Here is a 112,212-nt window from a genome sequence, read left to right as displayed (position 1 = left end):
GACATCACCCAGGCCTCTCACCAGGGTCCTGCCCGGGGCTGACGGGCAGCTCAGCACACCCGGCTCCGACCTGGAGCACCGTGCCCTCCTCCCTATGGGTCAGGTGGAGGACCAGGAGCCCACAGAGGCCTAGCCTGAAAGTGAGAAGGGCAGGGCTGGGTGCATGTGTGTAGGTGAGGGAGGACCGAGGGCTAGGCCACACAGGGAGGCATCCCCAGAGGCTGCTGTTGGGAACAGACCAAACACTGGCCTCAGACCACCTGTCTGGAAGAATTCAGTCACAGAACACATCCTGTGGGCACTTCCTGGGTGAGACGTGTCTGAAAAGCTCTAGGAAGATTTCTGTTCTTGAAAAGGCACATGGAAAGGGAGGCACGTGGGTAAATTGTTTTTCTGTCACAGCTTCAGCATTTCCACAAGACTCAAAGCTCTCTCCAATTCTAACAGTTACAGATCCAGAGCAGGTGGGGTAGGGGAAGATGCCAGAGACCAAACAAAGGATGATCATGGCCCACCAGGAGACCCCAAGCTCCGGCTTGCAGCTCCTATTGCTCCTCCAGAACCTAAACCTGGAATGCTGGGCAACAGAGAACCAGTTCAGACATCACCACCCCCTAGGGCTGAGCCCCCTCTGCCCCCAGCCACACCTTCTCCAAATTCCCACGGTCAATCCCCTCCCCCACCCAAAGTTGACTTCCCTTCCCCTGGAGTTATTTTCGTTTGGTTTTTCTTTAGTTTCCTTTGTTTCTTTCACATCTTCTATGATATCCTTTATTTTTATGTTTTTAGTTACTTGCAATAAAATATAGACTTTTCCCTTTTGAATTGTGCAATTCAGGAGGATTAGGTGCATTCACAATGCTGTGTGACCATCACTACTATCTAGTTTCTCACTATTTCTTTCCTCAAAGTAAAACCCTGGATCCAAAGCACACACTCCACTTCCTTCCTCCCCAGTCCCTGACAACCCCAAGTCCTCTTCTTCTCTGCCTGTTTTTACCTCTCCTGGATAGTCCCTATGAATGAAATCATATGAAAGGTGGCTTTTTCTGCCAGCCTACATGGTTTAAGTGGAGGATAGTGAATTTTTTTTGTTTTCAATTGAAATAGCACTTTTCACTTTGCCTCCCCCCAGGAGCTTCCTAAGAACATACACGAAACAGGCTTGCACACATATTTTTGTCTGAGGATCTGCTTCCTGGGGAGCTCAGCCTGAGACAATCCCTACAGATATTATCACAGCACTCACGTATTAACGCTGGCTTTTTGCTTTCTTCTATATATGTGATCTCATCGATGAATTCACAAGTGATTTCAGGGAAGGAACTACATTTATTGCATCATCAGTTTTCCTCATCGTCTCCTGAGCAGCACAGAATTTTATGTAGGACGGGGAGTGTGAGTCAACTTTTCAGTGCCAAAGTTTTTCATTATGTTGCAAGTTTTCATTTCTACCACCTGGAGTTTAGGAAACTCACCAGTTTACTGAAATGCAAGTAAAATATGTAAATACTATTCATATAAGGTATGTTATTGGAGCCCAAGCTCCTGGTTTTGGATGTACATCATTTTTGTACATATCCACCAAAGGGGAGGTCAGCTGGGAGAAGACAGCCTATACTTTCAGGAGTCAATGACTGAACATAACGTGCAGGCTTATCCTTTTGAAGTGAAAGATTGAAGGGCATCTGGCCGTTATTTATAGCAGTTCAAAATGTCACTGAGTCAGAGGGACCTCGGGACCATCTGGTGTCTGACCTTCTTCTATCCAGTTGGTAATTTGCAAAGAGGTCAATATAGTCTCAACATTTCGAGTAAGAACGTGAAAACACCTTGGTAAACCAGATGAAGAAATAACCAAGTGGAAAAGGGTCTCCCATCAGATTCTATGCCCATTTTCCTAGATCCTCTGTGTGTTAAGATCTTTGTGCTTTGGAGATGGATGACCTGGGCCCCACCTCCATCATCGGTAATTAGTATTAGAAAAGTCACTCCTCTTCCAACCTCAGCTTCCTTGTCTGTCAAATAGGGAAACAGTAAATGCACCAACTTCATAAAGGGCTTGTGAGGGTTAAAGTAAATGAAGTAATTACTGAGTACTGTGCCCAGTATGGTCTTGGGCACCTCCAACCCCCACTGTCATCATTATCACAGCAGGGACTCTCAGTATGTGCATAAGAAGTGGGGTGTGAGCTCCTGGATTGGTTTCCATCTCCCCTGAGGCCTGCCTTGGGGGCAGCATCTGCTTCCCCAGGTTCAAGGGATGCAATTCTCCTGGTTAGATTGCTCCCAGGAGGCTTGTGTGGTGAGGTCAGGGGCCTGGGGGTATGGCAGTGACAGAGGCAGGTGTATGGGACCTGCCCAGTATACTCTGCTCTGGTCATCTTGCTCCCATCTCCCACTCAGACAAGCCTAGAGTCTGCGAACACAATTCTTCAACTTCTTGCTTATGAAAATGCTAAGGAGGACGGCAAAAAGGCTATCGGTCCCTTTAAAGGGAAGGCTCCATTGACTGAATATATGAAATTGTGCCAGAGAGTGGGAACAGAAAGTTTTAAGGCCAATATGATGTTGCAAGCCATGGCAGGATTGAAATTAGGAAAAACTTTTCAAGGCAAATGTTTTAATTGTGGAAAAATTGGTCATACAAAAAAGGAATGAAGAAATACAAAACAAAAGGCTGCACCAGAAAATCTTATGAGAAATAAAAAGGAAAAATATCCTGGAGTCTGTCCAAGATGTGAAAAAGGAAATCACTGGGCAAATCAATGTAGGTCTCTGTTGCATAAGGATGGGACAATGCTTCAAGAAAGCTTCAAAAGGGGCTTGCTCCCAGCCCCATGACAAAAGGGAGCGTTCCCTGTACATGCCAGCTCAAACAAAGATTACAGCACAATGTCATGGAATTATCCCCAGCAACCACAGGGAGTGCCTCCATCGATATCCCCTGTTTAAATTCACTTATTCTTATGCCAGGAGAGGAGCCATCATTAATAGAAACAGAAATGTATGGACCTCTTCCTCCTGGGACAGTGGGCCTGTTATTAGGAAGATCAAGTTTAACTTCTCAAGGTGTCCGGGTTCATACTGGGGTGACAGATAGTGACTATACAGGAGAAATTAAGGTTATGATGTCATCTACAAAGCCATGAGAAGCAGAAAAAGGAAATAAAACCGCTCAGCTGCCGCTGCTGCCACACTACCCTGCAGGTGTCAGCAACAGTGTGCGAGGAAACGAAGGGTTTGGAAGGACAGGAAAGGTGGGGGTGTTTTTAACCAAAAAGATTCTGGATTCACATCCTGCCTGTAATGAGAAAATACAAGAAAAATCTTTCAGAGGCTTTTTGATTCTGGAGCAGACATTTCTATCATTAATTCTACTCACTGCCGAGCCGATGGCCAACACAGCCAGCAAATATTGATGTTGTGGGTCTAGGGAGAACCCAGGGATTAAAATGTAGCAGTCTGATCCTTGATTGTCGAGGCTCTGATGGTCAGACAGCTAAGATACGACTTTATATTGCTGACTTGCTGATAAATCTATGGGGGAAAAGCTTATTAAAACAATGGAAAGCTAAAATTTACATTCCTCTCCCAATCTAGTCAAATAAGCCAAGCAATGATGGCACATCAAGGCTACCTGCCTGCTATAGGTTTGGGGAAAAGCAATCAAGGAATGTTAAGCCCAATAGAGCCTAAAATAAATAAAAACAAAAGATATCCCATGTTCCTGGATTGGAAGAATCAATATTGTTAAAATGGTCACACTACCCAAGGCAATCTACAGATTTAATGTAACCGCTATCAAATTACCCGGGACATATTTCACAGAACTACAGCAAATCATAATAAAATTTATATGGAACCACAAAAGACAGAATTGACAAAGCATCACTGAAGAAAAAGAAAGAAGCTGGAGGAAAAACCCTCCCAGGCTTCAGACAATACTATAGAGCTACAGTAATCAAAACAGAATAGTATTGGTACAAAAACAGACATATGGACCAATGGAACAGAATAGAGATCCCAGAAATGAACCCACACACTTTTTATTAACTAATCTTCGACAACGGAGGCAAGAACTTACAATGGAACAAAGACAGCCTCTTCAGCAAATGGTGTTGGGAATACTGGACAACAGCATGTAAAGCAATGAAGCTAGAACACTTCCTTACACCATACACAAAAATAATCTCAAAATGGATCAAAGACTTAAACATAAGACAAGATACAATAAACCTCTTAGAAGAAAACCTAGGCAATGCATTGTCTGACATACATCTCAAAAATGTTCTCCTAGGGCAGTCTACCCAAGCAATAGAAATAAAAGCAAGAATAAACAAATGGGACCTAATTAAACGTACAAGCTTCTGCACGGCAAAGGAAAGCATAAGCAAAACAAAATGAAAACCTATGGAATGGGAGAAATTTTTGCAATGATGAAACCGACAAAGGCTTGATCTCCAGAATATATAAGCAGGTCATATGGCTTAATATAAAAAAAAAAACAAAACCAAAAATCGGCAGAAGACATAAACAACCAATTCTCCAAGGAAGAAATACAAATGATCAATAGACACATAAAAAAAGCTCAATTTCACTAATTATCAGAGAAATGCAAATCAAAACTACAATGAGGTATCACCTCACACCAGCCAGAATGCCATCATTCAAAAGTCCACAAATGACAAATGTTGGAGAGGTTGTGGAGAAAAGGGAATCCTCCTACACTGCTGGTGGGAATACAGATTTGTGCGGCCAGTGTGGAAAACAGTATTGAGATTCCTCAAAAGACTAGGAATTGACTTACCATATGACCCAGGAATCCCACTCCTGGGCATATATCTGGAAGGAACCCTACTTCAAAAAGACACTTGCCCCCCAATGTTCATAGCAGCACTATTTACAATAGCCCAGACAGGGAAACAGCCTAAATGCCCATCAACATATGAGTGGATAAAGAAGATGTGGTATATTTATACAATGGAATACTATTCAGCCATAAATATGACAGCATAATGTCATTTGCAGCAATATGGTTGTTCCTAGAGAATGTCATTCTAAGCAAAGTAATCCAGAAAAAGACAGAAAAATACCATATGAGATCACTCATATGTGGAATCTAAAAAGAAAAGAAAAGGACAAATGAATGTAAATACAAAACAGAAACAGACTCATAAACAATGATTGCAAACTTCTGGTTGCCAGGGAGGAGGGACATGGGAAGGGATAGACGGGGAGTTTGAAATTTGTAGATACTGACAGGTATATATAGGATAGATAAACAAGAACAAACTGTATCGCACAGGGAAATATATACAAGATATTGTAGTAGCTCACAGTGAAAGACAATGTGACAATGAATATATGCATGTTCATGTATAACTGAAAAATTGTGCTCTACACTGGAAATTGACACAACATTGTAAATGACTATAACTCAGTAAAATAAAATTTTAAAAAAAGAAAGAAGAATCAGATAACTAAATGCTTATCTAGCACACATTGAATTCTGCTTCGGGGAAGAGAGTGGTATTCAGCATTTAATCTGAAATTGGTAATACTCCTGAATATAAAGAAAAGACATAGGCTCATGGAAACTCAGCTTAGTAGTGGAAAGAATCCAGTTAAGCCTCTTAATTTTACAGGAAGTGAGACTAAGGCCCGGCATCTGTCCTTCTGGCAATCAGCAGCAAAGTTCTCCTAGTCCTCATGTCTTGCACTATATCAAAAACCAACAGATCTGTACTAGTCCTATATTCATAAAAGTCATTTCTGTATTTTTCCAACATAGGTAATCTAAGTGTCTTGCAAAATACTTCACAAAGAGTCAGGAAATCACACCAGTTTGCTGAAATACAAAAATATTTAATTACATATTAAAACAGCTTGAACTTTATTCTCTCTATTTAAAAAGTGACATGTCAAATCAATGTTTTGCTATTTAAAAACCTATTAAGAGTACAGAAAAAAAATCAAGATTTTGTTCAATCACAAAAGAGATAAGGTTATTCCCTGAAAATATTTACTGTTGATTTTTCTAAATTAATGGTTCTGGTCAGATTCCTTCAAATTTAAAAGTTCTAGTGGATGGTTACATGGCAATACGAATTCTGAGTTTTAAAAATGCACATTCATGTAAATAATCTTCAAGGTTGTCTGCTTAAGACACTTTAACTAGTCCCTATCTTACTAGAATGACATTAATTTCATGAAAACTTCATACTGCACTAATCAAGTCTGTCTGGTCTTCCTCATAAATTCCTGATGTAGGATGAGGCTGCCGCCACAAACTGCCTCAGCTTGAAATTAACACCCAAGATGAAGTAGCGGATACACATATGTATTCATGATCTCAACTCCGTTCACTGGTCTGGGCACTTTACTGCCTGAAGGGGGGTGAAGTCACCACCCGTGGCAGTGAGGGAAGTGCGGCTCTTCCAGGTCTCACCTGGGCTTCACTGACTGTTTCCCCCACAGACTGTCTTCAATGATTAAAAAGCTCTCAAGTTTTTTACACCATGCAAAGCTAAATAAGGACATTTCTGCAGACAGAGCCCTTTCTCTAGCTTAAACCTTTTTCACGTACACTCAGCAAGGGGGAAAAAGAAACATGACTGCAAAATCTCTGAGCCTCACTGCTCACATGAGTAGAAAAGCCTCAGCACATGAGGACTCTTCACATTGCAGGGTGACAACAAAACAAAGCCACCCACAGCAACAGGCACTCCCAGAGAGAGGGAGCAGAGGACCGGGGGCTTAGAAAGCTGGAACATCCTCCCACAGACAGCAGAGACGATGGCATGGGATAAACACAGTGGGGGGAACACTGACGGGAGGGACCTCAGGTCAGAATCAAGCCCAGGAAAGGGGGAACAGAGACATCTAGACCTGATCTCCTCTATCACATCTCAGGCTGCCTCTTCCCTCTCCAGTAGCTGAGACCCCACTGAAACCACTAGAATGGCCTGAGGAAAAATGATGAACCTGTCTTCAAGAACCATCAGATTCATTGGGTATAAAGAGTGCACCCAGGTTCAGACGGCGCGGCTTCTGTTCTCTGCACCACTTGGTGGTGGTGGGGGATGGAATAAATCAGGGAGAAGGAAATTTAAGGCATTTCCTCATCTAATACACATCTACTACCAGAGGCTTTCTCCTTGGAGGGAATAATCCATAAAAAAAATAAAAATAAAAACTCATGGATCAAAAATCACCTGGCAGCTCTGTGTCCCACCTGGATCTCCGCATTCTGTTATTACCTTTGCAACCTGTGCGATATGACAGCTATGTCCTGTAACTTTTAAGGCAATTTCATTCATTAGGGGCCCAAAGGGTCAAAGTCATTCAGCGATCATTTGCAGGTCATCTCCTGAAAAAAAATTCTTTGCTGCCTGCAGCTGCTAATGAACATAACCAAGTCTAACTTCATTCAGTAAGAGAAATTCGTCAACCAGGAAAAAAAGCAGCAGCTCCCAGGCCCTGAATCAGCTGTTAAAACTGACATCTGGGATTAACATCAGCAAATACACAGAATGAAAAGAACCCAGAAGTTCAAGGTCGATCTACCATGAAATGTTATGTATCTGTTCCCGAAATCAACCAATGACTGTAATCCATTATTATCATTCAATTATACTCAAGAAGATCAATGCATATTCAGTAAAATCAGAAGAAAATGTCTCATGTGTAGGATTCCTGACGCAACGGATTTTATACTTTATTTAAACATTAGTCAAGCTTAACTCAGAGGGGAAAATAACAAATTAGTCCTGCTTGCTGAAGGACTAACAACAAGCCCAGGACAGAGGCATGGGCAGAGTTTACCTGGGCGGTGTCTGTTAGCTGCCTCGGCAGGAAGTGAGCTGCCCTGGAACCTCTGAGCCCCAGCTTGGCAACCAGTCTCAGCATGATAGTGACAGATGACAGAGGCCAAACACAGCCCCTCAGGCTCAGCTGGGCGTTAAAATGAAAGTACAATGAACAAAATTACGGCCCATCCTCATCTCAGACTGCAGTGACTAAGAATGATTTGGACAGTCTGATTACGTGGAAATGCCAATTTTTCCCCCAAAGATCAAACCCACAGATCTCTGGTTCTGTTACAAACAGGAACATGCCACCTTTTCTGCTCTGCACGCCCGTGTCAAGACTGGCAACACGGAAGAATCTCACGATGCTCAGGGTTCCACTGAGGGACTGAGCCCACACGTGAAACAGGCCATCCAGTCCTTCATTTAACCAAGAATCTAATGTGCGCTCTGTGGCAGGCTCTGGGCCAGATGCTACCACTGCAGAGAGATGGATTGAGCAGGAAAGACCCCCGAAATGAAAGTGTTTTAAAATAATACCGCCTGAAGCAGGACCAGAATACCGTTCCACCTCCTTCACCCTAAATTCATCTGCCCCAACTGGAATAAATATCTAACTGGCCTGCCTCCTTCTCAAAGGCGGCCACAGTTAGTAGCTACAACCGTTTGCTCTTCTCTCACTGGCAGTTCTACCCTGAGAACCTTACGCAGCCACACGCCTGACAAGCTGGGCTACAGTCTCAATCTGTATTCTTTAGCTCTGCGGGCCTCCAACTTTTTGGTCTTAGATCTCCCTGACACTCTGGAAAATCACTGAGGATCTCAAAGACTGCTTCTGTGTGTGTGTGCAGGTTACACTTACAGACACTTACCATATTCAAAAGTAAAACTAGGGGAGAGGGATATGGCTCAGGGATAGAGCACATGCTTAGCATGCAAGAGGTCCTGGGTTCAATCCCCAGTACCTCCATTAAAAAAAATGAAGAAAAATAGAGAAGGATTTAAAACTTTATGTATTCATTCCTATCAAAATAATAAGCACATTAAATGTTAAATTTTTATGAAGGATAATTATTTTCCAAAACAAATTCCAGAAGAGTGGCCTCGTTTTACGGTTCTACAAATTTCCTTACCGTCTGGCTCAACACAAGTGAGCCGGGTCCCCACAAGCTCTTCTGCCCTCCGTCTGCTGTGGTGTCTCACGTCGTGGAGCCCCCGGGAAGCTCCACTGTACCTTTCCAATGGACTGAAGGTGAGAGGTCAAGAACCCAGGACCCCGTTCTCTGCAGGAAGCTGACAGCCTGTCACCACCATGTGGGTCAGGGTCCCGGGTGGGTTCTCATCCTGGAGAAGTGCCCAATCTCACAGCTACCCTCCAGCCATCAGTCACGAGGATTTACAGACTTCTCCTTCAATACAACGTACTCAAGCTCCCATCATTTCCTTTTCTCATTCAGCTTAATTATTTTTACATGTTTTCTCTTTTCTTTTGCATTGATTTCTTCTCACTTTTATTTCTCTCTACTCTTTAAGAAGCCATATTAGGAAATGTAAGTCCATTCAAGAATCTCTTCTACTTAGTGTGTACTACCGCTGGTTTTTAAAATTCTATCAGAGAAATTTGTTACTTCACTCTGACCGGTACTTATCCTAAGTGTCTGGCAGGCCCTCTGAGCTGACAGCTTCTTCCAGGAAAGAGCCCCATTTTAGTCCTTACTCCCAGGGCATTTATTAACAAGCATTTAGGGAACATCTACAACATGCTAGATGATGGAGACACATGGAACTTACCTCCCGCTCCCACCTCCAGGAGACAGTCCCTGCAGGAGAAAACCATGTCACAAGCATCTCAAGCACAGAGGGAGACTGACAGACCTCACTGCGGGGCAGGCCCAGGAGAGGCTGTCCTTTGAGTGAATTTTTTTTCCAGTGTTTTATAATTGAGATATAATTCACATATAATAAAACTCACCCACTTAAAGGGGTATGATTCAGCAGCTTTCTGTATATTCACGGTTGTGCAGCCCTTACCATCATCTATTTCCAGAACACTCCACCCCAAAAGAAATCCCCTGTCCATTAGCAGTCACTCCCCATCCCCCTGTCCAGCCAGCCCCTCGCTAGCATCATCTGCCCTCTGCCTCTGCATGTGCCTATTCTGGACATTTCAGATCACTGAAATCAACAATATGTGGCCTTTTGTGTCTGGCTCCTTTTACTTAACATGCTGTTATTAACGGTTGTCCATTTCAAAGTGGTATTAGCATCTTTTTTTTTAAGGCTATAGTTTATTAGAAGGTGGTAAATACTATCAAATAGAGAGGAGTATAAGGGGTGGGGTTTCAAAGGGAAAAGGGCGGGTTGAGCCATCAGGGTGGACTTCCCAGAGCAGGTGGCCTTTTTCATCTCCCCTCCTTTTTTTCTTTTTTATTCATTCTTATGTCTGAATAATATTCCACTACATGGAGATATTGTATTCTGTTCATCCACTCAGCCACTACATATGGACAAGGTTTGGAAGAATGAGTGTAAGAGGTTCCTAACAAGAATTCCATTCAAAGCAAAGGGCAAGATATGCTTTAAAAAAGCCAACACACAGAGGCACAAGGAAATTCAGCGCGTTTCTGAGCAAAGGGCATGCTTGCTTCGGCAAGACTACCGTGCAGGGCTGGGGTGGATATTGGCAGGAATCACGGTGAGGGAGTCACCTGAGAAGACTCCCCATTGCAAGCAGCTCAGACAATTCTCCTCCCTCATCCTGTATTTTTAGAGCTGCGTTTCAAGGTTTTCTCTTATTTCAAGTAACAGCACTTTAACTACACATCTGATCACCTCCATCAGACCACCTTACCTCCAAGCCACAGAAAGTCATTCACTGACCGGAGCAGCTCCAGAACAAATGGTGATGGACCAGGGAGCCCTGAAGCATCCCGGCCTGCAGGCACAAACCCCCTCGTGTTTCTGCATGCGCCCTGGTGATGTCCAGAAAGTAAAATGCACAGAAATGTCTCACTGCTGGCGCACGACGTCTGCCTCAAAATTGCCCCGAAAACATGCTGGCAAAGCACTACTCAACCCTCTCACTACAAAAAAAAAAAAAAAAAAAAACCCAAAAAGCAAAGAAGGCAAATTTAGACTCTACAATTGAAAACCAGCAACCATCACTGCCAGTATCTGAGCTGGAATGGCCCTGACTTTGAAAAACACTGTGTAGTTATTTTTCAAATGTCATAGACATATAAGTATCTCATGTAGATGACATTACAGAAGGATTTTTTCTTTTCAAAATTTCCAATCACAACATTAGCACAAGAATGTTTATGTTTCAGCTTTAATATCTATCTTCTACTTTCTTAACTTTTAACCTATTATTTTATAAAAAGAGCTATGCTGCATATTATAAACCAACTGTTTGGATTCTGCAAACAAGATCTTTACAAATTCACAATTTCAGAGCAAGCTTTAATGATGCTTTGAGAGCTGGGGCCTGGGGAGCTCACTAACAGCTCTTTAAATACTGACAAGGATGTGCTATTAAGTAATGCAAAGGCTCTAATTCCGTGTCAACTCTGAAACCAAAGAAACTACACCGAAGCCTTACTTTATCATTTCAGAATATTCCTATTCTTTTTAATATTAAATTTCTTTAAAGATAAGATATTTTTGAGAAAAACAGCAGCTGTATTCAATTTCCTTTCACCAAGAAAGCAATCTTTATCAAGAATAAATACCTTTATGGAAATGCAAAAGACGGTGAATTTCTAGCTAAATGAACATGCAGATCTCAACACAAACTTAAATCCTATCAGATCTCACTTGAACGAGCTCAACAAAGTCCTGGGCTACCCTGGAATTTAGCTCTTCTCTTCCAAATATTGGCTGAGCAAAGACCATCACACAAGTCAAGGAAGGACAGAAGAGGAAAGTCAGGCTGGCTGCCACCATCTGCTTTCTTCCAGCCACAAGACGCCGCAAGGGCGGCCCCGCTAACAAGCCCTCCCCATAAGGATATACTACATCCACCCTGTCCCTGTTGTCCCCACGCAGCCCTGACGCCCCTCTCCCACTGGTCGCCTCCCAGCCTGCGAGTGGTCTTCTAATGACCCTCCCACTCAGTGGTACCCACCGCCTTCTCCCCACTACACATACACACACACACACACACACACACACAAGAAAGAGAGCAAGAGCCAGAGTGAGAGAGCGAGAGAGCGAGAGAGAGCAGGGGCAGCTCTCCCAAAGCACAAATTTGATTACATCACTACTCCACTGAAACACTTCGGAGGTTCGCTGGTACAGTTCTAGCCACACCCCCGCCCCTGCCTCTCATCGGCCAGCCTCACCACAGTACCCAGGTCCCCAGTGACCTCAGGGGGCCCCTGACCTGATGCCTAGCTACTTCCCACCTGCCTCCGGGCTCATTCTGATTCTGTTTCTCAAGGAAACCTTCCCTGCCTCCAATCCCCGCACTTTGGTTTAGGTTTCCCTGCTGTGTTCCTAGAACATTCCAAGCTAAATCAACTTCTGACACTGCTAAGCTCGCAAGAAGCAAGTACATTTTGCTTACTACTGTCGGTTCACCCCTCTCCCCTAGACACTTATAAGTGAGCAGGTTATAAATAAATGAATGAAGGGGTGGGTCTCAAACGGACAGACAGACTTGCTCTCACCCGTCCCGACACCTTTCTATAGAACATCAGAAGCAAAACCAGAAGTACCTCTCCTTAGGGTCACTTCCTTCTGACAAACTTCACCGCCTTCTCTGTCAATTCTAGTAAAAAGCAAGCTCCCCAAAAGCCCTCCACCCCAGGCCTTCTCCAGTGTCCTTCTCAGCAGGGGCACCCTCCACCCTGGACCGCACAGGGCACTCTTCCTGAGTCCCCACCGACACGCCTCCAGGCGTCTGCCCGGGCTGCTCCTGCCACCTGAGCCACCCTCTTGACCCCTTCTCCTGGCTGATTCTTACTCTGTCCTCACAACTGAATGTAGAGTCCATTTCCTCTAGGAAGTCCTCTCTGATAATGTCCTTTAGCTCTTGGCTGGGCTCCCTCTACAGCAGCACTTCATAATGACCAACTGGGTGTTTGTCCACCTGCTCCTTGGAGAACACGAACTCTTGAAGGCCACGTGGGAAGAAGGAGTGAGGGATGGTGAGGGGTGGGAGAATCAAAAAGCAAAAATCACAGCCCAAGTCCCAAATTCAAGGAGACTTTCTCAGAAAAAAGAATAAAATATTTCATACGTGTGCAATTTGGCTACTATTTTTGTGGCTTGTGGAAAGCCAGAGCTTGGTGTTCTAGTCCAAAAACCAAGTTACAAGCAAAGAAATGTATGCACTCATATCCAAAGGAAACCGAGCTGCTCAACAGAAGTTTACAGTTAGAATCCAAAGGAACTTTGATAAAGGTAATTTCTCTCTGTCTCCTTTTTTTTTTTTTTTTTTGGCATCATATAGTTTTAGAAGTATTTACATGACTAAGTGATGACTATAGCCCTTGATTCTGCACTGGAGTATCTGAGACCAAGGAAGCCCAGATTACATGCACTGTATAAATGCAATCACACCAACACACTAACAGGCACCCTGGTGGTGGAGCTGATGTTCCAAAGCAGGCAGACTTATGCTGTAAGAGAACTCTAAATAGAAAGGAAGAAATGCAATGTTCTCTACTCAATTTCATATGCTATTTGGGCCATTAACTGATACTGCATCTTGTCTAATGAAACCCGAAAATAAATTGTCAACGTTGATTTTCTCCATCTGATCATTTTATGCTAACATTGGATACCAAATCCTCACTCCGTAGAGAAATCTCAGGGCTACGCTGCAGCACAGATACATCCCACGGAAGAAAGCTGATCAAGGGAGAACTGGAGAGTTTCTCTTCAGAAGCTGCTAAGTCTGGTTTTGCACCTGTACGTCATTTGCAACCACGTCATCATCAAAGGAGTAAGACCTTACCTCTGTGGGGTGAAAAGCACTGCGGTGCTTCCGAACCATCGAAGATCACTGAGCTTTGTGAAACAGTCCTGAGGCACTTAAATCACACTTTTTCTGAAAGGCTCCAAAACTGACCCACTTCACCATTCCACGTACAACAGGGAGGTACCAGAATTAGTAGAGAAAACATGCCCTTGAAGTCTGACAATGTCCTGCTTGAATCCTGCTACAGCATTTACTAGCCGCTAAATGGACCAATTCCTTAACCCCTCTGAGAAGGCTTCCCAATCTGCAAAAGGGGGCTGCCACCACCCACCTGGGAGGCATGGGGGTGAATGCAACACGCAAGTAGGGCAGCCGACTTGTACCTGACACGGGGCCTGGCTAGTTTCCCTCTGCTGCCCTTCTCCCCATTTAAACTTGCACTGTTACCCCGGTAAGGGTCAAGTCCCCGGGACAGAATGCCCGATTCTTTTGTGTATCCCCGGATACATGCCTTACCCTTAGGAGGCCAGAAAAAGGACTGCCTCCTCCCTAGTCACTATCCGTGTTCTTAAGAGTTTCTTTTTTTTTTTAAGTCTACTTGGCAGGGAGAATATTCGAGAACTGTCCAGCCACCATTCTCCAGGTTAGGTCCCCTCCCAACCCCCATCCTCTCTCACCTCAGATCCTCTGTATGATTGCGTTTTGTACGTGGAAAGCAGAAAGCGAGTCCACTGGGGTGGGGGCTCCCCACGCCTCCCTCCCTCCCTCACAGATGAGTGTGACTACCTTCTCCCTACTCCCCGCTGCAATTACAGCTTCTGAGGAGGTGTCCCGCCCAGATCTTGCGGCTTCCGCATCTTCCTGAGATGCACATGTGGTCATGACCCTCCCTTCTGATTTCTTCCTGGGCGGCACCGCCCCCCTCCCTGGCCCTTTGAGGATAAGTGGCATTGCTCTGAAAATCCCAAACGCTGTTGACTGACACACCAAAGCAGCATGGTCTGGGCTTTCCTCCAGCCCAGGCACAGCCCTGCCCTCCCTCAGCCTCAGACTGTACATCTCGAGATGAGCTCATCCACATGCAAGGCTATGAACACCAGCTAAGAATGACGACTCCCAACGAGTAACTCTAGTATGGCTCCTTCACCTGAGCCCCAGTCTCATAGACCGGAGTGCCTGTTTGAATTCATAACTCGGATGACAAATGGCATCTTAAATTGCCTCATGTCCACCATTTACTATGGAATTCAACCCCTTGCAGGTAACTCCCGTGTTCCCATTTTAGTAACAGCCCCAGCACCCACATAGGTGTTTGAGGTCACATTCAATTTCCACTGTTCCCTCACCCCAGCCGTGCCCTGGAATCGGTCCTGTCATTTCCGTCGCTAAGCCCATCTCAAGTCTGGTTCTGCAAAGACCATGTCCGGAACCCCACAAGCTCACAGCAAGGTGCATTGAGTCACAGTCCTCTGAAGGGAGCTCCCTGGAGGGGGAGGCATCTCCTGGCACAGGTCACCTCAGAAGGCACTGGATTCGCACAAAGGAGGCCCAGGAGAAGGGACTCAAGGTTCTCTCGTGGTCTGAACTTCGAAGGGCATGAGGTCTGGGGGAGCTCCTTGTTAGCATACACACATGCCAGTGAGCAGGTGAGGATGGAGGAACCCAGGCAAGTCTGTTCTCACTCCGACCCCTGGGATCTAAGGAGCCACAGGAAAGGCCTGTGTCCAGGACACAGCCCAGCCATCACAGATCCCAGCCTGCATTTCCCAACCCGGACAGCCTAGACTCCTTCTACTTGTGACACTTAACTTCTGTTCTGTTCCCTCCCAGACTCTGATGGACTCTTTCAGAATGCCTGGCCTGTCTGAAGTGAAACCAAGTCAGTGAAGGATGAAGTGTCCACATTTGGACCAGAGCATGAAAGGAGAAACAAGGTCTCATGGCCAGTATGATGTTGGTGGTCAAACGCTTCCCCCGGGTGAGATGAACCAGCTTGGGGGATGAAAATGCAAGGTCCTAGGTCAGTCAAAGCATCTACCTTCACGGTTGACTTGGGTGTTGGAGTCTCACTACCGCAAACTAATGACACGGCCGTCAGTGGTGGATGTCAGCTGCAACAGACAGTCAGCTATTTACTGCCAACATGGGTTAAAAGTAAAGGCCGGTGCAGGGAGGTGTTCACGGTTGCTGAGGCAAACCACAGACCTGGCTCTGAATGCCCACTGGCTGAAGCAGAGAGGAAGCTACGGTCCCTGTTAGCGGTCCTTGTGTCCACCAGATCCAGGTGAGCCAGCTACTTAGGAGAAGGCCATATTGTCCTGATACTCAGAAAAGCCAGCCTTGTAAAGGGAGTAAAAGAGTGACATGGATTTTAGACCCGCTTCTGCCCTTTTATGAGGACAAAGTAAAGTAAATGGCATGGGGAAGGCAAAAGCAAAAGCAAACCCGGAGACTGCTTCCTCCAACAGCGTCCCCTGCAGCTGCTCACCCCCGAGCCGGCCGCTTCCTCACCAGTGACCGCCAGCATGGAAGCGCCGTCATGCACGTCACACAGCGACAGCCAGGAACCACGTGCCAAGCACATTTGTGTAAAAGCAAGAATCAAGCAAGGTGCTGCAGACTTTGACTTCCCAAGTGAAAATACCCATGAAAAACATCCCTCAGAAGCCGCCTAATTCAATTCGCATCTCACCTCCTCAAAACAAACAAAATTAATAAGGGCTCATTTGTCACCAAATGTAAGGAGGACCAAACATGTTTCTCAAAGCAAGGATTCTACCAGGTATCAAACACCAGCAGGTGACATGTTAACAAACAAAAATTCCAAAAAATTAGAAAATAAAAACATAACTGAGATAATACATGAATCAAAGCAACCATTAAGTTTTTGCTTTTTAGGGGGATGGAGGGTGGGAAGGGATAGACTGGGATTTCAAAATTGTAGAATAGATAAACAAGATTACACTGTATAGCACAGGGAAATGTACACAAAATGTTATGATAACTCACAGAGAAAAAAAATGTGACAATGAGTGTGTATATGTCCATGAATGACTGAAAAATTGTGCTGAACACTGGAATTTGACACAACATTGTAAAATGATTATAAATCAATAAAAAATGTTATTAAACAAAAGTTTTTGGTTCTTAAAGCGAAGGAGGCAGCACGGAGGGCAATCTCGCTATTTCCAACACAGGGTGTGCACAGACCACATTTTCAGACCCAACAACATGCTCACAGGGAGCTCCGAGAGAAAACGGAAAAAAGAGAAAGAAAAAGAGGAACAAGCAAAAATTAGAAACCCGCAGTGCTCCTAGCATCAGTGGCTGTGGCTACTCTATTGGACAGCGACTCCAGGGGTCCCACCAGGGGTCCTGGCTGAAAAGGGAGAGTAAGTGTCCACACTAACCCTAAAAGGATCTCTCTGAAACAAAGGCGGATTCACTTTTAAACGTCTGAAAACTGGCGGGCTGCACCTCCCTCCCCCCTTGGCTACAAGACAGCCCTCCTCCTTGCCAATCCCTTTCTGGTTGTAGGGAAGCAACGCGGCACACAGCCAGGGCAGCTGGGCCCCCGGGTAGGCTTACCTGCTGTCTGTGTCCAGTCCCACCAAGTCCTTCTTCTCAAACGGGATGCAGGGGAGGGGGATCTTGTCCCTAGAATTATCGGGGGCCCCGTGCAGGCTCTTGGACACAAGCACGATGAAGAGTGACTTGATGATGTCCTCGACCCTCTTCTCCACTACTCTGCAGTCCTTGTAGGTTGAAGGCCACATCAGTAGGTGGCTCCTTGACCACCTCTCCATGCAGACCCAAAGGCAAAGAGCTGAGGGTCGTAGAGCGTGGTGCCATACAGCTCCTCTGCACGTGGAGCTTCTAGAAGGTCTTGACCAAGAGGCAGTCAGTAATGGTGACAAGGCCCACGACCTTGTGGTGGGTCTGGAAGTTGCTCCACCCATTCTTGGGTCCGTAGTGGTGCCTGTAGTGGATACAGAGTGTGCACTGGGAGCCGCACGGGCTGATCTGGCACACCGAGGAGATTCATTTATAGATGCAAAAGAAATTCTCCTCTGAGACGATCCCCAACAGGTTGGACCACCACAGGGAGATTCTGGTTGTCCTCAGCACACTGCACATAGTAGGGATGCTCATGTTGCAGGCCCTGCTGAGAGGGGAGAGGAGACTGACGTACACACTCTTCTGTGGGCTGCAGACCCTTCTGGGATGCAGTGACCTGGTGTGTAGCAGCCGTAAGGCAGGGAAGCCCAAGCAAAGCCAGGGGTACAGTTTGTCCTCAGCGTCAGCACATAGTTACCATAGCTCAGATCACATTACCCATCTTTTGGTCTCGGCTTCCAGCCCCTGCAGTAAAGGGTCATTTCTTGTTTTCAGTTTCCAACACCTAGCCAGGCCCTGATGCAAAGTCAGTGCTCAAAAATGCTGAATACAAGAATGAACAAAGGAACTGCTTTCCTCACCCCCTTGAGCAGAACATAAAGAAAAGAACCAGAGTGGGATCAAAAGATCTGGATTTCAACTCCAATTTACTTGAACTCCTAAGCTGTAGAAAAATGGATAAGAAAACTTTCCTTGGGGAGGAGGGTACAGTTCAGTGGCAGAGCCCATGCTTAGCATATATGAGGTCCTGGGTTCAATCTCCAGGACCTCCATTAAAAAAAGTGAAACAAATAGATAAACCTAATTACCCCACATCAAATATTAATTTTTAATTCAAAATTCAAAAAAAGACCTTGCAATTGACACAACATTGTAAACGACTATACTTCAATTAAAAAATAAATCCTTGCCTTACAAGAATATATCTGGATTATGGAAGTTTGCAAATGTAAAATGCCTAGGGTACAATCTGCATAAAAATTGGAGGACTGTACACATGTACTATCCCTCCTTTATGAGCTATATTTCCTTTGCCGGGGGTTATAACCTCTCAGAGCTAAATTTCTCAGATTAAAAAAAAAGAAAACATTACCTGATTCTCAGTACTGCTGAAGAATTAGATAACCCTATGATAGCATCTGACCCACAGAGGTTACTCAATAAATGTTTGTTGAATGAATGAATAAACACGCAAGTGAATGCTGCCCCTGCCACAGACCATCACAATGGTACTGCCTGGAAATCCCAAGCCCACGTTCCACCCGACTCTACACTAACCATGTGGGTGATCTGGGCAGGCCACTGTGCTACTCTAAACCCCAGTTTATTCACGAATAGAAATGGGAGTAATAACACAAGCCTCAAAGGGTTAGTGAGTCAATAATGAATTGTACCCCAACCTTGCAAGATGGAAACATTAAGGAAAATTGGGCAAAGAGTACATAGGCTGTCTCCGTATCAGCTCTTACAACTGCATGGGAATCTTCATTACATCTCAAGATAAAAAGTCTAATTTTTTAAAGAGGTTATTGAGATTAAATGAGCTCACTGTCTTAAATAAGGAACACACAGTATAAATAGGACAATGCGCAGCCTATGATATACACTCAGTAAACATTCCCACAGAACCTACTGGTCCCTCCAACTCCAGAGCACAAGGATGGGTCCTCATGGCCAGAGGCCACTGCACCTGAAGCTAACAAAGCTAATGGTCCCCACTTCCAAGAGCCACTGCCTCCACCCTAGGTCTAATTTTGTATTTGTAACTTTGTTTTCTTATACTTAAATAGGAATACCCAATTGCATAGCCTTCAGGTCACCAAAACCTGACCACGGAAATCATGACAGCAGCCGTCCCAGTGAAACAATAAAATTAAAACCATATCCACAAGAAGTCTGTGTAATTCTAATGGCAGGAACAGCATCCTGGACTGAGGAAGAGGACTGGGGAGGAGGAGGAAACTGGGGTCCCCAGACCCAGGGGCCACCTGTCCCATGATGAAATTTAGTCTCAACCCACACACTCCAGGAAATTCAAATTACACATAGACAGATTGCTATGGACAAGATTTTTTTTTTTTGAAGAAACCCCTGATTCTCTAGCAGGTCAGATTTCTACTGAGACACAAATGGCTTATGTGTATATTGTTTCACGAAAACCTAAAATAATATCACTCCAACTTGACACATGAAGAAACAGAGGAAAAGAGAGATTTATCACATTGTGCAAGATTAGAGAGAAGCCACGTCAGAGGCTGTATTTAAATCCAAGCCCCTGCTGCATTTCTCACACTAGAAAGTGTGAAATACTGCCCCCCACCTGCCCCCTCCCTGCAATAAATCTCTTAAGTCTTTTCTGTGCTGCCTGGAAAGAACCAAAGTCACATTAACTTTCCACAAAGTGCTGGGTCACCCCTTGGAGGACATATGAAAACCTGAAGAATTAGGGTTGGAGCAGAGATTTGAGTTCTCTGTTTCTCAAAAGGAGACATGGATTTAAAAGAAACCAAAAAACAATTATCTAGTCTAAGCCCTCATTGTGCAGAGAAGGAAACGGAGGCTCAGAAGAGATGAGGAAAGGGCCTTATTTACAAATCTTGCCTCAGCGCAGCACCAAGCCAGCCCTGGGCACTGATGGGGAAGGATGTGGGAGGCCCAGGAGAATGAGTGTTAGAAAAAGGAAAGAGAAGAAATATACAAGCCCTCTCTACACCGTCGTACCATGCAGTTCCACCAAATTATCCAATATGGGAGCCACCAACATTAAGGTGGGCTAAATAGGTTATAGAAACCTGGAAGTCTCAACCACAGTGGAAATTCCAAATTTTATATGGTTTTTCCCAGTTCAAGCATGAGCTCAGTGGGAGCTCCATGCCAGGCACTACACGAGGCCTGGAGTTCTCCCAAATACAGATCTCTATGAACACGTGTGCAAACCATATGCAGGCCCACCAGAAGAAAAACGCCCACAGATAAGATGGAATTACTGAAAATGAAGGCATCTAACCAGCATATATTACTAGCAAAAAGGATGCTGCTAGAAATACTCATGGACATAGCCAACTGTGGTCAGCAGGTGGGAAAGGGGGAGGGACAGTTTAGGAGTTTAGTATGATCAGATACACATTACTATATATAAAATAAATAAATGACAAGGACCTACTGTATAGCACAGGGAACTATATTCAATTTCTTGTAATGAGTTGTACAGAAAACAATCTGAAAAATATACATGTACATATGCATATATATAACTGAATCTCTGCTGTAAACCTGAAACTAATATTGTAAACTACACTTTACTAAAAAATAAGAATTTTAAAAATAAATAAATAAATAAATAAATAAATAAATAAAAGAACTCTGTAGTCCCCTTAGCTGTAGGTGGTGGAGAACACTGGTTGCAAGCACCAAGTCCACTCGATCACTCCAGCAATGGCTGTCACTCTTTCTGACCATTAGGGAGTCAATTGGCTTCACTGAGGTTATTTTCTCTTTCGTGAAAAGCTACAGTTGCAACCAACGGTATATATAATCTCATTATTCACAGACCCAACAAATTAGTGAAGACTTTCCAAAGGCCAGCCTCTGGACAAACGAAAAGATAGGGTCCCAGATACATTTATGGGTAGAAAAAGTTTATGCCATAAAGACATTAATTCTTCCTGTTCTGATATGTAGATTCAATGTAATTCTTATTAGAATTCCTACCAGATTTTTTATGGAATGTAACAAGTTAATTTAGGGTCAGGAACAGCCAGGAAACTTCTTTAGAACCACCACTGGGGAGGCGTGGATGGATCATTCATTTCCACTGTTCTTTCTGAAGTGATGAAAACTTTCTGGAATAATAATGGTTGCACCACTGTGAATATACTAAAAACTGCTGAATTGTACCATTTAAATGGGTGGACTTCACAGTGTGTGAACAATATCGCAATAAAGCTGTTCTATGAAAAAATATTTCTGGACCACTATTTTTCCCTCTATATTACTAGTCTGCCCCACAATTTAAGAAAAACAAAAAAAACAAAACAAAACAAAAATTTGCCAGGAGATCTTTAGGACTGCAATGTTCCTGGGTCTCCAAAATGCCTCTGATGGTGCTGCTTTTGTTAACACACACTAGTAGGGCTGGACTAGTTAAGGACTATATCTTTTTAAAATCGACGGTCACATGTTTCACTCTGGGAGAGGGGAGGATGGAGAATGTCCCATCCTCATGCCCTCATCCCTTTATTTTGAGAAGAGAAAGTTTTTTACTGCAGGGCCAAACAAGAACAGTGGCTCATGATCAAAAACCCTGAACTCTCTGATGGTTTTTGAGGTGAAATTTTTTCTTTTTTTTTAGGGTAAAGCTTTTAATAGGCAAAATGAGGCTTGAGGGCTTCCAGGTGTGTGACTTTCTTCTGACTAGTTGGTGGTAGGTAATAGGGCCGTGTTCCAGGAATCTCGTGATCAGCCTGAAGTTACCATCCTCCACCTGGGTGGGGGCCTTAGCTCCTGAAGAACAACTCAAACATATTAAGTATAGCCCTGCCCCTACTCCTCAGCTCACTTTTAAATGAACCAAGCCCTGCTTTCAACACTGTGATCACGCTCACTATAAAAACACGTGACATCAACAAGCACCCCCCATCCTAACACCAGAAAAAGTATTAAGGCTATTTCCCTATGGCAGAAACACTGAGGGAGGAGAAAGAATCATGCTCAGCGTTGGCACTCTCTTTTCCCAAGTCTCTGCCAGGAGAAGCTGGGTTTTACAGCCAGAGGATCTCAGCCCTAGGAAACAGCGTCCATGCCACTGAGCTGGACCTCAGGGACAGGGAAAGGGAGAGGAGTGCAGTCTAGGGGAGGCGGGGCAGGGAAAGCGGCGGGTGGCGCGGGCTGCAGCCCCGCTTGGAGGCCAGTCCCAGCCACTGCCCCGCCCATGCCCGGTTCCGCAGACCCCCCCCCCGGCCCGGGACAAAGCCCGCCCAGGGGCGGGGCGGGGTCTGCGGCTGAGGAGAGGAAGCCCGGGAGGAGGGGACTCGAGGGCGGGAGAGCGGAAGGGGGCGCCGGCCGCGGACTCAGAGGAGCCCGGCTGGGGCGAGAGGTGGCAGCCCGGTCCGCGGTATGGACGGGGGTGGCCATGTCCCCGGCAGGTGCGTTCCAGGCCCTGGACAGGTGTGGCCTGGGCGCCGGGGCAGGTGGCGCAGGCAGAGGGGGCTGGCGCGAGCCCCTCAGCTGGACACGCGCTGACTCGAGCCCTCGCAGGCTGTGACATGTGGACCCCCTTTCCCAGAGTCCCCAACCTTCCACTTACACAGCCGGAGGCCCCGACCCGGGACAGGAGCCAAAGGCCTACCAGGCGACAGAGCCGAGCAGCCACAGGGGCTGATCCCTGGCTTGGATCTGGAGCTTCAGTCCCGCGGTCCAGCTGGCATCCAACCGTGGGCATGCGCGGGAGGGCCAGCGATCGGCTCTGGGCTCTGGGTTCTGCGAGATACACTGGGGAATCGAGGGAGGGAGAAGATGGGAGGGGGAGAAGATGGGAGGAGTAGGAGAGGAAGCGAAAATTGGAGGGAGAGAGATGGACTGAGGAGGAGCAAGGAGAAGCGAGAGATCTAAAGGGAGAAGGGGGAGGGGAGTAGCCGAGATGAAGAGAAAAACTTTACCTTCAAGGGCACCCCGAATGAGGCGCCAGTCCTGCCTCCATGCTCTTCTCTAGCCCCTCAAGGCCAGAAGCTCAAATTTCACCTCCCTGGTCAAGCCCTACAGCCAAGGCCCTGCAGAACCCCTACAGGGATCACACCTGTTGCCCCCAAGAGGAGCTGGTCTTCCTGTTGCTCCCGGAACCAAACACCCACAGGCGTTGTCGCTTAGAACTACCTTGGGGAGAGTATAAATTCCCCTTTTACAGGCTGGGAAACTGAGGCAGGCATGATCTTTGCCTTAGCTGCACTGTCCCAGGTTTTGGGCTGGCAGGGAGTGGGAGGTACAAGTTCAGAGACCCAGACAGAGCAGACTGCCCGAGTGTCGGTGCATAGTCCCCATCTCTCCTGGGTAAACCACTTTCCACCCTAGTGGAACAATGAAGGGCTCACAGTAGGTCCCTGGATGTGGGAGAGCTGTCTTCATTTCCAGTGCCCAGCTTGCTATGTAGATAGGAGAGTTCTCGAGTCCAACCTCATTCTCCTCAATGCAGGACAGGCCAATAAATCAGGAGACAAGGTGTTGAGGCATGGAATAGCAAGTTTCTGTAGACCTAGATGGCAAACTAATGTCCTGGAATACCATCTCCCCAAGTCAGAATTCAGGCTCCTTTCCTACTTGCTTGGTTGTTGCAAACATCTTGGTGTAGGAATTTTTTGTTGTTAGAATTATTTGTTCTTGCAGCTATCCACCTGGGTCAGATCCCTGTAAACCTCCAACAAAACAAATGTTACTTTCTATTCTGTAACTTGTTATCTTTATATGAATGGAAAAATGTTAATGTCCTTAAAGGTCAGAGCCTTCAGAATAGGCTCTCCTGTCTATTTCAGGCTCTAGGCAACATTGTTTTACAGAAGGTGCAGAACCAGCAAGACTAAGCCTAGGAAACAGGGCACAGGGTTAAAGTCAAAGGAACAGATCTACTACAGAGTCTGATTTGTTCTTTGCTATTATCGAGGCAGAAGCCACTTGATGATTTAAATCCTTTTAGGTTAAAAATAAGTAAAACTTTAAAGGAATTTCCATACATAGGTTGAAATGTGCATAAAATATTTGGAAAAGCTCACAAAAGATTGTAAACAGTGGCATCTCCAGGGAGGGCTGAGAGAACAAAGGATGAGGGAAACCTTTCCCTTGTGTATTTTTGTGCTTTTTGAATTTTTTTACCATATGCATGGGTTTCTTTTTCAGTTAAAAAAAAGTGTAATGGAGGGAAGGAGTAACTAGCTCAGCAAGTACAGCAGCCACGGAAAACTGAGCCGTCACTTTTGCTTTAAGCCAGGAAGCATTTATTGACTCTCCTATATGCCCAGTGCTGTTTTATGACTTCATTTATTATGTATATTTTTTATAAAATAATAACATGCTATCACTGACCCCTGCCCAGGGGAGCTGGTGGAAAACCAATTGAGATTTAATTGAGTTGTTTTCCAAGGAGTATAAATGAGTTATAAACAGAACACATCTTCAGGGCAAACCAGGTGGAATGGGTTTCCAGCAGGCCAGACAGCTAGGAAGGGTTTTCAACAGAGATGCCCAGAGACAGAGAGAGAAAGCCTCCCCACAAAAAGCTGCCCAGTGGTTTCTCCATGGCACTATTGAAATAGGAAAGAACAAATCTGACTCCATATTACATCTTTTTCTTTGACTTTAACCCTGTGCTCTGTTTCCGAGGCTTAGTCTTGTTGGTTCTGCACCTTTTATAAAACAATGTTGCCTAGAGCCTGAAATACACAGGAGAAACTATTCTCAAGGCTTTGACCTTTAAGGATATTAACACTTTTCCATTCTTATAAAGATAACATGTTGCAGAACAGAAAATAACATTTGTTTTGTTGGAGGTTTACAGGGATCTGACCCCGGTGGACAGCTGCAACAACAAAGGATTCCTACACCAAGATGTTTGCAACAACCAAGAACACTCCCTTCCCATTTTTAATATAAAAGGAGCCTGATTTGTGTCTAGGGGAAGATGGTTCTCCAGGACAATTACTCTGCCATCTCCTCAGTCAGCTGGCTTTCTAATTAAAGACGCTATTTCTTGCCACAGAACATGGTCTTCCAATTTATTGGCCTGTCCTGCAGTGAGCAGAATGAGTTTGGACTCAGTAACACAACCAAACATTGAAAGTATTGATTTCGTATATTAAATGACTTGCTTCTGCTGGTCTTTCTTCCTGACTTTTTCTTTTCTTGACCACTCTTGCTATGTTTATAAAAAATCTGTCAGTCTGCTCTTGTGGACACATTTACATCTCTAGCCACTACCCTTCCAGATAAGAACTGATGTCACCAAAATTTCTAAGAGATATTAAATGGTCAGAAAAGAGCAGAAGTGTGTACCGGCTGATGTTCAGGAGCAGGCTGGGACACCTGACAAGATGTCATAAGCATGGATAGACAGCTGGGCACCAAAGGAGAAGCTTCTAAGCCTCCATGAAGGACTTGCTGGATAAGAAGGAAAAGTCCCAGATTGTAGATCTGATTCCACCATGAGCTTCCTGGGTGAGGCTCGGCAAGTCATTTAAGTTCTCTAGGCCCATGCTGTCCAACATGTGAGCCACCAGCCACATGCAGAAATATGAAGTTATTCTGTAGCCAGGCAGAATTATAAATAAACATTTTACAGCAAAGGCTTAGCACATATGATGTTTAGAAACATTAGTGGTTTTCTTGCCCTAACAGGTTATTTTTGTATGTCAAGCTTTCTGTGGTTTGTAATGCCCGTGACTAATGATTCCCTTATAGTGAGGTATTTTGAAGTTATAAGTTACTGGACATAGTACCGTCATATCACAGTTGAAAAAAAAAGATCCACATACGCCAGGCCATTTGATTTAGTAGTTATGAGCAGGGTCTCCGGGGCCAGCCTGCCTGAGTATAAATTCTCACTCTGCCTCTAGGGGGTTCTGTGTGAATCTTGGAGAAATTTTTATTATTATTGTTGTTGTTGTTGTTATTATTTTACTCATTTGTGCCTCTTTTTCCTAACCTTTAAATGGTGAGGAATATGTAGACTCTATCTCCTACTGTGCTGGCAGGATTAAGTGATTTAACGTCTGTGCTGCCCACTTCCCTGGGTTTCAGCATTCTCCAGGCAATCAGTTTCACACCCGGAGGCATTCTCCACTGTCTTAGTCAGTCTGGGATGCTGTAAAAAATTACCATGGGTCAGGTGGCTTAAACAACCAGCATATTCCTCAAGTTTTGGAGGCTGAGACATTCAAGATCAAGGTATCTGGGAGAGGATTGCCTTCATGGCTTGTAGATGGCTGTCTTCCCACTATCTTCATGGGGTGGAAAGCAGAGAGAAGCAAGTACTCTGGGGCCCCTTAGAAGTGCCCTAATCCCATTCATGAGGGCTCTATTCTCTTGACCTCATTTTATCCTACTAATCACCTCCCAAAGGCCCCGCCTCCCAATACCATAACCCTGGGAGATGGGGTTTCGACATATAGATTTTGAGGGGATGCAAACATTCAGTCCACACATCGCCTAACTCTCCCCAACATGCAGTCATCAAACCTGTAGCTAATTTCAAAGTAATGTTTATATCTCTCTGCCCATTTCCATTCCTACATCCACTAACACTGAAGCCCTGTTAGATTTTATTCCTTATTTTTCTGGTAGAGATTTAATTGATTCCTCTACTCCAATTCTCTCCTCACTCCAAACAGTCTGCTCAACAGCCCTGCCAGGTAGGTCTTCCTTAAAACACCTTCCCAGTTCACCTGGTTGTTTTTTAGGTGTAAATGTCAGAATCGTCTCCACATCCCATCCTAGACCTTTAATCCCTTACAATACCGCTCACTATGTTATTATTCTATTACCACTGTAACAAATTTCCATAAGCTTAATAGCTTAAACCAGCACAGATTTATCAGCTTATGGCTGTGGAGGTCAGAGATCCAACACAGTTCTCATTGGGCTAAATTCAAGATACCAGCAGGGTGCCTTCCTTCTAGAGGGTCTAGAAGAAATGTTTCCTTGTTTGTTTTTTTCCAGTTTCCAGTGGTCACCCACCTTCCTTAGCTTGTGCCCCACGACTTCCTTCATCTTCATGGCCAGCAGCCTTTCTGAACATCGCTCTATGGCTGCACCTCCCTCTGATCCTAAACTCAGATGGGAAATGTCCTATGCTTGTAAAGACCCCTGTGATTACACTGGGCCCACCTGGAAAATCCAGGCTACTCTCCCTATCACCTCATCTCAGGATCCCCTTGTCCCATCCCATTCAGGCATTATGTATGTGGCTGTGACACTCACCGTAGGTAACATTTTTTCTCGTGAGCAATTAAAGGTTCAAGACAATTGTGAACGGCTTTTTGATTTTCTTCCTTAGTCTTTCCACATTCAGTACGTCTGGTGAGATTATACAAATCCTGTTTATTTGTAACCTGGCACTAATCTTTAACAACGTATTATGGGTTTAAAAGGCTAATAGCCAATTTAGAAGGAAAATCCTCTAAGATTTTTTAAGATTTTTGTCCTAAAATGCCTGTCATCCCTTTACTGTCTACAGTAACATGTCACAGGTGACTTCCCTGTGGGAGTGGGGGACACATTGTTCTGCCACCACAGTCCCTTCATTCACACCAACGTGCTGGTCTCTAACAGAGGATCTATGCTCCCAGCTTTGCTCACTTCCTTCTCCCTTCCATTGACCATCCTGTTCCCACCGCTTCCTTCATTCACCACATCAGGATTTCATGACCACATTCTTCTCTAAATGGAATGGATATTGTGCATCTAACGTCTAATAATTCTTCTCAGTGTGTACACACACACTCACCTACGTGTCTCCCCATCCATCTCTTTATTTTCCTAGAATCTTCCAGATGAATCCGTTCCATCATGATGATGATGATGATGATACTGACAGTGATGACAGGGGCTTCTCAAGGACTCTGACAAAGAGAGAATCAATGAAGAGAGGGAATCATTGCAAAATTGCCCCAGAAACAGGTTAAAGGTAAATAAATGTTATAGTGTTTAATGAAATTGACTAAAATTTAACTATTTTTAAAACTTTATATCACTGTATTTTAAATTTTAAGGGGAATTTTCATTCACCACTAACCAAGATTTGAATTTAGGACCAAAATCTAAGAGGACTTCTATCTTCTAACAAATTGTCCACTAGCCTTTTAAACACGCAATTCTTAAAAAAAAAAAAAAAAAAAAAAAAAGGTTAGTGCTGGGCTGCAAATAAGTAGGATTCATATAATTTCACCAGACACACTGAATGTGGAAAGACTAAGGAAGAAAAACAAAAAGCCATTCATAATGTCTTCAAACTTACGTTGCACACAGGAGAACATGTTAGCCAAGGTGAGTGTCACATCAACATGACGCCTGAGTGGGATGGGGAAGCTGATCTTCCTCATCAGACATTTATGCTGATTTGTTAGATGCCAGCACAGTTTCCTCATTGGATTTGCTTTTAATAATTATGGAACAGTTTAGGCTCTAACAAAAGCAGACTAAACATTTTACCCTGCCGCCAAATCTCTGGACTGAACGTCCCCACAAGAGGGACATGATTATATTTCACAGGAAAATCTTCCTGAGAAACAACAGGCTTTTTGAGGGCAGAACTACTGGTCCCCCAGGGAGGGCTGGAGGAGGGATCGAGGGGACACTGGAAATACAGGAGGAATCAGTTCAGATAGTGCTGCTCAAGTAGCCAAAGACATCCTACCAAAAGTTTCATGAGTGAAGGAGCCTATGAACAATGAGCAGGTTGTTAAGACACAGCAGTACATAACTAGCATCACAAGTCAATTGTAGCAAGTTTTGATATTTGGAAAATAATTAGCCCATTGCTGTTTGAAAATGCAGCAGTAGCAATAGAAGTAATAAACACTGAGCTGTTTTGGAGATAACAAATAATAAACAATTCTAAATCTGCAGGATTCCTTGACAATATGCAAGCGATGAGATAGATGTGTGCTGCAGATGCCTCTGACTGCAGGGCTCACTCCTGCAAAGCACAGAACTAGTTTTCTCAGCAGACAGAGGGAACCAAGTCAAGATTTCTAATCTTGAGAGGTTTACTATATGGCAGGAAAGATCAGACAAATAAATACAGCTAAATGTAAATAAATGCAATCAAATATTATGAAGTGTGTATGGAGCACAGAAGAAGAAAAATTCCTTTCACCTGGGATCCAGAGAAACTTCTTCAGAAAATGTAGCTTTGAAGATGGCCAAAGACATGGGTGGAAATTTGACAGAACAGGACGTAAGGAATTTTAAAAGTAATTCTAAAATTCATATAAAAATGCAAAACATCGCAAATATCCAAAACAACTTTGAACAGGAAAAATTTTGAAGACTTACACTATCTGATTTTCAGACTTTTAAAAATAAAGCTACAGTAATCAGAAAGTTCGGTATTGTTGTAAAACAGGAAAATAGAATAATGGAACAGAATAGAATGTTCTGAACTAAATCAACACTTAGATGGACAATTGAATCTCAGTAAGGATGCAGTGGAGAAAGGATCTTTTCAGCAAGTCGTGCTGGAACAATTAGATATCCATATGCAAAAAGAGAAAACTTAACTTTGACCCATACCTCACAAAATACAGAAAAATTAATTCAAAATGGATCATAGATCTTAATAGGAAATCCAAAACTATAAAACAGCTAGGAGGAAAAGCATAGGCTTAAGCAATATGACCTGGGGTTTGGCAAACATTTCTTTGCTATGACACCAAAAGTATAATCTATTTTAAAAAGTAACTGATAGAGTGAACTTTATCAAAATGAAGACTCTTCAAAGCTCTTCAAAACACTGCTAAGCAAATGAAAAGAGAAGCCATAGAGAGAAACTATTTGCGCCAGCTTACCCGCCCCCTGAACGCACCGCGCCCGCCCCCCAGCAGCAAGCCCACCTGGAGACGGGCGTCCGGCTTCTCGGGCAGCAGAGGCCGCCCCCAGGCCACGCCGCGGGGAGGAGGGGAGCAAACTGCCGGCTCCCGGGCGGCGGGCCCCCTACCCACGTTGCCCCCGCACCCTAATTGCACTGCCCCGCTCCCCTCCTCAGCAAGCTGAGTGGGACAGGTGTGTCAGGCGACCTGGGGTAGCAGAGGCCCCTCCCAGGCCCGGCCTCCAGGGAGACGGGAGCTAATCCACCAGCTCGCCAGGGGCAGTGCTGCTCCCCTCCGCTGCCGCTGCCTCTGCCGCTGCGGCCGCCCCTGACCGAACCGCCCCGCCTCCCAGGAGCAAGCTCACCTGGAGTCCTACTTCCGGGGAATCTCCTGCGGCCAAGGCCGCCTCCAGGCCAGGCTGCGGGGAAGAGAAGGAAACAACCAGCTTACTGGGCAGCCCCCTCCCGCCGAAGCCACCCCAAACGCACCACACCTGCCTCCAGGGGTCAGGGTGACTGCGAGCATGTGCATCTGCCTTCTGATTCTGGCCACGAGCCTAAGCACCTCCCTGCACCCCTACACCGCTGCAACCCCTGCAGCCCCTGCACTGCATGTACTCTTGAACCTCTGCAATCCCTGCACTCCTGCACCCCGGCACTCCCTGTGCCCCTGAACTGCCTGCACCCTCCACAGCCCGTGCACCCCTGGCACAACTTTCACCTTGCACCACCTACACCCCTGCACCCCTGCATGTCCCACACACCATCTCTTGGGCCTGTGGCAGAGCCTCTGCTGTTGCATCGGCGTGCAGGGACTCATATCCTTGCCAGCACATGATGCATCAGTGGACCTCTGGGGTTGCCTGCCAGAAAGTATATGTTCCCTGCCACTAGGCTGAGCCACTAGGGTGATCTCTCTGACGTCAACCAGGACGGGCTCACAGATACTGTTTTCCAGGAAGAGAGGAGTTGAAACCGCTCTTGAGGGCAGAGCTGTGCTCACAAGGCCGTCCACGCTTCATGTTTTACACAGGACTTCACGGAAGTGAAATGGACCCTGCCAAGTAAGACCTGCTGTGCGCCCACCTCAGTCCTGGGCTCTGAGTCTGACAGACTGGCTCCCACCCTCAGGGCCCAGTTTGGACAACTGAATGGTCCCTTGGAGGCATCCCATCAGTTCTCAGGAAGAAGTCTGGATGCTTCCACCCCATGGCCCTCCTTCCCACTGTGCTGGCCTCAGGAAGTTTCCTTATTTGGGGAAGAAGGCAGCCCAGCCCCTACCCCACCCCTCACCATGCTCTCACCAGGCTGCTTCTCTCTCTGCCCCTCAGAGTCTGGAAAGCCATCCCTCTTCAGTTATGTCCCTTCTGAGATGGACTTGCTTCCATTAAATACTAGGTGAGCATGCAATGTGAGATGCCCTGGGTAAGAGAACCAAAATAAATAGTTTCTTCTGTGAGATTTTCTATTTATCTGCTGGGACTGGGTTGTGTGTAATTTGCTACAGCTATTGGTGTGAGAGGCTAAAACAGCCTGTGTGTCCTTGTTTTCATCTCCCCGCTGTCTTTGGGTTTTCCCTAGGCATTCCTGAGACATTTACTTCTTTCAGTTTTATTCCTGTTATTACACAGGGGCCCTACTGACATGGAGGAAGGTGATGGGGTGGTGGGACAGAGGGGAGCATCTGTAGTCCTGTGATTAGTTCTCATTGAGCCTGTGCCTTGAGCTGTGACCTCCACAAGTGTGTCTCTTTCCCTCCACCCCAATTTGGGTGACACAGAAGGTATTTACCTTCCCCCAGGTTGGTTAGGCTCTGGTAAAATAATTTCCCAGTAAAAAAACAAACAAACAAAAAACAACTTCCCCCAATGAAACAGAATGTTCTGGGTATATTTCAATAGAGTTATTTTCTCCTTTCCAGGCAGGAAGCATGAGGGGTTTTTCTCTGACCTTCATTCAGAGAACAGGACATGGTCCTGGAGGTGAAATGCATGAAAAAGAGCATGGGGCCCCTCTGACTGGCCCCCTGGAGTTGTCACACTCAGACTTCCCCATGCTGAGCCTCCCACTGGCCTCAGGGACCTGTTAAATCTGCCTGCCACCGGGGTTCTTACAAAAGCGGGTTCTGCCCTGGGAGCTGTGATTCTCCAAGACTGCCCGGCTGCCTCTCTGTGTTGGCAGCAGATTTTCCCCTCAGTTTTCTGGAATCTAAGAAGAGCAGTGGGTTTGCAGCTCCCTCAGCCCTGGTGTTGTTTTCAGGACAGAAGGAGCAACTTCTGAGCTCCACACGAGTTGGACCAGCTCCCCTCCTCTGCCTCCGTGCAATCAGTGGCTGTGGTTCTAGCCGAGTTTCTGAAGATGTGGATTTAAACACACACATCCCAGCCCCCACAGGAGCACAGAGTCCCATAAAACCCCCAGTTTCCACTGGTAACTACGGAGACAATGGGGACACGAGTTTCGGGACCACAGAGGCCTGACTGCATGACTTGCTTCGTGGCCTATTAACGTGGTTGCTCTGGGCCTTGTCTGAAGTGGCTTGCTTACCACACCTGGTACGTGGGAAACACAAAATAAATACTAGAACATTCACTTATTCTCCCTCCAGGGCCTTCAAATATAGAAAGTAATAAGTGAACTCAGACGGCCTAGTCACCACAATGAAGTCAGACCAGCCTGGCTCTCCTGAGTGATGGGCACTGACTTACACCTTAACTCAGAACAGTAGGAGAACCGCCTTCCTCTAACTGGGCCTCTCCCCACACCGGGCACGCCCTCAGCTGAGACGGGGCCAACTTCCCCATTGAGGTGTGTGCTGGTGGATTCAATGTGACCTGGCCCTGCCGGGACGTGAACCTGCAGTGAGTGAGGTGGAGGGTCAGGTGGAGGGGGGTCCATTCTGGGGTGGCAGGGGGCCCGGTAGCACCCTGCCCGGCCTGGTGCCTGGGGCTCCCTAACACCTCCTACAGCTCCTGGATTGGCTCCGGTCCTGGCCACTCCACACACCCTCCCAGTATCTTCTCATTAAGTCCCTTTTTTGCTTTTATCAGCGAGAAGTGGCTTCTGTTGCTTGTTCAGTGGAACAGTGCATCGGGAAACCAGACTATTTCTAACATCAGTAAAATACCAACCTCGGTCAGCTCGCCGGGCAGACCGCGCAACACAAAGGCCTGCACAGGGTTGTGCGAACGGCTTACGTGAAGGGTCCTCATCATCTGACTTCAGAGATACAGAAGCTGGTGGTTCAGGTAAAACCTCAGGGAGGGATTGAGGAATACAAAGCTGGTTGATTTCAAAGGCTAACTGGTCAGACCAGACCCCCGAGCTGTGGTCAGGATCCTAGCACAACATCATGCAGACTCAGCGCCCTAAGTGCCGGGTGGGGCCGGTGGTGTTCCCTTTGCAGGCTCTCGTTGGGGATTCACTGTAGCCCCTTACATGCAGCAGAGATTCCAGCCTCCTTAGTCCCCACCCTGAGTGTTCCATGACACAAATCCCGGGAGTGTTTAATTTTCATCTTTGTTTAGGAGGACGAAAGTGGGGCAAGAGGAGACATAAATTCATACTGACTGACACAAGGTCACAGCCAGTACCTCCTCCTCGGAGAGCTATGTGCTCCCACAGTGGTGTCTGGGGGGCTGGGCATAGAACCTCTGCTGGTCCCAGAGGGACTCGATCCTCTGGCCACAACTGATGGGTTGGACAACAGATCCAGAGGGAGACAGAGCATCTTTCCTAAGAATTTGGAACTGACACACAGAAATCAAGTTCACTCATCTAGCGATTAGCGAGGGGGAGGGGCGGTGGTTGGAAATCAAATGAAACCAGAGCATGAGAGAAAGTTAGAAGTGAAAGAAAGAGAGACAGAGAGACTGAGCTTGTGAGAGCGAATAGTCAGAAAGAAGGAAAACAATCAGGGAACAGAGGAATTCCAGCTCCTGACTGTCTAGTCTGTCCCAGCCCATCAACGACCCCGCGGGATGGTTAATATTATTCCAGTTTTGCAGATTAGGAAACAGGCTGAAAGAGGTGGGGGCTGGGTTTGGGTGCACAGTTAATTTAAGTGCCGCTGGACCCCTCACTTCCCATTGCCTGAAGGCACCTTAATCCTCACTGGGACCCCTGCGGTCCCCTGACCGCCCAACACCCTGATCAAAGGGCCCCTGCAGGAGTGGGAACCCCTCTGAGTGTGGAGAGTTCCCTGCACCGAGATGCCATGCATCAGCAGGCTCCTGCTCACCCCAGGTTAACATCTCCCCAGCTGTGCAGTCTCCCGACAAGCTTCCCTCCCTGCCAGGCACCCCTGTCCTTACCACCGAGTGTACTGCAGGAATTCAGGCATAGAGATGTCCAAAGCAACACGAGCCCACTGGCTATACAAACAGCAGACTCCCAGCCCCACCTAGGTTCGGAGGGGACAGTAGGCGTCCTCAACATTCATGTGTCTAAGACAGTCTTCTTCTTCAGCTGGAGGTTATAGAGAAAAATAAAATGTTCAAAACATAGTTCAGTGAGGAATTCCTCCAAGAACCTGACTCCAGATTCTACAACCACGTGTACCTACACCCCGTACTTGGGGTGAAGGTGGATTATTGATCAGCACCACCCCCAGTGGCCCAGCTCCTTGGCTTGGCTGCCCAGAGGGGGCTGGGGGAATGGGTAAGGCCAGGGCACTCAGGAAGAGCACAGAGGACCTGAACTCTCCCCTCTGCACTTGTAAACCCTTCCTCAAATCTCAAGGCATCGGACAGAAAGCAGCCACCACAGTAAGGATATGCTCCCATCTCTTCACTCAATCCTGTCGATTCACTTAGGGGCTGAGCATCCACTGGGTACCAGGACATAACACACATGATGGCCGATGAGACAGGCTTGGTACTTCCCCCTGGACCCTGTTCAATCTGATGGAAGAATGATCACTCATAAAGAGTTTCTCAAAATTACACAGAGACTAAAGACAAACTGCAGAGTGAACCAAATTTAAAAATATATATGAAGATCCCCCAGTCTCCCCGCCTAAGGTTAACAGCATAAAGCAAAAAGATCTTGTCTTTGATCACCAAGGAAATTGTCACCCCCTCTCAGGTGGAAAGGAGAGTTATTTTTTGAGCAGGACACAGAAGTGCTCCATCGGATTGGACCAGAGCATCTACATTCATTCAGCAAATGTGTATAAGCTCCTACTACGTACGGGAATCTCCTAACTAGACCCGTTCCCAAGGCTCTCGGGCTTTATCAGTCAACAAAATAGACATGACTCCCCATCACTAGGGGATCAGAGTTTTAGCAGAGGAAACAGGCAGCATGTTGGGAGTAGCAAGAGCTTGGAAAAATTTTAAAAGATAAGAGTGATATGAGCAAATTCGTGTGATGGTGGTGGGGTGGGTGGCAAGCAGGAGTGAATAAGGCAATCCTGGCAGATCTCACGGAATAGTGAACTTGAAGCAGAATAGGTCCAGAGGAAGAAGGAAGAGCCGGAGCCAGTGGCCCCCAGAGTGAGGGGGAGAGTGTGGGCGGAGAGGCAGAGCACGCCGGGTCCTAAGGCCTTTGTGACGGCTTTGGCTCCTAATGGAATTGTGACCCGTTTAGTGAATTTTGAGGGGAGGGGTGATGTAGTCCAACTTATGCTTTTGTGTTTGTGTTTTTTGTGGGAGGTAATTTATTTATTTTAATGAAGGTGCTGGGGATTGAACCCAGGATCTCATGCATGCTAAGCATGTGCCCTACCACTGAGCTACACCCACCCCCTCAATTTATGCTTTTACAAGCTCCCTCTGACTCTGTGTGGATGAGAGATTGTAGGAAAGCAAAGATGGAAACAGGAGGCTATTGGTGTCCAGGAAGGGCTGAAGGTGGCTCTTAGGAGGGCGGGGAGCAGGGAGCAGGTGGTTAATGAAGACAGAGTATCCAGAATTTTCTAACAAGCTGGATTTTCTGTCTGTGTGTGTAAGAGAAAGAGAGAGAAAGGACATGATTCCAACATCTGGACCTGGACAATGGGAGGGATGTCCTCTCCATCTACAGGGTATGGGACAAGGTGGGGCTGAGCAGGTGGAAAGGGGCTGGTATCAGCTCAGTTCTTCAATGTCATGGTTAAGTGTTGTATTACATATTGCCACAGAAATGCTTAATAGGTAGAGGAGTCTGTTTTCTTTTTATTTTTAACATTTAAAAAATATGAATTAAATGTATTAATTGCATTATGTGAATGATTTGGGAATTTTGTTTCATGCCAAGATATATGTTATATATAGCCAAATGGAAAATATATCAGAAAAGGGGAGAAATGAGGGATTTCACATAAACTGACTGTCTATAACGTAGGTAAAATTTCAATAAAACCAGTCTTCAGTGCAAAAACCTCATCTCGGTGTTACATAAAAATAAATGAAAAAGGACTATGTTGATGTATTTTTATTTCATGTTACATAACAGCCCCAAACATACACACTGTTTAACTATGAGGCTTGTAGAAATACTATTTGCTTTATTCACATAAATACAGAAATGCTGAAATGTTCTAAGGTAGAATAAGCATCTTAGTGTAAATAATATAGATTTGAGTATTTTACATGATATATATGTACTGATTCAAAATTTGTCAAAGTAATTACATAGTAGAACATATGTATGAATGTGAAACCAAGATGAATGAAAGAAAAAGAATGTGTGTCTCAGGGATAAAGGTCCAGATGGAAAGGGCAAATCAAGGAGTTTTGGAGAAATCGAGAAATTGATGGCATGCCAATTTCCAAGGCTGGGTTGCTTCCACCAAAGGAATAGCAGAGAGAGAGAGGATAGGCCCAGGAACCAAACCTGGGGCACACCCACAGTACATGTTTGGAAAAAAGAGGAGACATTGGCAAAGGACCAGCCAGTAGACCAAAAGCAGAAAGCAGACAGAGAGATGTATGGAGGTTGAGTGAAGCAGGAACACGGGGGAGAAGGGATGGAAGAGCTGGGTCAAATGCTGCCGAGGGGCTACGCATGATGAGGACTGAAAATTTACCACTATATTTAGCAACGTGGGGTCACTGATGGCCTTGACAGGGCAGTTTCCGTAGAGCGAGGGATCAGGGGAAAAGCCAGACTGGGTGTAAAAGAGGAAGGCTCAAGAGAAGATGCAGACAGTGAGTTTAAACATCTCCTTAAAGATTTGCTGCAAAGACACAGGGTGGCTGTTGGTTGGGGTGAATTAGGTTCAAGGAGTGCTGTTTGTTCCTTTTAAGAGGATGGACATTTATATACTGATAGGAGCCAACTAGCAGAACAAAATAGATGAGGTTGTGAGAGAGAGGATGGTTTTGGGAGTGATAACCCAGAGAAGATGGGAGGGATGGGGCCCCGGGGCCTTTTGGAGTATCTGGCTTTCCATGTCACTTGTAATAAGAGGTGGGGCAGCGAGAGTGAGGTCACAGACATCAGAAGGCGAGCGGATGTGCTGGGAGTTGCTTGTAAAATTTCTCTTCTGTTGGCTTGTTTGTTTGTTCAAAGTAGAAAAGTAACTTTACCAGCTGAGGGACGAAGTGGAAGAAAGAGTTACTGGAGCCATGAGCAGAAGATAAGAAAGAGCCTTCCAGGGAGAATGGGACAGTGAAAAGAGCAGTGGGAGACGGGTGGGTGTGTGCCCAGAAAGTTACATTTTCTCTTTGACGTCCCCAAATGTGTGATGTGTGATTACCCTTCCTGCTGTCTATGAAATAATAATTAAGTATGGTTCAGAGGAAATGCTATTTCATTCTAAGAGGCTGCCTGTTTCCCAGGAATGATCATCTTAAACTGCAAACATTACAAAAAATGTTGAAAAGATGAACCAGTGTACCTAAAATCTACAATTTTCTATTAATCTGGTTACTACTTAGTTCCCTTATTAGTAACAGATAACCAATACTGCCATGATGGAGGTACATCGATGCTTAAAAGGAAATGAGATCTGCATCCTTTTCCTAAATTCCATGGCTTCCTTAATATGCAGTTCCCCTTGGAATTTAGGAATGTCTGCTATAAGAAATGAGAAACAGTTTGAGAAAATCCCGGCTCAGAATTACACAGCACAACAGCATCTCAGACGTATATACATCCGTAAAAAATTTTAGAAGCAAAACTCCGTAACTACTCTTAAAGACTTTTGCAAACCTGGGCCTGCCCAGATGTTTCCAAACAGGAAAGGAACTCCAATCACTTGCCTGGTACCGGGACCAGAGGCTGGCCAGCCTTTTCTGTAAAAGCGAGAGAGGAAATATTTTCAGTTTTGCAGATCATTTTGTTGTAACCATGCAGGTCTGCAATAAGAAAGCTAAGAGCACTGGGAGACAGGAAACAAATGGGCATGCCCACACCCTCCCTTCCACTCAGGGCAGCTTCTCTGTGGTTGGGAGCTTTGCCACAATCACTTGCTTCTTTGTTTCCATTGGTTTCTTTGTTTCCACCTTACTGCTCAAGCTCAGAACTTCAGGTAGGCCTGGTCCTTCAGCATCCATGCAGAGAGAAGGCTGAGCAGGGGTGGGAACCCCACCTGATGGAGAAGAGAGATTGCTGGGAGGGACACTGCGGTGGCCACCATGACACGAGACAATCACACCTTCCGAGGTGAAAGGGAATGAAGACAAGGGAGGGACACAGCAGTGGGACCCCTAGGTTGCCTGCCAGGCTTGCTCTCCCTCCACGGCCACCCTGGGGGCCTGGGGAGTGTTGGGCTTCAGCTAAGGTCATTAGGCTGGAGGGGCTCAAGATAAAGGACCCTCCACCTCCTCACTAGATTCCAAACGCAGCCCCTCTAAGTCCACCCTCTGAGTTTCTGGAACTCAGCTGGAAGAATACATGATCAGGCTAGACCCAGACCCAAGCCAAATATGACAGGGGTCACGTGGGGTTGTAACCCCGTGCTCAGTGGTCAGCGACTCCTTGCAAATCTGCAGAAATCCCTGTTCTGCCTCATTCCTGGGAGAAACCCCAGATCTCCTCCTGCTCTGTCTGTTCTTCTCTTGAGGCTATTGTCCTGGAGGGATGCAGAGTCCTTGAACCTGGCCCTCCAAATGTACATAAGCAGCTTGTTCAATAAAACAAATTATGCACTTCTTCACATTTCCCAGTTTTTTGATTTCATAAAGGCTATGGGACTCATTCTCATAGTCTCCTGTGCACCCACCACTTGGTGGCCATCTGCTCATGGAAACACGATTTCCCACAACTACACCCTGCCTCCAAGCTGGTCAGAGGGGAGTGTCCCACAAAGACACAGATGTTTGTGAGGATCCTGTCCCCCAGCAGAAAGACTACTCCTGGAGCGACGGACAGGGATCTGGCCTCCTGAGCCACTGAGATCTAATTCAAAGCCTAAACTGGGGACCCCAAACATTGCTTAATATCTTTCTGAGTCACCTGGACTGGAGGGGCCTGATTTTTCTTTCCAGAAATGGAGGTAGCGCAGCCTCCATTTTCAGGGCTGACATTGATGATGGATCTAGTTCCCGCACTGCACCGCAGGAAGGAGGGGCCCTTCCATCCCACAGCTTGGAAACCCAGCCCAGGGGAGTTCTGAAGCAGTGCATCACTGCCAGGTCCAGCATCCCTGCAGAGTGGCCTCTGTCCCTGAGTGAGCCCCCTTTCTGGGCCTTTCCTGCCCCAACACGACCACACCACAGTCTGAGCCAGAGCTCGGGGCTCTGCGTGTCCAGGGCACACAGGTGGGACCTGAGCCACGTGTCCCCTGGGCCTCAAGGGGGAGAGGTCTGCCTCTGCATCAGGGGAAGGTGACCCCACATGGCTGGCAGGACGCTCTCAATATGGACCTCCAGGAGCCATGGGGGCAGTTTCCCTACAGGTATTAGAAGCCATCATCAGGAGGGCAGGCCCCTCTTTGTGCAGGCCATCCAGCAGTGCTGGGCCCACGTGCTGACCACAGAAACCTACATGCCCCCAGGATACCCCAGGCAACCTCACAACTTCGTCACCTAGTGACCTGGGTACCACGGGCTCCTTGGCCATCCCATGAGGGTGGTCCTTGCAGGCATGGTCTCCAGGTGCTCCCGTTAAGAAATCCCCCTGGGTTTCTGTGGTCACAGAGCCCACACCAGAAGATTCTAGTCCTGCAGTGACCCCCAAAGCAGTCACCTCCCCTGTGCATGTCCAAGGACAAATGACAGCAATTTATTGCCAGGAAACTTGATGAAAAAGGGGGTGGGATTCCATACTAAGTCCAGGATCCTGGTAACTCACTCTGCACCCCAAAAAGCATCCATGAGAAATGTGTGTATTGGGATGTCTGTGCCCCTAGAAGAGCTGTTCCTGAGGGCTCCTGGGACCCTCAAGCCCCTCTCAAGGTTCTCAGAGCCTGGGTCTAAATTTCTGTCTCCCTCCTTTGGTGTACGGCCGCCTGTGTCTCGTGGTCACGGGTCACTTTATTTCACGACTTGGCATGTTCTTAGTGTTCGTCCTCCACACCTGCACTGGACTCCCAAAATTTTCCCACTGACCCTTGGCTCCCTGTGTGGGTCAGGGGGCCCTAAGTCTGAACCCTTCACTCTCCTCTTCCCCCACCCCTGGGGCCACCCCTAGGTGGACTGGGAGATGTTTGTAAATGAGTCTTACACAAGGACATGACTGGACAAAGCAGGGCCCCATCCCCGGAAAGCACACCTGCTCCCTTCTCTGAAGAGGACCCCACAGCCCCACATTGCCTCCAGGGGTCTACTCAGGACACAGTCCCCCAGTTCTGGGCAAGGCTTCTCCCTGGAATCCTTGCTTCCAGGAAGAGTCTCTCTGTCCTTTTTCAGAGTTTAGAGTTGTTCCCATGTCCCTGACCACCAAGGTGCCCAGCACAGGCCCTTCAGTGACCTGGAGAGACAAGGAAGGTATGTGGCCACAGGTCTCATAGGACACATCTGATGGGACCCCAGGCCAAAGGGCAGTCCTTCTGCCTTCTCAGGTGTGGATCCCGTGGTACTTTTTGCAGGGGGCCCAAATGTGGAGTGGGGCCCAAAAGAGTTCATGGGGCTGTCTGGGCAGGGAAGACTTGGGCCAGGCGGCTTTGCCTGGTTTCCATGCTGGCCCACTCTGAAAACCCCCGCTCCTCTGGCTGTGGCTGCAGGCCCCCCAAACCTCAGGGCGGGGCCCTTTCTCTCAGCCTCCACTGCTTCCCAAGCCACACTGGCGCTGGCGTGGGGAAAGAGCTTTCTTGCCCTCTTGTGGCCACGTTGCCACAGGTGGATGCTGCGGGGAGCTGGAGAGAGAGGTAGCACTTGCTCAGATGTGAGTGGTTAGGCAACTTGACACCCTGTCAACTAGCCTTAAACATTGGAAAGAGGACTTTCCCGGGAAAGCTGGAAGTTACTTTCAGTAATTTGTCTAAAGATTTGTTTGTTTTTTTCCCTTAAAGACTCATAAAACCTCTCCCAGGTCATTCCTGGCTTGGAGACAGACCTGCAGTGGAGACCGCAGTTCTTCTGAGAAGAAAGTTTCAAAATAAAGGCAGTATGCGCTGGAATACCCAGTTCGAGCGAGTGCTTCATCGTAGATATATAATTTACATAGTCCTTCTCACCACGAAACTCTGTGTTCCCAACACGCTACGTGAATGACGGCTTCATCACACATTCATTTCTGAGATGTGAACAGGTGTAGAGCCGCTCTTTCATCCAGCATAATGGGCATGGTCACACCTAGGAACGCTTACCAAGATTTCTCAGCAACAGCCAATTTCGAAATAAAGGCAGTTTGCGCGGGAAAAGCCTGTTGGAGTGAGGGCTTCCCCATACACATGTAAGTTATACAGTTCCCCTCACCATGAAACGCTGTTCCCAACACGCTACATGCATGAAGGCTTCGACACACATTCAGTCCTAAGATGTTAGCATGTGGAGAGCCGATCTTTCATTCAGCATAAACGGCATGATTACACCCAGGGAGATTTATGCAGATTTCTCAGCTGGTTCCTTTACCCAGATTCAAAATAAAGGCAGTTTGTGCTGGAAAAGCCTGTTGGAGCGTGTTCAGAGCTGTTTCGGGCTCTGTCACAGCTGGAAGGTGCAAACCCCAACCTTCAGAAAGATGCGCCAGGCCCCCCACCCACCAGGTGGTGTTGCCATTGCTGGGGAACAGTGATCTTTGGGTTAGATATTTTGCGGCTCTCTCTAAAAACTGCTTTGACTTAAGTTTGCATCCTAGTCACCAGTTCCAGAGCAACAGAAAAAGCATACCCTACATCCCTTTGCACTCAAATCTTCCCAAAAGAGCAAATATTTGCTTATGAAAATACCAGCTGCTCTTCTAAGGCCCCCTAAATACCCAGCAGTTTGGGCGGTGCACTCTTGATCAGGGACAGGAGGAGAGGGACCAGCGGTCCTCTGGCAGGCTTTGCCCGGTGTGGCAGCTGCGCTGTGGGTGCGTGGTGGGGAGGGCCATGCAGGGAATCCTGTTTGAGGGGCCTCTGTGCATGCCTGCATTATGGTCTGAGGTTTCATACAAAGTCTCCAGGCATAATAACTGGTCACATACAGCCACCACCCTCGGGATAGAACCACCAGGAGCTCAGTACCTGTAACAGGGACAGTGCACGGTGTGGGGAGAGGTCATGGGTCACTCCAGGGGCAGGGCCGGTGGTGCTGGGGAAGGCAGGGGATGCAGTGAAGGCTGGAAGGAGCAGGGTCCCTTGCTTGGGGGTGAGAGTTCTTGGGGAGACCCCAGAGCATGGCACACACCATCCCCACCCCATACCCCAAATTCCTAGCCCCGCCAACACAAGGGCTGCTCTGCACCCTCTCACCGTGGCTCTCCTGTAAGACCGCACCGCACCTGACCTCTGGCACCCCTGCCCTACCTCACCTCTTGGGACAGATCCCATCTTCTTGGAAACTTCCCAGCAGCGTGAACTCAAGGCCGGCAGCGGGCCTGGCGGATCTTCACTTCAGGTGCCCTATCTGGCCAGCCATGCATGCCTGGGCTCAGTCCTCTATCTTGCCCACCGGCAGCCTGGGTCCACGTCCGGTGCAAGCGGAGGCCGCGGAGCCCAGGCTGAGCCCTCAAACGGACAGGTGAGTGTGCCCCCGCCCCGCTGCCCCGCTGCCCCTCTGCCCCGCTGCCCCTCCGCCGCGCCACCCCGCCCACAGGTGGCAGCACCGCCCCAGCCTCCGGCCGGCGCCACCTGCAGGTGAGGACGTCCGCGCGGCCCCGTCCGCCGCGACCCCACCCAGCTGCCCCATAAGCCTCCCCCACCCGCGTCCTGGCCTCGCCCTGGCTCCCATTGGCTCCGCAAGTTCTGCCCTCGCACATCTAGACTCGGGAGGGCGCAGACGCAAGCGCTAGGGTAGGGCCCCACGGCGTTGCCATGGCTACATGCACCGCGCTCCGCGCGGGCCGGCCTGCACTTCTGGGGCAGACAGCGGGCTCCGGAAGTGTGCAGCTGCCCGGGACCATGGCGGTGCTTGCTGCTGGGGATGACGGCTTGCTCGGCCGGGCGACTAGTTCTGGCCTGGTCAGTCGGCGGCCGACATCCTGTCTGGGGCGGCGTCCCACAGACGGTAAACGTACTGCCGTGCCTTTGGCGGGGCCGGTGGACACGGACCAGTGTGGGATCCGGGTTGGTGTGGCTGCCGGGGAGGGGCCGTGGTGCCGGGGAGCGGGTTGGGGCGGGGGGGACAGGGCTGGGGCACAGCCTCAGGCTTTCCTCCCCCTCGGGCGCTGGGGCTGGGACCGCGAGTCCGGGTAGCCCTGCGTGTCCGCGGCCTCCCAGAAACCACGGGAAGGGCAGGCGGAGGACCCATCTTAGATGAAGCGGGGCCTTACCCGGGTTTTGAAGAGCCCCAGAATCAGATGTTGGATTGATGGGGTTTATCAGCCTTGTTTATCTGCAGGGAAATTCAGTTCCATCCAGATGTTGGCTCCTTCGATAAACCTCAGGAGTAAGACAAGGGTCAGTGCCGATTAGCAGTTATCTAGGGCTTGACTCAAAATAGACTGTGCGGGCTGTAGGGATGGTAAATGGGCCCTCCCTCTCAAGGTTGGCAGTCTTCTGGGATTAGAGGCCCCAGTTGAGGATTACATCCTCATCTGCAGTAATGGAGATTGTGGGAAACATTAATACCAAGAAGGGAGGGGTGTGGCTGCCATAACACATTAAAGAAGCCAGGACCCTTGCCTGGCTCTTGTGTAGGAGAGTCTCGCCTAGGGTAGGGCAGCAGTTATCAAAGTGTGTCCAGGGCCCCTGAGATGCAAGACTATTTTCGTAGAAACGCCGGTATGTCACCTGCCTTTTGCACACTCTTGCACTCTCGAGTTTCCTGTGGGGTTTTCCAGGGAAAACATGGTCTGTGATATCACAAAACAGGGAATGTAGAAGCAGAAAGAATTCAGCTCTCACCAGTCCAAAAGAGATTTGCAGAAATTAAAATCACTGCTATTCTTCTCATTAATGATATTTGTTTAGAAAAATATACTTATTTTTTGCTTAAGAGTATTAATGGTAACAGGTAGTAGGTTGTTATTATTTTTAAATGAACTCATAAGTATTTTTTAAAGTTCTTATTTAACTTCTAACACAGGAACTATTGATAGATTTAACCCACATAAACAGCAGCCTTTTGGAGTCCTCAGTAATTAAGAGTGTACAGGGGTCTGTAGACCAAGAAGCTTGAGAGCCCCTGGAGAACGGGTGCTCAGGTACTAGTCAGGTGCTTAGCGTTGTTAGACAGATGCCAAGATGTCTTCTGCATGTGCTCCCGGACTCGAAGTAATTGGCCACATGGAGATGGGTGGGCAGTGCCTCCACTATACAAACCAGAAGCTGCTGAAATTGTCTTGAGTCTAGGCCATGTGCTGTGCAGCGATTCCCGTTTTATCTGTTCTATCTAAGCCGGGATTCCTGTGCAGAGGCCTGGCCCTGAAGACCCGCTCTCCTTTGCTCCCTGCCAGGTACCTTCTGTGTGACGTCAACCCTCTAGAGGGCTTCAGCCTCTGTAGGAGCGTCTGTATCTACATCGCCTTCCTCCTGAAGACCCTGCTGAAAATGGAGGAGTCGGTGCTGGAGATATCCCCTTGTGGCCGCCTCTACCATTGGCAGAGCCTGGACATCCACCAGGTCCGGATTCCCTGGTCTGACTTTTTGATCTCTCAAGTCTCAACAGAAACATCCCTGACACTGAGTACGAACAGTTCACTGCAGGTAAGATGGTGATCGTTTAACTGTGGCCAGACGGTTGTTGTTCTGGTTCCGATGTGAACATCGGGCCGTCTTTCTTCAGGCTTGTCGGTCTGCTTAGGGGCCCTGCTCATGTTTCCCGCACTGCAGGTGAATTTGGTCTTTCCATAGTTTTTCTCAGGAAATAGATCTGAAGTGTATGAGCTCTGTGTTCCCTCCCCTCTTAAAACCCTGGCCTCCTGGTGAGATGGAGCGGTGATAAAGAGGCCACTGCCACTGAGGCCTTGTCCCAGCAGGACTCTCTCCCTGGGCAGTAAGAGCCATTCTTAGCTGAAGGAAAACACGATGTGTGTGTAGCATGGGCCACGTGCTGGAGAAGGTATGTAACCTCTCATTCAATATAATTTGGTCCTGCTCAAGCTTCCCATTTTACTTTTTGTAAGAGGTAAGTGTTGAAGATTTTCTTTGAATAAAGGTATTTATAGCTTATCTTTTTTTTTAATTGAAATATGGTTGATTTACCATGTTTTGTTAGTTTCAGATATACAGCTGTTTTGTTAGCTTCAGGTATACAGCATAGTGATTCAGTTGTACATATACATAGTCTATTCTTTTTCAGGTTCTTTTCCATAATAGGTTGCAAGATACTGAACAATTTCCCCTGTGTTCTAAAGTGAATCATTGTTGTTTGTCTGTTTTAAATATAGTAGTTTGTAATTGTTAATCCCAAACTCCTAAGCTTGTTTTCTAAGGCTGTGAGCCTGTTTTTGTTTTGTAAGTAAGTTCATTTGTATCATTTTTAAAAATTCCACATATAAGTGATATCATATGATACTTGTCTTTCTCTGTCTGAGTTATTTCACTTTATTGTGATAATCTCCAGGTCCATCCATGTTGCTGTAAATGGCATAAATTCCTTCTTTGTTATGACAGAGTAATATTCTTTTATATCTAAATACTACATCTTTATCCAGTCATCTGTCAGTGGGCTTTTAGGTTGCTTCTATATCTTGGCCATTGTAAACAATGCTGCTGTGAACATTGGGGTGCAGGTATCTTTTGGAATTAAGGTTCCCTCTGGATATATGCCCAGGAGTGGGATTGCTGGATCAAATGATAAGTCTTTTTTTAGGCTTTTGAGGTATCTCCATACTGTTTTCCACAGTGGCTGCACCAAATTACATTCCCACCAAAAATGTAGGAGTGTTCCCGTTTCTCCACAGCCTCTCCAGCATGTATGGTTTGTGGATTTTTGAATGGTGGCCATTCTGACCTGCGTGAGAAGATAAGTTATTGTAGTTTTGATTTGCATTTCTCTGATAATGAGCGATATTGAGCCTTTTTTCATATGCCTATTGGCCATTTGTATATCTTCATAGGAGAATTGCTTGTTTAGTTGTTCTGCCCATTTTTGGATTAGGTTGTTTATTTTTTTTCTTATTAAGTTGTATGAACTATTTATATAGTCTAGAAGTTAAGCCATGTTCAGTCTCATCTTTTGCAAATATTTTCTCCCATTCCATAGGTTGTCCTTTTGTTTTGCTTATGGTTCCTATTGCTGTGAAAAAGTTGATAGGTTTAATTAGGTCCCATTTGTTTATTTTGGCTTTTATTTCTGTTTCTTGGGTGGATTGCCCTAGGAAAACGTTGCTGAGATGTATGTCAAATAAAGTTTTGCTATGTTTTCTTCTGAGAGGTTTATAGTGTCTTGTCTAATGCTTAAGTATTTAAGCCATTTTGAGTTTGTTTCTTTTTGGGGTTTTTTTTGTGACTCTATTGTATGCTTTCGATTTGGGGTTACCTTATTTTTCAAGTATATCAACCCATTACTATATCTATTTCCTATAGACTGGTAATCACATAGGCTCCAACACATCCTAAGAATAATGAGAAAAAAAAAGAAAGAGAAAAAAATCTATCTTTTCTTGCTACCGTCTCCCATTCCCACCTTTTTGTATTTTGATGTACTTTTTTCTTTTTTACATTTTCATGTTTATTCTCTTGTAACTCGTTATTGCATTTTCAACTATGGATTTCCCATTTCTATAGCATCCTGCTTCCTTTCTGTTTAGAGTAGAACCTTTTAATGTCTCTGTTTGGGTCAATTATGCTGAATTATCTCCCCAACCCCTCCCCACTGTGCCTCTGTATCCTCAGTCCCGGGAAGCCAAACCATCATAGCCTTCATCAGTTCTGGGAAATCAATCTTCAGAGTGGGAAAAAAACATTGAAAAATAATATTCTGTGTGTTGCTTTCTACCCTTGCCCAGAGAGTGAGAATCACCTCTGTAGGCGGAGGAAGAAAGTTGGAGGTGCGGGGCAGAAAGTCTTTTCTCCTTTTGCTAATGAAAAAATGATTGCCTTTGTAATTAGTGATGATGCCTTTTAAATTGGTGAGATCGAGATTCCACAGCTTCAGCGCCTGTGAATAACCAGCTGGGAGAAAGCTCTCCAGGGTCCCTGCAGTGGGAAAGGCAGCCCCTCTGAGCACCTGTTCTTCTGTAATTTTCCTGCCTCCACACGGTTTCGCTAGGCACCGTGCAGGACGATGCAGTTCCCCGAGGTGGAGGACGGCGAGACCCCTGCTGGGTGGTGAGCCACAGGAGCCCACACTTGAAGGACAAATTGAAGAGTAGTGGGGAGGGCGTAGGAACAGAGGATGGTTGAGACCCAGGATGGAGTCCTGGAGTCCAGCAGGCGAGGCTGGCGGGGCAGATGGGGCCCTGGGGCATGGGCAGTCCTTGAGGGATCTGAAGCAAAGATATGAACCAAGAGACTGGGCTTGTGTGGGGGAACAGCGCGCCCTGGGGGCCGCGGGGGAACGCAGCAAGCCCAGGGGGAGCGGGCAGTTCCCCAAAGTTGGGTTGACAGGTCACAACCAACTCACTGGGGACAGAGAGGTACCGATATATTGTTAACATTTTGTCCCTCTTCCTGGAAAAGAAACTGCTTCCTGTTGAATAGCCTGTGTCATTAGTGAGAATTAAAGACATGAAGCAACATTTCCTCAAAAGTCATCCATTCTGTAGTTGTTAGTAAGGGTCAAATGCAAACTTGAATAGACTAAATCAAACATTCATCATTGGATTTTAAAATCCTTTAAAATAAAAATTCTTGCTGTCTTTGTTCTTCATTTCAGGGTTCACTTGGTAATAATAATAGTAACTAAAGCAACAGCAAACCCTTAAAGAACTCTGTCCTGCTGTTCCAGGAACTCTGTGTTCATGACAACACAATGAGGTTGCACTTTACAGGAAGGACAGTCATTAATCACACAGCTAGTAAATGGCAGAGCTGGGACTTGAACCCAAGCTGTCTGGCCCCAGAGCCCCCTCTCAGGCCCTTCACTGCAGCTCATCACTTGGCATGCCTGACACAGGCCAGCATTAAGGAGCAGCGTGACCTTGGCCAAGGCTGCTTCACTGCTTGGTCTCTGTTTCCTCATCTGTAGAATGGGGGTGTGGGCAGTGAACTATGTGAGCTCAGTGGTCACTTCCTCCAGCTCTGCTACTCTACTGCTTTTAGTTAGTTTAGTAAGTATCCGAGCCCCTGCTTGGCCAACGCATGGGCTGCCGCTTAGCTAGGCCCTGGGTTACAGAGAAAAGAAAGTTCAGCCTGCTTCTCCGAGGAGCCTGTGTCCCTCCAAGGAAAAGAGCTGCGAGGCCCAGGCTCCCTCGCTGGCAGTCGGGGGCTGGGCAAGAAAGTCTGATAGAAGATGGAGGCAGAGCCCCTCCGAAAACAGTGGTGGCCACACAGTTCTCTGAAGAGGGATTGTCTGTCCAGGCTGCTGAGAGGGGGGTCCTCATGAGGCCAGTAGTCCCCCCAACCTAAGCCCTCAGGACAAAGATCCAGCCATCCCTGCAGTGTCACCATAGAGCCAGACCATCCACATCACTGTGCCTCTGTGCTCCTTTGTCTTGGGGCCTCTCTTCCCCCTACACCCAGAAGACTTTTCTCCCTCTCTTCCCTGAGTGTCCCCTCACTTCACCCGTGGTCCCTGCTTCCTGGGCCACCATCTCTGGAGTTGACACTTTGCCCCCTCACACCCCTCCCGTTTGATCAGGAGGCTGGGTTGGCCTCCTTGTGCTCACTTTCCACCTTCAGATGATTGCTCCTCCCCTCGTAGGAGCACATGGAAAACCCAGATCCTTTCCTTGTAGTGCCTGCCACCCTGGCCTCCCTGCTCATCTGCCTCAGCCAGGAGCACCTGGACCACCAGCTCTGTATTGCCTCGCCTCCTACCATCAAGACGCCAAAGTTCATTCTCCCTCCTCCACCCAGTATGGTCATTTTAGGGTCTTCTCCGTCAGCCTGAGCCAGCCACCCCCCATTCACCCTACCCCCGGGCTCATACCCGGGCGTGTCTCCACCCCAGTTCCAGCCTCTCTCCTTTAAGTGCCCACCTCTAACCGTCCAGCTGCTTCTCCACCAGCCTCCCTGGTCCTCCTTCACCCTCACTGGGGCATCAAGTGCTGACTCCTCTGCTTTCCTGCCTGTCCACGTTCCTCTTACTTCCACTTCCACACCTTCGGGCTCTGCATCCACAGTCAGCACTCTCTTTATGACAGACAAAACCCCCTTGAGCCTTGACCTTTTCAGTTCCTCACCAGGCCGACTTCCATCTCGGTTCACCCAGCTCTACTTGTTCTGAGCCTGCAGGCAGCAGGCTCTGCCAGCACAGATTTCCAAGACTACAAATCAATGCCCACCATGTTGCCGCTGCCAGGCAATCCTCCAGGATTTCTCTAGTGAGCACATTTCCCCACTTACCACTCAGTGGTGTCAACATTCTCTGCTCTCTGCACACCTCTAAGCTTCCCTCTGTCTCTTCCCTGACTCCCAGCAGATGGACTTGCCTCCTGCTTCAGAGAGAATGGCATGTCACTGGAAAGGAACTCGCTCACCTGCAGCAAATCTGCTCACCTCTCCTTTTCTCTGCCCCTCTCCCACCTGGACGCTAGCTGTAGTTGTTCTTAATTCAGTGAGTTTAGTTGACATATATATACACAGTTAAAAGCATAGCACATTATCGGCTACCTTCTAGGGCTTACTTTTTCAATTTAACATGGAGTGTGTGATTCATCCACTTCGTTGCATGTACCTGCTGTTCACTTGTTTTAACTGATCTTAAATGTTGTGTGTGTGAAAGTAACACAAGGCAAGGGTAAGCCAGGATTCAGGATGCTGGTTACTTCCTGTGAGAAGAGGCCAAGAGCAGGATAGGACACAGTATGTCACTGTCAATAGTCCTGTTCTGATGCTGGGTGAAAGGTTCACAACTGTTTCTTAAAATATAGATTTTAATACATAAATACCTCTGACAGGCACCTAAGGTGAGAATGTGTCATGAACCAAGACGTACAATGGGTAATATTACATCATTATTGTTATGTATTCTTGTTATAAAATATATTAATCATAATCCTACATTGTTATGTGTTATATATTATATAGATGCATGGATTATATATTATGTATAGAAATACCTACATATGTATTATATACTATCTAATAATAAATAAACAGAGCATAATATGCTAGTATATCTATTATTATGTATTATTTAATAAATAATAACATACTATATCCTGTTATTTGACATGGCACCTAATCTTTAATCAAATGAATATATGTCACTATATGTAATGGTAATTAATAAAATTAAATGAGAAAGCCCGCATCTTTTAACGCCGACACTGGTCCAGCTGTCACTGTCTTTTCTCTTCCCTTTCATGGCCGAGGTCCTCACAGTGCTATCCGTTCCCCCTTTCATCTCCTCATCCTGAACCTTCCTCCTCCTCCCATCCCATGCTGCCTTCTGCCCCGTGGCCCCTCTAGTCACCAGCGGCCTCAGGGGCACTGATTTGCGGGCATGGTGTCAGGCCCCAGCTCACCTGCCTGTCCGCCGCCTCTGTCACCGCTGGAGGGGCCATGGCGGGGGGCAGAGTGCACCTCTTGTCCTGGAAGAGAACACAGCACAGACTCAGTGACAAGCAGCAGGTGTGGCCGGGACCTGAAGGACTGGGGGGAGAGCCAGACTGTCTGCATCCAGACCTGGGGCACTTGGAGTGTGAAGAAGGCCCGTCCTCACTGCCACTGAAGTGAGGAAAACACCCTCAGGTGAGTTAAAGTGCTGATGACCTAGGTCTGTTGGCTGGAAAGGACAAACGGGCCCCTAAGGGGAGGGTAGTTGATGTTCCAGGCCCCACCATGGCCCTAAGGGCTGGCGGGGAACCAGGTTGGACGCTCCACTGGACCCAGTGCCCCCAAGGGTGTGGGGCCTTCAGGAACAAACAGAAAGCCCTCTGTCTCTGGGGGGAACGGGGCAGTGTGGGAGCATCCCTGCAGTGAGTCAAGTGACGTCAGTGCTTGTGGGATCCGTTTTTATGGCCACACTGAGCCTCAGCAGAAGCCACAGCAGGAGTTGATTCTTGTCTCTCCAGCTGCCATCGTGTCTGAGTGCCAGGCTTTAGACACGATCCCCTGGGGCGCTAGGACAGTTACAGACAGGCGGGTCGGGGATGCCTCAAGAGGGCGATACTGGCCTTCCTGCCGACATGATTACACAAAGATCCAACAATCCATCGATGGGAAGAAAATAAGTACCATGGTCACATCTGGACCCCAAGCTTAGACGTGGTATATGGGTGACATTTATCGACAATCCGGCGAAGTTCCGGCCAGAGCTAGAGGCCAGGGCAGCAAGACGGGAGTGGCACTAAGGAGCATCGTGGTGCAGAGGCTAGACTGGGGGTCTGCAGGCTCCTCCCAGGAGGAGCCTCAGTGTTTGGGAGGCGGCTAACGTGCTTGCTTCGTGTCACCAGCAAGTGATGCCACCTGTTGAAAATCAGCTATAATCCTGACCCGGGTCAGCCCTGGGTGATGTGATAAAGGCTCCTACAAGAGGGAGCACCAAACGGATAGTGAACCAACCAACAGGCTGATGAGTTTCTGGCCTGTGTTTTTCGTGCTTTCGTAGCCAAGAATGAGGAGAGATTTGAATGTCTCACCGTGAAGATTTTAACAACTTAAGAGAGTTCCGTTTCTCACTGCAGTTCAGTGTCACCCAGAGGAATTCAGGAGGTGTTTAGACCCAGTGGAGACAAACGGCCTCTTTGTTCCTCATCAACCTGGCAAACCCACCAGCCCTCTATGGCCAGACCTTGGCAAGTGCCTTCCCTTGTTCTAACAAAACCCTTTCCACACACGCCTGTGGTATACTTTTTTTTTTTAATTAATGGGAATGAAGATAGCTTACAGTCTCCTCAGGCCTTTCCTTAGGGCTTCTGACCTTAGACCCCGGCAAGGGGGCCCTCCCCCAACACGCTGCCCTGGGTCCTGCACTACAGAGGGTCCCTCTGGCCCTGACACTTCCTCTGGCCATGCCCTCCATGGGGTGGAGTCAGCAGGGCCAAGGGGACACGGTCATTGGCTCCATCCCGTGCTCTAGAAACTCAGGAACCCAAATGCCCTGCCTCAGTAGCCCCTGACCCATTTCTAGTGCCTGCACCGGCTCTCCCCGGAGTTCAGATTCCCAGGACTCACAGAGAGGCCAAAGGGCAGCTGTTTTCATAGAGGGTATGAGCAGAGCCTGGACGTGAGGTCTGAGTGTTCCCCTGTGCACATCCAAGGCCCCTTGTGGCAAGGGATGGGCCCAGCATTGGGAAGAAAAGGGTCAGGCTAGTGGTCAGAGACTGGGAATCAGCTCTCCCCACATGCTCTCTTTCTTTGCCGGACTCCCCTGTGTCTGGGAATTCTAAATTTGAATCTGACCTTCCCCCTTATAATGAATGTATATTTGTAAAGGCAGGAGTTTAGAACCTACTGCACTTCACATGTTTACATGTATAGGATGTGAGCTCCCAGGTATGCTCTGGCCCCGCACTTCCAAAGGTCCAGAGCAGTTATGTTGGCTCTACTGATACTGTAAGTGGTAAAGACCATCTCCAGAGAGGAGGGGCTCCTGCTTCACGCTCCAAAGTCAGGATCTTCTGAGTGGATAAAACAATGGACACTGTGACCCTCAAGTGTAAATTGATTTAGAATAACGCCAAAGTGTGTAAGACGTGTGTGTGAGCACGCGCGCACCTTTGGACGTGTGTGGTACATGACTGTGTGTGTGCGTGCACACGCGCAACTGGGGATGTATGTGGTTCTGTATGTTATGTGTGTGTGTGCGCCTGAGGACGTGTGTGGTTGTATGTTATGGGTGTGTGTGTGGTACATGACTCTGTGTGTGTGCGTGTGGGGATGTATGTGGAGCAGAGCCAGTGTGTCTGCACTTGTCTTTGTGTGTACATGCATGCATTAGTTTTAATAGTAGAAGCTCTCATTTAGAATTATGAAGTAGTAAAAATTGTATGATGTCCTTTGCTGTATAATTCAAAATTAAAATAATGTTCAATAACCAGAAATTTAGTCCCCCTCAGATTCTGATTTTTTTCCCATATTGATTATGTCTTCATTTTACTGATGAGGAAACTGTAGCTTAGAGATGTTAACTGACTCAACCAAGGGCATGGAGCTCACGAGCCCAGGACCAGGACGCAGTCCAAGCCGCGCTGCTCCAGAGGCCTGGAGCCATGCTCACGATCACGCGTGGCCGCTTGGCGGGGGAACAGATCCTGATGGGCTGTGGCCAGCGTGCAGGCTGCCCAAGCCGGGGACTCGGGAAGCCGGGCGGAGAGTACCAGACAGCAGACAAGAGTGAAGGGCTGCTCAGAAATCAGATAGGTTCCTAGGTCTTGGATGAGGAAGGAGGCTCACTGCTCATCCTTGATCCCTTTGCTGGTGGCCAAAAGGGACCAAGGCCCACGAGAGCACTTCTGGCAGCTGCCTGCCAAAACCAGGAAAAGGACTGCTCAGGACTGGCTCTGCAGTAGGAGCAGAGGAAGGGAATGTCGCCTCCAGGTGGGCATCCTTGGTGATGGCAGTAGGAGGCCTAGCAGCCTTGGTATAGGGGTGGCAGGACAAGGTCCTAGTGGATGATCATTTTCACGTGTCTTAAAAATCATTGCTTCATATATTTTATCCATTTTGTGGTTTATTTTTGGGTGGTAAATATGGTCTGTTTTCCTCCATATTACCTGCATAGATTAATTTTTTATTGTTAATTTTCTCTTCAGTGATTTGGAAGCTATATTGCCTCTTAATGAAAATTCTCTCTAAATTTTTATAAATCATCTCTGAGTACATAACATTATATGAAATTGGACCAGTATTCTTATGAGTCTCAAAAATGATATAATCTATTAGATCCTGTTCCTCAATAATGATAAATTTAGCATATTTTACCTCTCTGCTGTCCCAAATTGTGTGTGTGTGTGTGTGTGTGCTCCAGTTGCTACTTTTTAGACAGTTGCTTTAAGTTTGTTATATTAACAAAGAAAATATAGGTATAAACATCTTGGATTTCATTGCTCACTACCATTATTTATTCCCATGTCTTTCCCACTTTTGAGTTATTTACTTATCAGGATTTCCCAATCAACTGGACACAAGATTGACTAATTTTTTTCGAGTGGTGGACTTGGAACACTTACATATCTATATGCAGATTTATGTTCTCCTCATCAACAACACTCAGCGTGTTGTTGATAGCCTAAGCCTTGTTTTAAATTAAGGCATTCTTTTTCATCACCAAAAAAAAAATTTCTTAATTTAAGGTGCTGTCTTTTTATGACTGGCTAGTCCTGTATGGTGAATGGATATTAATAGAGATTTCCTTAACCTTCCTCCTTCTTTTTGCCATAACTCGAATTCATTGAGAAGCATGTTTTTTTCATTTCTCAGTTGGGCTTCCACTTTGACTTCCGCTTTAAACCATCACACCACTCATTTTCTCCATGCTTATTCCTGAAAAAGTGAGCTCTCTATTGGTTTAAATGTGGTTCCCGTCAAAGATGTGTGACTCCCTGTCCAAAGGTCCAAAGGAAGGGAAAAGGAAAGATTCCTGTTTCTGGTGGTTACATATTGTCAGGTTAGAGATCTAGTTATCTGTGTGGCTGCGGTGGAATCTGCAATATCTTGGCTCAGAGTTTCCTTTTTCTGGCTTAGTAGGGGAGCCGCATTAGCTGGGGTCATGGTGCTGTGGCCGTTGTCAGGATCCCGGGGCTGAGGCAGCCCCTCTCCCCCCTTGTTATTTTGATCTTGCAAACTGGGTCCCAGCTATGCAAACCCTGCACCTGGCGGCCAGGATTGCCCCCCACGTGACGCGTCCCCAGTTCCTCGGGGTCCCTCACTGCTATCAGCTAGCTCCAGTAAGAGTACGAGATGCCTTCCACTGCGGTCCTTCCTCCTTCCTCTCCAGGCAGGCCCCCCTTTCCCACTAGTTGGCCCTAAGCCTTCTCTCTTGCGCTACATACGCTGATGGAATTCCTCAGGGTTTCCAGCAGGTAGATGGTGCTCTTCTATGTTTGGACCCCTTCAGTGCTTGCAGTGGAAATTTAGGAGGTGGGAAGGAGGAGCTTGGGGGTTCTCCGTATTTAGGGGCTCCCTATCCAGCAGATTCAACTAACTGTGGATTGAAAATATTCCGGAAAAACAGAAAGCTTCAAAAAGCAACACTTGAATTTGCCACACACCGGCAACTGCTTACATAGCATTCATGTTTTACTAGATACCATGAGTAATCTGGAGATACTTTACACAGGAGGACACAGCAAAAGAGAAAGTGACAACAAATATATGTGTATATTCATGTATAACTGAAAACTTGTGCTGTATGCTGGAATTTGATACAACATTGTAAAATGACTATAACTCAATAAAAAAAAGTTTGAATATATATAAAAAATTACATGGGAGGATGTACATGATTTCCATGCAAGTCCTATGTCATTTTATACAAGAGATGTCAGCATCCATGGATGTTGATGTCGAGGGGAGTCCTGGAAACAGTGCCCCATGGTTACCAAGGGATGACTGAAAGTCTAGGCTCCTTATCACAGCCCGTAAGGTCCCCACGTGGTCTGAATCCTACCTGTACCACACTTCCCTTGTCACTCTCATCCAGCCCTTGCAGACTGTCATCTGATTCTTGAACAGGCCACACCCACTGCACTTCATTTCTGGCCCCTAGAAATACCCGTTACTTTCTGAGCATGGCTCTGCTTTCCCAAAATGGGCTGCATTGCCACTAGAGAAGACAGTGTGGAGGTTCCTTTAAAAACTGAAAATGGACTTAACTCATGATCCAGCCTTCCCACTCCTGGGCATATATCAGAAGAAAACTCTAATTCAAAAAGTCACATGCACCTCAATGCTCAGAGCAGCACTATTTATAATAGCCAGGACATGGCAACAACCCAAATGTCCATCGACAGCTGACTGGATAAAGAAGTAGTAGTATATTTATACAATGGAATACTACTCAGCCATGAAAAAAACAAAATAATGTCATTTGCAGCAGCATGGATGGACGTAGAGATAGTCATTCTAAGTGAAGTAAGCCAGAAAAAGAGAAAAATGCCATATGACATCACTTATATGTGGAATCTAAAAAAAGACACAAATGAACTTAACTACAAAAGAGAAACAGACCCACAGACATAGAGAAACAAACTTACGGTTACCAGGGAGAGAAGGGGATGGGAAGGGATAAATATGGGAATTCGAAAAGTGTCCCTCTTGGGGAGTGATGGAAAAGTTAGCTATGTAGATCGTGGTGATGGTTTTCTGGGTGTAGACATTTATCAAATTCATCAAATAGTACATGTGAAATATGTGTATTTTACTGTACAGGAATCATACCACAATAAAGGTGCCTGTAAAAAAACAGGAAAAGATTGGCGGCATTGTGTCCAACGTTTTTATGTGTCTTCAGTGAGTGGGTCTTCAAGTTTCTGGTCTGCCATATTTTCTGAACCAGAAGTGCCCTCCTTCCCTTTTCTTTGGTAAACTGTCAGTGGGTGGCATTTATTCCCGTGGCTTCAACTGCTCGCTGTCCACTGATTAACTGTCAAATCTTTTCCAGCGTGGACATCTCAGTTCAGTCCCAGAAATATACTTCTAATTGACAAGTAGACATTCCCATTTTATTAGCCCATAAAAATCTCAAGCTCTGTATGATTGGATTTACACTCGCTCAGAAGTAGGTTTACTTCTTCAAACAATGGCATCACTATTCCATCTGTATTCCATGCCATACATCTGGGAGTTTTCCAGTAATTTTCCACAACCTCACCCCCATCAGTACTACAGTTCTATTCCTTAATGTCCCCCAACTAAGTCCCTGCTCTCGCTCCCCACTGCATTAATTCACACCCATTGCTATTCTCCCCAGTGCTGTTCTTTAGAGTGAAGAATCCACTTTGCTCACTTTTAATGACTAATCTGTGTCACTCTCTTCCTTAAAACCCCAAAGAATTCCCCGCTGCTTATGTGAGGAAGTCCACGCTCCCTGATTTAACGTCACACCTTCTCATCACCTAGTTGCTGCTTTTTTTAGCCGCAGCTTCCGTTAGTTCCCCACAGCCTCTAGCCTCACTGACCTTCCTTCCCTAAGTGCAAAGTGCTCTTAGACACGACCAGGCATCTGCACGAGACACGCAAGCTGCCGAGTATCCTGTCCCCACCACGGACTCTCCTGGTCTAGAGATTTGCTGGAATCCTTCAGATGTCAGGGCAGAAAGCATTTCCTCTCTGACACCTTCCCTACCTTCTAGAACCCAGCCCCAGGCAGTGCAAAAGCCCCTCTGAACATACAGTATACATGATGCCAAGTGACTCTTATCGCATTGTTTTGAAAACCTATTTAAATTTGTCTCTTCCACGACACACTGTGATCTCCTTGAGGGATGGGTGGCTGTGTGGTATTTGTCTAGACAGCTAATGTCTGGCACAGACCCCGGGCCATCGGAAAAAGTCTGCTGACTCATCAAAAAGAATTGTCGTATTTGCGACGTAAGAAATACTACATGATTTCTGAACTTACAACATCTGGCAAGGGTCCAAATAATTTCACATAGCACTACAGAGGAAAAATATGTGTCTTCTTTTCCTCTTTGTGAGCCCGAGATCATAGGCATCCTGGAACGAAGGTGTCACTCTAAGCTGTCTGTCCCCTAGGCTGTCACGTCCAGCTTCAACATATGTTTTAGAAGTTGTAGGGATATGTGTACATCACCCCGTATTACAGCAAACGGTGCTTCAACCTGACCAAGTTTAATGTCCAAATAAAAATCAGAAATCTTCCAAACTGAAGCCTGAAGAAACATTTCCCGTCTCTCCTTCCAGTCTGTCTTCCATCTGCACCCCACATCACCACTGCTCATGTTCATCAGGCCACATTCTTCCTAGAAACATTGTCGGTGGGATACTTGGACTAGAACTAATTACAGCAGTCATGAAAATGGTCCCATGAACGTAGGCTCTGCACAACAAGGATGTTTTGACCTGAGGTCTCAGCCGTGGCCTGCAGGGTCTGTTCACGTGTTCTGCCTGGCTTCCCTGCAGACGTTCGGCAGAAAATCAAGCCTGCAGTTAAAGTCATAGAGGCCCAAGAAATCCAGAAAAATAGAGTGAGATTCCTCTCCTTGGGAATATTTTTGAAACTCACCCACTAATAGGAAGAAGAGATGTAAGAGGTTCGTTTCAGAGCAGATGATGTCCAACTGCAGGTGGGTCAGTTTTATGATTGTTGTCCACTGGTTGGCTTTCTGCTGCTTCTAACACGCTGCTGTTTAGAGAAGTGGCCTGAGTTGGCCCTCAGAGCAGAAAGGTGAGCTGGGCCTGGTGACAGCCAAGCTCCTCTGCTGTGTAGTAAACTGCTGGGAAGGAAGAGATGGCCCAGGGCTTTCTCTGACTCTCTCCCTCAGTTATAAACTCTATGAAGGGAAAATGGAACAAAAAAACTTAATTCAACATGGTATTGTCAAAGTATAAAAATAATTGTCTTTGGAGGGGATGGTATAATTCAAGGGGTAGAGTATGTGCTGGGTTCAATTTGCAGTACCTCAATGTAAAAAAAATAATAAGAAAAAGTGTTTAAAATAAAAGAAAAATAACAAATAAGAAAAGAGATCTCAAACAACCCAAGTTTAAAAATAAAAAAATATCTTTTAAAAATAGTAGTCAGCTTGGTCTTTTGTTAGATTAGGAGTTTGGGATTAACAGATACACACTACTATGTATAAAATAAATAACCAACTCCCAGGTCCTTAATAACCTTGTTCAACCTGAATCCTTTCTCTTTTTTCCCCTAAGCAACCCGTGGAAGCATCTGAAATTCTCAACTTATAAAAGAATTCATTTAAAGGCGGTTTGAAAGTTACTGGTTAAAACAGTTATTTGTGGTTCCATGAATATAGGTCTAGTTTAGAAAGACAGACAATAAACCAGTAAGCAAATAAATATATGACATACTGCCAGGTACTAACAATTGCCACAAAGAAACATAAAACTTAGGAGAGAAAATGATTGAATAGGAAATATGTGCATGCTATTTTAAAAAATGTGGTCAGATAAGTCCTCTCTGAGGGTAAAATAATTTGAACAAAGTCCTGAATGAAGCAGAAGAGTAAGACACGTAGGTAACAGACAAGAAAAGCCTCCCAGGCCGGGAGAAGTGTAAGTACGAGACTTGGAGTTACAAACACAGCTGTCCTGGTGGGGACCATCTGGGCGGTGAAGATGGGCTGGAGCAGAACGGTGAGAACTGAGGCTTCAGAGGCGGGTGAGGGACCGGATCACACAGGGCCTTGGTAGGGACTCTGGATATCCTTCTGAATACAATGGAAAATCACAACACTATTTTGCAAAGGGGAACAACTTGATCTGATTCACAATTTAATAAAACCGCTGTGGGTAACATATGGGGAATAAGCAATGGAAGCAGGGCAAAGTAAGCTGATGGGAAGCCAGTGGGAAGAGTGCTGCTGACCTGGAGAGAGACACCAAGGTTGGGCTGGGATGATGGCTGGAGACGGGCTGAAAGGGGACACGATTTGACAGTAACGGTCACAGGCTTTAATGCTCGAGTTGGACACAGACACAGAGTGTTTCAGGGTGATGGGTATGTGATATTTGGGGCTGAGCCACAGTTTTTGTGCAGAGACCTGACAGGAGAATAAAGTGGGGACGTTGAGGTCGGTAAGAAGTGTTGGTGGGTGTTGAATTCCCCCTAGAGCCTTGTCTCTGTTCCTCTGTAGATGAAGTCAGCAGAGCAGTGATGGGTGTCCCTAGTTCTGCAGTGAATTGCGTGTCCTTCTCATCGACAAATTCGTGAGGCCGACCTGCCCATACAATTGCAACATCTTGAATCTGCTTCTTTCTATCCAGGAGGAGATTTCCAACTAAGATGCCAATCAAAAATTCCCGTGTCCAGAGTTAGAGATGTGTCACTTTGGGATGATCTCAGAGATGCCTCCACAGAGGATCAGTGTGCTCTCCCTCCCTCAGAGCACACAGTTCCCTTCAGTCCAGTGGGTCTCAGTGGACAAGATTTCACAAATAGCCCCTCTCAGGCCCTGGGGACCAACCTCCTGCTTGGCCGAGCTCTGAAAATGAGCACGAGTTCCGGGCAAAGGGCCTTCTCCAGGGTGCCATCTGGTAGATTACATGAGGACAGTGCACAAAAGAGTGGGAGGGTTGATGGTATAAATGGATTTTAATTTTTGCTCTGAATCTGATTCTGTCCTTCCGTTTTGTTAAGGAAGAGTTCTTAGGCCAGACATGATTCTCCTTTTTTCTTTCTATTTGATCATCCAAGAGGTTTAGATAGGGTATTTGTTTTAGGGTAAGAATCTTTAAAAAAAAAAAAAACCTATGCAAATAGCGTCTTGTTAGGCATTTGGACAAGTAAATTCTCCCAGCAGTATTGAACCCCCTTGTTCCTCCAGGGGGTCTCCAAAGGTATACATGTTCCAAATCTGACCCAAAACCAATGAGCCTTTTTTTCTTAAGCACTTCACCATGGACAAAAGATGTCACTAAAGAAGGTGAGAAAAGAGCAGGTCCCCATCATCCAGAGTCCCTCCCAAAGAACCCACAGAAGTAAAGAGGAGATGAATGAGAGAAACGGTTTATTTATACACACGCAGGAGCCAACCAGAAAAGTAACTACCATGTTAAATGGTGAAAGTTAAAGGCTTTTTTTTTTATCAACCTAACTTAATAGGGCAAAGGGAGAGGAGAGAATTGGCTTCCATGACAGGTTTTCTTCTACATCTATTGAATCTCAGGTGTCTTCAGCTTAAAGTGCTTTTGTATAAACCATGAGTTTTATCTGACTTTCCATTCCTCGAACTTTGTTTTCTTTTTCAAGATTCACTCATGTATTCTGAGCCCCTGGATTTTCCACGTGAATTTTAGATTGATTGTCAATTCCTGCAAAACACCACCTGGGATTTGGGTAGGCTTTTTTGAATCCTTAGATCTATTCTTGGACTATTGTCATCTTAGTAGAATGAAGCCTTCTGCTCCATGAATATGGGATTATTCTCTGTGAATATAGGTCTTAATTTCTCTCAACAGAATCTCTAATCTATTGTAGTCTTCAGTGTCCAAGTCTGGTACTTCTTCCTCACCTCTTTCGGATGCTGATTCAGAAGAGACACGACCACCTGGAGAACCTCTGCTGCCACGGAGTTGACATGGAACTGAGTCCTAAGAAGGCTTTAAATTCTTTTAAAAATAGGATTAATGTACTTTAATTACTCCATAGATGAGTAATGAATGGGTCACATTAACATAGGATTTTAATCCTTTTAGAATTAGTAGAGTAATACAGACACATTACAAAAAATTGAAATATTGCCTAAAAGAGAAGAGATTTGTAATTCCCACCCACAGAGGTGACTGTCATGAATGATTTGGTGCTTATGTCTCAGTCTCTGTCTCTGAGTATGTCTCTCTCCATCTCTGTCTCTCACACACTCACAATCAGATCAATTTACATCTATATTGATTTCATACATATGTGGTCGTGCAGATGGGACCCTGGGTGCAGACAGTGGGTCTGCATACTTCCACCCTGAGGCCTCCCTTGACATTGGGTTGAGACAAGACACCCACTATTCCAACTGCACAGCATTCATTCATCCACATGAACCAGAACGAGTGGACCCCATCTCCTCTCCATCAACATTAGTGTTGCTTTAATTCCGACTGTTTCAACCAGTGCTGTGATGAACACCCTTGAAAAGGCATCTTTGAATAAGTGTGTGAGGATTTTAGTGGGATGAACTCTAAGGATCAGAACTTCTGGGGAAGAGATGCATCTGTGGCCCTTTGATGCGTCCTGCCCCCTGTTCTCCTAAAGAGGAGCGTCCCTTCACTCTTCCTTCCAGGAGATCTGCTGGAGCCTCTGCCTGCTTACATTGTCACCAGGGCCAGTTGTCACCTGACTAAAGACCCACCAGTGTGATGGTGACCGGTGTTCTCTCTGCAGAGTTTCCGTCTGCCTGTGTTCTCACCTGAGAGGTCAAGCATCTCTAACACAAACTGGCCACCTTCATTGCCTCTCATTGGAACTGCCCATGCCTGTTCTGTTTCTGTTTAGAACACTGCGTTTCAAAAGGACTTTGGACTTCAGGGATGGGAAACCTTTCTCCAACCTTGGGTTATGAGGAATGCATTTTACAGGTTCTGCTTTCACTTTCAAGCAGCTTTTCTGGGGTTTTGCTAATTTTTTTCATTTGTTTGGTTTTGTTTTTGCCACAGGAAGAGCTAAGCATCTCCCTTCTGTCTTCTGGCTGTGGTGTCACAGGGGGAACAGCAATGTCTACACTGAGATTATGCACAAAGTTACTAAAAGGGCTTCATTTTGTACATCACATCTTTAATACCCCTGGATAGCCCCTTAAAATGATAAAAACGCAGTTTCAAGTGAAAACAACAAAAAATCCCCAGCCTCAGCTTAAAACATGTGGGCAGGGACAAAAAAAAACCTTTTTTAAGTTTCATTGACAGGGAACAACAAGGAGAGGTAAAGACACGCAGAGAGAAAGAGGACTTGGGGTTGTCAGGGGCTGGGTTAGGAGGGAGGGGAGTGCACGCTCTGGATCCAAGGTTTCACTTTGAGGAAAGAAATAGTGTGAAACTAGATGGTAGTGATTGTCGCACAACATTGTGAATGCCCCTAATGTTCCTGAGTTGCACAATTTAAAAGGGGAAAAGTCTATATTTTATTAATGAAACTCTAAAAAGAAAAATAAAGTATGCCATAAATGACGTGAAACAAAGGAAATTAAAGAAAATCAAACAAAAACATCTCCAGCGGAAGGGAAGTCAAGTTTGGGAGGGGGAGGTGTCTGACGGTGGGATTTTGGAGATTTTGGAGAAGAAGATGTGGGTGGGTGCAGAGGGGGCTCTGCCCCAGGGGGTGGTGATGCCTGAACTGGTTCTCGGTTGCCCAGCAGTCCAGGTGCAGATGCAGGTTCAGGAGGTGCTGCAGGAGCGGCAGGAGGGAGCTCGGGGCCTCCTGCTGGATCCAAATCATCCTTTTTTTGGTTTCTGACATCCTCCCCTGCCCCTGCCTCCTCTGTAACTATTGGATGTGGAGAGAGTTTTAAGTCTTGTGGAAGAGCTCATGCTGTGGGAGAGGAAAAATTTACCCACCTGCCTCCCTTTCCATGTGCCTCTTCAAGGACAGAAACCTTCCCAGAGCTTTCCAGACAGCTCCCACCCAGAAAGTGCCCACAGGATGAGTTCTGTGACTGAATTCTTCCAGACAGGTGGTCTGAGGCCATTCTTTGCTCTGGTCCCAACAGTAGCCTCTGGGGACACCTCCCTGTGTGGCCCAGCCCTCACCCCTCCCTCATCTACACACATGAACCAGCCCTGCATTTCTGACCTTCGGGCTCTGTTTCGGGGGCTCCTGGTCCTCCACCTGACTTGCAGCGAGGTGGGCATGGTGCTCCAGGTCAGAGCCGGGTGTGCTGAGCTACCCGTCAGCACCGGGCAGGTCCCTGGGGAGAGCCCTGGGTGATGTCTGGGTCGGAGGCCTGCCCCACTGATTTGTGGGCCATGGTGGTGGGGACCCCTCCATATCCAGACCCACCTGGGGGCTGGGCTGGCCCTCAGAAGAGTGGCACAGCAGCTCTTCAATTGGGGAGGGGACGTTGGTGTTCTTATTCATCAGCTTCTGTTCAATATGTGGTATCTGGCTCTGCAAAGACAGTGACCAGCAACTGACCCGGCCTGGAAATCTCAGAGCCCTGCCCGGCCAGGACCACTCCTGATTCTGTCCACTCGACCCTCTGCTGCCAGATCAGACTGGGACTATTTTCAGCTCAGACTGCCAGGAGGAAAAGACATACCCAGAGAGCATGGGCCCCACCTTGGTCAGCAGAACAATTCCCTGGCTCTCCTCATCCCATCCAGCCAGCTTTGACCTGGGCTGTGGGTGTGACCGGTCCCCCAAGCCTCTGACCTGCTCTTGCTTGAGTCAGAAACCCATCCCCAACGTGACTGCTCTACTTCCACCAGCCAGGAAGGGGCCGTGGTTCTACCTGGGTGGGATCTGAGAGGTGGCCAGGGCTGGGAGGGCCTGCCCTGGGCCTCCCTGTGTTACCTTTGGGCCTCTCTGGCCAAAAGGCCAGAGGCGCCTTGGGTGAGACCTGACCCAGCGCCGGCAGCATTGGTACAGCCCCTCGCTGTGGGCTTTCCAGGGTCTGCGGCCTCGGGATATTGGGATGCAGCAGAATATGCCTCTGTCTCAAACCAAGTGAGCTGAGTAGGGACTTCTCTATAGAGTGGATGCCTGGTGACATCGGTTCCAAGTTCTGTTGGGCTCTATTGCCAGGGAAGTGAGGTCACTTCCTGGGGTACACTTATCCAAACTTCCTCCTGGCACAAAGCTCCCCAAGGGCCTTTCTGGGCGGCCGATCTCTCATTTCTCACTCCATGCCATGTCCACACACAGTGACACCAACTCAGCCCACCCCCCATAGCCCTGGGGAGGCCTGGATGCAGCCAGCGCCGCAGCTCTGAAGACACAGTTGGGTTCAGACCTGGTTCCCCCTACTCAGCAGTGCAGTCACCCTGGACAAGCCACGTGCCTCTCAGGGTCTCCCCAATCCCCCATCGGCACATTGGGGATCATTCTGGCCCCTGCTTCCTAGAGAAGCCATCCTGTCTCTAGACCTAGAAACACCTACTGCATCTGTCACCCCCATGGGCTGGCATCACAGGGAGCTCGTGCACAGACTCAGCAAAGGAAGGACCCCACAAAGGGCTGGCAGAGTGCAGAGCACATGCCACACAGGCCTGGGTCTGCCCTGGGGTCTGGAGAAAGTCACTTTCCTTGCTGCTTGCTTCCCAGCTCCCAGTCATGTGACTGAAATTAAATACAACTGTGACATCGTCCGCTCTGGCATACAACCTCCTAGGTCATTCTGTCATGTTGACATACAGGCCCAGTGTCCCATCTCGGCCTCTGTGGTGGGCTGCCCCACAATGTCTTCCTATTTTTTCCCTTCTGTTCCCATGCTATTGTGTGATCCCAACACCCTCCCCTGGAGGGTGGATGGACTTTGGGACCAGGTTCTGACATGCAGACTGACTTGTGAAAATGTGCATGAGTTCCACTCATTACCAGCTCCAGTGTTCCTTCTCTCTGTCTCTTTCTCTCAGTGCCTCTCTCTCTGACTTGTCTCTCTCTCTGTTTCTCTGTCTCTCCCTGCTTCTCTGTGTTTCAGTCTGTCTGTCTCTTTTCCTGTATGTATGTGTGTATATATTTATGCGTATATGTGTGTACTTATGTGTGTGTATTTTTCAGGCCCAGGGCAGGTCACTTCTGAAAATCCCTTGATGGCATATTGATTATTTTGAATTCATGTTACTAAAGAAAAATTATCTTTGAAAATTGTGCAAGCACTTTGGTGGGATCTTCTCTAAGGATCAGCACTGCTAGGGAAGGGATGCACCTCTGGCACTTTGGTGTATCCTGCACCTTGTTCTGCCAGAGAGGAGCGTCCATTTGCTCTTCCCTCCAGGGGACCTCCTGGGGCCTCTGCCTGCTCACGTTGTCACCAGGGCTGGTTGTCACCGGGCTAAAGACCTGCCAGTGTGATGGTGGCCAATGCTGTCTCTGCAGTCTGTCCGTCTGCCTGTGTCCTCACCTGAGAGGTCGAGCATCTCTAGCACACACCGGCCACCTGCACTGCCTCTCGTTGGAACTGCCTGTGTGTGTTTTGTTTCTTTTCAGAACACTGGGCTTCAAGAGGTTTTTGGAACATGGGGATGTGTAGCTTTTCTCCGACCTTGGGTCATGAGGAAAGCTTTTTCCAGGCTGTGGTTTGTATTTCCAGCTGTCTTACTTGACCTTTGTTTTCTGCTTTTGTTTGGTTTTATTTTGTCACAAGAAGAGCTAAGCATCTCCCTTCTGGCTCTGGTTTCACATTTAGAACAGCAGTGCCTACCCCGAGATTATGCACAGAGTTACTAAAAGGGCTTCATTTGGTACGTCTCATCTTTAATCCATCTGGATTTTCCTCTCAAAATACAAAAATGCTAATTCACGTCAAAACAAACAAACAAAAAATTCACCCGTCCATACTTAAGATATGTGGGCAAACAAACAAACAAAAGCCACCTTTTATATGATTTCATTGATAGGGAACCTCCAGTATAGGTAAAGACAGAGAGAGACGAAGGGGATTAGGACTTGTCACGGGCTGGGGGAGGTAGGATGTGGGGTGTGCTTTGTATACAAGCTTTTACTTTGAGGAAGGAAATAGTCTGAAACCAGTGGTGTTGGTCTCACAGCATTGTGAATGCACTTAATGTTCCTTAAAACTGCACAATTAAAAATGGGAAAAAGCCAAACTTTATTCTTATAAACTTAAAACAAAAATAGAATATAATATAATAGAAAAAAAAATCTGACTCCATAGAAGATCTGTCCTTTTGGCTTTAACCCTGTGCCCTCTTTTCTAGGCTTAGTCATATTAGCTCGGCATCTTTTGTAAAACAATGTTGCCTTTAGCCTGAAATATACAGGAGAGCCTATTTTCAAGGCTCTGATCTTTAAGGATATTACCACTTTTGCACTTATATAAAGACAACAAGTTGCAGAATAGAAAATAACTTTTGTTTCGTTAGAGGTTTTACAGAGGCTCTATGACCTGGTCTACGTAGACAGCTGCAGACCAGGATAATGGCAGACTAATATCTTGGAGAACCATCTTCCCCAAGTCAGACTTCAGACTCCTTTTCTACTAAAAAGGGGAGGGGCTGTGGTTGGTTGTTGCAAACTTCTTGGTGTAGGATTTCGTTGTTCTGGGAATCCTTTGCAGCTGAACACGTGGGTCAGATCATGGTGTTCCTGTAAAACCTGCAACAAAACAAACTTTTTCTATTCTGCAACTTGTTATCTTTATAGAAGTGCAAAAGTGTTAATATCCTTAAAGGTCAGAGTTTTGAGAATAGGCTCTCCTGTTTATTTCAGCCTAAAGGCAACATTGTTTTACACAAGGTGCAGAGCTAGCAAGACTAAGCCTAGAAAACAGGGCAGAGGGTTAAAGGAAAAGGCACAGATCCAATATGGAGTCAGATTTGTTCTTCTCTATTACAGTGACTTTTGGTGAGAAATAAGAGGATGATTCCTGGGTGGGTCTTCCACTGTCCCAGGCTGGAGTTCAGGCAGGATCCCTGCCAGATTCACCATGACTTTGGACCTGATCTCCCGCAGAGAAAGTGACAATTATTGGATTAAAATTACCTGTCAAAATTCCTTCAATTGCCTGTAAATTGTACGACAGCAGGGGATGTCTCAGTGGCCAGTCAACTGCCAGTCTCCCCTGGTGCAAGGAAGAAGCATCGCGGCAGGCTCCATGGTGGCCTGGCCAGTGCACCTGCCTACTTTGCTCTTCAGCCTTGGCTTCCGAACTTTGACGCTTTAAAAGCTCCCGTCCCTCTTCCCTCTGGCCTGGTGTGAATGAACAAGGTCCCTGCACACAACTGGGCTGAGCCCAGGCCATGAACACAGCCCCATGCACACAGCCCACCATCTGCTGTCTACCCCTGCGCTCAAGTGCACCCTATGAACTCCCCCACCCCAAAGGTCGGCGTGCCCAATGCCTCCGCCCTAGGGGTCCAGATCACCATCAGGACCATCAACCACCCAAGGCCCACAGGACAGTGGCTGGCAGCCTGGGATCACCCTGACCCATTGGGACAGTTGAGGCACAGGGTGCAGGGATCAGGGTGCCAGGGCAGGAATTGGAACCGCCTTCAGCCCAGCCTGCCTCGCCCTGTAGCCTCAGACATTAACTATGAAGGTGCACACTAGGCTGGATCCCCCGCTGGTGGCAATAGTCATCATTACTGGAGCCCGGATTTCCCCACCCCAACCACCGGGTGAGGGGTGAGGGAGTCAGCTCAGAGTAGGGGTGCACTCAAAGCGAAGGGGATCCCATGGTGAGGGGGTATAAGTTGAGGGGTGTGGGGCCCTCTCAGAGTGGAACTGACCTGGCTGGAGGTGAGGGGGAAAATTTCAGGATGTTGGGGGTCCTGTGGTGAGGCATGAGGGGTAAGCTTGTGGGTGTAGGGGCCACAGGTTAGGACCTAGCAGGATACAGTGCCAGGGCAGGGACCTCGGTGTGAGGAGAGGAAGCCCTGTATTCAAGGTCTGGTGGGAGACTGGGCCTGGCCAGGGGTGGGAGGGTAGTAACAGGGAGGGGAAGTTTAGCAGGGGAAGTGGCGCTGGCGGGGTGTGGCATGGCCCAGGGCAGTCGTGGTTCTAGTTCAGTGCCAGGACCCAGTCGGTGGCGGGGTGAAGGCCCTGGGGATGGAGACCCTGCGGGACGAGAAGGAGGGGCCCAACCTGGCTCCTCCCGGCGCCAGTGGACAGGTCCGGTAAAGCAGGAGACCCACCCGGGCAGTTTGCACTGCGGGCGGGAGGAGGAGGGGCGCGCACGCGCAGACGCACAGACGCGCGGACGCCGAAACCCGACCAGAACGCGTGGAAGCTGGCAGGAGCCGATTGCTCCTGGACCAGCTCCTGGAAGAGGAACACGGCCTGTGGTCTGGGCCACCGCTTGCCCGCGGCTCGGCTGCCGCTGCCGGGCAGGTAAGGGGGCGCTGGTGGGGGCGCGCTGCTCGGGGAGCCGGCTGGTGACGCCTGGGCTGTGCGGCTGGGGAGGCACCCAGGGAGGGGTGCGGAGGTGAGGTCCCGGCCGTGCGTCCCGTTAGGACCCTGAGGCGGGTCCCAGCCGCCGTTGTGGTTCGTGGTAACCCCGCTATTAGTACTTCCTGAACCCCGCGTTTTTGCCGCCGCTTATATCCGAGTTTAGGTGAGCAGGCACAGCCCCTGGAGGCGGGAGGGCGCCGGACGGCTCCGGAGCATCTCCGACTGGCCCTTAGACCATCTCCTGCTCCTGGGAGGTGGGTGCGGGGCCTCGGATGGAATGGGGGCTGCCCCATGAGAGCCCCTGGATTTGCTCCCATCTTCCCCGCGGCCTGACCTTGGGGGCGGCCTCTAAAGCCCCAGGTTCGTGGTACTGAGGTTACAGGTCAGGCTGCTCCTGGGAGGTGGGCGCGGTGCGATCAGTGCGCTGGGATGGCTGCAGCAGCAGCGGGAAATGGTCGCAAACCCCGCGCTCTCACAGGGCAGCCCCAATCCCACCATCGCAGCCGCCGCCATTCCCTGACAGCACAGCACCCGCCTTCCAGGAGCAGGCTGACCTTTAACCTGAGTTCCACGAACCTGGGGCAGCAGAGGCCAAGCTCAGGCTATGTGCTGGGGAGTTTGAAGCAAATCCAAGGGCTCCCATGGGCAGACCCCATAACCCGCCACAGACTTCGATCACACCGCGCCCTCCTCCCGGGAGCAGGCTGACCTGGGGACCGTGCCTGGAGCAGCAAAAGCCGAGCCCTGGACAGGCCGTGGGGGAGATGGGGGCAAATCGACCAGCTTGCCAGGTCGCTGCCCATCTCCCTACCGCTGCCCCAGGTTCGTGGATCACTTGATTTCAAGTCAGTGGGTTCCTGAGAGGGAGGCTCGGTGCACTCAGGAGGCGGGGCCCTCGGGGAGGGTTGCTGCCCCAGGGGGAGCAGGTGGACTTCCTCCCATCTCCCCCACTGCCAGACCTGGGGACGGCCTCTGCTGCCTCAGGTTGCAGGACACATGTCATGTCAGCCTGTCCCTGGGAGGAGGGCTCAGTGTACTCAAGGCAGCCTCAGTGGCTGACAAGGATTTTAGAAGTGGGCTCTAGCCCAGCATAACTAACTCCTTTCTTCTCTTGCTTCCTCAGTTGGTGGCTGTATCGGCTTTTTCATTATAGGTTATTGCTGGATAATGAACATAGGGTTCTGTGCTATACAGAAGAAACTTTATTTAAAATCTACTTTTATATATAGTGGCTAACATTTGTAAATCTCAAACTCCCAAATTTAGCCCTTCCCATCCCCTTTCCCTGGTAACCTTAAGATTGTTTACTAAGTCTGCATGTCTGTTTCCGTTTTGTAGATGAGTTCACAGTGTCTTTTTCTCTCTTTTTTTAGATTGCACATATGAGTCGATATCATTTGGTATTTTTCTGTTTCTGGCTGCTTTCACTTAGAATGATGATCTCTAGCTCCATCCATGTTGCTGCAAATGGTTTTATTTTGTCCTTTTCATGGTAGAGTAGTATTCCAGTGTATAAATATATCACAACTTCTTTATCCAGTCATCTGTTGCTACATTTAGCTTGCCTCCATGTCTCACCTATTGTATACAGTGGTGCTATGAATACTGGGGTGCAGGTATCTTTTCACATTGGAGTTCCTTGCAGTTGTATACCCAGAAGTGAGATTACTGGGTCATAGGATAAGTCTACTTTTAGTTTTTTGAGGGATTTCCATGTTTTCTATGATGACTACACCAAACTGGTTTCCCACCAGCAGTATAAGAGGGTTCCCTTTCCTCAACAGCCTCTCTAGCATTTATCATTCATAAACTTCTGAGTGATGGCCATTCTGACTGGTGTGAGCTGATACCTCATTGAAGTTTTGATTTGCATTTCTCTGTTTATTAGTGATAATGAGCATTTTTTCATGTGTCTATTGGCCACTTGTGTCTTCATTGCAGAAATGCTGGTTTAGGTCTTCTGCCTATTTTTGGATTAAGTTGTTTGTTTTTTTGTTACAAAATTGTATGAGCTGTTTATATATTCTGAAAATTAAGCCTTGTTAGTCTTATCATATGGAAATATTTTCTCCCATTCATAGGTTGTTGTTTTACTTATGGTTGCCTTTGCTGTGAAGAAAATTATGAGTTTAACTGCGTCCCATTTGTTTACTGTTTTCTCTTATTTCCATTGCCTGGGTAGATTGCACTAGGAGAACATTGCTAAGATTTATGTCAGATAATGTTTTGCCTATGTTTTCTTTTAGGAGATTTATCATGTCTTGTCCATCTGCATCTTAAGCCTGTACTCTAGATCTTTGCTTCAGTTTTGAATTCTGAGCTTCTTAGAGAACACCTACTCTTAGCTCATATGTCAGATTCAACATGTCTAAAGCTGATTTCATAATCTTTTTTCTTGCAGCGTCTCCACTTATTCAGTGGGATAATCATTCTTCCTGTCTTGAATACCCAAAGGCTTGGGATGGTCTTTGATTTATCTTTCTCTCACCACCCTCCACATTTTGTCAGCTTCTGGAACTGTATGTTTTTGGTTTCAAGAGACTATTCTGATTGCTGATGCTCTGATGAAGAGCTTTCATCCCTGATACATGAATTTTTCCTTCTATTGAATTCTTGGATATTCTCTCCCCACCCTTTCAGTCAACCTACAATTTTGACACTCCAACATCTAGAGTCAAGTCAAAGAGTTACCACAACCAGATCTCAGCCAGGTAGTCTCGACCCTCCATCACTTTGGCCTTACCTTATGTTTTCCAATCATTATGTGACCTAGCCTTCAAGGGTAACCTGTGCCTTATTAAAAACCAGGAGTCACCAGGCTTTTCCTATCCAGTCCTCAGTTAAAACAGCTTAGAATTGCCCTGAGAACTAGTTGGAGCCCCATCCCCTTCATAGAGTCTCCCCTATTTACTCCAAATACTTCTAGCTCCTCTTTGTATTCCTGCACTGTTCATGATCGGTAGCCTGTAATCTAGGCTTTGAGTACTGACTTGGTACCATTCCCGGGTGGTTTCCAATGTGTCTCCTCACTTAGCTCGTAACTGGAGAAGACTCCCTTGTTCAGCCTCCTTTATACCCTCACCCTGCTTAGCATCGGGCAATAGCAGGCATCCAGGCAGTGCTAACCTACTTTATTTATTTGCAGGGGTGGTGGTGTGGAGTATAGCTAATAACTATTAATTCAGTGTTGCAATTAAAAAAGAAAGCCAAGAAAATCCATAAAACTTTATCTCCATGTTCAGTTTAGCGCTTTACCTCAACAGTTTTCTTAACTCTTTGTTTACATTCTCATAGTGTTCAGTGCTTGTACCGTTCCCTGAGGCAAACAGGTGAGATATCATTATGTCTGACTTTCACGTTACATTTCATATTGGATATATTTGTGGAATGACAAAACCTTCTTTTATAAGTAAACAGCCAGAAGCCCAGAGAGACTAACAGCCTAACCCAGGGTCGCCTGGTTAGTGTTGGGCACAGGCCCGGACCGCGGTTCACATCTTCCAGCTGCTCCTCTTCCAGTGCCTTTTCATTCCAGTGCTGGGAAATGTAGCCCCATCAGCCAAACGGCCAAGTCACATTGCTGCCCCTTTACCTGCCAGTGATGGCAGTGCTACAAAAAGTGGCAAAGGAAAGGTCAGAAATAGGAGTGATAAAAGACATGGAAGTGTGGGAAATGGATCCTCAACCTCCTCCTCCCTAGTTGAGCGCCTCACAAGTGTCCCACTCTGACAGTGCTGTTCATTGTTTACAACATAGTCTTTAAAATCAGACTGATATTTTATAGGACATGCCTTTATACTGGTCCCTTTCCTGCTACTAGTCACCGTCATGGGCAGAAAGTGCCTGACTGTGCTCTGTTTGTCACGTAGGTGGGAGGGAAAGTGGGAGAGCGATCGGGTTGAACAGAAGCCGAGCTTTTTATAGCTCTGTTGTTCAAGGACCAGAGCAGTTCCACTCTTGCTTTCATCACCTCTCCACCTCCGAGTCCCAGACACCCACTCCTGCCTGCTTCCCCACATGCCACGTCCTGGGGGAGGACAGGGTGGTTGTCAATGCCCTCTCAGCCCTCCACTCTGGGAGGTGAAGGAGTCTGCTTTAACTTTTGAGCTGTTTTGGTAATTGGGCTTTCCAGCTTTTCTAGACATCTCCTATCCAGCTCTGAGAAATTGGAGATATAACTTAACAATACATGGACTATACTAATGTATTCAGTGGCATTAATGTGATGTTGTCTGTAAGGTGTTCTGTGACTGGATAGGAGGTTTTTTGTCTCACAGGATGCTTCACATCCAATTCTAAAGGCCAACAGGATGCAGGTGTAATTCAACTTGTTACATGTCTGTAAGGCAGAAATGAACATTATTTGGTAATATGACCATATGTTCATAGATGACAGTTAGTCCGCCGGCTCTGTATCTAATAAAAGTTTAAATTCCAAACGCTTGAAGAAAATTTGTGGATTATGTCTTTTGGCCTGTAACTAGTTGCAAAAACTGAAATCACAACTCTACCACAAGCCACAGTGTTTTCCATTAGAGAAAGCCCTCTACTTTTACAACCTCTAAGTAATGTGGTGGTTCTTTGGGTGAGCTGAGAGATACCAGAGTATTTTGTTGGAAAACTAGAGTGGCATGACAAGTATTCTGGGACTGGTTACAGTTGAATCTCTACTTCCTATTTCCTGGACTGATTACAGAGGCAATGTTAGTGCGGTAACCAGCTTCTGAATGCAAGTGTAGCTAGGGAGACAACAGAGAAAATAGAAGGGATATAAAGTAATGGAGGGACTTCAGAACAGTACAAATGGTGACTTTGACACCACCAGCTGCTGACGTGAACTTGGCAGGAATTTGTGAGAAGTGGTGGGTGTTATTGAAAGCAGGAGATTCCTTCAGCTTTTGGGGTGAACAGGAAAAGGGGAGAGCAGATATGGTGGCCACCTGGGGGCTACTTCGGTCTTGAATGTGAAAATGTCTAGTCCCCTGTTCAATTTTGCAGCCACAACTTCCCATGACTCAGGGCATTATTTCCACCAGAAAACCATAAAAACTTAAACAACCTCTGTTTCCCAAAGTGTTTGTTCTCGATCTGAGATGATTGTCCTGTGGTGGGAGGTAAGTGGGCGATGGGAACTATTACATCACCCCCTTTCACTAAAAGTCTACCTCGCTGCTTTTCACTCTACTCCTACAGGTGTTGTCATTTTGTTTACACAGAGACCTGTAACACTGGCTTGCCTGAATCCTCACGTGAAGAGGGACGGTTGTGTGCAGTTTTAAAAAATTGCTTGGGTCATGGGGTCCTGTGTTCCCTCCATTGGAAATCACTGTTCCAGAGCAAATAGTATGCTATAGAAACTATATTGTTTGTAAGATGTCTTCAGAAGTTTTGCAGTAGGTTTAAATATTTGCTTGGTGATGGCATCTTGATTGTTTGAAGGAGGCAACCCTCACTAGGGGCTATGTTTGCTTCCTGTCTGAGAGTTCCTTTACTGGCAGTAGAGTGTTCGTAGGCAGAGTTAGACAGTTACCTGGTCTGAGAAGCCAACCTTGCCTGCAGCTGGGAATTGGCAGAAGAGTCATTTATGGAAGGAAGGCTGTAGGATTATCTGGTAGCAGATTTCTGGGATCCAAGCCCTGGGAAACCTCAGCTTTTGTAGAGTATGCTCTGTAACAATAGGCTATTGGATAATTTTAACACTTGTTATGGGATGTAGATTTGGGGAAAGACTTAAAAGTGAAAGAACCTTAAAAAAGAATCTCCAGATATTTTAAAGAAGACAGTTCTCAGAATGAGAGCTTTTCTGGAAAAGACTAGCTCTTCACTTCACAGGGGAAGCAGGGAGCAGGTGTAACTGCACTTACGGTGACTTAGAAGGTAAACCTCACCCTCCCACTTAGCTGTGTCCTGGTGTACGTTCATATTCCACACCTGTAGTTTTAGACATGACGTGTCATTTTCTGGTACTGCATTCTGCTTCTGAGTGAGAGACTGACACAAATTCACATAGCGATTGAAAAATTGTGCAAAGGACTTATTGTTAAAAATGTAGCCCTGTGGCAGGGTGCTGCATTTGCAAGTGACTTTCAGTACAGAGAACACTTAAAAGAATACAGTGTTATTTCTTTTTTTATTCATTTAAGCCTTTGAATTGAAGGTTTTCTTTGCAGAGTTTCTGGAGTACATCAGAACAAGCAGGAACTAAAAATAGCTTTAAGAAAGCACCAGTATAGACGTTGCTTATAGTATGGTATCTGTCTTAAAGTTAATTCTTTAAAGCAGGAAGTTGTAATTCTCAATTTATTAAGCAAATACAAACATTCTTGACACTTAATGACATTCTTTGTGGGGTGAAGCTGCTTTTGCTTCCATTCTGAGCATTGAAAGGCCTTCTATAATACTTCTACCAGTCCTCAATATTTTATTTTCCCTCTGTTGTGAACATGTTATTAAACTTGAAGCAGATATAAATATCATTAACTTGCTACATATGTAGATATTCAGTGTTACATAGTCAGAAAGTTTGTGTACGTCACACGTATCTACATAATTCCCCCCTTTCCAACTGTGTTCCTGATGAAAGGGTGGTGGGAAATGGCATTATGGGAATATGTCTTACACTACACAGTGTTTCCCCTGTTCCCTCTGCCAGATCTGGATGTTCTTTCATCTTTTAGCTTCTAGACTTACTAGCTCTTTTTCTTAAGCGAGGTGTAACTCATCCCCTTGCTCACACACACACACACACACACACACACACACACACACATTCTGCCGTAGGGAGTAGCGTGCACCATCCCATTCTCTCACTCCAGCTCTGGACCCACCCACTGGAGGCAGTGTCTTGAAAGAATTCTTTTTTAAGTTCCTTTTTAAAACTCGAGTGGTTGGAAAATAGGACTGATATCCACACCTAGTAGGCAGGCCCTCAAGGATAACTTCTATGGTTAATGCCAGGTTATCTTATGTTTGAGTACCTGGGTTTCATGGCTTCCTCTGCCACCTGCGTGACCCATGATTCCCACATTTCTGTCTCCGGCTAGACTTTTTCTCTCCAACTCTGGACTTTTACGATCTTCTGCTGATTTGACATCTTCGCTTGGAACTCTGATATCTTAAAACCAATGTGTAAAAACTGAGCTCTTGGTCCTCCTACCCCCCAAACTGGTTCTTTATGCAGCCTCCCCTATTCAGTTAGTGGAAACTTAATCCTTCCAGCTGCTTGGGTCAAAAATCTTGAAGTTATTCTGACTTTCACTGACATACCACATGAATTCTGTCAATAGATCTGGTTTAACACTGCCTTTAAAATATATCCAGAACCCAGCCACTTCTCACCATGGCTCCTGCCTCCACTGCTGCTTCCCTGCCCTGAGCCACTGTCCTCTCCTCCTGCACAGCCCTTTTCAGAGGCTTCCCTCCTTTCATCTCTGACCCTTTTCACCTATTCTTACCTGGCACTCAAGTGAGCCTTGAAAACCTAAGTTAGATTGTGTCGTCCTTCTGCAGTGCCTCCGCATTTCACTCTGGGTAAAAGCCACAGTCCTTACAACGTCCTCCAAGGCCATACAGGATCTGCACTGACCCTCCTCCGCAGCTCCAGCCGTGCCCCCATTCTGGAACATGCGAGGTGCACGCTGGCCTTGGTGATGGTTATTCCGTCCACCTGGGACTTCTCACCTCCTAGTCCTAGTTCTAACCTCAGTCCTCAGTGTGGCCTGCTCTGGTATTTAATACAACATCACCCTCATCCCATACTCTCAACCCTATTTACCTTGCCCTTTTTTCTTTTTTCCATGGTTCCTCTTTCCTAACATGCCGCCTCCTCTGCTGCTCTGTTGTGTGAATTGTCATCTCTAACCCCCAACCCAGCTAGACCCCAACAAAGCTCCGTGAGGACAGGACTTTTGTTTTATTTATTGATCTATTCCAAGTGCCTAGACTAGTCCTGGGTACATAGTAGGCAGTCAAAAATTATTTGCTGAATAAATTAAAAGACTATTTTAAAACTGAATCATCCTTTCAGGAACGGGTGAGGAAAGGAAGCTGCATGAAGGAAAATGGCACAGTAAATAATATTTGCCTCTTGTTCTTTGTGTGATATATATGTGTTTTAGTCTTAACTTGGTATTCCAGTTTCTTAATTTAATAGCTGTATTAAGGTGTAATTTACAGGCCATAAAATTCACACGTTATAATTGTACAAGTCAGCCATTTTAGCTATTTCTAGAGTTGTGCAACTTTGTCCTCAAAAGTCCCCTTGTGTCTGCCCATATGCAGTTCGCCCTCCCCTCAGTGGCACCCTGATACTATTTGTTTTTGTTTTTTTGGCAATCACATCTCAAAAGAATAATTTACACAGCGGTACTAATATAGCTTTGCACTTTTAGAAATGACACACTTAAATATGAAATCAGCAGTCATTGCTGAATGTAGGCAGCAGTATCAGACATCGGTGAGAAGAATGGACTTGAGTGTCAGACTGGCTGCGGTCTTACCCAGCTCCACCATTTACCAACTTACACAAATTATTTTCTGCCTCAAGCTCTTTATCTGTTATATGGGGGTAATAATAGCATCTTACAGAGTTGTTGTGAGGATTAAGCAAACAGGGAAACAAAATTTAGTATAGTGGCCAGCTTATGTTATTACCTAAAAAATAGACATGCAGGTAGAGAGCAAAATTCAAATCAGTTTCTAAAGTATGTATAAAATATGATCCAGTTCCTGCCTGGTTTGTAAACATGTATGCCTACTGCAGAATGTAAAAGCAGACTAATTTCCAACAGAAAAGATCATTTCTCAGCATTTCTTTCAAAGGTAGATGCAAAATCATTTTTACTAAATTTTCTGTGCCCATCTCTGACAGAGCTTTGACACCAGGGAGGTAATTATCTGCTTTTTTGTTAAAATCATGCTGACCATCAGAAAGTGTTCTGAATTATATTTTAGCCTTTATGTTGGGAAATACTGTGAGACTTCTTCTAAATTAATGGGGGAAGTGGCATTCATTGTAGCCCTTGTAGCTTGATAAACCTGCACTAAATTATCTTTTTTTAAATTTAATTAAAGTAATTAATTAATTTTTTGCAGGGGGCTGGTAATTAGGTTTTTATTTATTTATTTTATTTTTAGAAGAAGTACTGGGGATTGAACCCAGGCCCTTGTGCATGCTAAGAATATGATCTTTCTCTTGAGCTATAGCCTCCCCCCTAAATTATCTTTAATAAGGCCTTTTCCTCTGTTTTGTTATTTTCCTTTATGTACAGACGCACAAAGCAGGGTCATCAGAAGCCTCTCAATTCCAAAGATGATAATAGTGAAAAACATTGCTCAGTGACAGTGAACCCTTGGCATATGAAGAAAGATTGTAAAGTCCTGAATGAATTAAGAAGGTATTGTTACATTAACATACATGTAACCGTGGCTCTCTTACCTTTATTTTTCACCTTATAATGAAGATACTCCCCATCCATCAAGGTTGCTTTGTTTGATATAGGGAATACCTAAATCCTTTTCTGTAAGTTTTTTAAATAAGTAAGAGCAGGTAATTTATCAGAATTGGAAATGGTGTAATCTGCTCTGTCTAGTATGGTAGCCACCAGCCACATGTGGTTATTGTGAATTGAGATGTTCTATAAGCGGAAAATACATAATAGATTTTCAAGACTTCGTACAACAAAAATAATGTAAAATATTTATTAATAAGTTTAAAAGTGTTAATCACACTTTTGAAATGATAATATATTGGATATTTTGGGATAAATATAATTATTACTGGAATTAATTTCATTTGTTACTTTTTATTTTCTAAATGGGATTACTGGAAAATTGTGACTGGCACTATGTTTCTATTGACAGTGGTGGCTTCTAACATTGCAAATAATATGAAAAGAAAACTTTGATTAAAAATTTTGTAATTGAGGAGTTGATTTACATCATATTAGCTTCAGGTGTAAAACACTGAGGCTCAATATTTTTATAGAATGTATTCCATTTAAAATCACCATAAAATAATGGCTATATTCCCCTGTGCTGTACGATACAGCCCTGTAACCTATCCACTTTATACGTAGTACTTTTTACCTCTCAATCCCCTACCCCCTTCCTGCCTCCCCTCTCCTCCTTCTCCACATTGGTAACCACCAGTCTGTTCTGTGTACCTGTGAGTCTAATTCTGTTTTATTATAGTCATTAGTTTGTTTTATTTTTTAGATATGCATACGTTAATACATAGAATACTTCTTTTTCTTTTTCTGACTTATTTCACTTAGCATAATACCCTGTAGGTCCATCCATGTTATTGCAAATGGCATTATTTTATTTTTTATGGCTGAGCAGTATTCCATTTTGTGTGTGTGTTAATTTGTATATATGTGTGTGTATATATATGTATATATGTAAATATACATATATATATATAATATACCACAACTTCTTTATCCAGTCTGTCAGTGAACATTTGGGTTGTTTCAGTGTCTTGGCTATTGTAAATAGTGCTGCTGTGAACATTGGGGTGCATGTGTTTTTTGAATTATATTTTTCTCCAGACATATAACCATGATTGGGATTGCTGGATCACATGGAAGTCTATTTTTATTTTTTTAGGGAACCTCTATACTGTCTTCCATAGTGGCTGCACCAATTTACATTCCCACCAACCGAGTAGGAGGGTTCCTTTTTCTATTAAAAGTTCAAAAATTCTCTACATTTATATACTTTCCTTACAGTTTAGGACACAATTTGGCAAAAGCCAGATAGAATTTAATAGCAGTAAATACAGTACTTTTTTTAAAATGGCCATGCATTATAGATAGATATGTTATTGATGAGTTGGTTCCCTATTTTTGTAGATGCAGAAGTTTTTATGCTTCACAGACATTTCAGTCTAGCAGAGAGAAAAATTTCTTGCATTTTGCTGAACTTGTCCGAGTGGCTTTATCGAATATGGTCCAGGCCTGCAGAGGTGAATACACATCCAAACCTGAACCATTTGAATGTCTGCAAGATTTTATGAGTCTAGAATGTCAGATCTGGACTATAACTCTGGTGAATGACATCAGTGAGTGGACTCAAGAAAACTCCATTTGAGACCAAAACCTTTCATAAGCCAAAAAAGGCTTTGAAATTGTGGCAAAGCCAGAGACTTTTGTGCACCACATATGGCCACAAACCCATGGGGACAACCACAGGCCTTCTGGAGTGCCAAGGGAATTCCATGTGAGGAGTCCAGCACTCACAGGAATCCAACAAGTCCCTGCCAGCCAGAGCACCTTCACTGCTACTGTGCTGTTTAGAGCAAATGTCTTTTCATAAGGTTCAAATTGGTTTGTTGTTATTTTTTTGCATAAAATATCAATTTCTTGTTGCCTTGGTGAAAGTAAAAGCCTAACATTTTCTGATTTCTTTTGAGAGAGAATGCATGAGCCTATGAATATAACCTCATCTGTGATGGTCTGCAGCTGGGAGCAACCTGATCATTGTCAGTCCCTTTGCAGCCGTTGGCTGGGAGCCTGCGTGTTACCTGGAATGATATTTGAAATATGTCACCCTAGCCGTGCCTTCGCTGTGGGCTGGGAGGCGAGTTAGTCAGAATCTGCATTATGGAATGTATGTTTCAGATCCAAAGCTAGGAGATCTTGTCTAATAGCCAGAGAATGTAGTCATAAATATATCTATTAATGTATTAATTCAAGAAACTTTTTAATGATTATTTTATTATAAAAATTTACCCCCAAAATTGAAAATGTAAGAAGAGTGGAATTAAAACTCATCTGTACATTAATTATACATAAAGAATCTTAAAATCCTTCTAAACATTTTTTTGTTCAAATGTAGATATTTTTCCCTTCCAAAAAGGAAAATTATTATTTCACATTTTTTTGCTTTTTCCTTTTATTATATATTCCATATCAATAAACATAATTCGTTTAAATCCCTTTTAATGGCTGTTTAACACTATGTTGAACAGATATGTAAATAGTCCTAGGTTTCAGAAATTTAAACATTTGTCATAACAATACCACTGCAAAGAATATTTTGGTGTTTCTATTTTTAGTTACTAATTTGGATTAAAAATTAACAAGTTTGCTTTTCTTCACCAAAAACATTGGTTATTTTATGAATGAAATGTAAGGATTTTAAATAACTTTTCAGTAATTTCAACAAAGAAATTGTCTTTAAGGCAAAAATATATGATGGTTTGCAAATCTATTTTTATTATATCTTCACTTTTACCAGTGTCATATGTGTGTGTGTTTGCACAAGTGCTTTAACTAACAGCAATGTAAGAAAAATCTGTGTACTAAAAATGTGAAAATACTTAGTTTCCTGGTTTGTGTTTTCATTCTCCCAATATAGGTTTTGGATGACAAGCTTGTATTTTCAAAAGTACACACCCTGTGGGAGGTGCTCTGTACATACGTTGAGATACTGCACATAAAATTGCCTCTGAAGCCCAGTGATCTGAAAACCCGGTCCTCAGCCTTTGATAATTTCAGCTGATTTATGAAAGTCCTCCATGTGGATGAAAGTATCTTCAAGCCGGAGCAAGAGTTTTTCATTGCCCTATTTGAGAAGAGCTGCGTGAATGACTTTTATATTCAGGATAGAGATACATTCTTCAATCCAGCCACCAGAAGCCGCATTGTAGGTCTAAACCGAGTTTAGCTGCTGTCTTGGGGGTGATTTAGAACCTGCTGTTGAATTATCAGTGATTTGGTTTGGTTTTTAAAGGCTGCCCATAAAAAGGAAAAAAGAGAAAGAAAAGAAATATGCCTACAGATTCCTGTTAGGATAGTAAACAGTGGCTGGTTAGTTACCCTGTATAAGCCACACACTCTCTTAAAATCTTTTTAGGTTTACTTCATCCTTTCTCAGATCAAGTATCAAGTAAGGGACAGTGTTAAAAGAAATTCGGGATTAAAAGGCTTGTGAGATCCGGGATCTGCAAGGCAGCTTTCCCTCCCCATGGTGTAAGTCAAATGGCAGAAACGAAATAAAGCACCTTATGTATCCTCCGGCGTTAACAGGAAAAGGCTAATTTTCTTGACCTTGTTTCTTCCTGGGTAAAATGAAAATAATATGTAGGAGGTGACAATCTCATTTAGGGCAGGAACCATGTTGTCTTGTTCACTGCTGAATCCCAGTCACCGGGAAGGCTGGGTTTAACGAGTCAGTGAATGAATGAACTGTATTCCCCCCAGAGTTACCATGTGGGGCAGTGTGGATTAGCAGCTAAGGGCATAGATTCGAGAGGGGAGGGTACAGCTCAAGTGATGGGGCGCATGCATAGCCCGCATAAGTTCCTGGGTTCAGCCCCCAACACCTCCTCTAAAATAGACAAATAACCCTAATTACTTCCCCACACCCCACCAGAATTACTTTATTATCTCCCCGCCAACAACAACAACAAAAAAGAGAAGTGGCCAAGAGCGCAGAGTCAGGATGGAACACCTTTGCTGTTTTCTCGCTGTCGACCTTCTAAAAGACATTTAGCCTCTGTGTTTATCAAGTTCCTCATCAATAAAATGGGGATAATAATAGTACCCACCTCGTAGAGTTGCTATGGGGATTAATGAATCTGTGTCAATGTTAGAACAGCCCTGGCTAATAGTAAGTACTACGCATCTGTCAGCTATTTTCATAATTACTGACAGATGTTATTATCAACCAAAGAAGTATTAGTTCTTTGTAAAGGAAACGCATGTTAGACCATTTAATTTATCATTTTCTGTAATTCAGGCTTTTCTCTCTGAAATACCATTTTCTGTCCGTGCACAAGTAAGCCACAGGGCTTTCCAAATTTCATCTGTCTGGGTTCTTGTCATGATGGCAATACTGCAGAGTGTTGACATTTTTTAGGGACTCCGTCTGAGATGACAGCAACCCCTCAAATTCAGGAGCACTTCTCTAACTGATAACATCTCACAAGAAGTGAAGTTTTTAAAATGTAACAGCCTCAGACGCTTAATGATGCCATAAATGCAAGGATGTTATATCTAAGCTCTTTAAATAAATCCTGTCATTGAAATAAAGGAAATACTATATTATAGCGCTCTATGACTTTGTTATCTTTGCTATCCATTTATCTGACTCTCTAAGAACAAAGAAAGCAAAGACTGAGATTGATCATTACTACTGTGTGGTACACGTATTTGTGGATGAAGACAATACTGAAATGCACTGTTTAAGATATTAAAATGGACACTAAACAGCTGCTTGATGCACATGCATGAACAGAACAGGGAGCTGGGTGCAGGGAGCACACACTGAGCTTCCTGGATCAGAGACCCAGCATAGCAGTCAAGCCCAGCAGTCCACATGATTTATATTTATGTCCCAACAAAATTAGAAGTGAGAGTCTGAAATGAACTTTGGGGACACTTGCAAACAGCTGTCATTATTACTAATGTGGGACACCAGGATTCTACAGTGTTTAGTTGGCATCTGTGCACAACCAGTTCTTTTCCACTAAAGCCTCTTGTAATTGCTGGTCCCAGATCCAGGCTGAGGAATCATCTCATGTGGTGTTTGGGAGGGAGGTAAGTGGAGTCAGGACCCATGTTAAGGCTGGGTGGGTAATAATCTGGTTCTAGTACAGGACAAAGGAAAGTGGGTCAGGTGGGAAGGAGAATGAAAGGATTTAAATTTTGTTTCTTGAGTAAGTTAAATATATATCATCATGTCAAGTTTCTTTGTTTCTATTCCATGTGCTGTCACCGAATAACTACTGAATTGTGGGGACAAAAAAGCCTGGGTTTTAGAATTGACCCTGCCCCTAACCAGCCAGAGTCCAGGTTCCTCTGGGGGTCCAAGGAGGGGGCTGGACCGTCAGGTGTCCCTCCACTGCAGCAGTTTGAACACTTGGGTGGGCTAGTTTTTTTTGCTGTGGAAGACTGGCCCGGTTATAGGACATTAAGCATCTGCAAGGCTCTCACCAGGTACCCACGGTGGTCCCAGGACTGTAACATCCAAGCGTTCCTTTCCACCCACGTTTGCAAATGACCCTCAAGGGGTTAGTATTAATCTTGGGTGAGAATTATGAAAAATTATATGGTACCTCCATCCCTTCTGGCAAGTGAGGGCCCCTCATTTACAAATGACCACGAAGTTTTAGCACCGCATTTTATCAACAGAACATGTGAACACGTGGTGACAGTGATGCTCACCTGTTTGCTTCTGCTTCCCAGTGCAACTTCAGCCTCCATCAGAGGACCTCAGCTGCCCCAGCATACAGGGCCTTCTGTACAGGGAATGGGCTCCTCCTCAAAGCATAGACAAGAAGCAGCCCTTAGATCTCATCAGGTGAGCTGTTGTGGAGAGCACTCCAGTGGGAAGGGCTCAGGGTTGCCCTCATGGCATCTGAGTGTGACAGTCCTCCAAGAGTGTTACCAACCAGGAAGCTCACAGGAGCTCTGAGCTTTGTTGCCCCAAGTTTTTACTGGAGGCTTTATTACAAAGACATGATTTATTGGGTCACTACCTACATGGCTAACCCAAACCCTAACTGTAAGTCAAACCTTTCCTTAGCCCTAACCGTTGAGCCCCTTCCTCTCCTGGTGGTAACTCACTTGTCACAAAGCTCAAAGCCCCACTCCTCTAATCACATGGTTGGTGTATCTGGCTGGCCAGTCCCCATCCTGAGTCAACTCATGAACACAAGCCATCCAAGGGTCCACGATGAATAGCAAAGACATTTCTATCTTGGGAAATTTCAAGGCTTTAGTGGTTGCCGTCCAGGAACTGGGACCAGAGTCCTACCGAATTCTTCATTAAACAGGAGTAAAAGTTAGATTTCACTTAAATTATAAAATAAGAGAGAAATTCTCACTGCTTTGCTGTATTTGCTGTTCGACACCGTTTCACTACACCACGTGACTGTAATGTCGCGCTCAGCATGTGTCTTCTCAGAGCACCAGTGCCGGCTGCTCCCCGGGAGCTTATGGTGTTTGGGCAAGGCTGCTGGGGGGAGGGAGGCCAAGGACAACCGAGCAAACAAAAATCATCAGGCGAATAAGGAAACAATGTCAGATTGAAATGAAGGAAATGACACAGTGTTGAGATGGGAGACTTGGGGGGAAGTGAGTCAAGAATGCTATCTTTGAGTAGGTGACATGTGAGCTGAGATGGCGATAAGGAGGCTGGACTTTGAGGATCTTGGAAAAGTCACCCCAGGAATAGAGGCAGCTTGTCCATTGGCCCCGAGGCACAAATGTGCTCAGCAGGTTTGAGGAGATACTGGAGCCAGCGCTGGTGAGAGTGACGAGACGCGAGGTTTAGAAGGGCATCAGGAGCACGGAAAGGAGTGTAGACTCTAAGTGCAGTGAGAAGCAGTCATGATAGTTTAAGGACTAAAGTAATTTTCTCTCACTCACATTTTGCAAAGATAATGTGGAGAATGAATTGCAGGGACCCAGGAAGCAGGGAGGCCTGGTCGGAGGCTCTTGGAGTGGGCCAGATGAGAGATGGTGGGAGCCAGGGAGAATGCGTTTGGGGAGTGGGGCTGACAGGATGCAGTTATGGGCTGGCTGTGGACGGTGAGGAGAGGAGGGTCAAGGTAGCCCCAGGTCGGCCTGGAGCCAGGTGCCTGTTCTTTCTAATCTCAGCGCCCCATGCAGGTGCCCACCTACTTGGGCAAACCTCTTAACCTTCCAAGTGAGGGTTTTAAAACACTGAAGTCTTTTTGTTTGTTTCATATTTTATGGAAAGATTCAACATGTACAGAAGTAGAGAGAACAGCACAGCTAGCCTGCCTGTATCAGTCACCCAGCTCCAGAATTATAAACTCAGAGTCACTGTTGTTGCATCTTTCATCGCCACCTCCTCCCCTCCCCCACTACGGGATCATTTTGAAGGCAATCCTACATAGCTTAACCTTTCAATAGTGAAATGACAAGGTCTCTTTCAAATACAATTGGAATATTCCTTTTTTTTTAAGGGTTACAAAATAATTTCCTGATTGTCACAAAAATACGCTTTTAAGTAGTTTTGGGGTTGAAATCAGGATCCAGACTAGGTTCAGACATTGCAGCTCGCATATCTCTCAAGTGGGTTCTAATCAATAATTTTCCTTTTTCTCATTTTTCTTGAAATTGCTGAGGGGTTTCTCTATCTACTGTGTGGCAGATTTCATTCTCCCCTGTGGTGTTAGACTTGTTTCTCCATCCTATGTATTTGCTTTAGCTAAGTGATTTGATCCTCCCCTAAACGCTTGATCTGACTGAGGTTCAACTCTGTGCAAGAATACTTGTTATGTGAAGTTTTATACTCCTGTCACAAGGTACATTATGTCCAGTTGACTCTCTTTTTTGTGATGACAGCAGCCAATAATGATTGTCACCCGGGATCATTATTTCATAAGGGATTTTATTTCATGTGGTCATACTCTAATTTCCTCCCTCAATTATCAGCAGGATCACAGTCATGAAGAGGCACTTTCTCATTAACCCGGGTTATCCTGTAGAACACAGTTCTAAAAGAGGATGTTTGTACATATGTAAATATTGAAAGTTGATACATTTTTCTTTTCTTTTTAAATCTTTTTTTTTTTTTTCTAATGGAGTTACTGAAGATTGAATCTAGGACCTTATGCATGCTGAGCACACACTCTGCCACTGAGTGTACCCCATCACCCTTGAGATTCATATTTATATGATATTTTCCTTCTGTTATTTTTGTTTTATGTTATACAGTATTTGATGGCAGGGCAATGGGTTTGATGGCTCTTTAATCATTCTTTATGGGTTTTCGGGGTTTGTGTGTGTGTTTGTGTTTGTTAAGAAAACAATTTTCCCACTATTTTAAGTATGTTCTACTAAGGAAAATATGTTGATCTGTTCCCTGCTCCTGGTCCATGTGTTCCCTTTGTTTCTTCCCACTAGTGGGCCCTTGAAATCTGTGACAAGACTAGCATGTCGTTAATCCAGGTTGAAGGAGATCTGAAGAGATTTATTCAAGAAGATGAAATTTGTAAACAATGTATTGGAAAGTATTGAGAAAGTTATTCATTAGGAGAAGGTCTGGGGTTGAATTGTTAAGTGCACAGAAATCTAAGCTATGAGCCACCAAGACAATTATTAACTCCAGGAGAAACAAAGTAGGGAAGAAAAAAGTAAGCCTAGCAGACAACTTGCTACAGCTGTGAACAGTCTGTACTGAGTCCTAATAATGTAAAGCCAGGATACTGAGCTGATCAAAATTATAATGTAATTGTATCAAAAGGTTGGAAGAATGAAGGTTTGGGTGTGTAGATGAGATGGGGTTTGAAAGAGAGCTTAATCCTCATTTTCCAAAATAGAAAGTTAGATAGGTGATACATAAAGTTGAAAAAGTCAGTAGGCTGTGTTTCAAGGATATTAGTCAGAGACAGGGAGTAATTATTCCAAGAGTCAGCAGTAGGAGCTGAACGTTGTTGCTTCTGACCAGGAAGTGGGGCGGTTGTTGGGAACTGCTCCTTTTTACAATCGGTTTTCGAGAACTGTTTGACTCTTTAATGAATGTATGGTATAATTTTGATAAAAAGAAATCAAAGCTGAATTTTGAAAAACTGATGTTAAGAATTGGGGTGTTTTTGACAGAAACAACAATCAGACAAAACTACATTTGAAGGGGTCCTCATTATTCCTAGCTTTTCAGCAAGGACTAGGAGGCAGACATCTGTTAAAGGTTCAAAAATTCTTTCTGACCTACTTGCCGACATGTAACCTTTGGAAGTAATGAACTCCCCGTTGCTGTAAATATCCAGGCAGAGGCTGCCTGACCAGCTCTCTAACTGTAGCAGGGTGTGTTTACCACTGGGCAGTTGGAGCAGGCAACTTCTAACATTCTTTCAGATTTGAATGTGGCATTTTCAGGACAGATAGTTGATAAGAATGTATTACAAAAAGCTTAACAACAAAGAGTCCAAGACATCTCAAACCCATTGCCAGGGTTTTCTCTGCCAGAAACCATCCTGAGCCTGCCATCCGTGAGCCAGGTCACAAAGCCCAGTCACATGAGAATGAACCCACTTTCCCCTCCTATCTGATTTGGCATCAGGCTCAGCCCATTTCCCCATGGAATGGTCTACGCCCAGGTCTCTGACGATGGAGCTGGTCTCACAGCAGCCCTGTGAGCTCTGGTCCAGCCCTAGGGGTTCCTGCATGAAGTTTCCCAGGTCTCCAGGCAGTTCTCAGAGCTGAGTCTACCCTAGGCTAAGCCCATGGAGCTCATCTCAGCTCCAGACTGAGCCGGAAGCCTCAGAGGGATCTCAGAGCTGAGGAAAGCCACAGGTTTTACCCAGCACTGCCGAGTCCGCACTGCGCCAGCTGAAGGAAATATCAGCAATGGCAAGACACACCTGAGCCGCCACCTCATTGTTCCGCCTCATCCCTAAGCCCTCTGTGTCTGCCTGTCTGTGTCTGTCTCCCTTTCAGGACCAGCCTGGCACCACTTCGTGCCCTGCCTCCCTTCTTCTAATCTTGCCTCCCTGGCCTGTTCCGTCTACTCCAGATTAACTGAGAAACATTGAAGAGTTTTTAAAACCTAGGAACAACAGACGTGCTAGATACAAAGAATACAGGGCAGTGCCTTCCTCAGTCACATCCCTCTTGCCCTCTCCCATTCCCACAATGAGTTTTATAAATATTTTGTCACAGAGACATTGCACTCCCAGTTGTTATCATTATCAGCCATTTTCTTATTATCTGTGGTTTACGATGCATTTGCCCCAGGGACGTTCCCGAGATAAGGCAGGAGCAGATGACTGAGCCAGTTGTTGATGTCCACTTGTGTCAAGCCTGTTAAGCATGATCTTTGGGGGGATTTGTTGAATGTGCCAGCCTGTCCAATGGGTGGTGATGATCCCCTGCATCTGCTCCAGAGTCGGCCTCGTCCTCTCCTTTGCTCTGTTCTCATTTATCTCTCTTCAGCAGGTGAACCAGTGATCTGTACTTCTAGGATACGTAAAATACTTCTTATTTCACGGTAGAATTTGGGGGCTGCTATGAAAACGCATATGTTTTAAGTGTGAATTAAGTCAGAGTTTTAAACTTAAAGCCCCCTTGATTTAGAATCAGAAATTAATATGATGGAGGGAGGGTATAGCTCAGTGTTAGATTGCATGCCTAGCATGCATGAGGTCCTGGGTTCAATCTTCAATGCCTCCATTTAAAAAACAAGTAAATAAACCTAATTATGCCCCCCAAAAGAACAAAGAAAAAGAATTTAACATGAGGATGAAGCTACAGAGCGATTATGTGTGTCTTCTGAAACTACCTTCTGTCTTTCTGCAGGAAATTCTGCACAGAGAAGGTCAGAATCTACTTTGATTGTCTGGGCTATTACACTCAGATGGTCCTCCTGGCAGCAGTCGTGGGGGTGACTCGCTTTCTGTATGGATATTTTAATCAAAATAACTGTACCTGGAGGTAACTTCTCTTTATTCCTTGTTACCGTGCTTACTTAACTTAGAATGACATTTTCCAGGAGCATCCATGTTGCTGCAAATGGCCCTATATTGTCAGTTTTTATGGCCGAGTAGTATTCCATTGTATAAATATACCACTTCTTTAGCCAGTCATCCATTGATGGACATTTAGGCTGTCTCTATGTCTTGGCTATTGTACATAGTGCTGCTATGAACATTGGGGTGCAGGTGTCATCCTGAAGTAGGGTTCCTTCAGGATATATGCCCAGGAGTGGGATTCCTGGGTCACATGGCAAGTCTATTCCTAGTCTTTTGAGGAATCTCAATACTGTTTTCCACACTGGCCGCACAAATCTGTATTCCCACTAGCAGTGTAGGAGGATTCCCTTTTCTCCACAGCCTCTTTTGAGGAAACTCAATACTGTTTTCCACAGTGGCTGCACCAAGCTGCATTCCCACCAGAAGTGTAGGAGGTTCCCCTTTCTCCACAGCCTCTCTAGCATTTGTCATTTGTGGATATTTAAATGATGGCCATTCTGACTGGTTTGAAGTGATACCTTGTAGTTTTGATTTGCATTTCTCTGATAATTAGTGATATTGAGCATTTTTTCATGTGCCCATTGATCACTTGTATGTCTTCCTTGGAGAATTGCTTGTTTACATCTTCTGCCCATTTTTGGATTGGGTTATTTGGTTGTTTCTTATTAAGTCATATGAGCTGCTTATATATTCTGGAGACCAAGCCTTTGTCAGTTTCATTTTCAAAAATGTTCTCTCATTCTGTAGGTTGTCTTTTTGTTTTACTTATGGTGTCCTTTGCTGTGCAGAAGCTTGTAAGTTTCATTAGGTCCCATTTGTTTATTCTTCCTTTTATTTCTATTGCTTGGGTTGACTCCCCTAGGGGAACGTTTCTGAGATGTATGTCACATATTTTGCCTGTATTTTCTTCTAGGAGGTTTATTGTATCTTGTCTTATGTTTATCTTGCTGAAGAGAGTGTCTTTATTCCATTGTATATTCTTGCCTCCTTTGTCAAAGACTAATTGGCCTAAAGTTTGTGGGTTCATTTCTGGGCTCTCTATTCTGTTCCATTGTTCTATATGTTTGTTTTTGTACCAATACCATGCTGTCTTGATGACTGTAACTCTACAGAATTGTCTGAAGTTTGGGTGAGTTGTTCCTCCAGCCTCTTTCTTTTTTCTTCAGAAATGCCCTGGAAATTCTATGTCTTTGATCATTCCATATAAGTTTTATTGTGATTTGTTCTAGTTCTATGAAATATGTCTGGGGTAATTTGATAGGGATTGCATTAAATCTGTAGATTGCCTTGGGCATTGTGACCATTTTAACAATATTGATTCTTGCAATCCAAGAGCATGGGATACCTTTCCATTTTTTAAAGTCTTCTTTAATTTCCTTCACCAATGGTTTATAGTTTTCTGTGTATAATTCTCTCACCTATGTGGTTAGATTTATTCCTAGATATTTTATTACTTTGGGTGCTATTTTAAAGGGGATTGTTTCTTTACTTTCTTTTTCTGTTGATTCATCATTAGTGTAAAGAAATGCAACTGATTTTTGAACATTAATCTTGTAACCTGCTACCTTGTTAAATTCTTTGATCATCTCTAGTAGTTTTTGTGTGGACCTTCAAGGGTTTTCTATATATAGTATCGTGTCATCTGCATATAGTGACACTTTTACCTCTACTTTTCCAATTTAGACCCCTTTTACTTCTCTTACTTGTCTGATTGCTGTGGCCTGGACTTCCAAGTCTATGTTGAATAGGAGTGGTGATAGTGGGCATAGTTGTCTTGTCCCAGATTTTAGTGGGAAGCTTTTGAGGTTTTCACCGTTGAGTGCTATGCTGGCTGTAGGTTTGTCATATATAGCTTTTATGATGTTGAGATATGTTCCCTCAATACCCACTTGGGTGAGAATTTTTATCATAAATGGGTGTTGAATTTTATCAAAAGCTTTTCTGCATCTATTGAGATGATCATGTGGTTTTTGTCCTTTCTCTTGTTGATGTGAAGTATGACATTGATTGATTTGCATATGTTGAACCACCTTTGTGTCCCTGAGATGAACCCCATTTGAGTATGATGTATAACCTTTTTTATGTGCTGTTGGATTCTATTTGCTAGTATTTTGGTAAGGACTTTTTTCATCTGTGTTCATCAGTGATATTGGTCTGTAATTCTCTTTTTTGGTGGTGCCTTTGCCTGGTTTTAGTATCAGGGTGATGGTGGCTTCATAGAATGAGTTTGGGAATATTCCTTCTTTTCAATCTTCTGGAAGAGTTTGAGAAGGACTGGTATGAGTTCTTCTTTGTATGTGTTGTAGAATTCCCCGGTGAAGCTGTCCAGTCCTGGACTTTTATTTGTAGGGAGGTTTTTTATTGTTAATTCAATTTCATTCCTAGTGATCGGTTTATTGAAGTGGTCAGTGTCTTCTTGATTCAGTCTTGGTGGACTGTATGTTTCCAGAAACTTGTCCATCTCCTCTAGGTTATCCATTTTGTTTCCATGTAGTTTTTCATGATATTCTCATATGATATTCTGGATTTCTATGTTATTTGTTGTAATTTCTCCATTTTCCTTTCTTATTTTGCAAATTTGGGCTCTCTCTTTTTTCTTCTTTGTGAGTTTGGCCAGAGGTTTGTCGATTTTATTTACTCTTTCAAAAAACTAGCTTTTGGTTTGATTGATTATTTTCTTTATTTTTTTATCTCTATGTTATTTATTTCCTCCATGATCTTTATTATTTCCTTCCTTCTGCTGACGTTTGGGTGTTTTTGCTCTTCTGTTTCTAGTTCTTGTAGCTGGTGGGTTAGATTGTTTATTTGATATTCTTCTTCTTTTTTTGAGGAAGGTCTGTATCGCCCTAAACTTTCCTCTTAGCACTGCTTTTGCTGCGTCCCATAAGTTTTGTGTGGTTGTGTTTTCATTTTCATTTGTCTCAAGGTATTCTTTAATTTCAACTTTGATTTCATCATTGACTCATTGGTTTTTTAATAGCATTGTGTTTAATCTCTATGCTATCCTTTTTTTTCTTCTTTCTTTCTCTGTAGTTGATTTCTAGTTTCAAGGGCATTGTTGTCAGCAAAGATGCTTGAGATAATTTCTATATTCTTAAAATTGTTGAGGCTTCTTTTGTGACTAAGTACATGATCAATCCTAAGAAATGTTCCATGCGGACTTGAAAAGAATGTATATCCTATTTTGGGGGGTTGTAATGCTCTGAAATTATCCACTGAATCTAATTTTTCTATTGTATCATTTAATTTCTCTGTTGCCTTCTTTATTTTCTGTCTGGAAGATCTGTCTAGTGATGTTAATGTGGTGTTAAAATTTCTGACAATGATTGTATTCCCATCAATTTCCCCCTTTATCTCTGTTAGTAGTTGTTTTATGTACTTAGGTGCTCATGTTGGGTGCATATATATTAATGATTGTAATATCATCATCTTGTATTGCTCCTTTAATCATTATAAAATATCTTTATTTATCTTTCTTTATGGCCCTTGTATTAAAGTCTATTTTGTCTGAAATAAGTACTGCTACACCTGCTTTTCTGGTGTTTCCATTTGCATGGAATATCCTTTTCCATCCATTCACTCTCAATCTATATGTGTCCTTCTCCCTAAAGTGTGTCTCTTGTATGCAGTGTATTGAAGGTTCTTGCTTTATTATCCAGTCTGCCACTCTGTCTTTTGACTGGAGCATTTAGTCCATTAAAATTTACAATAATTAATGATAGATGAGTGTTTATTGCTATTTTGAACTTATTTTTGCAGTTGATTTGGTATTTCTTCTTTGTTCCTTTCTTCTTCCTTTTGTGTATGGTAATTTTCCTTTGTATTACCTTGGATTGTATTTAGTTTTTGTGACTCACTTGTAAGTTTTTGGCTTGTGGTTACACTTTTTTGTAAGTCTGTTAACCAATTACTGTAACTGTGTGTACTAAACAGATAGTAATATAATCTCAAACCCATCCTACCGAGTACAAAAAATTTAATAAAAAAGAAGAAAGAAAAAAATACTCTATATTTTCTTGCTTCCCTCTCCCACTCAATAATTTAGATGTCTTCTTTTACAATTTCATGTTTATTCTATTTGTAATTCATGGCAGTTATCACCTTTCCAGTTATGAGTTCTCATTTCTGTAGCATCCTGAATCTTTTCTATTTAGAGTAGACCTTTCAGTATTTCTTTTAGCATGGGTTTAGTGTTGCTAAAGTCTTTTAGTTTTTGCTTCTCTGTGAAATTCTTTATCTCTCCTTCTATTCTAAAGGATGGCCTTGCTGGAGAAAGTATCCTAAGCTGCATCTTTTTTTTTCATTCAGGACTTTGAATATATCTTGCCACTCCCTACTGGCCTGTAGTGTTTGTGTAGAGAAATCAGCTGAGAGCCTTCTCTTGTAACTCACTCTTTGTTTTTCTCTTGCTGCCTTTAGGATCATTTCTTTATCCTTCAGTCTGGCCATCTTGATTATGATATGTCTTGGTGTGTGTCTCTTTGGGCTCTTCCTGTTTGGGAACCTCTGAGCCTCCTGTACTTGGGTGTCTGATTCCTTCTTAAGGTTTGGGAAGTTTTCAGTCATGATTTCTTTAAATACCTTTTCCATCCCCTTTGTTCTTTCTTCCCTTTCTGGAACCCCTATAATGCATAGATTGGCATGCTTTATATTATCCCATAGGTTCCTTACATTGTTTTCTTTGTTTTTTATTTGTTTTTCTCTCAGCTGTTCTGATTGGGTGCTTTCTGTTGTCCTGCCTTCTAGGTCAATTATTCGTTCCTCTGCATTATCTAGCCTGCTTTGTACAGCCTTTAGGTCAGATCTCATTTCAGCCAATGAATTTACCAATTCTACTTGGCTCTTCTTCATAGCTTCTATTTTGTTTTTGACATACTTTATGTCTCTAAACACTATCTCTTTTAGTTCCTTCAGTAATTTGATCACTTCTTTTTTGAAATCTTGATCTAGTAGGCCATCAATGCCTATTTTATTGATCGTTCTTTCAGGGGATTTCTCTTGCTCTTTCAATTGGGAGTACTTCCTCTGCTTCTTCATACTGCTCATATCTCTCTGGCACTGTGGCTTAAGGAGTATCAGTTATTATTGTAGTCCTTAAAGGAGTTTATTTATTTATCTATCTAAAGCCTATGTGGGAATAAAACATAAAAAAGAGAGAGAGAGAATTTTAAAAGTATGGTGGAAAAGAAGGTTTGAAAACTGTATAATCAATAATAGAAGAGCAATTTGAAGCAGAATAGGAATTGAGTTGAGATGTCTTTTAAAAACATTAATAAAAAGAAGAAAAAAGATCAAAACACAATATTTGAAACCTGTGAATAATCAATAACAGATCAAAACCAAGAGAATTAAAAATGAAATGAGAAGTGTAAGTATATAGAATGGTTTAAAAAGTAAAGATTAAAAAGGTAATAGAAAATAAAACATATAAAAAGATTTCAAAAACAAAGATGTGTTCTCCTAGAGACTGTGTGCTCTTAATGGTTTTATTGAAAGGTCTTTGTGTCTTCGCCCTGTTTCATGAACTCAGCTTGCTCTGCTGGCCCCCTTGCCTGTGCTGCTCACAGTGTCTGTCAGCAAGAAGATCACGCCCCTCCAACACTGGGTCAGGTGCTGCTCTCCCTTGCAGTGGGAGGGTGGGTCTCTCCCCCTCCAGATGCCGCAGTCAGTGTTGTGCCAGTTGCTCCATAAGTGGGCTCAGCTTCAAGAATAACAGCTTTATGGAGATATAATTCACATACCATAAAATGCAGCTTTTGAAAGTGTGCATTAGGGTTTTAAGTACATTTCAGGGTTGTGTAGCCATCACCCCCAAAAGGAACCAGTACCCTTTAGTAAGTTACTCCCTAACCTTCCTTTCCCTTAGCCCCCAGCAGCCATCACTCTACTTTCTGCCTCTACGGATTTGCCTGTTCTGGGCATTTCATATAAGTAGAACCATACAGTATGCTTCCTTTTTTGATTGTCATCTTTCATTTACTGTGACGTTGTCAAGGCTCATCCATGGTGTAGGAAATATCAGTACCCAAATTCCTTTTTGTGTTCAAATAATATGCCATTGTTATAAATACACCACATTGCTTATCCATCCATCAGTTGATGATGAATAATTCTGCTGTAAATGCTCATGGACAAGTTTTTGTGTGAACACATATTTTCAGTTCTCTTGAGGATATATCAAAAAATGGAATTGCTGGGATGTATTCTACTTTTAACATTTTGAGGTATTGCTAAAGTAGTTTTAAAAGTGACTGCACCATTTTATATTTCCAGTAGTAATGTATGAGGAGTCCAGTTTCTCCACATCCTCATCAACAGTTTGTATTACCTGGTTTATAGATACATATTTATATATCATAAATCATATATATTTGTCATCCTAGTTGGTATGAAGTGGCATGTCATTGTGCTTTTGATTTCTGTTTCCCTAGTGCCTACTGATGTTGAACATCTTTTTATGTGCTTATTTCCCATTTGTATGTCTTCTTTGGATAAACATCTATTCAAATTCTTTGACCATTTTAATTGTATTTGTCTTTGTATTGTCACGTTTTAAGTCTTCTTTGTCTATTCTGGGTAAAAGTCCCTTATCAGGGAAAATATTGGAAATATTTTCACCCATCCTGTGGATTGTCTTCTTACTTTCTTGATGAAGTCCTTAGAAGCACAGAAGTTTTTAATTTTACTGAAGTCCACTTTAATTGATTTTTTTTCTTTTGTTGTTTGTGCTTTTCGTGTCATGTCTTAGAAGTATTTGTAATCCAAAGTCCTGAAGATTTTCTCATTGTTCATTTTCTAAAAGTTTTATAGTTTCAGGTCTGTGATTTATCTTGAGTTAATTTTCATAAATGGTGTTAAGAAAAAGTTCAGTTTTCTTTCTTTCCAGGTGTATGTTCAGGTGTCCCAGCATCATTTCTGTAAAGATTACATTTTCCCCATTGGATTGTCATGGAACCTTTGTCAAAAATTAACTGGCTACGCGTAAGAGTTTGTTTATGGACTCTCAGTTATTTTCTCTCAGTCTATTTGTCTGTCCATTATGCAAGTACCACACTGTATGGATTACCATTTTGTTACTGAGTTTTGAATTTGGAAACTTCAAAACTTTGTTCTTTTTCAAGATTGTTTTGACTATTTTGGGTATCTTGCATTTCCATATTAGTTTTAGGATCAGCTTGTTCATTTCTGCCAAAAAGCCAGAGTTGCATTGAATCTATAGGTCATTTTGAGGACAATTGCCATCCTAACAATAATAAGGCTTCTGATGCATGAAAACAGAAGAGCTTTCCATTTATTTTAGGTCATTTTTAACTTCTATCATTAGTATTTAAGTTTTCAATATACAAGTTTCAGACATTTTTCTCAGTATTCCACATATTTTTCTTAATATTCCTAAGTATTTTATTCTTTTTGATGCTATTGTAAATGAAAATGTTTCCTTCATTTTATTTTTAGATTATTCACTGCTAATGTATAGAAATATAATTACTTTATTATATATTGATTTGTGTCTTACAATTTTGGTCAGACTGGGTTATTAATTCTAATAGTTTTTTTTCTCTCTCTCTCTCTTTTTTCTTTGTGGATTCCTTGTGATTTCAATATACAATATCATGTCATCTGGAATTGAAATAGTTTTATTTCTTTCTTTCTAATCTAGAGGCTTTATTTTCTTTGTCTGGTTGCTTTGACTAGACCCTCTAGTACAATGTTGATTTTGGGAGGAAATAATTCAGTCTTTTACCATTATGTATGATCTTTGCTCCAGGTTTTTCATAGATGTTCTCTGTCAAGTTGTGGAAGTTCTCTTCTATTCCTAGTTTTTAATCCATTATTCTATTAATATGGCATATTACATGAATTGACTTTTGTATGTTGAACTGCCTTTGCATACCTGGATAAATCCCACTTAATTGTGGTCTATTTTTTATGTTACTGGATTGGATTTGCTTGTATTCTGTTGAGGATTTTTTGCATTTATATTCATAAGAGATAGTCTTTAGTTTTCTTGTGATGCCTTTGTCTGGTTTTGGTATCAGTGTGATACTAGTCTCATTGAATGAATTGGGAAGTGTGCCCACCTCTTTATTTTTAGATGAGTTTGTGAAACATTGTTTTTTGTTTGTTTGTTTTTGTTTTTGTTTTTTCTTTAAGTAGTTGATGGAATTCACCTGTAAAGCCATATGGGCCTAGCATTTCCTTGTGGGAATATTTTGGGTTACTATTTCAGTCACTACTTATTGTAGGATTATTTGAGTTTTCTATTTCTCCTTGAATTAGCTTCAGTCATTTATGTCCTTCTAGGGATTTATCCATTTCATCTAGATTATCTCATTTATTGGCTATATAATTATTCACAGTATTCCCTTATATTCCTTGTTATTTTTGTAAGGGCAGTATTGACATCCTTCCTTTCATTTCTCATTTTATTAATTTGAATCTTCTCTCTTTTTTTCTTGAGTACTAGCTAAAACTTTGTCAATTTTGTTGATCTTTTCAAAGAACCAACTTTTCTTTTTGTTGATTATTCTCTGTTGTTCATCTATTCTCTATTCCAGTTATTTCTGCCTTTAGTATTTTGATTAGAATGTTTAATTCATTTACACTAATGTAACTTCTTATCAGATTGAAGTTACATCTGCTATCTGCTTTCTATATGTCTTTTATTTTTCCCTTTCCTCTATTACTACACATTTTTGTACAAAGTAGGCATTTTCAAGTGTGCCATTTTAATTTCTTCTTTGTTTTATCTTTTTTTCTCCTCCTCCTCCTCCTCTTCCTCCTTCTCCTTCTCCTCCATTGCCCTGGAGATTATAATTAACATCTTGTTTTAAAGCAATCTAGTTCACATGAATGACAACTTAATTTCAATAGTACACAAAACTTTGCTTTGGTACCAATCTTTTCCCTCCCCCTCCTCATGCTGTCACTGTCATACAAATTACACCTTTATGGATTTATAAGTGCATCTACACTGTTTCATAAATATTGTTTTATGCAGTTGTCTTTTACATCAAATAGAAGAAAACACTTACATGTAATACTCTATTTATACTGTTTTTTTTTTTTTTTACTCATGTAGTTACCTCTACTAGTGCTCTTTATTTTTCAGGCGAGTGTCCTTTCATTTACACCTGCTGGACTATCCTTAGTATTTCTTGTAGGGCAGGCCTGCTAGCAATGGATTCTTTCAGATTTTGTTTTTGTAGAAGTGTCTTAATTTCTCCTTTAATTTTTTTGAAGAATCTTTTTGCTGGCTATAAAATACTTGGTGACAGTCTTTTCCTTTTATCACTTTGACGATACCATCCCACTGCCTTCTGGTCTCCATTGTTTTTGATGAGAAATCAACTGTCTTACACAGGAGCCTTTGTATATGTTGAGCCACTTTTCTCTTTCTGCTGTCAAGATTCTTTGTTCTTGTCTTTTGACACACTGAGTCTGATGTGCCTATTCTAGATGTCTCTACGTTTATACCACGGGGAGTTTGTTGAGCTGCTGGGATGTACAAATTAATGTTTTCATCAAATTTGGGAAGTTTTCAGCCATTATTTCTTTATATATTTTTTCTACCCCTTTTATTCTCTCCTTTCTTCTGGCACTCCCATTTTGCGTGTATTAGTATTGTTAATGGTGTCCCACCTACCTCTGACACAGTGTTCATTTTTTTCCATTCCTTTTTCTTTCTGTTCCACAGACTGGATAATCTCAGTATTTTTAAGTTAACTGACTTTTTCTTCAACAAGTTCATATCTACAGAGAAACCTCTTACTGAATTTTTCATTTCAGTTATTATATTTGTATCTCTAGAATTTCTAGTTGGTTTTTAATATAAATTTTATCTATTGATATTCTCTGTACTATGAGATGTTCACATAATTTAATCCTTTATGCATGGTTTCTGTTAGCTCTTTGGACATATGTGTAATTGCTTATTTATGTCTTTATCTAGTAAGTTCAGTGTCTGGGCTTCCTCAGGGAGTTTCTATTGACTACATTTTACCCTCTGTTATGGCCAAACTTTTCTGTTTCTTTGTACATCTTGTAATTTTCTGTTGAAAACTGGACATTTAAAATATTACAATGTGGCAGATCTGAAAGCCAGATTTTCCTCATCTCCAGGGTTTATCATTGCTTCCATTGTCATTGCTGCTGCAGCTATTTATTTAGTTACTTTTCTGAACAAATTCTGTAAAGTCTGTATTCTTTATCATGCATGGCCATGAGATCAGTATGTGTGCAGAAAGCCTAGTTGACTTCACTGTAATAATGATTGGACAGTGATTTCTTTCAATGCCTGGAGCCAGTCATTTGAGCTGTTGCCAGGTGGCTGTGTGTCTGCATGCTGAGGGATGCCCTCAGCACTGGCAAGCAGTCTGCAGCTCTTCCGTAGCCTTTAGTTCTTGCTTATGCAGAACCTCAAGTTCAGCCAGAGTTGAAGGTTTAAGATTTTCTCAGATCTTTCCTTGCCATGTGCCACACGTGTATGGCCTTCTACAATTTTCAGAATTTTTTGGAGCTTTTTAACCCTACCTCCACCCCCAGAACGTCTCATTACTCAATTTTGTCTTCTAAGTTTCCTAGTCAGCATCTAGTTAGCCTCTACTGGTACCACTGCCTCAGGCAGTTGTAATGTTAAATACTCACTGCTGATTGTTTTCCACAAACATTCTGGGGACAGGCTGTTTGCACAGAATGGGTTTGAGATAGGTCAAATAGTGACAGCTCTCTGGGGACGGATTTTTTGGGTAACTTCAAATCACTTCTGCCCTACTTTGATTGTGAGACTGTTGCTTTTAAAGGCCACAGTTTAGGTGAGGATACGGTGATGGGAGTAGATCAAGTTACAATGCCACAAACCTCACTATCTTTATGGAGATGCAGCTTTTTTTTTTTTTCTCAAATAAACCCTCCCCGGATTGCTGGAAGCCTTTGTTTAATTTCTAGAGTTCTGCAGAGGTTAATTTTGACAAATTTTGCCATTGTCTTTGCTTCATAGAGTAGTAAGTTTTCCAAGATTTTTACTCAGATATTCTTGAAGTGTATCCCATTTGCATTTTTTTAACTGAGTTACTTGCAAAACTAACTAATTCTACAGCTCCAGCCCCATTCACATAAAAGTCCATTTGCCTGTCTTCTCCTACAGTGAGCAGTGTGCAACTTGTTGTCAGTTTGTTGTTTTTCTTATTAAAGTGTAGGAGTTTTTGAAAATATGCTCATGAATAGCCCTTTGTCATTTTTACAGGTTACAAAACTTCCACTAGTCTGTGGCTATTTTTTCCCTCACTTTTCGTTGCTTTAATGAAGTTCTCACTTTTAAGGATTTTCAGTATAGCAGTATGTGGATGCTGATCACACAGGTGAGACTTTTAACTACTGCCTAAACCTCAGTCTTTTCTCTGATTCACTGTCTAGAACATCTGAACACATCAACTGAAACCCATATACCAATGGATGCTGACAGCCCTAATTAAAAAAAATGCTTTTTAAGTAAACCATAAAATATTAACTTTGACACTGGAAAAGACAAATCTCAAATTTCCTAGCTGATCTTGCTTTCTGTGATCATTAGCTACATCATGATTATAGAGCCAACAGGCATATTGAGCTACTGATTTTATTTCATCAGATTTAAAATGCAGAACACATTTCAAGCCCACTTATAGCACCATATGTGTATCTTTAAGGATATGTACATATGATGATGTCTTTATTTTAAGTACCTTATTTTATTTTAAGTACCTACTGCTGTGAACCTCATTAAGGAAACCTTGGAACTGCAGAACTGAAATTTTTAATACCACCATCATCCCGTAGCATATTCTTTTGCACTTAGATGTTGTGTGGCAGAGTATCTTTCTTCTCCCTAGAAATGATCAATGTTGAAGGGGAAAAAAAGAACCCTCCTCTAATAAATATAGCCCAAATCACACACTTATCTGAAAAATGGCCACCATTTTAGTCCACACCAATCCATCTACTCACGCTGACTCAGAGTCCTCAACACAGACAATCCACCCCTGAAGTCAGGGTCCTCAGCACACGTTCTATCCCCTCCCCATTCCTTGTTGTTTCTGACCTACTTTTGTCCAACGCATCCTGCCAGTCTCTTCGCTGCCTGACTGCAGTTTTTAATTTTTACCTTTGTGTTCCAGGCTGTGCCTAGTGATTTCCAGGGAAATGCCAGACACCTGGCTCATCAGGTAGGGCGGGGAGGATTTCAGGAAGCTGTTACCCTAACTCACTTGCAGATCAGTGAGTGGCTGTTGTGAGCATTCCTTCTAGATCTCTGCCATGCCGGCTGCATCCACTTCAGTAAAATAACGTAGCTCCTCCAAACACCTCTGCCTCCATTCATTGGGTTTCTGTTTTCAGTGACACTCAGATGCTGCTGATGGGCAATATATATATATATATTTTTTTTAATTGAAGTATAGTCAGTTACAATGTGTCAATTTCTGATGTACAGCACAATGTTCCAGTCATTCATATACACATATATATGTATGAATTCCTTTTCATATTCTTTTTCATTAAAGGTTATTACAAGATATTAAATATAGTTCCCTGTGCTATACAGAAGAAAAAAATTTTTTAGCTATTTTTATATATAGTAGTTAATATATGCAAATCTCAATCTCTGATGGGCATTTTTAAAGCTACATCTGGAACGCTTGCTGCAGAAGAGTCTGAGAAATATATTTTCAACCTCATAGCCTTTTGGTTAGGAAGTTGGAATAAAGGCTGAGTTGTCTCACCTAACTTGTCTGCCTTTGTGAGTAAAGATGTCTGGAGTTTCAAGGCCCAATGAAATGTCCCAGCCCTTCAGTAGCAAACTCTTAAAGCAACCAAAATGCTCCCATCTACCAGAGAATGACTTGTCCTTAGACACTGCTGGACATAACCACTAACGCTCTCTAAGGCATCGTCTTCATCTGGTGCACACTTTCTTTAGATGTGTAATATCCTGATTAACAGGACAAGCTGGTTTGGATTCCCAAGGTCACAGGCAGCCTTCTGCCTGACTTTGGTGTATATATGTTCATTGAAGAGTCCTCTCTCAGATCAGCTAGAGCTGCCTGGTGTGTGGCTTGCCAGAGAATGTGGGTGCAGTGCTCCCCACCAGAGTCCTACCAGTTGTTTTATTGTAGGAAGAGAGAGAGCAAAAGAGACAGAACAGGAAGTTCTTGTCCAGCCTCAAACACAGTCACCGCCGCCCAGGGCTCTTTCTCTGGGACACACAGCAGTGCAGGTCAGCAGCGTCGTGGCCCCGGTGTACTCCAAAACATGGAGTGGTTGTACTGGGCTATCTGTGTCTTTCATGGACCCTGCAAAGTTCTCGGCTTTGTGAAATGCAGAATTAAGGAACTCCCACCCATGCCTGTAGCTCCCAGGGTTTGCACCCTTACGGGTTTTGAGGATTTGCTGGTAATTCATTCTTTTTCACCAGGTCATTTCTCGGTTACACGGCAGTCCTGTGACTTCCTTATCAGAACTGCTCCTTAAGTTCGGGAAATAGTGAAAGATGCCATTTTACCCTGTAAGTTCATGTTCAGGGAGGAGGAGGAAGACACCACAGATCAGAATTGCTGTTTTGCTTTTTGTTGTTGTTGTTTTCATAAGCTGTCTCCTGTTGTCGAATAGACATTGAGCAAATGAATGACTGTCACACCCCCTTTTGAAGGATGAGGAAAATGACACTCATGGAGAGGAGGCAAATTTCCTGAGGTTCCAAAGACAAAAAGGGATGAGCACAGAATAAGATCCCTGCAAATTTCTTGGCTGTCATCAGCCTTTAGGTCAGTGACAGAGTGCCGTGTGTAGTAGTAAAGTTGTAGCGTGCTTTTAGAAGGGTGCAGATGTTCTTGTTTTTGTTGATATAATCACACTGTTTTGTCTGGGACTCTGAAAAAGAGAAATGGGTTAGAAAATGTTGGTTTCACATCCTTGGTCCTTCCTCCCCCTCACAAATATGGACCCTTCCATCTGTAGCAGGAATAACACAGCCCCAGCCTTCCCATCTCATGAGATCAGTACTCATTCATTTCATCCCTGCCCACCTGTAGGCAATAAAGCACAGCATGATTTTCATGTCCTGCTTCACTGATTCTTGTGAAATTAGGTGTTTGAAGATAGAAAAGCATGAAAGGAAGCTGCTTTTTTTATATATAAAGTGCAGTAATTTTCTTAGCAGAGAAGGAAATTGAGGATTTTCTTCATTGAAAATCAATAGAGATTTCAAGACCATCTGTATTTCTGATGTGTAGATGAAAATGACAAAATCCAGAGGGATTACAGAAACACAAGGAAGTTACCAAAAGTGTCTTCAAAGAGCTTTTCTAAGACTGGGCTTGTAACGAGACTGTTAGTTGACAGAGACCCTCTTCTCACCCATAGTCCCTCTCCTTAGATTGGAAGGGGCCAGCGTTTCCCCTGTGTGCCATCCTGGTGCTTCAAGTGAGTTGTGGGGCAGGGCGGTGCACATGGTGCTGCCTTCAGTTTGTCCATCCTAAGTAACTCCTGGCAGTTAGAGGGCGAGTGTGTTGCAACCTCATGAACCATGCGCCATGCTCTCCGGGGTGTGTGCTCATCTCAGCTTATCCCGGCTTAGGTGATTGCAGAGCAGAGAGTGGTGGCAAGAGGTCAGCCATGAGTAGCTGGGAGCACCTGGAGTCAGCTGGGACCCAAGTGGCTAGGAGTTCCAGGTGGAATTCCCAGGACTTCCCACAGCTCATTCATTCATCTAAGACTTCTCCAGCACCTGTGATGTGGTGGTGCTTCTGTTGCGAACAGAACCAAATCCCTGTCCTCATGAAGGTGACGTTCTTGTGGACGTGAGAAATGATACACACAGAAGCAGTTCCAGGTCAGGACACATGAGTGCTGTCTATTTTGGAGTGCACAAGGTGAGATCCTTTGGGAAGGAATGTATGATACAGGAAAATGTGGGGGAGGGGATGGCCATATCCCAGGTCTTATTTGGGTCCCTGGGATGCACCTCGCCAAGTCTGGGTCCTTGGTTTACACAGGAACAAATTCAAGAGAGAGCCACACTTCAGTAAAGGTAGATTTATTCAGAGAGATATATACTCCATAGACAGAGTGGGCTGTATCAGAAGGCAAGAGAAAGGCCATGAGGCTCCAGTTTAATGTAAAAGTAGATACACACTCCACAGACAGAGTGTAGGCTGTCTCCCTCAGCAGAGAGAGCAGCCACGAGGTGTGGGGTTGTTAGTTTTTATGCACTCAGTATCTTCATATGATCATAAGTGGGAGGAATATTCCAACTACTTTGGGGAAGGTGTTGGGATTCCCAGAAATTGGGTCATCACTCACCCTTTGGCCTTTTATGGTCAGTCTTGAACGTGTCCTGGCACCTATGGGAAAGCCATTTAGCCTCCTGACGTACTTTGGTGAGTGTGTATTGAAGCTCAAGGTCTACTGGGAGTTGACTTTTCCACCGTCTTGGTGCTAATGGCTGTGCCATTCTTTTAATGGCTGTGCCCGGCCCCCTTCCCTCCTGTCTCATGAAGGAGCTCTGCACTGATTGCACAATTGCAGAGCATGAGACAGAGGGGAAAGAACTTCATAAGTGGAAGGTGGAAGGCAGTGTTGGCAGTAGAATTCTCAAGTCAATTATAAAGTAAGGGTCTTCTGTTTGCTGGGGGTACCTGGTGTCACATTAGGGAGCTGTGAGCCTTGGGGACATCAGTGAGTGGGTGGCTCACTGTGTATACGGTGTTGCTTCTTAGGCGGCCCAAGGACAGTTGGCTTATAGGTGACCCATTCACTCATGCAGGGGTCTCTTTGGGAATTCTCTGCATGTGAGGCTAAAGTGGGTCACATGGGGAGCAGGACCGGCCAGTCACAGCTTGGTCCACAGTCACCTAGTGCCCTCAAGGCTTTCATCCCATGGATGTGTCACCTCCCCCTGGATGGGGACAAGGGCACAATTGGTGGGGCAGCTTCTCAGTGGTGGAGGCTTTGCTCTCCAGACCCAACACTCAGCAGCATGAACCCCTGGTGTTGGCCACAGTCTTAGCTAGATGAGGCTGTTGGGTAGCTGAGCTCATGAGACGTGGGTTCCATGCTTCCATTCTCACCAAGAGCTCTATTTTTGAAGGTTCTGGTCAGAGAGCCACAAATACTCCAAAGCCCATTAAAAAAGAACTGTCTCTTTCACTCGGGGAAGGGCACACAGAAGGAGAACGGTTCATCCCGAGAGCAGGAGAGGTCAAGTCAGTCCTGCCATCAGGGGTCTGACAGACGAGCCAGCTCAGTTCCTCTTACTAGTTGTTTACTTGGAGGATCTGGGGTATTTGGGTGACCTGCAAGTGTCAGGAAATAGTACACGAGGGCTTTGTAGATTTTCTGGTCCGGTGTTAACTCACCCCTTTGTAGCTGTCATGCAAGGAAACAAAACTTGGTGGACAACAGGCCATGGCCTCTGCTCCCTCGTGGAGCCAGGAGGTTACAATGTTAAGTACAACTGCGGGGGCATCATTTCTATGTTGAGAGGCCAAATGGCCTTACATATCTCTCATGCTGGATGTCTAAGTTGCAGAGGGAAACTGGATTCCATCCAGCTCTCCAGCCAAGGAGGAGACCAGAAGTGGCCTCCCCCACCAACTGTGAGCTCTTTGCCTCCACTGACAGCAGCATCTATAGCAAAAAGCTGGGCCGCCACCTGCGTTTCCGTGTAAACATCCGAGTAGCTACAGCAATGGCCTCGTGAGGGTTGGTGTGCCCAAGGAAGCAGTGTGTGGGATGGAGGGAGGAGTGCCGGGGTCAGACACCAGGAGGGCAGGCAGGCAGTGACGACATCTGTGCAGCGCAGGCGCCATGGAACTGAGCCAAAGGGAGGCGGGTTTTGGAGCAGGGAGCCTGGGCAGTGCCATGTTGTTCGTAAGAAGATCCTGGGCTCTGGATCCAAGAAGTCATTGGCTTGATTCCTGACCCCAACCCGCATCTTGGGCAAATGTTTGAATCTTTCTGTGCCTCTGTTCCCTGGTGTCCCAAATGGGGACAATAGTAGCAATTACCTCTGAGAGTCAGAAGGGCCTTTATAGATGTCATTTCATTCCGCTCACAGCAGCCCACGAGCACGGTTCTAGGTCCCCCATTTTACACGTGGTAGACAGGTAACCTTTTAATCAGTAATCAGGCAACTAAGAATGGTCAGAACCAGCATTTGAACTTGATCCCTGTGTCCAGATTATTTCTATTCTCACTCAGTATTACTGCAAAACTAGTAAATTCAGAACAAACACTGCTGGGAAGTGGGTGCTTGAAATATGTTTGTCGTCATCGCTATTAGGGAGTGTTGTGTTCATGTTCCTCACAGCCCGTCCGAGGCTCCATGCATCTCTGGCTGCCCCTGGTGGGGTCTGCAGGGCTCTGGGCAGCTTCTCCTTGATCTCTACCCGAAGGCTCTCTGCTCTCTACAGGTTGATTCTCAACACTGACTGCTCAGTAGAGCTAATGTCTAAAAACAAAAAAAGGTGGGGAAAGTACGGCTCAGTGGTAGAGCACGTGCTTAACATGCAAGAGGTCCTGGGTTCAATTCCCAGTACCTCCATTAAAATAAATAAATCTAACTAACTCCCCCCCAAAAAAACGGAAGTAATTAAAAAACAATAAACAGTAAAAAGTCCCCACTCCAGGCTGGGGCACACTATTTTTTCAAGGCTTCCAGATGCTTCCTATGTGCAGGACGGTGAGAGCTACCCCTCTACACCTCTTCTCGTGAGCTTGTCCACTCACATCCATTAGCCTCTTGAAACAGGAAAACTACTTGGCTCAGCCAAGAACTTTCTCCTGATTTCTAGACTTTTATTTGCCTACTGGACATCTCTCCTGGAGCCCACAAGCACCCAGCCAGAACTGAATCAGTTGTCTCTTCTCATGACTTGCCCCTCTTCCTGCCCTTCTTATTTCAGGGAATGGCACTATAATTTAGGACACTGCCAAAGCCAGAAAGCTGACCGGCATCTTTGACATCTTCCTGCCCTTCCATCACACCTGTGGCCAATCCTTCCACCGGCTGAAATGTTTTCTTCTCTCTCCTCCTGGCGGGGCCTCAGCAGGCCTTCACATGAACCTGCCAATAGGTCTCCCTGCCTCCATCTTGTCTCTTTCTAGATCACTTTGCATGTCTCCTCTACTTTGGAGGCACACAGAGTCCTCTGTGATCTCTCCACCTGGTTGCCTCACCTGCCTCCCACACCCTGTGCTCACTCCTAGACTATTTGCAGTTCCTGGAAGTGACCTGGCTCTCTTTGGCCTCCCTCCTTTGCATGTGCAGCTCCCCAGGGAGAAATGGCCTTAACATTATACATTCACCTGATCACTTCTAGGGCGTCTGAGAGCTCACCACAATGGTTCCCTCCTCTGGGAGAGCCTTGGCTACAGTTCCGGCTCTCTGCCCCAAGCACCCTCTGCTGACTGTTATCCAGGCCCTCTTAACACGCCTCCTCAGCCATCATTTCACGATGACTCCTGTGCACCTAGGAGCTCCCGGAAGCAGGGACTGTGTCTTTTTTCTCTTTATTCTCAGAGCATGGTAGAGACTCAGGTATAATGGTGGAGGGAACAGTGGTTATTCTGGAATTTCTCTAGAGTTGGAGCCTTGGGGTAACAGTCTGGTTGGAAGAAGGGCTTAGGGGATTTACCCTGAAGCCACATTTTCAATTAACATTTCATGTTGTTTTTGTCTACAACTTGAAGTTATGAGTCTTAAAACAGAATGACGATTTCTAAAAAGTACTTTACCGAAGATTGAGGAAAATGGCAGTTTTCCATATTTAAGAATATTATTTTAATTTTGTGTGACTGGGGTGGTGGAAAATAGAAATGCAGGGGCTACTAAAGCATTCTCATCCCCTTCCCCATCCTCAGGTCCTTCTGACAGAAGAGACAGAGGGATGTGAGGAGAAGGCTTGGAGGGTGGACCGTGCACTGATTTTAAATTATGACAGTTACTTGTGCTTTTTTTTAACTTTCTTTTTAATGGAGGTATTGGGGCTTGAACCCAGGACCTTGCACATGCAAAGCACGTGCTCTACCACTGAGCTATACCCACCCTTCCCCCCGATATTTGTGTTTTTAGTGGACATAATGTGCTGGTAGCAGGTACTTTAGCATCAGACACAGTCACCTGCGTCTGACCATCACGTTAATACCTTTCCCCTGAGCTAGAGAGCTAGTCTGTTTTCAAAAGTTCAATAAATTATCTACGTTTTCTTTTTTCTTAAAAAAAGGCATTAACTCATGTTTCTCATTAGTATGGCCTATAAATAAAATGTGATTTTATTAACCATTTACCAAAGTGTTAAGGGTAATAAACATTAAGTACAGATTTCTGAAGCATCAGTCATCACTGAAGATCCACATTCTGCTGTTCTCTCTCTCTGTTAGTCACCTTACTTCTGGAGATCTGGAAGCGGCGCCAGGCAGAACTTGAGTACAAATGGGACACGGTTGAGCAGGAAGAACAAGCCCAGCCAGAATAGGAGTCACGGCATCCCCACGTGGAGGTAGATGAGATTACCCAGGAAAAGCGGGCACTGTTTAGATGCACTTTAGTCTGTTTACTTCTATTGTCAGCCTTGGCTGCATTTTGGAATCACCAGGGGACCTTAAAAACTGTTGGTGCCTGGATTCCATCACTGCAAACTCTGATGGTACTTAGTGGCCTGGGGTGCATTCTGGCATAGGGAAGTTTTTAAAGCTCCTCTGGTTATTCTAATGTGCAGCCAAGGTGAAGGAGCACTGCCTGGAATGGTGGACACAGACACAGAAGAGAACTGTGGTCCTTCCTTCATAATAACAGTAAAAAGGGGGAAAAGAAAAAGACTGGTATAAGTGTATAAGAAAAGAGGCATTGATTTGTATCCTTTCATGACGCCAATAAATAAATGCAAAATATAAATTAACCACAATGACATAGATGTAGAAGGAAAGACACATTGGTTTTTATAGTTGACTTCCATTTTTTCACATGTGCCTTCATTATTGCGGCCTCCTTTTCATCGTAGACTAAGTGCCCCTTTGTCTTGAACTAAGTCCAGGTCACTGCTCTCCCTTCCGTTTGGGATGTGCACAAAGCAACGTGGCTCTCACCCTAAAGTCAGAGAAAGGACAGAAGAAGCAGGGAAACCTTTGTTGAGGTGCCATCACTGTTTGAGCAGTGTTTGAGCTAGGCATTTTACATAATTGGAAATGTAAATTTATTGCTGCCACTCCTGCTGAAAAATTAAAAAAATAAAACTATATATCTTTGTATCAACATTCCAGAGCTATGTAAAGATGATTTTTTGAGACATCTGTATTATTGCTTCTTTCCGTCAGCTGAGATAATTTAGAACTAATGGTACTTGCAGTCAGCAGCAGCAGGACAGTAGGTTGTGACCATGAATAACCCTTGGAAAGAAAATGCTTTTACTAGGAACATCTGAAAATGTCTCCAACTATAGATTTAATAAATTGAATCACAGATCTACAGATTGTTGGCACTGAAAATGTCTGGAGGGAGCAGGTCAAATTCCTCTTTTTATAAATGGAAAAAAATGAGGTTCCGCTACCAATAGAAAGGGACATTTGTCTTTTACAATGTAATAAGCTTCTAATAATCCCCATTATGAATAGTTCCCATTGTTTACAACTGAAGATGGGGGTCAAAAAATATGTTGGTGAAAGACTGTACATCCAGAGATGAAAGCTGAAACTTAGACAAAATTAGATGTGCATAATGTTTTTGAGTCCTGAAAAACAAAAACGTATCATATTGGCAGCATACAAAAAATACTGAAGAAAAGATTTTTGGACATTTAAACTGCCAATTGTAAATTTAAAATTGCCAACTAATAAGTTTAAATTTTCATTGGAACATGCTTGTTGAAAAATTGAAGATGAAGACTCATTTCACTTTATCGTTCTTCATTATTTAAAAAATTGTTTAATTTTTTTAGTTATTTATTTGAATTGTTTACTTTAATTGTGAATGCATGCTCCATTGTTTAGAGAGGCCAGCTTTGTGGTAGTGAGACCTTGGGAATGAAGTTGCCTAAATACATATTTGAACACAACTGCTTGCTTCCTGAGTGATCTTGGACAACTTAACTTCTCTGTGCCATAGTTTCCTATAAAATAAGAATAAGAGAGTTGCTTCCTCATGACTGCGGTAAGGACAGGTCGAATTAATGTACAGAATCTACTTGGAAAACTTCCTGGCACAGAGGAAGGGCCATGTACTTAGTTACAGCTATTATTATGCTATATCTGCTTTTATAATCCAGGTAAATCTTGAGTCTTACTGATTTCATCTCTAAAAAAGAAATCTAAATATAAACTCTAAAATGGAAACTCTAAAACTTCATAGTTGTAGCTAATTAACACATAAAGCTCAACCAAGAAACATACAGTGGAGACCAGTTATCTGCAGACACCTGTGAAACTTCCTGTCCTGCATGGAGTCTAAGCTGTCACTACCGTCACTTCTGAAATCAAAGGCAAGCTAAGGAATAGATCTTTAAAGCTTGGCCTCATCAGGTACCCAGACCCCTAAGTTCAGATCATGGCAGGGAAACAGTTTACTGTTCACATGTGCATTTTGAAAATATAGTATTAAAATGAACACTGTACGTATTTTGTTGTGTGTTTTACATCGATAACAGAAAAGAAAAAAAAAAGGAAAAAAAAACCATGCAGTTACAAATAAGGAGGCTATGTCTGAAAATTATTATTATTTTTTTAAATTATGTTTACGATTTAGTGACCAGTTAGGAGAAAAATCATTTCATTGGTGTAATCCCTTGATTGACTAAACTTGTTTTTTTAATTAGGAAGAAGAGCATGTTCCCTTTACCACCTGGGGAAAGTGCATACATATAACTCTTTGTGCAAGTGCTTTTTTCTGGGTAAGAACCTGCCACAGACTTTTTAAAATCTAATGTGAAATGCTGAGAAAACTGAAAATCAAGCTGGGAACTATGTAGTCTCACAGAGAAAACTTTTTCCAGAGAACCTCTGAGCCAACGCAGGGTGCCACTCTGGAGGTTCCACAGTCTCTTCTGCTCACAGTGCTTCCCCCAATTCTTTTCACCTCATTTGTTAAAGTCAGATCAGTGGTTTAGGATTCTCCAGGTTCTGATTAAGAGACCAGATGGAGGCATTAAAAATTCTAAAATTTTCCAAGAATAACAATCAAGGTAAAATGTCTAAGAATAGCCTAACAAAGGATAGTAGGAACTATCAAAAAAAAAAAACTACTGAAAGATATAAAAGAAGCTTTAATCACATGATTCTAGATTAAAAGATCATATCTCCAAAATATCAGAAGTTATAAAATTGATTTGGGG

At 44.6% G+C, this 112,212-nt stretch overlaps 1 long non-coding RNA gene across 1 annotated transcript; it reads left to right on the top strand.

The window, feature by feature from the left end:
* Positions 1-69,343: 69,343 nt before the first annotated feature.
* Positions 69,344-89,799, top strand: LOC135318590 (uncharacterized). The gene is made up of 6 exons (XR_010376758.1): positions 69,344-69,442; positions 78,678-78,803; positions 80,824-81,018; positions 81,769-82,056; positions 84,600-84,714; positions 89,682-89,799. It is a non-coding gene; the product is annotated as an uncharacterized LOC135318590 (long non-coding RNA).
* Positions 89,800-112,212: the final 22,413 nt, after the last annotated feature.

The sequence above is a fragment of the Camelus dromedarius genome, chromosome 19 (assembly GCF_036321535.1).
Source record: "Camelus dromedarius isolate mCamDro1 chromosome 19, mCamDro1.pat, whole genome shotgun sequence".
NCBI lineage: Eukaryota > Metazoa > Chordata > Mammalia > Artiodactyla > Camelidae > Camelus > Camelus dromedarius.
This window is presented reverse-complemented; position numbering and strand designations above follow the sequence as displayed.